The 144179-nt window shown below is 35.9% G+C and overlaps 1 protein-coding gene across 2 annotated transcripts; it reads left to right on the top strand.

The window, feature by feature from the left end:
• Nucleotides 1-29975: 29975 nt before the first annotated feature.
• TTLL7 (tubulin tyrosine ligase like 7) lies at nucleotides 29976-136324 on the top strand (the record flags this gene model as incomplete). 2 transcript variants are annotated; one of them, XM_079696566.1, is made up of 20 exons in its annotated part: nucleotides 29976-30000; nucleotides 30204-30335; nucleotides 35249-35370; nucleotides 36001-36068; nucleotides 38196-38354; nucleotides 42652-42868; nucleotides 47353-47517; nucleotides 52341-52499; nucleotides 63409-63503; nucleotides 80885-81032; nucleotides 81116-81189; nucleotides 82281-82416; nucleotides 86434-86520; nucleotides 90637-90835; nucleotides 94355-94560; nucleotides 95665-95799; nucleotides 97810-97890; nucleotides 118367-118527; nucleotides 124895-125068; nucleotides 136204-136324. In XM_079696566.1, 20 exons carry the CDS (start codon nucleotides 29976-29978, stop codon nucleotides 136322-136324), a joined length of 2664 nt encoding a protein of 887 aa, XP_079552692.1. The 2 variants fall into 2 exon arrangements, with proteins under 2 accessions (XP_079552692.1, XP_079552691.1); XM_079696565.1 differs by having other exon boundaries at nucleotides 124895-125110.
• Between the last annotated feature and the right edge of the window lie 7855 nt (nucleotides 136325-144179).

The following is a 144179-nucleotide window of genomic DNA, read 5'->3' as shown; positions in this document are numbered from 1 at the left end:
GTTTCTATTGCAACTATTCTGTCCTACCATTTTAGGGCAAAAACAGCTTTAGACAATAATATGCAAATGGGGGGTCACTGTGTTACACTAAATATTTATTTATAAAATAGGCAGTAGGCTGGATTTGCCCTGTGGGCTGTAGTTAGATCCTTGTGCCTAGCCCATTAGGCATTTCATTTCTTTTTTATTTTTAGTTATTTTTAACTCACTGGCTCAACATATTCAAGTTTTTTCTCTCATATCCCTCTCTTATTACTCACCTCCAAAAAGACACAACTTTCCTTTAGACCTTCTTTTCCCTAAACTACATGCCATCTTTCTTTTCCCATTCCCTTTTGAAGGTCATCTGTTCCTTCTTTTATCTAGTAAAGCCTCAGTAATCTGACTTTTCCTGTTGCTGTCCCCCAAGCAGTCATAACCTCCACTTTTCTAAATAAGGTGACTACTTCTTGGTCGTTTTTCTTTTTGATTTTTCTTTCTGTAGTACTCATGTGGTTGATCATACCTTACCTTTTTGGAAACCCTGTTCTCCTTTTGACTTCTGTGACCCTGGAGTCTCCTTATTCTTCTCCTATCTCTGATGGTTATATATCACTACCTTTTTAAAAATTGAGGTCTCACACACATGAACACACACACATACACACACAAATATATGTAACATATATAGACTAAATGGCACACATATTAAGGATACGGCTTGATGGATTTTTAAGTATGTTTAAACTTGTGTAAGCATCACCCAGGTAGAGATATAGAACATTTCCAACATCCCACGTTTCCCTTATGACTAATCACAGTGAATGACCTCTGATTCTACCCAGAGGTGGCCTTTATTCTGAATTCTATCATTTTAGGTTTATATTTTTTTAAAAAATTGAATCATAGTTGACTTACAATATTATATTAGTTTCAGTTGTACAACATAGTAATTCAATATTTTTATAGATTCTACTCCATTCACAGTTATTGCAAACTAATGGCTTTATTTCTCTGTACTATAAAATATATCCTTGTTGCTTATTTATTTTATACATAGTAGTTTGTATCTCTTAATACCATACCTCTATCTTGTGCCTCACCTGCTTCCTTTCCTCACTGGTAACCAATAGTTTGTTCTCTATATCTGTGAGTTTGTTTCTGTTTTGTTATACACATTTGTTTTATTGTTTTAGATTTCACATATAAGTGATAACATAGAGTATTTGTCTTTCCCTGTCTGACTTATTACACTAAGCATAACACCCTCTAGGTACATCCACATTTTTGCAAATGGCATTATTTTATTCTTTTTTATGGCTGAGTAATACCCCTGTCTGTGTGGGTGTGTGTGTATGTGTGTGTACATCTTCTTTATCCATTCATCTGTTGATGGACACTTAGGTTGCTTCCATATCTTAGCTATTGTACATAATGCTGCTATGAACATTGGGGTGCATGTATCCTTTTGAATTAGTGTTTACATTTTCTTTGGATATATACCCAGGAGTAGAATAGCTAGAGCATATGGTATTTCTATTTTTAGTTTTTTGAGGAACCTCCATACTGCTTTCCATAGTGGCTGCACCAATTTACATTCCCACCAACAGTGTATTAAGGTTCACTTTTCTCTACATCCTCACCATTTGTTATTTATAGACTTTTTGATAATAGCCATTTTGACAGGCATGAGGTGATATCTCATTGTGGTTCTGATTTGCATTTTCTTTGATGATTAGTGATGTTGAGCATTTTTAATGTGCCTGTTGGTCATCTGTATATCTTCTTTGGAAAAATGTCTATTCATGTCTTCTGCCCATGTTTTAATCAGGTTGTTTATGTTTTTTTGATACTGATTTATTTGAACATTTCATATACTTTGGATATTAACCTCTTATCAGTCATATCATTTGCAAATATGTCTCCCATTCAGTATGTTGTCTTTTCTTTTTGTTGGTGGTTTCTTTTGCTGTGCAAAGCTTTTAAGTTTTTAGATCCCATTTGTTTACTTTTGCTTTCATTTCTTTTGCCTTAGGAGACAGATAAAAAACAATATTGCTACTATTTAAGTCAAAGAGCGTTCTGCCTATGTTCTCTTCTAGGGGTTCTATGGTTTCAGGTCTTATATTTAGGTCTTTAATCCATTTTGACTTTATTTTTGTACATTGTATGAAAATATGTTCTAATTTTATTCTTTTATATGTAGCTGTCCAGTTTTCCAGCACCACTTATTGGAGAGATTGTCTTTTTCCATTGTATATTCCTGCCTCCTTTGTTGTGGAATAATTGATCATAAGTGCATGAGTTTATTTCTGGGCTCTCTATTCTGTTTCATTGATCTATGTGTCTGTTTTTGTGCCAGTACCATGCTGTTTTGATTAATGTATAGATTTAGTTTTTCCTGTTCTTGAACCTCATATAAATGAAATCATACAGAATATATGGGCATACTGGGTATCCAGCTTCTTTCACTCATCATTATGCTGTGATAGTAATCCATATTGTTGTGACTAGATGTAGTTCATTCTTTTTTAATATGTAGTTTTCCATTGTATTGATATGTCACAATTTATTTCTTCATTTTACTCTTAGTTTGTATTTGTGTTGTTTCTGGTTTCATCCTATTATTACTAAAGCTGCTATGAATATTCTCATACAAGTCTCTTAGTAGACATATGGGCTGTGTTACTTACTGGGATTGCTGAAGTCTTAAGATAGAAAATGCTACTAAGTTTGAAATGTCAGAGGGAAAAGCTTTGGTTATAGAATCTGGAGTTTAAAGGAGAATTAGGAACTAGAGGTTTAAATGGTGTAAATCCTTTCTTCCCATCTCTTCCTTTTTTTCCTCTTACTTTATATTTTTAGGATTGGTTTTTACAGGGCAGGGGGACTGGAGTAGGAAGTTTATTATTAGAGATAACAGAGGCATTAAAACCTTAACAGCAAAGACAACCAAGGACTATATGCCAAGAACTGGAAGGTAAGTCTGAATAGTCAGTAAAACTGTAGGGTCCAGAAGAAACATTCAAGGATGGGGTACAGAACCAGGAGTGCAGCAACCTCCAGTGCATGCAGTGGAGTTGACAGAATGAAAGGTTCCAGCAGTGGGCCACAGAGGTGTATCCTGTGGATGTGAACCACATATGTAGAACCTCTACACCAACTTCATCAAAATCACACACACACACACACACACACACACACACACACAGCCCAATCGAATTAATATAGAATACCTACTATGCAAATACAGCAAGTAAACAATATAAGCAACTATAGTGTACTTGATATGCAGTATCAAATCTCCTACCACACCCATCTAAACCAGTTTGTTATTCCTAAGTCCTCCATATAGAAACTGGATCCTAGACCTTGCTAAGAACTGGTGCTGATATTTTAACTTGTTTTTTATATGATAGCTGGGCCACGATAGTTGGTCTGTTTGTTGAATTTAAACCATAGTGTAGAATGGATCCATCATCAGGTAAGTGATAATTAAGTCTTGGACACAAATAATGTAATTTAGGGATAGCTGTTGATTAAAAGCCCTCAGTGTCCTGACCATATGTTTGGTGCTTTACCACTTCATTATGCTCTCCCTACTTCCACCTGCTTGCCAACATCTGCATTACTTTCCCTTAGGGCTTTTGAGGACCTTTCTGGAAGCCATGGAACTACAGGACCCTTGCCTTTCCAGACCTCATCTCCCCACACCCACTCTCACCCCTCAGGAGGGCTAAAAGTGCTAGGGAATTAATACTCATCCACCCCCTACAGCAGCCGTCAACCAATGATTGATCCCTGGCTGGGTTAACTCTGAAGCGTGGTGTTTTATACTGGTTCTCAGAGTTTCCTCAGGGATTAAGCTTCAGCCACCTATAGTGTAGCTGGCTTTGACTGGCTTGATTGACTTCCTTCCCTTACCTGTCTCACTTCCCAGTTCCCCTAACAGGATTTCCTATACATCCTGAAATAAACTACTTATATCTGAATCCTATTATTAGGGTTTGTTTATGGGGATCTCAAACTAAGGGAGATCTCTTCCATAATATTCAGCTGAAAGGTAGACAAGTGAAGAACTACATCTTATTTATTTATTTATTTATTTATTTAACGGTACTCTGGCCTCTCACTGTTGTGGCCTCTCCCGTTGCGGAGCACAGGCTCCGGACGCGCAGGCTCAGCGGCCATGGCTCACGGGCCCAGCCGCCCCGCGGCAAGTGGGATCTTGCTGGACCGGGGCACGAACCCGTGTCCCCTGCATCGGCAGGCGGACTCTCAACCACTGCGCCACCAGGGAAGACCTACACCTTATTTATTTACTTTTTTTGATTAGCAATTGTTTTGATTTCTGACTGCTTCCTGGCATTTCTACTCGGACATCCCATTGATAATGTCAAACTGAAATCAGAACTTAAAAAGCAGACTGCTCCGATGGATTAGGAAAAGAAGATTTCTAGGATTTTGCTTTATTTTCTATTCCTCTCTAAAGGGAATTTTTTTTTTTTTTTTTTTTGCGGTACGTGGGCCTCTCACTGTTGTGGCCTCTCCCGTTGCGGAGCACAGGCTCCAGACGCGCAGGCTCAGCGGCCATGTCTCACGGGCCTAGCCGCTCTGCGGCATGTGGGATCTTCCCGGATCGGGGCATGAACCTGTGTCCCCTGCATCGGCAGGCGGACTCTCAACCACTGCACCACCAGGGAAGCCCAGGAAGAACACTCTTTGACAAAAATCACAGCAAGATCATTTTTGATCCACCTCCTAGAGTAATGGAAATAAAAACAAAAATAAACAGATGGGACCTAATGAAACTTCAAAGCTTTTGCAAAGCAAAGGAAACTACAAACAAGACGAAAAGACAACCCTCAGATGGGAGACAATATTTGCAAATGAATCTGAGGACAAAGGATTAATCTCCAAAATATATAAACAGCTCATGCAGCTCAATATTAAAAAAAAAAACAACCCAATCCAAAAATGGGCAGAAGACCTAAATAGACATTTCTCCAAAGAAGACATACCGATGGCAAAGAAGCACGTGAAAAGCTGTTCAACATCACTAATTATTAGAGAAATGCAAATCAAAATTACAATGAGGTATCACCTGACACCAGTTAGAATGGGCACCATCAGAAAATCTACAAACAACAAATGCTGGAGAGGGTGTGGAGAAAAGGGAGCCCTCTTGCCCTGTTGGTGGGAATGTAAATTGATACAGCCACTATGGAGGTTCCTTAAAAAACTAAAAATAGAGTTACTGTATGACCCAGCAGTCCCACTACTGTTGGGCATATACGCAGAGAAAACCATGATTCGAAAAGACACATGCACCCCAATGTTCATTGTAGCACTATTTACAATAGCCAGGTTATGAAAGCAACCTAAATGCCCATAGACAGATGAGTGGATAAAGAAGATGTGGTACATATATACAGTGGAATATTACTCAGCCATAAAAAGGAACGAAATTGGCTCATTTGTAGAGACGTGGATGAATTTAGAGACTGTCGTACAGAGTGAAGTAAGTCAGAAAGAGAAAAACAAATATCATATATTAACGCACATATGTGGAACCTAGAAAAATGGTACAGATGAACCGGTTTGCAGGGCAGAAATTGAGACACAGATGTAGAGAACAAACGTATGGACACCAAGGGGGGAAAGCAGTGGCGGGTGGGGGTGGTGGTGTGATGAAGTGGGCAATCGGGATTGACATGTATACACTGATGTGTATAAAATTGATGAGTAATAAGAACCTGCTGTATAAAAAAATCATAATAAATAAATAAAATATAAATTTAAATAAAGGGTAGACAGAGAGACTTCCTATAAAGAACTTCTACATTTATTATTAATATCTTCACCACAACTTACCACCTCCTTGGGTGAAGGAAAATTCCATTTGACAGTTATATAGATTGAGATTATAAAGTTAGCATTTACATTTTTCTTTCACAGCATAAGATGGAAACTCTGTTGTGGGGATAAACATTAGGGACTCATAAGTTGAGAAAGTTATCTCAATTCCCTAACCTTAGTGTTACAAGAGGGCAAAAGAAAAGATACTTTTCCAGGCCAATATCCTAGCTGACTTTTATTAGTGTTTGTAATAAAACCTCTTCTCCTTGGAACTCAATTGTAATATGTCTCATCTAACTAGAACCCAACTAAGAGTCAAGAAGCAGATATAATTGACTTCTCACTAGCCAGAGGGGAGTAATGTCTTCATTGAAAACATGAATTTAGATATAATCTGTGTGTCTTTGGATTCCATGCTTAAGTTCTTATCCTTTTTAGAGGTGGGTAAGGAGTGGAGGTGATGAGTAAAGAGGGCAGAGAAAATGGCAGGCCACTCTTCATTTTGGAATTAGGTGTGATGGAGGGTGGGTACTTACGACTCCAGTATTTTTCTGGTCCAGTAATGGTATAGACAGGATCACAACCACAGGCAACTGTGATGTTGGCCTTCCCTGATTATTTGCCACCAAGTTTGCTATTCTTTTTTTTTATGCCTATGGACATGGTGCTTTTCCACACTTTGCTTCAAATCAAGTCAGGTCTATTTAGCAGCAAAGCTGCTGCATTTCATGCCCTGCCCAGCCCTGGTACTGATGGGGCTGGAGGGTACTGGTGTATGAGGATGGCTCCAGGCTAAAATGCCACTCCCACTGTTCTTCCTCCAAGTTCAGTACTTTTTCTTGAATGAAAGCCATTCAATTTCTTATATTCCAGAGTCCTGGAATGGTTGTTGTGACAATTTTGTGCAGTTTTATCATTGTTTTGAGGAGAAGAATTGCTGAACTTTTTACTTCACTACTTTGGAAGTTCTTCATTTGGAGTCCAGTTTTAACTGGAATGTTAAAAGTTATATTTTGCGTGAGGCCTGAGTAGAAAGCCTATCCAGATCATGAGTGACCTAGATTATACATTTTTTTTCTTTGCTTGGGACAAAGATTTTAGAATTTTAGAGCTAGAAGGGTCTTACTTCTTCCTTTTTTTTCAGGTTAATAATTGGAAATGTTAGTACGTTGTACCGTTACCACACAGATTGTTGGTGTCAGAATTGGATTTGGAAATGAATCACACATGTGTCAGTCACTGTTTCCCCTCCCTCTGTGCAGCTGCAGGTACTGATACCCTTTCTCTGCAGGCTCAACCCTTTGCCCTGAGCTAATCCTGCCCAGGTCAAGAGTATATGAGGTTTCGCAGCCTTGCTGGAGTAGGTCTGACATGAGTTGTGCTGCCTTGAGCGAAAAGCTTGGGGAAGGAGCCTAGTAATCTTATTCAAGCCCTCCAGGAGATTTTGATGCCCATTCAAGTTTGAGAACTGTTGGCATAGAGTAAAGGTTCAAAAGATGGTTGGAGTTGTCATTAGTTCTATACACTTGAGATTCTGATAGCCAGTATGCTGCTATTTTTCATTGCAGTTAAGATCACATTCATTGTAAGACACACTGTTGTTTTATTAGTTTGGGAAAAAAAAAACCCTCTGCAATTTCAACTATGAAGTGACACTTTCTTAGTACTACAATTTTATTTTATACACACTGGAAGAGTGTTTATTTTAAATGCTCTTAAAGATAATTTTAAAAAGTCACATCACTTTCATGCAAACAAGAAAAGGAAAAATGTAAGTCAAATAAATTGATCAAGGCATTCCTTAAACTTCTTCACATTCAAAGGCAGACACTTTTGAATCTCTTCTTCTTTAGAGTCCTCATTGTCCATGTTTTTCTGTACAGCATCATCCTCTCTGTCATCAAGAGTTGGTGATGCAACATTTCTTAAAAGAGTGTTCCATTATCATATCTGCATTTTTCTCTGTCTCTGACACTGGTTCTGAGAATTTTGATGTAAATGCACAGGCAGTGGTCACTATGTCAGAACTGCCACCCGACTGGCAGTGATTGTAAGATGCATCACAATTTTATATGTTTTTGAATGTTAAAAAACAAAATAATATGGCTTAGAATCAAAGAAATATGGTGGTAATTATGAAATAGTCTATATAATCTACTCTTTTTCTCACTTCTATTAAGATAAATCCTGTAGATTGTTCTTTATACAACTGTCCTCATCCATCCTTTTTATAATAATCTAACATCCTTAGTTTAGGCCTTGGTTATATTTAGGTTGGTGTATCTTTTTCTCCAGAAACTTTTTGCCTTAAAGAGTATGTTAAATCATGGTTTTAGTCTCATGAAATGTAGCTGACCCTGTGGAATAATGAATGTATTCCTCAGCGTTCTCTCAAGAAACAGAACCAATAGTATATATAGAGTGGAAAGGAGGAGGGGGAGAAGGAGGAAGAGAGAATGAATATGAATTGGTTTATGTGACTGTGGCCACTGGGAAATCCAAAATCTGCAGGGTTGGCAATCTGGAGACCCAGGGAAGAGCTGATGTTGCAACTCAAGTCCAAGACAGTCTGAGGCTGAGTTCCCTCTTTCTTTGGGGTTTCAGTGTGTTTTCTCTTAAGGCCTTCAACTAATTGAATGAGGCCCATCCACACTTTGAACATGCAGAGTGCTGTGGAGAATGCAGAATATATATACTGTACAGAATCTTATATTCTAGTTAAAGAAGACATTAAAGTGAATATTTAAATAACTAAATAATGGCAGAAAATAATATAGGTAGAGACAATATTTAAAATTGCACACCAAATGTATATTGCTGTTTTAAAATTCATCTTTTCCATGATCTTAAAGAAAGCAAATCTTTTTTCTTTAATAGATTGATTGGGAAGATATAAATGAAGCTTTAAAAAAATAATCTGTTAGTATAAGTTCTAGCAATGTGGTATGATAACCAAAGCCAGCCCAAGACAGAAATAGATGACAGTTTTTCAGCACCTTGATTAAAATTGTTTTAAAGAATGCACATTTTTATAGTCAGACTTGAATAATATATGGATGGCTTTTTAAAATTTCTCCTTTTTATTGAAGTATAGTTAATTTATAAAATTATGTTAGTTTCAGGTGTACAGCATAGTGATTCAGTATTTTTGCAGATTATACTCCATTATAGGTTATTACAAGGTAATAGGTATGATTCCCTGTGCTATACAGTATATCCTTTGTTGTTTATCTATTTTGTATATAGCAGTTTGTGTCTCTCAATCCCATACCCCTAATTTGTCACTCTCCCCTTTGGTAACAAATTAGTTTTCTATATCTGTGAATCTGTTTTGTTTTGCATATACATTCATTTGTGTTATTTTTTAGATTTCACATGTGATATCATAGAGTATTTGTCTTTCTTTGTCTGACTCATTTCACTAAGCATAATACTCTCTAGGTGCATCCACATTGCTGCAAATGGCCGTATTTCATTCTTTTTTATGGCTGAGTAATATTCCATTTTATACTCCATATTATGCATATATTACATATATATATATGTATATATACCACATCTTCTAATCCAATCATCTGTTGATGGGCACTTGGGTTGGGCACTCCAACATGGAGTGACATGGGCACTCCATGTCTTGGCTATTGTAGATAGTGCTGCTATGAACATTGGGGTGCATGTATCTTTTTGAATTAAGAGTTTTCATCTTTTCTGGATATATGCCCAGGAATGGGTTGGGTGGATCATATGGTAGGTTTAGTTTTAGTGTTTTGAGGAACCTGCATACTGTTCTCCATAATGTTTGTACCAACTTACATTCCCACCAACAGTGTATGAGGATTCCCTTTTCTCCACACCCTCTCCAGCATTTATTATTTGTAGACTTTTTGATGATAGCCATTCTGACAGGTGTGAGGTGATATCTCATTGTTTTGATTTGCATTTCTCTAACAATTAGTGATATTCAGCAACTTTTCATGTGCCTGTTAGCCATCTGCATGTCTTCTTTGGAAAAGTGTCTGTTTAGGTCTTCTGCTCATTTTTTGATTGGGTTGTTTGTTTTTTGATATTGAGTTGTAAGAGCTGTTTGTATAATTTGGATATTAACTCCTTGTCAGTCACATCATTTGCAAATATTTTCTCTCATTCTGTAGGTTGTCTTTTTATTTTGTTGATAGTCTCCTTTGCTATGCAAAAGCTTTTAAAGTTTAATTAGGTCCCATTTGTTTATTTTTGCTTTTATTTATTTTGCCTTACGATACTGATCCAAGGAAATATTGCTACAATTTATGTCAAAGAGTGTTCCACCTACATTCTCTTCTAGGAGTTTTATGGTTTCAAACCACTCTTACATTTAAGTTTTAAACCATGTTGAGTTTATTTCTGTATATGGTGTGAGAGAATGTTCTAATCTCATTGCTTTACATGTGGCTGTCCAGTTTTCTCAGCACCACTTGTTGAAGAGACTGTCTTTTCTCCATCGTATATTCTTGCCTCCTTTGTTGTAGGTCAATTGCATAGGTTTATTTCTGGGTTCTCTATTCTGCTTCATTGATCTTTGTGTCTGTTCTTGTGCCAGTACTATGCTGTTTTGATTACTATAGCTGTGTAGTACTGTCTGAAGTCTAGGAGGTTTATACCTCCAGCTTTGTTCTTTTTTCTCAAGACTGCTTTGGCAATTCAGGGTCTTTTGTGGTACTATATGAATTTTAGAATTATTTGTTTTAGTTCTTTGAAAAATGTTATGGGTATTTTGATAGGTGTCATGTTAAATCTCTAGATTTCTTTTGGTAGTACGGCCATTTTAACCATATTAATTCTACCAATCCAAGAGCATGGGATATCTTTCTGTTTCTTTGTATCATCTTTAAATTCCTTCATCAATGTTTTATAGTTTTTAGAGTATAGGTCTTTCACCTCCTTGGTTAAGTTTATAACTAGTTTTTTTTTTCTTTTTGATAAGAGTTTAAAGGAGATTTTAAAAAACTTTCGCATATTTCATTATTAGTGTAGAGAAATGCAACAGATTTCTGTATATTAATCTTGTATCCTGCAACCTTGCTGAATTCATTTATTAGTTTTACTACTTTTTTGGGTAGAGACTTTGAGGTTCTCTATATAGAGTGTCATGTCATCTGCAAATAGTGATAATTTTACCTCTTCCCTTCTAATTTGGATATCTTTTACTTCTTTCTCCTGTCTCATTGCTGTTGCTAGGACTTCTAATACTATGTTGACTAGAAGTGGTGAGAGTGGGCATTCCTGTCTTGTTCCTGAATATAGTGAGAAGACTTTTAGCTTTTCTTTTTCCTTTTTTTCTTTTTTTATTGTTTCACTTTATTGCACTTCACCGATACTGTATTTTTTTTTTTTTTTTACAAATTGAAGGTTTGTGGTAACCCTGCATGGAGCTAAACTACTGGCGCTATTTTTCCAGCAGCATCTGCTTACTTAGTGTCTGTGTCACATTTTTTTTTAAATTATTGAGTTTTATTTTATTTATTTTTTTATACAGCAGATTCTTATTAGTCATCAATATTATACACATCAGTGTAGACATGTCAATCCCAATCGCCCAATTCATCACACCACCCCCCAACCCTCCACTGCTTTCCCTCCTTGGTGTCCATACCTTTGTTCTCTACATCTGTGTCTCAATTTCTGCCCTGAAAACCAGATCATCTGTACCATTTTTCTGGGTTCCACATATATGCGTTAATATATGATATTTGTTTTTCTCCTTCTGACTTACTTCACTCTGTATGACAGTCTCTAGATCCATCCACGGCTCAACAGATGACCCAATTTCGTTCCTTTGGATGGCTGAGTAATATTCCATTGTATATATGTACCACATCTTCTTTATCCATTTGTCTGTCGATGGGCATTTAGGTTGCTTCCATGACCTGGGTATTGTAAATAGTGCTGCAATGAACACTGGGGTGCATGTGTCTTTTTGAATTATGGTTTTCTCTGGGTATGTGCTCAGTCGTGGGATTGTTGGATCATATGGTAATTCTACTTTTAGTTTTTTAAGGAACCTCCATACTGTTCTCCATAGTGGCTGTATCAATTTACAGTCCCACCAACAGTGCAAGGGGGTTCCCTTTTCTCCACACCCTCTCCAGCATTTGTTGTTTGTAGATTTTCTGATGATGCCCATTCTAACTGGTCAGAGGTGATACCTCATTGTAGTTTTGATTTGCATTTCTCTAATAATTAGTGATGTTGAACAGCTTTTCACGTGCTTCTTGGCCATCTGTATGTCTTCTTTGCAGAAATGTCTATTTAGATCTTCTGCCCATTTTTGGATTGGGTTGTTTGTTTCATTAATATTGAGCTGCATGAGCTGTTTATGTATTTTGGAGATTAATCCTTTGTCCACTGATTCGTTTGCAAATATTGTCTCCCATTCTGAGGGTTGTCTTTTCGTCTTGTTTATGGTTACCTTTGCTGTGAAAAAGCTTTGAAGTTTCATTAGGTCCCATTTGTTTATTTTTGTTTTTATTTCCATTACTCTAGGAGGTGGATCAAAAAAGATCTTGCTGTGATTTATGTCAAAGAGTGTTCTTCCAATGTTTTCCTCTAAGAGTTTTATAGTGTCCGTTCTTACATTTAGGTCTTTAATCCATTTTGAGTTTATTTTTGTGTATGGTGTTACAGAGTGTTCTAATTTCATTCTTTTACATGTAGCTGTCCAGTTTTCCCAGCACCACTTATTGAAGAGACTGTCTTTTCTCCATTGTATATCCTTGCCTCCTTTGTCATAGATTAATTGACCATAGGTGCGTGGGTTTACCTCAGGGCTTTCTATCTTGTTCCATTGATCTGTGTTTCTGTTTTTGTGCCAGTACCATATTGTCTTGATTACTGTAGCTTTGTAGTATAGTCTGAAGTCAGGGAGTCTGATTCCTCCTGCTCCGTTTTTTTCCCTCAAGACTGCTTTGGCTATTGGGGGTCTTCTGTGTCTCCATACAAAATTTAAGATTTTTTGTTCTAGTTCTGTAAAAAATGCCATTGGTAATTTGATAGGGATTGCATTGAATCTGTAGATTGCTTTGGGTAGTATAGTCATTTTCACAATATTGATTCTTCTAATCCAAGAACATGGTATATCTCTCCACCTGTTGGTATCATCTTTAATTTCTTCCATCAGTGTCCTACAGTTTTCTGCATACAGGTCTTTTGTCTCCCTAGGGAGGTTTATTCCTAGGTATTTTATTCGTTTTTTTGCAATGGTAAATGGGAGTGTTTCCTTAATTTCTCTTTCAGATTTTTCATCATTAGTGTATAGGAATGCAAGAGATTTCTGTGCATTAATTTTGTATCCTGCAACTTTACCAAATTCATTGATTAGCTCTAGTAGTTTTCTGGTGGCATCTTTAGGATTCTCTATGTATAGTATATGTCATCTGCAAACAGTGACAGTTTTACTTCTTCTTTTCCAATTTGTATTCCTATTATTTCTTTTTCTTCTCTGATTGCTGTGGCTAGGATTTGCAAAACTATGTTGAATAATAGTGGTGAGAGTGGACATCCTTGTCTTGTTTCTGATCTTAGAGGAAATGCTTTGAGTGTTTCACCATTGAGAATGATGTTTACTGTGGGTTTGTCATGTATGTCCTTTATTATGTTGAGGTAGGTTCCCTCTATGCCCACTTTCTGGAGAGTTTTTATCATAAATGGGTGTTGAACTTTTTCAAAGGCTTTTTCTGCATCTATTGAAAATGATCATATGGTTTTTACTCTTCAGTTTGTTAATATGGTGTATCACATTGATTGATTTGCGTATATTGAAGAATCCTTGCATCCCTTGGATAAATCCCACTTGATTATGGTGTATGATCCTTTTAATGTGTTGTTGGAGTCTGTTTGCTAGTATTTTGTTAAGGATTTTTGAATCTATTTTCATCAGTGATATTCATCTGTAATTTTCGTTTTTTGTAGTATCTTTGTTTGGTTTTGGTATCAGGGTGATGGTGGCCTCATAGAATGAGTTTGGGACTGTTCCTTACACTGCAATTTTTTGGAATATGTCCCTAGGTCTGAAGTGGGTCTCTTGTAGATAGCATATATATGGGTCTTGTTTTTGTATCCATTCAGCAAGCCTGTGTCTTTTGGTTGGAGCATTTAATCTATTCATGTTTCAGGTATTTATCAATATGTATGTATATTCCTATGACCATTTTCTTAATTGTTTTCGGTTTGTTTTTTTAGGTCCTTTTCTTCTCTTGTGTTTCCTACTTAGAGAAGTTCCTTTAGCATTTGTTCTAGAGCTGGTTTGTTTGTGCTGAATTCTCTTAGGTTTTGCTTGTCTGTAAACTTTTGATTTCTCCATCGAATCCGAATGAGATCCTTGCCAGGTAGAGTAATCTTGGTTTAGGCTCTTGCCTTTCATCACTTTAAGTATACCATGCCACTCCTTTCCGGCTTGTAGAATGTCTGCTGAGAAATCAGCTGTTAACCCTATGGGAGTTCCCTTGTATGTTATTTGTCATTTTTCCCTTGCTCCTTTTAAAAATTTTTCTTTGTCTTTCATTTTGGCCAATTTGATTACTATGCGTCTCGGCGTGTTTCTCCTTGGGTTTTTCCTGTATGGGACTCTCTGCACTTCCTGGATTTGGGTGACCATTTCCTTTCCCATGTTAAGGAAGTTTTTGACTATAATATCTTCAAATATTTTCTTGGGTCCTTTCTCTCTTTCTTCTCCTTCTGGGACCCCCACAATGCGAATGTTGTGGTGTTTAATGTTGTCCCAGAGGTCTTTTAGGCTGTCTCATTTCTTTTCATTCTTTTTTCTTTATTCTGTTCCGCAGCAGTGAATTCCACCATTCTGTCTTCCAGGTCACTTATCCGTCTTTCTGCCTCAGTGATTCTGCTATTGATTTACTCTACTGTATTTTTCATTTCAGTTATTGTATTGTTCTTCTCTGTTTGTTTGTTCGTTAATTCTTCTAGGTCTTTGTTAAAACATTTCTTGCATCTTCTAGATCTTTGCCTCCATTCTTTTTCTGAGGTCCTGGATCATCTTCACTATCATTATTCTGAATTCTTTTTCTGGAAGGTTGCCTATCTCCACTTCATTTAGTTGTTTTTCTGGGGTTTTATCTTGTTCCTTCATCTGGTACATAGCACTCTGCCTTTTCATCTTGTCTACCTTTCTGTGAATGTGGTTTTTGTTCCACAGGCTGCAGGATTGTAATTCTTCTTGCTGCTGCTCTCTGTCCTCTCGCTTTTAGCTTTCCACTGTTGAGTATTTTATTGGCTGTGAGTTTGTCATAAAGGGTTTTTATTATATTGGGGAGTGTTCCTTCCTCTTCAATCTTTTGGAATAGTTTGAGAAGGATAGGTATTAGTTCTTTATATGTTTGGTAGAATTCCCCAGTGAATCTATGTGGTCCTGGAATTTTGCTTGTTGCGAGTTTCTAAATTACTGATTCAAATTCATTACTGGTAATTTGTCTGTTCGTATTTTCTATTTCTTCCTGTTTCAGTCTTGGTAGTCAGCAGTTTAGCTCCTGTGTTCTAGGCTGTGTATTTGAGATTGAAGAATATGTAAATTAAAAGACAATTTTAAAGCTGCTGCCTCAGAGCTAATTTTCTCATGGAAGAAACATGTAAGGAAGCCTCTTCTTATTTCACTTGAGTTGTGGCATTTTATGTAAGGACATTGTGAAGTAATTTTCTTTGTTTAAGAACAAAATAAAAATGGAACATAAGCTCATAATTATTTGTATTGGTTAAGAATCTGGTTTAAGCAAAAAAGGAATTTTTTAGTTTATTTTTTCAGCCATAATTTCTTCAAATACATTCTCAAGACTCACCTTGCTCTCTCGTCTCCTTCTGGAACCCCTATAATATGAATGCTGGCATGTTTAATGTTATCCCATAGATCTCATTTGTTGCTTTCATTTTTTTTTATTTGTCTTCCTGTCTGCTGATCTGAATGAGTGACTTCCATTATTCTCTCTTCCAGATCACTTATGCATTCTTCTGTGTCATTTAGTCTGCTATTCATTGCTTCTAGTGTGCTTTTTATCTCAGATATTGAATTATCTATTTTTGATTGGCTCTTTATATTTTCTAGTTCCTTGTTAAAATGATTTGTGTTTAGATCAGTCGTCTCCTCTAATTCAGTTAGTGTATGTATTGCAAAGGTTTTGAATTATTTGTCTGGTAGATTGACTATTTCTGTTTCATTATTTTTTTCAGGGGTTTTCTCTTGCTCTTTCAATTGAGGGTAGTTCCTTTTTACTTTACTTAACTTTATCTGTCTCTATGAATTTAGGTGAAATAGTTATCTGTTGTGGTCTTGAAGGGGTATTCTTATGTAGGAGCATCCTTATGTAGACTGTGTTTGCCCAGTGCGTTTGGTGGGAGGGCTGGATTTGATGTGGACACCAGCTGACTTTCCTCAGGGTGTGCTGACCACTGTCTCCTTAACAGGTGGTGTGGCTGGTGATGGAGGAGCTAGAGCCTGTGCAGGGTGTGAGGCAGGACTTCCTCTTTGCTCAGTGGCTGTCATTGCCTGCTTAAGGGCCTATATGCTCCCAAGTAGCTGGAGTGGAATCCCTGAGTGTCAGGTTTGAGCTGACTCTGTTCCCTTTAAGTGTGTGTTTTTCCTTCTCCTTGCACTGGGGCCTTTGCCCCAATAGAGGGAGGTGCTGAAGCAGTTTGAGTTTGTGTACTTACAGAGATCTGATCGGCTGCTTGTGTAGGCATCTGTGGCTCTGTTCAGATGCAGCCCCCAGTCGTGTCTTTTCCCCTGTCGTGGCTGCCCCAGGTCTAGTGCTAGGCTATAGCATGGAGTGGGTGGGGCAGGAGCATTTGCTCAGCTAGGACTGGGTAGGGCAAGGTGGTCTCAGGAATTCTGGTGGCCATGGTGCCAGGAGTTTGGGCTGCTTCTAGGGTGCTGTTTGTGTAAGCGCTAACAGTGCTGCTGCTGCTGCCCCGCCTGGACCACACCCTAGGCCCCTGGGTCACCTGTGCATCCCTAGATCGAGTCTTTTCCCAGGTCCTGGCTGCTATAGACCCAGCATTAAGCTGTGGTGTGGAGTGAGGGGGGCTGGGGTGTTCACTTGGCTCAGATTAGGTAGCAGAGAGGCGGTAGCTGCTAGGGCAGGCCTCTTTCCGCCCTGCCTGGGGGAAAGCCAGCACCAGTGCTCTCTCACCAGTGGAGTCTAGGCTTCCCCAGTCTTTCTACCTGTCCCAGCAGTTCTCCAAGCAGTCAAGGTGGCTTGTCTCTTATGTGTTGGACCCCAGGGCTGGGACACCCAGTCTGTGCTGGACCCACTCATTCCCCAGGAGGAATGCCTGCCTGTGTGATGTCCCTTTTCCTCCTAATCCCCTCCTAGGGGCACAGGTCCCAACCTGATGCTTTTCTTCCCACCCTACCCAATTCCGTGTAAATCTTTCCTGCAGCCTTGGTTATATAGGAGTCCTGCTGCAGGTTTCCAGTTAGTTTCCCATGAGAGTTATTCCACTTGTAGTTGTTTTTTTGATGTGTTTGTGGGGGGCGGTGAGCTCCACATCCTCTTACATTGCCATCTTGATCTCCTGTATATGGATAACTTTGAATACTAGGTAAGAGTAGAAAATAGTAAATGTAAATCCCATGAGGCACAACTGAAAATCAGCTTTGTTGATTTTATATAGTAGTTAATTTATAACACTGAGATACATGTTGTGGGTATATGGTTACATGTATAATTTTATAGATACTTAGGGTCTACTTTCATTCTTAAGTATATTTCTATTGATATAATCAGTATGTCAGTCTGTTTTAGATGAATTCTTATCTTTTAGGTAGTTTTGGATATGCTTAGCTACTTCTCTCAAAGATAAATGTGTATGTCGAAGGCAAGATGCATATTTTTTTCTCAGTAGAGCACCCAATAAAATGATGAGCATTAATAATGTGTATCGCCTTAATTAGAAATGTAATGAAATAATGGAGGGTAAGTAAACTTCAAACAGATCGGTGATACATCCTAATAGTATTTATTTACTCTGCAGGGAAGAGAAGGAAAGGTAGAGGTCAAGAGAAGAAAGAACCATTAAAAAAGAAATTTTTATTGTTTGAGCGTTTAGTATCTGTGGATATTATACTATTGAGCACTGGTTAACTTCGGGCACTAATTCTGTTCTGCATTCTGTTATTGTTTTTAGAATGAAGAACAAAAATAGTTCTTTTTCTATGCATTTCTATAAAAGGAGTGGTTTCATAACAAAGATTATGGTGCCAGATAGATACACTGTTTTTAAAGGTATGGAATGACTTTGGGGAAAGATTCTTATTTTAAAATGAGCTAAACTTATTAAAATATAGTTAAGTTTAATTAGTTTTCTTAATACTGGGCCTGTTAGATAAAAGCTATTAGTATTTTACTTCTTTCCAAAAGCTGATCTTGTAAATTCTCTTTACACCTAGTTTAACGATCTAGAAACAAAGTAGTCTTATTATTCCTTCCCTCCTTAGGATATTATGGTGACATACTCAGCTTAATTTAGCTGATGGGGGCATGTAGATCATTATATGAACTAGGCCTGTGCATTTTCCTTTTTCCATATGGATTTTCTACACTTAGACTGCATGACTCTAAGACCATGGCTTAATTTTACTGGGATTTAATTTAATTTAATTTAGAGGGATTTGAAAACTGTGACAAATTTACCTGATTCTATTGATAGAAATTAATACAATGGAAATTTAAAAAGTTTTTATATAGTTTTAAATGTTACACTCCATTTACAGTTATCACAAAATACTGGTTATCTTCCCCGTGTTGTACAATACATCCTTGTAGCCTATCTCACACCCAGTAGTTTATACCTCCGACTTCTTCACCCCTATACTGTCCCACCCCTCCCTCCCCACTGGTAACCACTAGTTTGTTCTCTATATCTGTGAGTCTGCTTTCTTATTTTAAGTTCAAAAACCTCCTACAGAACTGTATCCCTCTGATATGGAAGCTCAGCAGTTTAGTTTCTATGTTCCAGGCTGTGTGTTTGAGATTGAAGAATATGTAAATTAAAATACTTTTTTCTAAAGCTGCTGCCTTGGAGCCAATTGTCTCATGGAGGAAACGTGCAAGGAAGCCTGTTCTTATTTCACTTGAGTTGTGGCATTTTATGCAAGGACATTTTGAAGTAACTTTCTTTATTTAAAATCAAAATTAAAAATGGAACCTATGTTGGTTAGGTTCCATTGGTTAGGAATATGTTTTAAGCAAAAAAGGAATTTTTTAGGTATGTTACTGAAAAGTTCAGGAATATGTTATCTGTCTTTGTCTCTGCTTCCTTCACGTTGACTTTATCCTCAGACTTTGTGTAGAGGCAAGATGAGGACCAGCAATGCAGATCCTCTCAGGTTCAAATCCAGCTCAGAAGAGAACCTATATTCTTTAAGAGTCTGAAGACGAGTTCTAGGCTTGATTCTTGCTGGTCTTAGTTGGATCCAATATTCCTCTCTGAACCAGTTCCACGGTCAAGGGAATGGACTTCCGCAATCACTTTAGATCTGAGTCATTTGCCTAGCCTTGGAGCTGGGATTGGCATCGACCCCATGAAGGCACATGGAATGAAAGCAGAGGGAGTAGTTCTTCACAGGAGATTCAGATCACTGTTCACAGAAAATAGGTAAATGTAAGCTGTGGCAAAAATGATAAATGCCTAAAGTCACTTGTGCCAGTGACTTTGCATTTGATTTATCTTTTTCAGAAACAAAACTCATAATTTCTATTGGAGTAGCATGTCCATTAGAAGGTACATTTAGCTGATGATGACAGAAACTTAAAATAACCATGGCTTAACAAGATGGAGGCCCCCCCACCCCAGGTAGGCAGTCCAAGACTGAATTAGCATTTCCATGACAAAACCAACGCCACTTTGAACTGCTGCAGCTCCTGCAATCACATTTGCATTCCAGGATGGAAGGAAGAAAGCAAATAAATGAGTGTCCATCAATTGTCTACCTCCCTTTTACTGGAAAGTCCTGCTCAACAACTTCTACTTACACCTCACTGGCCAGAAGTTGGTCACATGGCCATGTATACCTGTAAGGATGTCTGGGAAATGTGCTTATTTAGACCGGTACAATGCCACATCTAATAATAGCTCAATAGGTGTTTTGTTAGTAAGGAAGAACTAGTGAAAGGCTATTAGGTAGATAGCTAGTGGTCTTTCTACATGTGTTAACTTATTAACTGATATGGATGCCATGTGAGGTTTAACAACCCAATGCATTTTATACATTTAAGACTTAAAACACATTTTAGAGGTATATGGTAAGATGAATAATGGAACTAATATATACCCTAAAATTAGTAACAGGGTGTTCATTGAACGAGTATCAAACAAGGAAGTCAAAAAAAGAGTTAAAGATGATTCTGACTTATCTGTCTCTTGAATACTTCGCTGTAGTGATGCCTTTGCCTAAGATAAGGGACATTAGAGGAGTGCCAGGTTTTCAGCAGAAGTTAAAGAGTTAAGTTTTGGACATTGAACACTATAAATGCTGGCATCAGATGACCTTTCGGGTGATGTCATTTGTTCACCAGCTGCACATTTTGATATCTATTGTGCATTTTCTGGCAGAGTACAGAGAACTAGATACTTTAGAAATTTTCCACTTCCCTCAGTCCCTCTCTTTCAACTTGTGATCTAGGTTCCTGAAAATCATGGAAAGTTGGATCCAAGGAACCTTTAATTCCAATTCTATAGCTTAGAACAAGAGAGAGGTCTTTGTGGAGTCAAGCATGGGTCGGGTATCTTTCATTATCCTAAGTACTGGAAATATAGCTATTAATAAGGAAAAAAATGCCTTCAAGCTATGCTTTGTTATCATTACTTATTTTTCAATCCCTATTTTTTCATGTCATACTACACTAAATTCCAAAGACAAGGAATTCTACAGAGCTTAATGGAATTCTGTATGGTTGCTGTAATTTAATTATAAACATTGAACAAATGCTAAACAGTCTAAGGCAATTTGAAATATAAATAAGCAGTACATTCATGGGAGCTACTGTTGCTCAAGGTAAATATTAATTGTTGCTAGAATGAATAAATAGTTCTTCTGTTTATTCTTATGTAGTGTCACACTTGGCTTCCTATTGGGTCTTTACAAGTGGTTGATCAAATGGTTTTTTTTAAGGTCTGGAAAACACTATGGATCTAGCTTTTGAGAATATACCCAGTCTGGGAAAAGGAGACAAAAGTTTCTGTGTTCAGGGAGTAAGTAGCTTCTCTAAAAACCCTTTTAATTTGTACACACAGTGAGTGGTGGCAAAGCAGTATCACTGTGACAGTTGTTTGGGTGATGTCATTTGTTCACCAGTCAGGCAGCTGGGCATTTTGAAAATCTGTTGCCATTTCTTGGCAGAGGGCACAGAGATAAGAGCATTTATGCTTTGGAAAGGACCTTTCTGTGTTTAACCAAAAGCATTTTATTTATAAAAGTGGAGGTTTTCCTTATCTTCAGTCATCACTAATTCCATTGTCTTATTGTCTATTTTTTTCCATCTATCCTTTTCTGCAAATATAAAACTGAAATCATCTTATCCCTCAAAATGGCTTTTCTTTCTGCCTTATCTTGTTGAATGGTGCTGTCTTCTACCCAGTTCTCCTAAGGCAGAGATCTGTAAGTCATCCAAGATTACTTTTTCCTTCTTGATCACCAAGTTCTGCTGTTCTTCCGTAGTTAACATGTTTTTTCTGCCTGTGTCTGTTGCTTGTATCCATGATCGAAGTCTTACCATCTCTCTCCTGGACTTGTGCAATTCTGAGACTCTCTGTTCACTCCTGCCCCTCTCCCATCCAGCCCCCACAATAACTGCTGGTGTAATCTATAAAAAAGAAATTTGGATATGTTAACTCCTCTTTAAATCCTTCAGTGACTCCACCATATTGCTAATGAGTCAGAATTGGACCTACATTTTCAACAGTGTGACTTAAAACAGAATACTTCCAAGGAGACATATAGTGGTTCAAACAAAAGTATTTTGGCTATTTCATTTATTGCATTTATTTCATTAACCTGAACTTTAACAACATACCCAGGTGATTAGTATGCACATTAAAATTGAAGTTGGTGGTCTAAGGCTCACATTAAATCTGCTCTTAATAATATTTAAAACAAATAAGAAACACTTCAAATTTTAACGTTTAAAAAGTAGCACATGATTCATTTACTTTCATTATCTTATTTTCATTATCTTATTTTCATGTAAGAAAATGAATCATTTCTTGGAAAATAAAAATAACATATCAAGTTTGGTTTGAGGACCAACTGCTGAAATTTAATGATGTTTTAAGACACAACAATGGACAAAATTGTATTTATGACCTGATGTTTGGAAATATTTCTATTTTTACCTAAAAAAACAACTGCCTTATTTTGATGATTTTCATGAAATAATAGATTCCTGACTGCTACTTGCAATAACCTCTCTACAAATAATACATTATGTGTATGGCAAGTGTTTTCCCCACCAAGTAAAAGCTTAATTGGATATAATTTTTGTTATATTTATTATTTTTCATTTTTCTTGAAGTAGTAGTCAAAACATCTTTCATCAGATGATAACAGTTTGACATCCAGAGAGAATTATCTTGGGGCAATATCACTTAAAAATTTTATTTGTGTTTTAGTATCATTGTTCATTATACCTCTTTTCTTTAAACAACTGTCTGTGGGGATAATAATAACGGGATACCATTTAGGGTTGGGAAGATCAGAGTTTTATATGTAGAAACCTAGAAGAGTGCCTGGCACATAGTATGTTTTACATAAATGATTGTGTCAACCCCATCCTCCTCTTCCTCCTTGTCTTCTTCCTCTTCTTCACCATCGTTATTTCATTCCATAGCAGCTCAGGATAGAGAAATTTAACTATCTACTGCGTAAAGCTGAGAGGTAGAGTGGACCCAATACAGATCTCAGCAATTTTTCTTCCAGGCAGGGGAGAATACTATAAAGTGGAGTCACGGAGAACTAGAAACTAGGTTCATGTAGGGAGTAATCAAGGTCTGAGTCTGTGATGGTTCTTAGTGTTATTTACTAGCTTTTTTTCCTGCTAGTCATTTGATATGATTGCACTTCCTAACTCTTGTTGGCCGGGGTCATGTGACTGCTTGAGGCCATTGAATTGTGAGCAGAAATTGTATGTGTCATTAGCTGCTGGGAAAAGATCCTCCAAAACTTTCTTTCCCTCTGGTACAGTGACTGGTTATTGTTAGGATGATGGCTGTTCTGACAGCTTGGGTTTCTGTGTGACTGTGATATGTGGAGCACCCCTGCCATGGTTGAGATGTAACATGATCAAGAAATAGACCTTAGTTGTTTCAAGGTCCTAAGATTTGGGGGTTGTTTATTATTGCAGCATTCTATAGCTTGTACTGACTAATATAGATTTTTTGATGGGTTTTGAAAACTGGAAGTATGGAAGTGGGGTGAGAGTGAGCTAGATGCCAAAAACTACACAGTTTTTGCTAGGAGCCCAAGAACCAAAGAGAGTCCTCAGGAGTGTGTCACAATCTAGTGTCAGTATAGGGGACACAAGGTGGAGGGAGTGGTTGGGATCTTTCTGGTGCCTCCCTCCTTCAGAAAAGTGATACGCTATCAAAAGTATACAAAACTACATACATTGTGAAACATATCTGTTCTACTCCTTGCCAGTGTGAAAATAAAAATATGAAAATCAATGTAGAAAATGATGTAGGAAAACTAGGATTTAGGAAGAAGAATCATGTTGAAGGGCTGAAAGATTGTTCAGTACCCAGAAGGTAGTAGGTTTCCCCATTTCCTCCCTATCGTACATGTTCACATCCACACATGCTTACATGCCCATATGCTCACATATGCATAATATTTTTTTAAAAATTATTTATTTATTTATTTATTTATTTATTTATTTATTTATGGCTGAGTTGGGTCTCTGTTGCTGCTCGCGGGCTCTCTTTAGTTGTGGCGAGCAGGGGCTACTCTTCATTGTGGTGTGCAGGCTTCTCATTGTGGTGGCTTCTCTTGTTGAAGAGCACGGGCTCTAGGCGCTCGGGCTTCAGTAGTTGTGGCTCGCGGGCTGTAGAGTGCAGGCTCAGCAGTTGTGGCACATGGACTTAGCTGCTCCACAGCATGTGGGATCTTCCTGGACCAGGGCTCGAACCCATGTCCCCTGCATTGGCAGGCAGATTCTTAACCACTGCGCCCAGGGTAGCCCCTGCATAATATTTTTATCAACTCCACTTGTGATTACAAATCATTGCCTTCCTTAGTATATCATCCCCAGTGAGGCCTATCTGGATACAGTACTTAAAATTGCAAACCTTCACCCTTTCCCCCCCCACTCCTGACATCCTAACTAGTAGCTCTGTTTTTTTTTCCCCATAGAACTTAGCATATTCTTTAGTTTATTTACTTATTTTTAAATTTTATGTCAATAAATTTTATTGACATATATAGTTGATTTAGAATGTTGTTTTAATTTCTACTATAAAACAAAATGACTCAGTTATACATGTATATTCTTTCTCATATTCTTTTCCATTATGGTTTATCACAGGATATTGAATATAGTTCCCTGTGCTATGAAGTAGGACATTGTTGTTTATCCATCCTATATATAATAGTTTGCATCTGCTAATCCCAAATTCCTAATTCTTTGCTCCCCCCGAACACCCCGGCAACCACAAATCTGTTCTCTATGTCTGTGAGTCTGTTCTTGTTTTGTACACATGTTCATTTGTGTCATATTTTAGATTCCACATATGTGATATCATATAGTATTTGTCTTTCTCTTTCTGACTTAAACGTTGCTTAGTATCATAATCTCTAGGTCCATTGATGTTGCTGCAAATGACATTATTTCATTCATTTTAATGGCTGAGTAATATTACATTGTATATATATACCACATTTTCTTTAGTCATTCATCTGTTGATGGACATTTAGTTTGCTTCCATGTCTTGGCTATTGTAAATAGTGCTGCTATGAACGTAGGGGTGCATATATCTTTTCTAATTATAGTTTGTCTGGGTATATGCCCAGGAGTGGATTGCTGGATCATATGGCAATTCTATTTTTAGTTTTTTGAGGAACCTCTGTACTGTTTTCCATAGTGGCTGCACAAATGTACATTCCCACCAACAGCATAGGGGGGTTCCCTTCACACCCTCTCCAGAATTTATTATTTGTAGACTTTTTAATGATGGCCATTCTGACTGGTGTGATGTGGTACCTCGCTGTTTTGATTTGCATTTCTCTGATAATTAGCAATGATGAGCATCTTTTTTGTGTGCCTATTGGCCATCCATGTGTCTTCTTTGGAGAAATGTCTATTTAGGTCTTCTGCCCATTTTTCAACTGTGTTTTTTGTTATTAAATTGTAGGAGCTGTTTGTATATTTTTGAAGTTAGGCCCTTGTCAGTCACATCATTTGCAAATAGTTTCTCCCAGTCCATAGGTTGTCTTTTCATTTTGTTTATGGCTTCCTTTGCTGTGCAAAAGCTTGTAAGTTTCATTAGGTCCCATTTGTTTATTTTTGCTTTTATTTCTATTGCCTTGGAAGACTGACCTAAGAAAATTTCTGTAGTTTACTGTTATTGTTTGTCTCTCCCCAACTAGAATGCAAGCACCACGGAGAAAGAAAATTTTTATCTATTTTGTTTACTGAGAACAGTACCTGGTATATAACAGTACTTGTTGAATTGCAGTACATTCATGAAGGAGAAACCCGGGAAGATGATCTGGATCCTGCTAGCTGCCTAGGTGTTCCAAGAAGGGAAACTAAAGCTGATGCAACTTTGTGATCTCAACCACATTTTAAACTGCACTTTGATTCTCTTGCTTTCATTCCCTAGCTTTTAAAATAGTTCCAGTCAAGCAGAATTAAGCTTCTTTGTGAAATCGTTAATATGTCATGTTTAAAGACTGAGTTTTGAAGGTAGCACAAAAAGTGGGAAAGAATATGGGCTTTAGAGAGAAATCACTTCATTGTCACCTATTAAGGTGTGACTTTGGGCAAGTTACTTATCCACGGAATCTAAATTTTACCATATGTAAAATTAGAATAAAAAATGCTTTGTATGGACTAAATATACATAAAGTTATGTGAAAGTGCTTAGTATACAGTAGGTACTGGTTTATTTGGGTCCCTTCTCCTTTCTCTCATCACCAGAAAAACAGCTTTTATTACATTTCTATTTAATGTTATTACACATATTTTCAATTTAGCTCTAATTTTGGTTCCCATGACCTTTTGTTAGATTATTTTAGTAATCTTTGGTAAGGTAAAATTTCAGTATGTACAAAGAGCCCATATACCATTCACCAGGGTATGGGTTTGGGGGGATTGTTGGAGAAGGTCTGAGTTTCCCTGTTTTTTTACACAAAAGTAGTTTTGTCTTCATCTTGTTGTCATCCGAAATATCAACAATGCTATCCTCATTGGTTGACATTTTAGACTTTAGGGCTGGAAAGAATCAATTCCTTCCTTTTGCATATTAAGAAATTAAGTCATCTATTTGGTAAATGGCAGAGTAAAGGGTAAGAGCTCTAATTGACTTCTTGTTCAGTGCTCTTTCTACCATATTATACTTTCATCTAGATTAAATTATTTTCATCTAAGTGAAATACACAGTTTGATGGTTTTTGTTGTCAACATGATAATGTTGACACAAACTTTTATCACATATATTTAACTTTTTGAATAGGTGATCCATGCTTGGGTCACTAAAGGGTATACATGAAAGTTAGCCTCCCTTAGCTCTGCCCCCAGCTACAAAAGGCCACCACTGCTCTGTGCATATATTCATGTATTCACCTATCATTTTACACAAATGTAAACTTTTATGTACTTTGCTTTTTTCACTTAAAAATGTGAAAGTAATATATACATGTGTTTTGCTTCTCAGAGCTCCATAACCACCTCTTGTTACTCCCAGGTGTTGCTAGTTGATTGATTTTTTAAAATTCATGAACAAGCACTTATTGAGCACTGTGTTAGGCACTATTCTAGGCTCTGGGAGTGGAAGAGTGAACAAGATAGAAGAAAACCTCTGTTTTCACAGAGCTTAGTTTCTTGGTTTGTGATTGGTGATATGATAGGGGTACAAATAATCATCTCTAGGATAGGCCAGAAGAGGGAGAAATGAATTTCTTCAGACATGATCACAGGAAGCTTTAAGGAAAAAGTGGAAATTTATTTGGATTTTAAGTGATGGGTAGAAATTCAGCAGGAAGAACTGGGAAGAAAGGGTACTCCATCATGAATATATTAGAATTTTTGTTGTTTCGGTCTTATGCAGCTGTTGTTTTGCATGGTAGCACTTGAAGTTCTACATTTAAGGATACTATCTGCTTGACATTTTAGTAAATTGATTCCTTTTGGAAATGGCTTCTTGCAAAATAAAATTGTTTGTCTTAGAAATCAATTTCTGCTGACCTAATTCTTTTTTCTTCTAATTTGTTTACTTGAACTAGATATGAGGATTTTTATAGGTGACTTCTACCTATTTGACCCTTTTCATTCAGTTATAAGAGTTTTCATCTTTGTTTTACTTTTTTCTTGTAATTTGATATATGTATGTTGTAATTAACTATTATTTGCTTTAGTGAAGTTATGTGCTTACAGCAGAGGTTGTCAACCTTTGCTGTATACTAGGATCATTTGGAGAGCTTTAAAACTGCTGATGCTTAAGCCCCACCTGGTCTGGGATGTGGCCTGGGTACCAGGAGTTTCAAAAGTGCCTCAGGTGATTTTACTTTGCAGCGAAACTTGGCTTATTTGGGAGGTAACCAAAACATGCTTTCTCCTTTTGGAAAGTAGGTAACCATGGTTCATCTGAGTGGTGTGATCAATCTGTCATCTCAAATCTCTTGTTTAGAATAAAGTGAAATGGTTAGAATTGGATGGCAGAATGAGGTCCTGGAGTCTGTTAGAGCACTTTTATTGTTAATCACCAAACCATAAATGGAATTAAGCATAAGCTATGGAGAGAATAATTTTAAGGCCTTTAAATTCTGTGTGGTTGGGGGAAGGGATAACAGTTCTTGTTTTGAGCTCTATACAAATCGAAGTTGTTAGGCTCATTATGTGAGTCAGAAATTAATAAATCTGTTTTTACAGTCTATAACAATTATTAATTTATTGTTAGTATAGTTAGGCAAACATTGTTCTCAAGCTCTTGTTGACTTTGTCACCTACTTTCAATGTAATAAGTACTCCATTACCGTAAGAGGATCTTTGTTTACTCCAGTAACAAGGTGTTGCACAAGGACTTGTAAACTCAAATAGTTACCTCCCTGAGGTATCAGACCTTCCAGAAGGAAACCAAACTGAACCATAGACTACTCCTTTCTTTTATTCTGAAAAATGATCTAGTCTATTTCCAGCTTGGAATTGGGAGCTGTCGTCAGGTTAGGGATGTTTACTGTGATTTCACTGTTGGGTTTGAAGTATCGTGAATTCCCAGATACACCCATATCTTGCAGTATGGACTGCAGTAGGGTCACAAACTTCTTGTACATCTATGTAGCATATTAGCATGCTGTCTGAAACTAGTGGGGCTCAGTGAATAGAACAGATAATCAGACAAAATTGGGTTCAAAGCCCAGGTTTTCTATTTATAAGCTGTATTACCTTGATTTACTTAACTTATTTAGCCTTAGTTTCCATGTCTGGAAAATTGGGGCAAATGATACCTAAGTTCCAAGTTTGTTAATGAGGTAAAATAGTTTAGATTCTTAACATAGTGCCTGCTCACAGTTGGTCTGTAATAAATAATAGTTCCCTGGTTTTGTTATTGAATTATTCTAGAGAATTATTCTAGTGAAAATGATACTTGAGAACAAATTAAGTTCTATATTTTCTTTAATAATGAATCTTATTATTAATAATGACTGTTGGGAGTGGTGTATATGAGTCACATTTTATGTAGCTGAATTTTTAAATACTTCTGAACTTCTCATAAACCTGATAATATCCTGATAAAGGTGTTGATGTCATACCTTTGTTTATTGTGATAGGTTTTATAACTTTCATTATGTTTAGAGACATTTTACAAGAACTTGAAGATTCTTGAAGTATGAAGGGAGAAGTTAGAAAGTTGATAGTATAGACTGGGCAGTATAGTATAGTCAGGGCACAACCCCTAGGTTCATACATACACAATGAAAATATAAGTGAAGTGTAATAGGCCATGTTGAAGCGTAGCCAAACTAATTAGTTCATTCATTACAAAATGTTTATTGTGTTCCTCCGTGTGCCCAAATAAGATCATCATGGTAATGACTCCTATTTTCTGCCTTTCAAAATTGTTCTCATTTTTAAAGGCGTAATTCAAATGTGGTCTGTTTGATGAAGTCACCCCTTCTGGCAGCATGTGATCTCTACCCTGGCACTAACACTTGTTTCACTGTTTCATATTAAAAGCGGGGCTGCAACTAAGTTACGTGCATTGGGTTGAGGGTTGTATGGGGTCCTGGTTAAGGGCACTGGTTTTAACATAAAAGAGATGTTATTTTAATCTCTACTTTGTCACTTACTTTCTTTGTGAAGATTTGTCCTTTCTGAGCTCAATTTACTTATCTGTTAGATGGGGATAAAAGCTTCTACCTTATAGTTTTGTTGAAAGATTAAGTGGTATAATTGACCTGAGATAGTAAACGTTCAACAAATGGTAGTGAATATTGTTATTGTTGTTCTTGTTTGTGTAAAGCGTGTTATTTATTGTATGTAAATATGATACATGACTTAAAACCTCCTCCTTTAGATTGTGCACTTTTAAAAACAGGGGACTATTGCTTGGCATTTTTACATAAAGTTTAATAAATTAACTAATATTTGTTGATTAACTGCATTAACTTTCATATCTCCTTGACTTTTAAAAAGAAGAGTATTGGCATATATCAAAAAAAATGGCATAAAAGTTGTTTTCTAAATGCCTTTGTTTTAAAATCCTTGCAGGTCCCTTCTTATCTCATAATTTCAATGTCCTGAAATCTGAGGATTCCACCAAGATAATATGATAGGAACTTTCAGTGATTTGGAGCCGTATCCTACTTAGACTAATGCGGGCCTTCCAGGTTTCCTAAGAGCTTGTACAGCAGCGCACACTGCTGTTGTTAATCGGCACAGGCAAGAATGCCATCTTTGCCTCAAGAAAGAGGTAAGCAGCTTGATTTAATCATGTGTTCCTATTATGTGGCTGTATTATAGATCATCACTGCTAATTTTTTTAAGAATTAAAAATTAATTGGGGACTCAAAGAATCAGAATTTATAATTTTACCTTGTGGGGGGCATTTATGTTCTCTGGTATGGAGTTTTTGTTATTTCAGTGATGTTTGGTTGGTTTACATTTCTTTTAAAGTTATTCAGGGACCCTCTCCCCTGGATCTGCATACAGAATTGCCTTATCAAAGCACGATGAAAAGGAAAGTCAGAAAGAAGAAAAAGAAGGGAACCATTACAGCAAATGTTGCTGGGACAAAGTTTGAAATTGGTAGGTCTCCTCAGAATCATGAGATTTTCATAATTGTCGGAAAAACTAATTTGATGTTGAAAACAACATAGAAATTCAGAGATAATTATCTTCTCAGAGATAATTATCTTCTATGTAATGGATTTTTGAATGGCTTCTATAAAATTTTCTTTTTTATGAGATATTTAACATGTCAGTAATCAAATAGAACATCACTGTAAAAATTTCTTTAAATGTTCTAAATGTTTTTAGTTATTGATGGGATTGGATTAAATATATATGATTTTGATTAATACTTAGTTTTTAAATCAAGTATAAAGTAATATGAGCAGTAAAACCAATGGTTCTAGCTTTAATCTTTTTTTTTTTTTTTTTTTTTGTGGTACGCGGGCCTCTCACTGTTGTGGCCTCTCCCATTGTGGAACACAGGCTCCAGACGTGCAGGCCCAGCAGCCATGGCCCACGGGCCCAGCCGCTCCGCGGCACATGGGATCCTCCTGGACCGGGGCACGAACCCACGTCCCCTGCATCGGCAGGCGGACTCTCAACCACTGCACCACCAGGGAAGCCCTCTAGCTTTAATCTTTAAATACAGATGTGCTTAGGAAAATTGTATTATTCTAATGCATTTTTCACTTGGGGCTAAAATTATGTTTAATCTTTAACATTCATTATTTTGTAAATCATTTTTAAAACAGATTAAAAATGTAAAATGAAAAGTTCAGAATTTGAGGTTTATATTAAACAATGAGAACCTGACAATAGAGTAAGAACATATTTCTCTCTATGCTTTAAAAATTATTTTGATGATACTGTTGCCTTTTATTAATAGAATTTTAGTTTTTATATGTAAGCAGTATCTGCAGTGGAGAGAATAGGTAAGAATTAATTACTTTAAATTAAGATACTTCTGCCGGGCACTGAGAAACTCATTACTACTACGAGTACTCAAAAAATCTTCCTCTTTTTAAAAAATAATTTTGCATTAAAAGAGTTGAGGAAACCATGTGAATCTCAAGGATGTTAATTATTCTTACTCTTATTAACCTTTGAGGGTCGTGTTTCCACTTACAGTAATGCACCAAAGTTCATCAGGAATCAATGGCATATTTCATAGGAATCGAGGTCCCCTAATACTCTATTTCAACAAGTGTTCCTCAGAGGAAAAAACTTTGGGCGAGTTAATGTGGGAGAGTGAGATGTGAATTATTTGCAGCGTATTTTCTAGAGTGAAAAAACAAGAATAACCGTTGTCAAAGTGATTAATGGGCGGTGTCAACTTATCCTCCTGTTTGCTTTTAAGGTCCTGGTGGGGTTTATAAGCAACTTGATCTAAAGGAGAGTGTTTTTAACTGTAGTTCCCTCTCACTTCTAAGGGCTGAAGTTGCATTAGCCTTCTTCACACTGATTCCAGACCTCTTTGCTGAGCCTTCTCAGTTGTGTTTAGCAAAAGCCCTGGCTAGATCAGGCTTGGAGACTTGGACAAGGGACTGCTGGGAGAATACAAAGCTAAGTATAGGGGAGGGAAAGAGACAATTGGCTGTGTGTCCAGGAGAAAGTGTTACCTTGCTTTCCCTTATTTAACCTTGTGATGTGCAACAGATTACTTCTTGTAATTTAATTACTGCTCCTTTGACAGGTTGAATTATATAATAGAATGATAATTAAGCCATAGTCAGGACACTTGTGTTTTGTCCCTGGTGTTGCCTGTTTCCTCATGTAGAATACTTTGATCACTACTAGTCTTAATATTAATTCTTTTATAACCCTGGACCAAATATTTTCACATGAATTACCTCCTTTAATCTTCCAGTAACCCTGTCAAATAGGCTGCATTACTCCCTTGTTGTCCTTTCCCTGACTTTCCTCACTCTAATAGTGAATTTGAAGTGGCTAACAGCCATAAGAAAATAAATAAGGAAAAATAAAAACAGTAAAATAGGATGAATCTTGTGGCTGATCAGAATACAAACTGCATTCCATGAAATCCTGTATAGTTAGAGATTTGCATGGGTTTGACTCTGAGCTTCCTAGCAAGCAAAGCAAATAATCGAAACATAATCAGCTATAGAATACACAGTGCCCAGAAGAAAAAACCATACTGGTTATTCAAGGGAAATGCAATTTTTTCTATTTCCGAGTCTTGAGAGAAATTTCTCCCATAATTCCTCATGGAGACATGTTGTGGAATGGTGAACTACATTCTCACAGTAGTCCTATAATTAATACATTATGAAATTTTAATTATTACTTTTTAAAATGTCCCTTAGCACAGTTGAAGAGACTGAAGCTCACTGAGAGTTAGCAACTTACTCAAGATCGTACAGATGGCAAAAGTAGAACTTGAATCTGAATTAATTTGCTTCCAAATTTAGTGTTCTTTTTACTGTATCATACTGCCTAAATAAAATATGAATTGAAATTTAAATTGAGGAACATTAAGGTGTCCTCTGTCTAAAATTCAGAGTTGTTGCATGGATTCCTATTTTTAAAACTCCTGAACAGCCTCTGAAAGCTCTATGGGTCAAGGCAAAAAAAAAAGTAGGACAGATTTGTGAGGAATGTATTTTTGGTAATTTTCATTAAATGGGGACAAAACAGATTGAAGAAGGGGGTACCTAATTATGCAAGGGGAAATGTGAGAAAAATGGTTGGTGTGGTTATCTCTATTTTACCAGTGGGGAGTTTGGTTTGGTAGAAATTCAATATTGAGGCAATTACTTCACCTTTTTTGTAAAGAGAGCTGCTAAAAGACCAACATTTAAAAGCATGGATTTAGGCTTTGGCTGCCAACAGCCTTCTATTTGGAACTGACATGTTAAAGGAAGTTCTTTTCTATGCAGTGGAGGATGGTATACTTTAAAAGATGCCAATTGATTTCTAAAACTTCAGTTCAAACAAAAATATGATTAAATAGCTTAGCTGAAAAAAAAAGTGACAGTTTAATACCCTACATTGTATTTTTCTTTGAAGTTCAACTTTGTCAGCTCTCCAAGCTTTGAATTTCATAATAAGAGAGATTTATATATGACCAACCTTATAAATTTAACTTTGAGAATCTAAAGAAAGAATGGATCTTTTCCACCATTGTTATGTACCCTGAATGTTCCCAGCCTCACCAGCTCATGTGTACATTAATACCCACATTTTAGTAGCTCATTATACTCCCTCCGTCCATAACTGCCACCAGTTCCATTTCTCTCCTCAGGGGTTTCCCAGTTATTTCTGAGAGGCCCAGGGCAATGACTTCCATGCACTCAGAAATGGGTCTGCCCCTGAGCTGCGGTTCTGGCCTTGTCATTGTTTTCTGCTTGTGAGCCAGTGAAAGAACTCTCCTAGGCTGTGTCACTACGGTCCTTGCCCTCCCTATGAGCTCTAGATGACACAGAAGCTCTTGGGCCCTCAGGATGCCAACACTGCATGGTGGTCTGCGGAAGAGAGAGGAAGAGCCCTTTCCCCAAATTCTTATACTGTACGTTGTCACGTAGGCCTTCAGAACAACCCCACGTTTTATCAAGCTTCTCATGGATAAAAGCAACTTCACCTCAACAATCCCTTCCCCTACCTCATCCGTCTCCCTCACTGTCCTCTTGTTTTATTATGCCTGTGTTCTAGGCATTATTGCATAAAAAGCCCATTCTTTCTCCTCAGCCAAAAAGAAATCAAGAGTCCCTAGGACTTGAAACCAGCAGGTGTCTGGTCATCAGTTTCATACTTGAGCCAAGTACATTCAGACAATTAATCCCTTTTTACCGTATCTCCCCATATATAGGGCAGTAAAAAGAAAATGTTTAAAAATAAACATTGAAGCGCTGCTAATTTGTTACACCATTCTATTAAGACTCCAAATTCTGTTGGAACCTAAATTTATCCTAAGTATTTGCTGATCTTTATTTTAAATTTGAACCTCACTGGAAGAAAAGTGTCAATATGTTAATTGTGTAATTGTGATATCAATGTGTTGATTGTGAAATCTAAAAAGCAAGATTTTCTCTGAGCATAAATTTTTTCCATAGGATTAGAGGGTTGGGAGCAGATAGGAGGGCCAGGGTTTCCAAATCCCTACTGTAATTCTGCTTCATTATTTTGTATCCTGTGTCAATATAGCTGACTTGGTTTTAACTGCTAAAAATAATTTGAACTAGGGAGGTGGAAAATATAGGATAGGTCTAATGATCGGGGCTATTTTTATCTTTTCCCTTTTGTACCTAACCCAAGGTCATGAAAAAGCCATAAAAGTACATTCTCCTGAGTAGAGGTGTTGTCAGCTGTGTGTGTATTTTCACTATGCTATGAATAATCACTAAACTCTTTAATAGTGTTGTGTACCTGTTAAATCTCAGAAAATTGAAACTAAGGATTTTGGGTGCCACTTAAAAACAGTTCTCTCTTGGGCTTCCCTGGTGGCGCAGCGGTTGAGAATCTGCCTGCCAATGCAGGGAACACGGGTTTGAGCCCTGGTCTGGGAAGATCCCAAATGCTGCGGAGCGGCTGGGCCCGTGAGCCACAACTACTGAGCCTGTGCGTCTGGAGCCTGTGCTCCACAAAAAGAGAGGCCGCGATAGTGAGAGGCCCGCACACCGTGATGAAGAGTGGCCCCCACTTGCCACAACTAGAGAAAGCCCTCACACAGAAACGAAGACCCAACACAGCCCAAAATAAAAATAAATAAATAATTTATTAAGACCACATATTAAAAAATAAATAAATAATAAAAAAAATCTTTTAAAAAAAAAAAAAACAGTTCTCTGTTGCTATTGAGTATAATTTGGCATTAAATTGTTGTAGCTAAAGGTAAGGTTATGCTATAACTAATGGAAATTTTACAAGTGAAATACTGTGAGCTAAAATTGATATATATCAAAAAAGATTTTCATAATGAATGTATTTCAGCAGTATTTTAATTTTGGTTTAACTTAACTGTTTACTTGCAGTTCGTTTAGTAATAGATGAAATGGGATTTATGAAAACACCAGATGAGGATGAAACAAGTAACCTTATATGGTGTGATTCAGCTGTTCAGCAGGAGAAGATTGCAGAGCTGCAAAATTACCAGGTGGGAAATTAATCATGACCAATTTTTGGTCAGTAGGAAAGTTATATGAATTCCATTATAATTTTCTTTAGATAAGGCTCTTAATATGCTGACATATTAAATTTCAGTTCTAATTTGCCTGAATAGCCTGTTTTGTTGCTGTCCAGTTGTACTGACTCTTTGCCTGAAGACTGCATCCTCTCAAATTTAACTTTTAACCTCTTTCCATCTTTAAGGAAGAATTGATAGAGGAAAACTCTTCCTAGGCTGGTGCTTTGCATCATGCTTAAAGATGAACGATGTGGAGTAGATTGCATAAAGAGATCTGAACACGGATATCCCTTGTAATGTCAGCTATGTGTAATTTGGCTTCATTATTTTATTTCTGGAATGTAATACAAACATATTAAAAAATAAAAAAGCCAAATACATGGAATTTTAGACAATTGAGATTTTGAATAGTTCTTCCTGTTAGTGTAGAGGGTAATACAAAATTTACTGTAGGCAACAAATTAGTCAATTTTCATCAGTTTTTTTTGTTTTTTACTAAAAAAAATTAAACTCAAAGAATGAATGTAACTGTATTATAGTATAAATGAATATATTCATTAAGTTAATGAAAATATTAATGTTGACCTTTTTATTTTCCAGAGGATCAACCATTTTCCAGGAATGGGGGAGATCTGTAGGAAGGATTTCCTAGCGAGAAATATGACCAAGTAATCTTCATTTTCTTGTAATAGAGAAGAACTGTTCAAAAATTACATTTTGAATGTCATAGTGCTATCTTTCACAAATTTATATTGATTTGAAATGATATTTTGTTGGAAGAGATAGAATTTTAGAGCTAGAAGTGTTTTAAAATTTTCCGGGTTCTATTCTTTGACTTTTCAGAGGAGGTAATTGAGGGTCAGAGACATGAATATCTTGCACAAAGTCAAATAGCTAGCAGCAGAGCTGGAGTAGAAACCCGGTCTCCAGAATTTCAGGGTTCTTTTCACTGCAACTTGCTGTCTCTCTAGCAGCATAAGTTTTTCTTTTAAATGTAAAAAGTTTTCTGTACATGGCATTCAATATATACTTAATTATTTTCAGTTAAACCTTGCAGGAACTAATTTGTTGCATTATATCCTGCCTGTGGGTATGTGTGTGTTCAGAATACTGGTTATTGAGCATCTAATATGAGCCAGGCACTGTAATAGGTGCCTGTGTGCACACATATACACATACACACATGTATATGTTCCTACCCGGGGATACATGCACACATATTTATCTCAGAGACCATTATTTAGAGTAATAATCTGCTTTCATGGGAAAAACTGTTAACGGGTAAAGTGTTATACTTAATGTACTGCAGAATTTTTGTGCAGCTTATATTTCTGTTGATTAGATTTTTTTTATTTTAAGAAAGTTGATAAATTGTATGCTTGGATTTTTTTCTAAATATAACAAAGAATGGTATCATTCATAAACATCTCATGGTTAGTTTTAAAGTGTATTGTTCTATTAAAGCTTTAACTTGATCTAATTTCACATTATTGTTAAACTATAATAAATACATGTAAAGGTGTTGGAAATAAAACAAGTACATTAGCACTGTTATCGTGCTTCCTTTAGATATGTGTGTGTGTGTGTGTGTGTGTGTGTGTGTTTCAAAGCAATCAATGTTAGCCTATTTTGTACTGAGATTATTTACTTGGTTGGCTTATTTTGGATTTGACAGGTGGATTTGGTGATTATTTTCCTTCTCATAGTGGAAATGTAACTTTTTTTTATAGGGTTCTCTTGAAAGAGCACTTGAAATATGATAACTGTATGACCTTCCAGTTGTGGAAGCCAGGGGGCTTATATATTCCACACCCTAGTCTTACAGTATAGGCCCTGCTTCTGTGCATATTATATACTATGGTCCCATTTTAGTTTTAACTAATCTCGTTTGGAAACAGTGACTACTCATCTATAAAAAACTTTCATACATTTATAAAGAAGACTTTTTGAAACAATCAGATTTTCTTTAATAGGTAATATTTAAAAATATTTCTAAGAATTTTAAAATTGTTATTGGGAATCAATATGTACCAAATAATTAGCATTTGGATTAATCAAAAGCAAACATTTTATACCTAGTATTTTATCAGTATCCCTAAGTTATGTACCAAATAGGCAGCCTGATTTATAGCAAATACAAAAATGTCAGGCCATACACTGTAGCCATAAAACTACATGTATAGGTAGATGTAGTTGATGTAAACAAAACCTGACTCAGAGGCTTCAATGGTTTTCTCACAAAAGTAGTAAAACTCCAGAAAACACCGGGGTAAAAGGCAATCTAAAATTTTTCCCTATGGATGACCCAGCAAACTCCAAATCATCTTTTAAGAAGCAATATGAATGGCACCTGGCTGTGAACCATACTAACCACCCGCATCCCAGAGGCAGAGTTAATGCCGCCTTCCACGTTACCTTGCCTTATGTAGCTTTATTGCACCTATCACACTGTATTTAATTAATAGCCTATATGTAAATTCCTTAGAACAGAGACCATGTTAATCCTCAGTGCCCAACATGTAGTATATACTCAAATGTTTGTTCTACTAATATGTAAATTAGTACATGGGGCAGAAATTCTTGTCTATTTTTTCCACTAATGTATCCCTAGTATCTAGAATAGTGCCTAACATATAGTAGGTGATTAATAGGCATTTAAAAAAATTAATGAATGGATCAATAAATGAAGAAATGGAGGGAATTTAAATCCTTGTAGTAAATGTCAGTAGCACAGAGAAAGAAAGTTTAGATAAGTTTGAATAGAAATTACTTTTCATATTATCTCTAACTTACAGAATGATCAAGTCCCGACCTCTGGATTATACCTTTGTTCCTCGAACATGGATCTTCCCTGCTGAATATACACAATTTCAGAATTATATGAAAGAATTAAAGAAAAAAAGAAAGCAGAAGACTTTTATAGTAAAACCAGCTAATGGTGCAATGGGTCATGGGTAGGTATTTTTCATGTGGAATACATAAAAATTTTAAAAAATTGGGGGAAAGAATAAGTGTGACCATTTGCTCATGGTTGAGTACTAATATGAAAAAAAATTAAAATAACTTTCTAACTTTTGCTTTTTTGGAACTAAATATTTAATGAGCCCTTTTACCCTGTCCTGGAGATTTCAATAATTCAATCTAAAAATTTAATCAACAGGTTGTGAGACTTTGATAGGAGACTACAAAATAGAGAAAAGTAAATATTTTCTAATTTTTTTCTTAAACATGAAATATGCATTCATCATAATTTTAGAGTAAGCTTGGAGAGGAAAATCAGTTGATACAATAGAGCTAAATTGAGTTGGTGAATGAAATGGAAAGGGTGTTACTGTTTTCATCTTAAAAAAAAATCTTAAGCACAAAATATCTATTTTCTTTGCTTTACAAATAATTTTTTTCTTTATGTAGCCATGGTAATTGGATTGAAGATGAGTAGAACACATTTTAAGCTAAAGTGCTGAGAACTAGACATGTTAGCTGGGGATAGATTATACAACTTAATATTCCTGTTTACTTTTGCTTTCTTATGTTAGTTTTCTGCTGTTTACTTTTTCAAAGAAAATGTGGCTGAGGCTACTTTGAATAAAAACACAAGTAATTTTTATCTTTGATTTAGAGTGCTGTGGGGAAAAAAGATATTTGGAAATATAGCTGCCAGGTAAATTACTGTTCAACACATTTCCTTTTAACTTTTAATCATAATTTAATAATTTAATCAGACATTATTTTAAACTGTGGTTTAGTCATTTAAATGACAAACAACATGTAGTGTTAGTGGAAATTGTATATTAATTGTTTAATGTAAATTTGGTTCACTATGTTAGTATCAAGGTAAACATTTTGGGGAGGATAATTGAAATTCACATTTTCTCAATTTTAATGTTAAAAATTATGTTAAAAATTCATTTTTATATATATTTAATGTTAGTGTAAATAGTTAATAATATGAATTGACTACAGTAATAAAATAGCTGAAAAAGTATGCTATACATACTGTGCTGCCAGGGTTTATCTCATGCAATGCAGAAGTACATAGGTAAAGTACACCTCACTCATCTGTAGAATATATCTATTTCCTTGCTGGTTTTCTGTTCAATTGTCCTGTTCATTATTGAGAGTGGGGGGCATTGAACACTTCAGCTGCTATTGTTGAACTGTCTATCTGTGCCTTCAATTCTATCAGTTTTTGCTTCATATATTTTGGAGCTCTGTTGTGAGGTGTATATGTTTATAATTATTATATCTTCTTGATGCATTGAATTTTAAAAATTATTATATTACTGTTCTTCTTTGTCTGTTGGAGTACTTTTTGTCTTAAAGTCTATTTTGTCTGATACTAGTATAGCCACTTCAGTTCTCTCTTGGTTACTGTTCGCATGGAATATCTTTTCCATTTGTTCACTTTCAGCCTATTTAAGTCTTTGAATATAAAGTGTGGCTCTTGTTGACAGCATGTAGTTGGGCCATATTTTTTATACATTCTGCCAAATCTTGTCTTTCAACTGGAGAGTTAATCCATTCTTATTTATTATGTAATTATTGATAAGGAAAGATTTACTTTTGACATTTTGCTATTTGTTTTCTTTATATCTTATATAGTTTTCATACCTCAATTTCTCCATTTCTGCCCTCTTGTGTATTACATGGGTATTTTCTAGTGTACCATTTTAATTTCATTGTCATTTATTTTACTATATATTTTTTGAGTTATTTTTTAAATGGTTGCTTTGGGGTTACAATTAGCATCTCCATTTATAACAACTTAGTTTGGATTAATATCATTACTTTTAACAGTAAAAACAACAACAAAAACAACAAAACTTTGCTTCTATTTGCCTCTGCCCCCTTTATGATGTTTTGTCACAAATTACACCTGTATATATTGTGTGCCCATCAAAATAGATTTATAATAATTGTTTTATGCAGTTGTGTTTTAAATAATACAGGAAAAATAAGCAGTTACAAACCTAAACTACACTAGTAGTGACTTTTATTTTTACCTATGTAGTAATCTTTACAGGTGCTCTTTATTTCTTTGTGTAGATTTGAATTACTGCCTAGTGTCCTATCTTCAGCCTGAAGGATTGTCTTTAGCATTTCTTATAGGCCAGGTATAATAGCAACAAACTCTCTCAGTTTTTGTTTATCTGGTAATGTCTTAATTTCTCTTTCAATTTTGAATATTTTGTCAGATATAGATTTCTTGGTTAGCAGTTTTTTTTTTTTTCTTTTTCTATCAGCACTTTAAATATGTCATCTTACTGTCTTCTGCCCTCCATTGCTTCTGATGAGAAATTAGCTCTTTATCTTAATGAGGATCCCTTGGGTGGGATGAGTGGCCTGTCTTGCTACTTTTTTCTCTTTTTCTCTAGGCTTTTGACAGTTTGATTAGAACATGTCTTAGTGTGGCTCTCTTTGAGTTTATCTTACTTGAAGTTTATTAGGCTTCTTGATTTGTAGGTTAATATTTTTCATCAGATTGGGAGATTCTCAGCCATTAATTCTTCAAAGAGTCTTTTTGCCCCTTTCTCTTTTCTCCTTTTGAGACACCCATTATGAGTGTGTTGATGTTGTCTTGCAGGGCTCTTAAGCTCTGTTCATTTTTCTTCATTTTTTTTCCTTTCTGTTCCTCAGACTAATCTCAATTGATTTACCTTCAAGTTTGCTGATTCTTTCCCTGCCTTCCCAAATCTTCTGTTTAGCCCCTCTAATGTATTTTTGTTTCAGTTATTGTACTTTTCAACTTCAGAATTTTTGTTTGGTTCCCCCCACCTACCCCACCACCTTTAAAAGTAATTTCTATCTCTACTGATATTCTGCATCGGTGAGATATTATTCCCATGGTTTCCTTCAGTTCTTCGTACATGATTTCCTTTAGCTCTTTGAACAAATTTAAAATAGTTGATTTAAATAATTTATTGTCTAGTAAGCCAAATATCTGGGTTTCCTCAGGTATAGTTTCTATTAATTGAGAATTTTTTTTGTGTATGGGTCATACTTTTTTTTTTTGAATGACTCATGATATTTTGTTGAAAATTGGACATTTTGTGTATTGTAATGTAGCAACTCTGACAATTAGATTCTCCCTCCTCTACTGGGTTTTTTGTTACCATTTGTTCTATTTGATGTTTATTTGTTTAGTGGCCTTTCTGAAATAATTTTGTAAAGTTTGTATTTTTTATTGTGTGTGACCTCTGAAGTTCCTGTTCTGTTAGGTCAGTGGTCAGTGTAATTGTTCAGTCTGTTAGTAATCGAATAGAAATTTCCTTAAACACTGGGAACCAAATATCTATATCTATACCTATATCCATACATACACACATACATATATATGTGTGTGTGTGTGTATATATGGATATAGGTATAGATATATATATATCCCCCAATCCTTGCAGATGGGGTGTGTGTGTGTGTGTGTGTGTGTGTGTGTGTGTGTGTGTTGGAGCATGCCCTCAACACTTAGCTAGGTAGTTTATAACTCTGCCTTAGCCTTCACTTCCTACTTGACAGAGCTTGATGGGTAGCTGGAGGTAAGAGCTTAGGGCCATCTCAGGTCTTTCCTGAGCATGCACTTAGCCCTGGGCATTCATATGGCCTTCTAGAATCCCAGAAATATGTGAGAGCTTTTCAAAGCCCTTATTCCCCAAAGATTGTCATTCCTGTCTTTTTCCCCAATCTTTGCGGTTAGTCTGTTGTTTTTCCCAACTGCTATTTGTTGCAGGGACTACTACATTTGTCTTTAAATGTTTTCAACATTTGTCTCTGCCCCCCCCCCCCCACAAATAGCTGCCTCGGCACTGTGAGAGTTTTCAGTTAGACAAGATAAAAGAAAACCTTTGAGATTGTCCAGGGAACCACAGAACTGATTTAAACAAATAGACAAACAAACAAACAAACAAAACAACCACAAGAATATGTCTATTCTGCTGCCTCTAGAACCAGTACCTGTACTGGGAACACGGGTTACTGCTCAAGGCCACTGCTGAGCTGGGGGTTGGGGGTGGTACCAGAGTAAGTTAAAATGCTAGGAATCTCTTTTACACAGATTCAGCTGTTTTTTTTTTTTATTACATTTTCCTTGATTAGTATCCATGGTTCTAAAAAAGTTGCTTCTGACAGTATTTTTATGCTGTATTTTGTGTGTGTGTGTATGTGACGGGACCACTTTCCTCTTGAGTATTACCTATAACTTTGTTAAAATCCTGACTCCATAACAAATTATTCTTTTAATCTTTTCTTTAAATTTAGGATTTCTTTGATAAGAAATGGTGACAAACTTCCATCTCAGGATCATTTGATTGTTCAAGAATACATTGAAAAGCCTTTCCTAATGGAAGGTTACAAGTTTGATTTACGAATTTATATTCTGGTAACATCGTGTGATCCACTAAAAGTATTTCTCTACCATGATGGACTTGTGCGAATGGGAACAGAGAAGTACATTCCACCTAATGAGACCAATTTGGTAAGTGATATCAGACACTATGATTTTATTAATTTATTCAACATCTATTTTTTAAAACACCCATTGTGTATAAATGTTAAATGAACAAAGTTCCTCCTCTCAGGCTTTTATAGTCTAGACGAATTTTATGCATAAATAAGACCACCTCTAATTTAAGACAGCTTTGTGGAAATTAGAAAAAAAAGTGCCTGCTGCTCCAGGTAGGCTAATTAGGAAAATACACCCCGTCTGGGTTCTGTGAGCATGAGGATGGAGTTCGAAGTATATATGTGTGTGTAGTGGTCCTGGATAGAAATGATTGATACAGAAATACAAATTAAAATAATATGCCATTGAGAAATACAGATAAAGTGTTATAGAATTGAGTGTAGGAATAGGTTTTGTTCAGCTTCTCATGGGAGAGGTGGTATTTGAGCAGGCTTTGTATGAAAGGTATGGTTTAAACATGTAGAATGTGGGAGAAAGTACATGAAACAGAGAAAGCAAAAGTTATCAGAAAGTAAAGGTATTATATTTTGTTGGAACAAAAGAGAAGATTTTAAATTTATGTTGATCAATTGTGAAGTAGAGACATAAATTGGCAGTTTCATAGTACATTTTTAATTCTATTAAGTGGAGATTTCTGTAAGTATTTTTCCATTAAGATTATCTTTGTGTAGCCATAACATATTGATGAAAGTCATAACTGTGTAGTTTATGAAGGTCAAACTATAATTTATTATCATAATTTATCATGAAAGTCATAAATGTAATTTATAGTTTATGAGAGACAAACCGTAGTTTATTATCTATACTTATAAGTTTAGTTAACCTCTACTTCTATTTTTGGATCTACTAATTACAGTAAAAATTACACCTAATTAAGGATTGTTTCCCATTTTTGTCAAAGGCCTGGTTATAATTCTTCTATAATATTATGAACATAAATGACTACATTGAGTGGTCATTTTCCAAAATTAAATGACTAATCATAAATGTTGCTACGTTCAATTAACTAAAAAATGTTGTAAACCTGGCAAAGGAAGAATAAGGGAACTGTCAGAGTTTTTTACAGGAAAGGAAGATAAAAGAAAGAATCATCTCTTCAAAGGTCATAAGGTGTGGATACATCCAATCTCCAAAAAATGTTTGAACTCTACTGCATTCTAGACATTGTGCTGGTTTTGGAAAAATGGTGACCAAGACAGATACAGTACTTGATCTCACAAAAGCAACAATCTAGTGGGGAGGCAGAAAATAAAATAAGCAATTATAATACCCAGTGGTAAGTGTAATGGTTTAAGAAACTGAGAATGCTGTGGCAGAGCATAGCAGGAACATCTAACTCAGTTGGAGATACAGTTAGAGACGGAGTTTGTAAAGTGAAATCTGAAGAGTGAGGGCTTAGCTAAGTTAGAGGTGGGGTGGGATGGGTTAAGACTCCAGGTAGAAGAATGGCCCAGAGGTAGGAGGGAGAGTGATACGTCTGGAGAGAGCACACACGTTCAATATGGCTAAAGTACAGACTAAGAAAGGATAGGTGTTCTGACATCAGGATGGAGAGTCCCAGAGGCCAGATCTTGGTAGATCATGGCTAGGATTTTGGAACTTAACATAAGAAGAAGGGAAGCATTGAAAGATTTTAAACAAGGGAAAGAAGGAATGAGATTTTTGTCTTAAAAAGGTAACCTGGTCTATAGTGTGGGGAATGTGAGATGGGGCTGTAGATGGATGGGGGAGACTAGAGTAAGGGAGACAAGAAGCTGTATTCTAGTCTAACCACATGTGAGAGATAAGATGACTTAATTTGAAGTGATAGTAGGGCAGGGCTACGAATAAGAACACAGATTTCAGATATATTTATGATACCATGGGTAACACTGATATACCGACAGGTTGATTTGTAGAATAAGGGAAAGAGAGAGAGAAATTAAGGATAAAACTCAAAAGAGTTTTGGCACAGCAGTTGGGTGGATGGTGACATTCACTGTGATAGGGAGTATAGGAGCTTTTAAAGTTTTGCAGAAAGCTGATGTGTTTGATTTGAGATGCCTGTGTGACTTCCAAATGGATCTATACTATTGGCATTTGGATATACAGTATAGGTCTGAAGCTCAGATGAGAGAACTGAGCTACAGGCGTAATTTGGGGTTTGTCAGTTTATAGATTATAATTAAAATAGTTGGAGTGGGTAAGACTAGATGATATATATGTAAGGCAGATAGTCATGTTTTGAGAGGAAAGAGGGAAGAGATAGGAAAGGGTAAGACTTGAAAGCTCATTTAGGTGATAAAGTGATTTATTCTGATTTCTTAAGTTGGATGTACATGATTTGCTTAAGTACACTGGGTTAGGAAATCATATTGAAAGATTGGGAGTCAGGAAACGTGGCCTCTAGGTTTTGCTTTGCCAAGTGCTCTTGAGTCACATAATCTCCTGGCTTTGGTTTTCACATGTATGAAAAATGATATTCTCCTGTGTAAACATCAGTGTTCCTCATATATCTCTAAAATTTCATGATTGGATTCCTACATGAAGATATGAAAAATTTTAAAAGTGAAGTGCAAAACTTTATCTAAAGTGAGATCACTCTTATGTAAAAGATAAGTTTAAGAAAAAAGGTGGAAAAAATAAACCAAAATGCTCCCATTGGTTGGTTTTGGACAACAGACTGCTTCATGTTTTTTTCCTTCTTCATATTTCCAATTTTTAAAATAGTGTGCATTTTCTCATGAGCTGTATATTGATAAGCTACATGTAAGGAAATCATAAGAGAGAATTTCAGAAATTGAAATATAATAAACATAAATTTTTTTGCCACCCCGTGTAGCAGTCAGTCAATCCTTGAAATGTTCTGTATATTCCAATTCATTATTTTGAGCCTATACACTATAAAATAGTGTGGAGAATAGTTATCTACTTTTTATGCATTGAAGGTTGCTATTTGATTCAGAGCTGCCATCACTTCTCCTTATGGCAAATGTCCAACTGACAATGAACTGTTTAGAAGGGGATTTTTGTCAAGGTAGATGTGAAATTGTGGAATTTCCAATGCTACATATAAAGATAATGTTTTAAGAAAAATTCAAAGTTCTATTTCTTATTCACTTTTCCATTAGGATAGCTAGAGTTTTTATTACTGCTGTTAGTGTTTATTTTAAGAAATTCCTGCCAAATGGAGAGCTCCTCAAAAAATTATTTTCCAAACAAAAATAATTTCTATTTTGGAAACTAAGAAATGTTATAGTTTGATTAATTTCCTTTTTTTCTTTAAATCAAACACTTAAAATTACACAAGTATGAGGTTATGCCCTTTCTTTTAAGTATCACTTAAAGTGATAATTTTCATGAAGGTAGGGACTATGTCTGCCTTGTTAATCTTTGTGTCCACAGTGCACAGCACACATTCCTGCCAGTGGTGGGTGCTCCTTAAATATTGTTCAATGAACAAAAAAAATTCTTAATTACTGGTGGGCATATGGATTAATAAACAACATGTAGCTCATATGATCAGTTCTGCATATTTGCTTCAAAGATTTCAATACTGTAGACTTAAATAACTGCAGTGAAAATAAAATATGATATAAATATCATTGGTTATTAACAAATCAGAATAGTAATGATGTGCCCAAAGTATGTATTCATTGTGATGCAACATTGTTATCTAAAGTGGTTTCTGGGAGTAGGATCATGAGGGTGGGATTTACAGACCTCATGAATGTTTATGATAGGTTGATAAGGAGCTATTAATGTATATTAATTGACAATTATGAGAAATTTTAAATTTTGTATTCTTTTTCAAGTTTATTTGAGGATAACATTGTCAACAAACATAAGAATATAGAGAGACTAAGACCTAAGAACTCGAGTATGGAGCACTATAAATTTGCTGTTAATCATTTAGACATTTGTACAGCATCGTGTGGTGCTTCTGTCTGCTGACTCTGAGTGCACTCTGTCATGTTAACAAGTTACAGTGATCTTCCAGTCAGGATGGGAGGGCAGAGGTTGAGGTTGGTATCCTGCCTCTAGGTTTCTGCTACTTACTTGAGCTTTCACTTTTAAATCTTTGTTTGAAAAGATATAGAATACTCTCTCAGAAAATTCCTTTCCCAAAACAAGTTAGGATGAAAATTTTAGAAAAACATTAAAAACAAACCAACTAAGAAAAATAAACTTCAAAGTTACAGCATTTTTCTTGCTTAGCAATATGTATTTTCACATTTTCATTTAATTACTCTATATATCCTTATTATTTTCATACTTTCTATGGTAGATATATTTTCAATAATATACAAAGTAACTTTGTAGGTGACTACTTTCACAACCTTTTTTAGAAAAATGTGCCATTGCATTTTGAAAATTACCTTTATAATCATTAAATTATGAATATGTATATTTTAAACTTTAAATTGTCTTTCCTCTTTGGATGCTTTCTTTTCTGTGAAACTTCATGGTTCTAGAGTCTCATAGGTGATAACAACTTTGGTTCTGACTTGTTACAGACCCAGTTATATATGCATCTGACAAACTACTCTGTGAACAAGCACAATGAGCATTTTGAAAGGGATGAAACTGAAAACAAAGGCAGCAAACGTTCCATCAAATGGTTTACAGAATTCCTACAAGCAAATCAACATGATGTTGCTAAGTTTTGGAGTGATATTTCAGTAAGATTATACCATTTCACAATTTTAACTGTCTTTCCTCATATTAATTGAAAGGATCATCAAACATTTTAAATAAAGAACGGATTACATTAGATTGGGCATATAAAGTGTGCTTTTATGAAGAAAGTGAAATTTGTCATGGACCTTAATAGATAAGTAGTACTTTTACTGCTCGGATCGGAAAGAGGGAATGCTAAGAGGAGGCAAAAGAGTGAGTAAAGGCATGGAGGTATGAAAATAGTTCAAAGTGGCCCAGGTTGGCGTGTATTGTATTTGTGGGAGATACATGAAGATTTAATGGCTGGAAAGATATGTGGAACCAAGTTTTAGGTCTGGAAATCAAGGCTTCACTTGGTAGGCAGTAAGGATTCATTCAGTTTTTAAGGGAGGAGATTAATAAGGCCAAAGACCATGCATTTGAAAGATAAATCTGACAATGGGTATAGGATGGGTTAGAGAGAAGACCAGAAGTAGGTAGAGGAGGGCATTTGGAAGTAGTTTCAGGGAAAAGAATGGCCTGAATTGAACCACAATAAAAGAGGTGACAATGAAGTAGACCTTGAGATTAACTGAATGTTCAGAATGGGGAGGGGGAAAGAAGTATTCAGATATTCTTCTGCAGTTTTGAGGAATAATTATAAGGAGAATGGGTGTGGCATTATTTGAAATAGAATAGGAAGGAATTTATTTTGAGAAGATATAGAGCTTAGTTTTGCAGATGAGAGAAAAGAGTTCTATTCACTTATTTGCTAGTCCATTTATTCATTTATTCAGTAAACATTTATTGAACCCATAATATAAGCCTATCCCTGGCTGATAATTTGAGGATTTATAAGATACAGCTCCAAGCCTCAAAAAACTCAAGAGTTTGGTAGGGAACACTTGCACATAAATTGTTAATGAAATGCAATGTAGCATGTACAAAAACAGAGGCATACATTGGATTCTGTGGGGTTGTAGAGGAAGACCACATATAGTAGCTTTGAGTGGATGGGCATAGCAGGACTTCCTGGAGGCATTGACACCTGAACTCAGTTTTTTAAAAGTGCATGAAGCTATGATGAATTCTGCTTTCGATATGTTAAACTTGAAATGCTCTTTCATGTAGAAAAGTCGAGCAGGCAGTTAAAAGTGTATGTATGAGGTGTAATGGATAATTAAAGCCATGGCAGTAGATGAAATTCCAAATGGTAAGCGTAAAGAGAGAAAAGGAAACACGCATGAGAAGATAACCTTGGTGAAACAGACCCTTTAATTAATCCTAGCAGAAATATTAAAATGGTATTCATAGTTAAGAGAAGTATGTTGAAAATACTTAACATGATTAGGGCTATACAATTTGACTTCTGGGACAAATAATATATATTTAAATAAAAATAGCGTGGAAAATGGATGGAAAGTTCATTGTTGGTTGAACTTGGTTCTCTTGAGAAAATCAGAGAAAAAAATCAGCATCATTATATTTATTCCTTTTCTTCGCGTTTTGTTAGTTTAAATCTTTTTCAAAATCTTATTTTCTGTCTCACAGAATGTAAACCCGAAGATACTTAGTTGTCAGACAAGTAAAAAGGAATTAAGTAGTCTGGATAGAAGAAAATAGGGCAGGCTGAGAATGGTGGTCATTTGAGAAGCATAAGAGGTCTAAAGGGGATAGATACCACTCAGCACCAGCCTATTGATGCCATATGGTATTTTGGGCCCAGTGTGCCTCATTCTCTAATTTGTCAATAGATGCCCTAAGTCTCCTGATTTATAAATTTTGGCAACAAATTCAAATTTTTAAAAATTTAGGGGTTCCATCAAATTTTAAAGTTTGTCATTTGCATTTGGTCAGATTCTCACCAACTTGTTAACTTTCTATTATGTCTTCCTGAGAGACTAAATATTGATACATCCAAACAAGAAATTTGATTCCAACAATGCCGTTTATTTATCTATTTACTTTATCAAGGCCAGTTTTTTGGAAATTCCAAAAAATATTCTAATAATGATAGTTTACTATCATGTGGGTCAGAAACATCAAAGTGGTAAAATTTGCAATTTTGATACAATAGCTCAATGATGGAAGATCTACTTGGTGATACCTGGATGATTTAATGAATGGGTCATTTGGTGACTAGCTCAGTGAGACCAAGAAAGTTTTAGATGCCCTCTGGTATTCTTTTTCTTTACCAGATTCTTCACTTCTTATGAGTTTGATTGTTCAGGGAAGTCTTTGTGAAAAGGTGGAATCTATTGGGTTGCCTTAGTGAGGAATGTACAGAGAGAATCAGTCAGAGAGAAAAATGGATATCATTAGCTTTACAGACATTGGTTTTAAATGGTACTTTCCCCACATAATTGAATTAGGACAAGGTATACAACTAAGATTAATACTAATAAGAGTATGGAAATCAACTCCTCAGAGCTTAAAATATAATTTTCAGATGTGACCTGAACATAGCAATTGTGGGCCTATTAAGCTCTGATACATTGCATGATCATTTCTATAAATGGGTAAATTTTGCATCATTCTTGCCTACATTAGTTAAAATGTGTATTAATAATCTATAAGTAACCAATTAATAAATAATAACATTAACTTTTCCAAGTACCTTCTTACAATTATCTTGTCAAACTATCTGCACTTATGTAATTCTTTTAAAATTTGCCTTCGTTGTTAAGAATTGCATGTACTTACAGATGTCCGTTGAAGGTGAATCAATAGGATAGTATAAAAAGAAAATAAGAGGAGATGAGGAAGGCAATTGTGCAATAAATTTTTATCTTAATAGTTTACTAATTTCATGAATTTAACTTAGAACTTTTTTTCGGTGACTAGTTTATTGATGGTAATTTCTCTAAAAAGTAGCTGTCTGCATATGAAAACTAACATTCGGCAATACCTTTGATGAAGAACAGATATATGTGCTTTTGTGCTGGTCAAGAATAAATAAGAAATCAATAGAAAAGCAGGCCATGGAGGTTAAAAATGACTTTAATCACTCATAAAATCATCCTTAATGAATGCTTTTTATATACTTTAGGTACAAATCTACAAAGTCATCTTTCAAAGCAATGTTGGAAATTCTCAAAAGCATTAGTGGAATTTGATTTGATTAGTGGAATTTGTATTTGGTTGTATCATTCCTGATTTCACATATACCTGAAATCTTGCCTCTGCATTCCTAAAAGTGTGCTGTTTTTATGTAGTAAAAACACAGATTTGTAATCCAGAGTCTAAGTATTCATTCCCCCTCACCCTGCGCCCCCCATCTCCCCACCTATCTTGTTTCACATAGACACTTACTAGTCAATGTTTTAACTTTTTTTTCCTACTCAGGTGATTTCAGTAATATCTCAAGATTTATATAACGTGGACTTTTCTTTTTATCCTCATATACTGTGGTGCTACCACACATTAGTTATTTTGAATAGAATTTTCTAAGAACAGCCTCTTGTGGCATCTCTGATATCCCCAAATACGTTCTGGGTTGGGATTCTTGGTAACAGCGAGATTAACTTCATCTTCCATTTCTTTCTCTCATAATAAATACTGCTCCCACCAGGCAGCTGAATGTTCCTGTCTGACCAGATATATGAGGTGGAATTCCTGAAGAACAATAGAATAAATATAACAGTAGTAGTTAAGTTGCTAACCCCTTTTGATGGTTTACTCTGTTCTAGGCACTATGCTAAGAGTTTTACATGGAGTCTCATTTTGCCCTTCCATCAGTCTTTTGCAGCAGGTTTTATTGCTATTGCCAGTTTACATTTTAGAAAAATGAGACAAAGTTTAAGCAACATGACTGAGGATGCACATCTAACAAGTAGCAAAGCCTGGGATAAAGCCAGAAAGTCTACTTTGGAGCCATATTCTTAACTGCCATGCTATATTGCCTGTACCTGTAGAATGGGAGTTAAAAAGACAGTATATTCTAAGCAAAAACCAGCGAGACAGCTTTTCCACAATCCATAGCTTGTTCTCAAACTTCGGTAAACCAACTTTTTTTTTTATTAGCATTAGTAACTCACCCTAGTAGTATTATGTGTTCTCACAGAAAATGTTGACAACTAGTTTGTTAATTGGCAGTACTCTGATTTCAGATAAGCCTTATGAACAACAGAATCATCACTGCACAGAGAAACCCAACTCTCCTAGATTCTGTCCTCTTGGCCTTTCAGGCTTTGTCTAAGTGGAGGTTCTATAATGTTGTTTGTGAAATAGTTTACTCTCCTTGGAATTGTCTTCCCTCCCATCCCCTCGCCTTTTGTATGGTTTCTGAGAAGGCAAGCATTGTGATCCTACCTTACTTATTTAACAAATACAAGCCGCATTCATAAACTTTTATTTGTTCACAGGTGATCTTGAGCATTTACTAAATGCCAGGCACTATTGTTAAGCACTGGGAATGGGGTTGTAAATAATACAGACAAGGACTCTGTTTAAAAAAAAAAAAAAAGAAAAAGATCAGCTGGTCCTATGCTGTGTAGTAACACAGTAATGAATGACGTATGGGTGCCTACTTTTGACTCAGGGGTCAGGGAAGGACTCTCTGAGTATCAAGGGGCCAGACATGGGAATATTGGGGGAAGAGTGTTCCAGGAAGAGGGATCAGCTAGTGTGAGAGGCCTAGAGAAGGGGAGCATGGCTGCAGCACAGTGGGCAGGGGGAGAGTTGGGTGAGATGAAGTCAGAGCAGTGGCAGGGGTTAGATGCCACAGAGCTTTGTGAACCTGGCCAGGACGCTTGTTTGCAAGTCCAGGCCTGATTTCCATGTATGTAAATGAGATACAAAGAAATAAGGCTTTTCATCTTTTTTTTTTAAATCACAATCTTTACAGGAATTGGTGGTAAAGACTCTGATTGTAGCAGAACCTCATGTCCTTCATGCATATCGAATGTGCAGACCTGGTCAACCTCCAGGAAGTGAAAGTGTCTGCTTCGAAGTCCTGGGATTTGATATTTTGTTGGATAGAAAACTAAAGCCATGGCTTTTGGAGGTAAGGCGTTTCTTTAAGAAGAAAGAGAACTGATCCCTCCTCTTTTTTTTTTTTTTCTTCTTTTGAATTTTATTTTATTTATTTTTTTATACAGCAGGTTCATATTAGTCATCCATTTTATACACATCAGTGTATACATGTCAATCCCAATCGCCCAATTCATCACACCACCACGCCCACCCCCCTGCGGCTTTCCCCCCTTGGTGTCCATATGTTTGTTCTCTACATCTGTGTCTCAATTTCTGCCCTGCAGACAGGTTCCTCTGTACCATTTTTCTAGTTTCCACATATATGCGTTAACATACGATATTTGTTTTTCTCTTTCTGACTTACTTCACTCTGTATGACAGTCTCTAGGTCCATCCACATCTCAACAAATGACCCAATTTTGTTCCTTTTCATGGCTGAGTAATATTCCATTGTATATATGTACCACATCTTCTGTATCCATTCATCTGTCGATGGGCATTTAGGTTGCTTCCATGACCTGGCTATTGTAAATAGTGCTGCAATGAACATTGGGTGCATGTGTCTTTTTGAATTATGGTTTTCTCTGGGCATATGCCCAGTAGTGGGATTGCTGGATCATATGGTAATTCTATTTTTAGTTTTTTAAGGAACCTCCGTACTGTTCTCCATAGTGGCAGTATGAATTTAAATTCCCACCAACAGTGCAAGAGGGTTCCCTTTTCTCCACACCCTCTCCAGCATTTGTTGTTTGTAGATTTTCTGATGATGCCCATTCTAACTGGTGTGAGGTGATACCTCATTGTAGTTTTGCAATTACATTTCTCTAATAATTAGTGATGTTAAGCAGCTTTTCATGTGCCTCTTGGCCATCTGTATGTCTTCTTTGAAGAAATGTCTATTTAGGTCTTCTGCCCATTTTTGGATTGGATTGTTTGTTTTTTTAATATTGAGCTGCATGTGCTGTTTATATATTTTGGAGATTAATCCTTTGTCCATTGATTCGTTTGCAAATATTTTCTCCCATTCTGAAGGCTGTCTTTTTGTCTTGTTTATGGTTTCCTTTGCTGTGCAAAAGCTTTGAAGTTTCATTAGGTCCCATTTGTTTATTTTTGGGTTCATTTCCATTTCTTTGGGAGGTGGGTCAAAAAGGATCTTGCTGTGATTTATGTCATAGAGTATTCTGCCTATGCTTTCCTCTAAGAGTTTTATAGTGTCTGGTCTTACATTTAGGTCTTTAATCCATTTTGAGTTTATTTTTGTGTATGGTGTTAGGGAGTGTTCTAATTTCACTCTTTGGCATGTAGCTGTCCAGTTTTCCCAGCACCACTTATTGAAGAGACTGTATTGTATATCCTTGCCTCCTTTTTCATAGATTAGTTGACCATAGGTGCATGGGTTTATCTCTGAGCTTTCTGTCTTGTTTCATTGATCTATGTCTCTGTTTTTGTGCCAGTACCATATTGTCTTGATTACTATAGCTTTGTAGTGTAATCTGAAGTCAGGGAGTCTGATTCCTCCAGCTCTGTTTTTTTCCCTCAAGAATGCTTTGGCTATTCGGGGTCTTTTGTGTCTCCATATAAATTTTAAGATTTTTTTGTTCTAGTTCTGTCAAAAAAAATGCCATTGGTAATTTGATAGGGATTGCATTGAATCTGTAGATTGCTTTGGGTAGTATAATCATTTTGACAACATTGATTCTTCTAATCCAAGAACATGGTATATCTCTCCATCTGTTGGTATCATCTTTAATTTCTTCCATCAGTATCATAGTTTTCTGCATACAGGTCTTTTGTCTCCCTAGGTAGGTTTATTCCTAGGGATTTTATTCTTTTTGTTGCATTGGTAAATAATGTTTCCTTAATTTCCCTTTCAGATTTTTTTATCATTAGTGTATAGGAATGCAAGAGATTTCTGTGCATTAATTTTGTATACTGCAACTTTACCAAATTCATTGATTAGCTCTAGTAGTTTTCTGGTGGCATCTTTAGGATTCTCTATGTATAGTATCATGTCATCTGCAAACAGTGACAGTTTTACTTCTTCTTTTCCAATTTGTATTCCTTTTATTTCTTTTTCATCTTTGATTGCCATGGCTAGGACTTCAAAATCTATGTTGACTAATAGTGGTGAGAGTGGACATACTTGTCTTGTTCCTGATCTTGGAGGAAATGCTTTCAGTTTTTCACCATTCAGAATGATGTTTGCTGTGGTTTTGTCATATATGGCCTTTATTATGTTGAGGTAGGTTCCCTCTATGCCCACTTTCTGGAGAATTTTTATCATAGATGGGTGTTGAATTTTGTCAAAAGCTTTTTCTGAATCTATTGAGATGATCATATGGTTTTTATTCTTCAATTTGTTAATATGGTGTATCACATTGATCAATTTGCATATATTGAAGAATCCTTGCATCCCTGGGATAAATCCCAGTTGTTCATGGTGTATGATCCTTTTAATGTGTTGTTGGATTCTGATTGCTAGTATTTTGTTGAGGAATTTTATATCTATATTCATCAGTGATATTGGTCTGTAATTTTCTTTTTTTGTAGTATCTTTGTCTGGTTTTGGTATCAGGGTGATGGTGGCCTAATAGAATGAGTTTGGGACTGTTCCTTACACTGCAATTTCTCGGAAGAGTTTGAGAAGGATGGGTGTTTTCTCTTCTCTAAATGTTTGATAGAATTCACCTGTGAAGCCATCTGGTCCTGGACTTTTGTTTGTTGGAAGATTTTTAATCACAGTTTCAATTTCATTTCTTGTGATTGGTCTGTTCATATTTTCTGTTTCTTCCTGGTTCAATCTTGGAAGGTTATACCTTTCTAAGAATTTGTCCATTTCTTTCACGTTGTCCATTTTATTGGCCTAGAGTTGCTTGTAGTAGTTTCTTAGGATGCTTTGTATTTCTGCAGTGTCTGTTGTAACTTCTCCTTTTTCATTTCTAATTTTATTGATTTGAGTCCTCTCCCTTTTTTTCTTGATGAGTCTGGCTAAAGGTTTATCAATTTATGTTCTCAAAGAACCAGCTTTTAATTTTACTGATCTTTGCTATTGTTTTCTTTGTTTCTGTTTCATTTATTTCTGCTCTCATCTTGATGATGAGTTCTTTCCTTCTGCTAACTTTGGGTTTTGTTTGTTCTTCTTTCTGTAGTTCCTTTAGGTGTAAGGTTAGATTGTTTATTTGAAATGTTTCTTGTTTCTTGAGGTAGGCTTGTATAGTTATAAACTTCTCGCTAGAACTTTTGCAGTTCTAGGTTTTGTATCATCGTGTTTTCATTGTCATTTGTTTCTAGGTATTTTTTGATTTCCTATTTGATTTCTTATGTGATCTCTTGGTTATTTAGTAACGTGTTGTTTAGCCTCCATGTGTTTGTGTTTTTTATGGTTTTTTCACTGTAAGTCATTTCTAATCTCATAGTGTTGTGGTCAGAAAAGATGCTTGATATGATTTCGATTTTCTTAAATTTATTGAGGCTTGATTTGTGAACCAAGGTGTGATCTATCCTGGAGAATGTTCCGTGCACACTTGAGAAGAAAGTGTAACCTCCTGTTTTAGATGGAATGTCCTATAAATATCAATTAAATCTATCTGGTCTATTGTGTCATTTAAAGCTTGTGTTTTCTTATTTACTTTCATTTTGGATGATCTGTCCATTGGTGTAAGTGAGGTGTTCAAGTCCCCCACTATTACTGTGTTACTGTCGATTTCCTCTTTTATAGCTGTTAGCAGCTACCTTATGTATCGAGGTGCTGCTATGTTGGGTGCATATATATTTATATTCTTATATCTTCTTCTTGGATTGATCCCTTGATCATTATGTAGTGTCCTTCCTTGTCTCTTGTAACATTCTTTATTTTAAAGTCTATTTTATCTGATATGAGTATTGCTACTCCAGCTTTCTTTTGATTTCCATTTGCATGGAAATCCATTTCCATCCCATCACTTTCAGTCTGTATGTGTCCCTAGGTCTGAAGTGGGTCTCTTGTAGACAGCATATATATGGGTCTTGTTTTTGTAACCATTCAGTGAGCCTGTGTCTTTTGGTGGGAGCATTTAATCCATTCATGTTTAAGGTAATTATCCATATGTATGTTGCTGTGACCATTTTCTTAATTGTTTTGGGTTTGTTTTTGTAGGTCCTTTTCTTCTCTTGTGTTTCCCACTTAGAGAAGTTTCTTTAGCATTTGTTGTAGAGCTGGTTTGTTGGTGCTGAATTCTCTTAGCTTTTGCTTGTCTGTAAAGCCTTTGATTTCTCCATCGAATCCGAATGAGATCCTTGCTGGGTAGACTAATCTTGGTTGTAGGTTCTTCCCTTTCATCACTTTAAGTATATCATGCCAATCCCTTCTGGCTTGTAGAGTTTCTGCTTAGAAATCAGCTGTTAACCTTATGGGAGTTCCTTTGTATGTTATTTGTCATTTCTCCCTTGCTGCTTTCAATAATTTTTCTTTGTTTTTGATTTTGGCCAATTTGATTTTATGTGTCTCGGCGTGTTTCTCCTTGGGTTTATCATGTATGGGATTCTCTGCACTTCTTGGTCTTGGGTGGCTATTTCCTTTCCCTTGTTAGGGAAGTTTTTGACTATAATTTCTTCAAATATTTTCTCTGATCCTTTCTCTCTCTCTTCTCCTTCTGGGACCCCTACAATGCAAATGTTGTTGTGTTTAATGTTGTCCCAGAGGTTTCTTAGGCTGTCTTCATTTCTTTTCATTCTTTTTTCTTTATTCTGTTCCGCAGCAATGAATTCCACCATTCTGTCTTCCAGGTCACTTATCCATTCTTCTGCCTCAGTTATTCTGCTATTGATTCCTTCTAGTGCATTTTTCACTAAAGTTATTGTATTGTTCATCTTTGTTTGTTTGTTCTTTAATTCTTCTAGATCTTTGTTAAACATTTCTTGCATCTTCTCGATCTTTGCCTCCATTCTTTTTCCAAGGTCCTGGGTCATCTTCACTTTCATTATTCTGAATTCTTCTTCTGGAATGTTGCCTATCTCCAGTTTATTTAGTTCTTTTTCTGAGGTTTTATCTTGTTCCTTCATCTGGGACATAGCCCTCTGCCTTTTCATCTTGTCTGTCTTTCTGTGAATGTGGTTTTTGTTCCACAGGCTGCAGGATTGTAGTTCTTCTTGCTTCTGCTGTCTGCCCTCTGGTTGATGAGGCTATGTAAGAGGCTTGTGCAAGTTTCCTGCTGGGAGGGACTGGTGGTGGGTAGAGCTGACTGTTGCTCTGGTGGGCAGAGCTCAGCAAAACTTTAATCTGCCTGACTGCTGCTGGGTGGGGCTGGGTTCCCTCCCTCTTGTTTGTTTGACCTGAGGCAACCCAACACTTCAGCCTACCTGGGCTCTTTGGTTGGGCAAATGGCAGACTCTGGGAGGGCTCATGCCAAGGAGTACTTCCCAACCTTCTGCTGCCAGTGTCCTTGTCCCCATGGTGAGCCACAGCCACCCCCCACCTCTGCAGGAGACCCTCCAACACTAGCAGGTAGGTCTGGTTCAGTCTCCCCTGGGGTCACTGCTCCTTCCCCTGGGTCCCGATACGCACACTACTTTGTGTGTGCCCTCCAAGAGTGGAGTCTGTGTTTCCCCCAGTCCTGTTGAAGTCCTGCAGTCAAATCCCACTAGGCTTCAAAGTCTAAGTCTCTAGGAATTCCTCCTCCCATTGGTGGATCCCCAGGTTGGGCAGCCTGACGTGGGGCTCAGAACCTTCACTCCAGTGGGTGGACTTCTGTGGTGTATGTGTTCTCCAGTCTGTGAGTCACCCACCAGCTGTTATGGGATTTGATTTTATTGCGACCCTCCTGCCATCTCATTGTGGCTTCTCCTTTGTCTTTGGATGTGGGGTATATTTTTTGGTGCGTTCCAGTGTCTTCCTCTTAACGATTGTCCAGTAGCTGGTTGTGATTCTGGTGTTCTCACAAGAGGGAGTGAGAGCACATCCTTCTACTCTGCCACCTTGGTTCAGGACCCCTGTGATCCCTATTCTTGTGTACTAAAACAAATATTTTTTACATATGTACTTGGCACAGTTGATTCATTAACTGAGCAGAAAGAAGCCGGAATAGAATATGTGGGAGGAAGAGAATGAGCCTTTGGGGAATAGAACAGTTCTGATAGTGGGTCAGTGTTTTTAATCTTACTTTTCCCAGATTAGCACTGAGTGCATTTCTAGGTTAGGCAGTTTGCACATACGCATAGATCTGGTTTTACTGATTTGTTGTCTACTCTCTCCACTATTTTCTCAGCCTCACAGCTCTACCACTTCATGACTTCTGGTTGTTGTCTTTCCTCTCTGTGGGTGCCTAGGCTGCAGCACTGTAGCTCCCTGGCTTCAGTGTGTCTCCCCTTCAAACTCTCTAAGAAGAGAGAGGCTCCAATTAGTTCATTAATCAGTAGTTAATACTTAACACCCCAGGTGACATGAATTCTCCTTTAAGGCCATATTATGTGCCTGGGGCTCCCCTCATGTCTAGCCTGTTAACTGTGCCTTTGGGTTTGCTGCCAGACCCTGGTTCGGTCAGAGTCATCATTATTTTTCTTCCATTATAAAAGATGAAAATATAGAATAATATAAAGGCAAAATAAAAATGACGTCTAAGATTTTTGTACCTTTTCGGTCATGTTTGTATTTATATTGTATACAGAGGAAACCTTCGAAGTCACACAGTACCACATCCAGCAATTCCCCTAAGTTCCCTAATCATAGAGTATGTGGCTCTGATCATCGAGCTCCATGGTCATAGATCACATGGCCACAGAATACTGTGTTTAGGAAACTTTGTCAAGAAAATAACACCTACCTAAACAGTGTTGACTAGATTAGTTACATTTTAAGGAAAATATTACTATAGAAGATATCATCAACAACTACCTGTCATTTTAAGTTGGTTATCTCTTTTTTGTTAATGATTTAGAAGTTAAAAGTTACATCTGTAATATCAAGGTTTGCAAAAGCAAATTGAATGAGTGATAGGTGAGATTAAGACACTCAAAATATATTTTTAGGAAAGAACACTTTTCCAGTTTGAGGGCTACTGGTTTCATTTGTTTGTGTGTTGAATCTACTATGAGCAAATAATGTGTATTATATTTCCAATCAAATACAATTCTGTCAGGTATTCAAATTTTGCTCCTTCCTGGGTCCTAGAAATATGATAAATGGGAAGAATTTTGCTTATCATTTTGCTTCCTCCATTCCTTGGATATGAAAGCACTTGACTCTGGACTATGGCCCTTCACCTAAGGCCCAACATTTTCTTCCTTTATTTTTGCTGTTTTCCTCTTCTTTCCTTTCCTGTTTTTACCTGTATCTTTTTTTTCTGCCACTGCTGCTTGTCTTTTAGCCTTTATGGGGTGGGAAAAAAGTGAAGGCAGTATGCATGAAGTAGAACTGAAAGGCTAGCAAGGAATAATGATTTTATAGATATTTTATTTACCTGTTTTTAAAAGCACTTGCCTAACTGGAGCCTACCATTAGCTTGGTAGATCAGAATTGACTAAATGGTTCTGTTTTTTTAAAGGCTCAGAGATACTATTGTTTACATTCATGTTTCTTTATACTTTATTTTTCTCCATCATTTCCAGATCAATAAGAACCACTAAAAAACTCCACAATAACTTCTTTTCATTTTCTGTTCATTCTTTCATCATTTTCAGATCAATCATAACCATTTAAAAACTCTGCAATAACAAACAGCTGTGGGTAATGAACATTTATTATATCAAAACAGTTAAAAGAATCTTATTTAGATCTTCCTTTGTATTTTCTCCCAGCTGCAATCATAGTACATCTAATATACATTGGTAAAAACCTTTTGGCGCCATCAAGTGGAATTAGGTAGAGAGTGCCTCTGAGCATGTTAACTTTTAGTTAACTGGAATAATTGCAGGCAATGATTCTTAGTGGCAAATTGCAGAAATTTTCAGTCATAGAAAACATTTTTAGGGAAAAACATGGAAATTGAGTGGAGTATAAATATAATGCTAATATTTTAAGTATCCTCGAATTAATTTCAACAAATCATTGGGCCAGATGGTGGAGATAGAAGAAAAATAAGGTTGTCCTGGTCTACTGGGGACTCAGATATGTGTTTATGGTAGCATTTACAAGTATAAGTAGGGAATAAGGAGCCAGCACAAACAGAGTGATTAATCTCTCTGTGTACATGTGTATATTTGAGAGTTAAAAAAAATGTCTTTGTAGAAGAGGGAACACCTGAGAAGAGTATTTAAGGTGGTAGAAAGTGGGGTAGGGGCTGGGGCTTGGAGAAGTTACTGGCCGGAGGAAACAGCACTAATTTAGGAGCACAGAATCTATTATGGAAACTTTCATGTGTGCATGAAATGATTGTGCTTATCTTGATAATAAAACTGTGATTTGGATGGTTAATAAATAGTATTTATTAATTTAATTTGCTTTCTTATAATTTTCCTTTTTGCATGCATTTACAAGCTGCTGAGCTTTAAGACTCTAACACTTGTGGGTTTTGGTTTGTTTTACAGTTGGGTTAGGAAATGAGAACCAAAGAAACCATCCACGTTATAGAATAGAACTTGGGCTGGATGGAACCCTAATTTTCAGCGTTTCTTCTGTCAGCCATTTGTGGTTTTTCTTTTATTTTTTTCTTTACCTTTCTCATAAAACTTAAAGAAAAAAATCTAAAGTGTTAATTGAATTAAGTTTTTCTACCTTTCCACGTATTAGTTTATTTGATGTTAGGTACATTTCTTGATAGACCAATTTCTCTTACATGAGAGTAGAGTGAAGAATCTGAAATAGAAAAGAGAGAGGGTCTGAGATTATGTTGTACCAAGACTGTCTACCATCCTGGAGGAGGGATATGCTTGGCAGAATTCCAGACTGCAGTTTTAGAATGAAGCACTAAGGAATTCTATAAAGATAGATAACATTTCAGTAAACCACTTAATCTTCAGTTGAAAAATGTTTTTTTTTAAATAATCCTGTTACATGTAGTAGCAGAACTATCTTTGTTTTGCAAATTCCAGAGATTTGAATCAGTATTGAATGGTTGAAACTTTTTTCATATAAAAATATTACTTCACTCTTTCTCTGTACCTGTAAGAGGAAATACTTGGAGCTTTGAAGTAGTAGATTAATAAACTTCCTTTTTTCAAATTTACCTGGAATAAATGGATGTTCTTGCAATTACCAAGCTATTCTCTTCCCTTGAGACCACATCACACAGACAAGAATATGTTCATCACTTTCTAAATCAGAAATCAGCAAAGGCATAATATAGTAAGGCATTTCTCTATTGAAAAAAATACAGTTTGCCATAATTCTATACAAGGAATACCAGGTAACCATCAAAATGATGACATGAAAGATTTTCATGATACATTATTAAGAGAAAACCTTGGATTATAAAATAGTATATTTAGTATAGAGATATATTTGGAAGGCAAAATGAATATTATAAAATGTATACATAGCAAATATCTGGAGCACCATTTATCAAATGGTTAACAAGACACAAGGTAGTGGAATTGCAGGTGATCTTTCTGTTGTTTGTTTGGCTTCTGTTTCTAATTTCTATTCAGTGATCTTGTGCCACATTTATAATTAGAGGCATTTGTATTCCTGGATGATTTCTTAAGTGTAATGTGGCATTTCCTTCAGCTGCCAGTTGTAAAATGCGTGTTGTCAGTTATCTTGTCTTTTGTGGTGATGGTTTTGTATAAGATGACCCTCCTCTATGAGGAGTAGCATGCATGGTTTTTTTTTTTTTTTTTTTTGTGGTACGCGGGCCTCTCACTGTTGTGGCCTCTCCCGTTGCGGAGCACAGGCTCCGGACGCGCGTGCTCAGCGGCCATGGCTCATGGGCCCAGCTGCTCCACGGCATGTGGGATCTTCCCAGACTGGGGCACGAACCCACATCCCCTGCATTGGCAGACGGACTCTCAACCACTGCGCCACCAGGGAAGCCCAGCATGCATGTTTTTTGAGGTAGCCTCTGGAGTTAGTTGGTGGTCATGAAGCTAAGCTGTAGTTTTGAACTCAGCAGTGTTCTCACCAACTGAGTTAATTGAGTAAGTAATTTTCTTAAACATCTGCTATCCCAATTACATTTTCATAGCAACAACAATAAAATCCAACAACAACAAAGACAAAAACAAACACTCCAGCTCTTGAAGTGGTAATATATTGTATACTAGATTTCAGGGTATATGTAGTTACTTCTTATTTTTCTTCTTAGTGAAATCCTAGAAATGATGTGGGAAAGAAGAACAACCACAAATGGCTCAGTTATTCCCATGACTCCTTAAACAGTTAGAAAAGCTCATAGAGGTTAGTTTGCAGCTACCTTTAATGGTATCCTCTGAGTAATTTCAATGAAATGAAATGAAAATTGATGAATTATTGTCTGACCCAGGTAGAAAGAAATAAAATTTGTTTTTCAGGCAACAATAGACATATTCATCCAGAAGATCTGAAAGCAGTGAAAAGAGGGCACTGATAATTTCAATATGGGAAATACATACATGAATATAATTATTACTATGTTGGTAATATCCCTATTATTTTTTGTTCCATTTTTATTATTGTTATTACTGGTCCTCCAACCTTTTTGTCTGGATGAGTCACTTCAACTTCCTAAAGTTAAGACCTAGAGTTCATGGGGTAATAGATTGGAGAGAGTGGAGAGGAGGGAGAGGGCAGATATGCTGACTGAAAATCTGGAGCTAAGGCAGCAAGGGGAAGGGGCAGTGATGACAGTCAATTCCTTGCAACTCCTTGACTTAAGGTGTTGGGGAAGGAAGGAGTGGCAATGGTGACTGGGCCATCTACCATATAATGCTTTGAGGTTTATTGTAGAGTCCTTCTACTGGTTGGGGATCCCACATTAAATTAACAAATTTGTACTGCATATTGACTGACCTACCAACATTTGTTTACTCATTGTTTTCTTTGTAAATTTCAGATCAATCGAGCTCCAAGCTTTGGAACTGATCAGAAAATAGACTATGATGTAAAAAGGGGAGTGCTGCTAAATGCACTGAAGCTACTAAATATCAGGTAAAGTGTTTCCTCCATTTTCTGGAATTTTTTTCACCATATTTAGCATAGAACAATCATTTGTAAGTGGAATTGTCTTGTAATTTTAGTATTTTGTATTGTTAATTTCTTGATTCCATTCTTCAAACCCATTTAGTTTTCTTCTTTTTAAATATCTTTTCCTCTTCTCCTGAACTCTGCTTCTCCTTCTCACCATATTATTTGAACCTACAGTAAATATGCTTAAATTGCATTGTTGGTATAATACAGACTATGGGGTGGAATTGGAGAATACCTTAGGAAACCTTCTAGACAATTTTCCTCACCTCACAAGAAGAAACTAAAGCACAAAGTTCACTAAGGGAGTTAAAAAACCTCAAAAATACATTTCTGACCTTTCTGTCCAATGTTCTTTCCACTGTATCATGCTGCCTGGGTAAACAGAGAAGAAAAGAGAAGCAGTTAAGTGAGAGTTAACTTTCCCATTGAACAGCATAAACAGGATTTTCTTCTTCTTTTTATTTTTTTTTGTGGTACGCAGGCCTCTCACTGTTGTGGCCTCTCCCATTGCGGAGCACACAGGCTCAGCGGCCATGGCTCACGGGCCCAGCCGCTCTGCGGCATGTGGCATCTTCCCGGACCAGGGCACAAACCCACGTCCCCTGCATCGGCAGGCGGACTCTCAACCACTGCGCCACCAGGGAAGCCCTTCCTTCTTTTTTAAGGCTGAATAATATTCCATCTTATATATACCACATATTTTATCCATTCATCTATTGCAGAACATTTAGGTTGTTTCCATGTCTTGGCTGTTGTGCATAATGCTGCAGTGAACATGGGAATGTGGGTATCTTTAGATCAGATACCCGCAGGGTATCTGTTGAATCCTGGTTCAACAGGATCAGTCAAATCCTGATTTCAACTTCTGTGAATATATACCCAGAACTGGGATTGCTGGATCAATAGAATATTATTAGTTTGGTTGCAGCGTACATAATCGTGAATGTCAAATGTTTGAAATCTTATTATGTGGTAAGCTTTGGCTCATTATGAAAAAATTTGTTAGAAGTTTAACTGAACAGCTTAATGAGGTAGTGAGTTGTCTGCTATTATAAGTGTTCAAATAGCATTTAGGATCACATCTTGGGTCACAAATCAAGCCTCAGTAAATTTAAGAAAATTGAAATCATATCAAGCATCTTTTCTGACCACAACACTTTGATATTAGAAATAAATTACAGGGAAAAAACCGTAATAAACACAAATACATGGAGGCTAAACAATACGTTACTAAATAACCAAGAGATCACGTAAGAAATCAAATAGGAAATCGAACAATACCTAGAGACAAATGACAATGAAAACATGATAATCCAAAACCTATGGGATGCAGCAAAAGCAGATCTAAGAGGGAAATTTATAGCTATACAAGCCTACCTCAAGAAACAAGAAAAATCTCAAGTAAACAATCTAACCTTACGCCTAAAGGACCTAGAGAAAGAAGAACAAACAAAACCCAAAGTTAACAGAAGGAAAGAAATCGTAAAGACCAGAGCAGAAATAAATGAAATAGGAACAAAGTAAACAATAGCAAAGATCAATAAAACTAAAATCTGGTTCTTTGAGAAGATAAACAAAACTGATAAACCATTAGCCAGACTCATGAAGAAAAAGAGGGAGAGGACTCAAATCAATAAAATTAGAAATGAAAAAGGAGAAGTTACAACAGACACCACAGAAATACAAAGCATCCTAAGAGACTACTACAAGCAACTCTAGGCCAATAAAATGGACAACATGGAAGAAATGGACAAATTCTTAGAAAGGTATAACCTTCCAAGGCTGAACCAGGAAGAAACAGAAAATATGAACAGAACAATCACAAGTAATGAAATTGAAACTGTGATTAAAAATCTTCCAACAAACAAAAGTCCAGGACCAGATGGCTTCACAGGTGAATTCTATCAAACATTTAGAGAAGAGCTAACACCCATCCTTCTCAAACTCTTCCAACAAATTGCGGACGAAGGAACACTCCCAAACTCATTCTTTGAGGCCACCATCACCCTGATACCAAAACCAAAGATACTACAAAAAAAGAAAATTACAGACCAATATCACTGATGAATTTGGATGCAAAAATCCTCAAGAAAATACTAGCAAACAGAATCCAACAACACATTAAAAGGATCATATTATACCATGATCAAGTGGGGTTTATCCCAGGGATGCAAGGATTCTTCAATATATGCAAATCAATCAATGTGGTACACTATGTTAACAAATTGAAGAATAAAAATCATATGATCATCTTGGGGCTTCCCAGATGGCGTAGTGGTTGGGAGTCCACCTACCGATGCAGGGGACACGGGTTTGTGCCCCGGTCCAGGAAGATCCCACATGCCTCGGAGCGGCTGGGCCCGTTAGCCATGGCTGCTTAGCCTGCGCGTCCGGAGCCTGTGCTCCACAACGGGAGAGGCCACAGCAGTGAGAGGCCCGCGTACCACAAAAAAAACAAACCACATGATCATCTCAATAGATTCAGAAAAAGCTTTTGACAAAATTCAACACCCATTTATGATAAAAACTCTACAGAAAGTGGGCATAGAGGGAACCTACCTCAACATAATAAAGGCCATATATGACAAACCCACAGCAAACATCATTCTCAATGGTGAAACACTGAAAGCATTTCCTCTAAGATCAGGAATGAGACAAGGATGTCCACTCTCATCACTATTATTCAACATAGTTTTGGAAGTCCTAGCCAGAGCAATCAGAGAAGAAAAAGAAATAAAAGGAATACAAATTGGAAAAGAATAAATATAACTGTCACTGTTTGCAGATGACATGATACTATACATAGAGAATCCTAAAGATGCAACCAGAAAACTACTAGAGCTAATCAATGAATTTGGTAAAGTAGCAGGATACAACATTAATGCACAGAAATCTCTTGCATTCCTATACACGAATGATGAAAAATCTGAAAGAGAAATTATGGAAACACTCCCATTTACCATTGCAACAAAAAAGAATAAAATACCTAGGAATAAACCTCCCTAGGGAGACAAAAGACCTGTATGCAGGACACTATAAGACACTGATGAAAGAAATTAAAGATGATACCAACAGATGGAGAGATATACCATGTTCTTGGATTGGAATAATCAATATTGTGAAAATAACTATATACCCAAAGCAATCTACAGATTCAATGCAATCCCTATCAAATTACCAATGGCATTTTTTATGGAACTAGAACAAAAAATCTTAAAATTTGTATGGAGACACAAAAGATCCCGAATAGCCAAAGCAGTCTTGAAGGAAAAAAGCAGAGCAGGAGGAATCAGACTCTCTGACTTCAGACTATACTACAAAGCTATAGTAATCAAGACAATATGGTACTGGCACAAAAACAGAAACATAGATCTATCGAACAAGATAGAAAGCCCAGAGATAAACCCATTCACCTATGATCAAGTAATCTATGAAAAAGGAGGCAAGGATATACAATGGAGAAAATACAGTCTCTTCAATAAGTGGTGCTGGGAAAACTGGACAGCTACATGCCAAAGAGTGAAATTAGAACACTCCCTAACACCATACACAAAAATAAACTCAAAATGGATTAGAGACCTAAACGTAAGACCGGACACTATAAAACTCTTAGAGGAAAGCATTGGAAGAACACCCTTTGACATAAATCACAGCAAGATCATTTTTGATCCACCTCCTAGAGTAATGGAAATAAAAACAAAAATAAACAAATGGGACCTAATGAAACTTCAAAGCTTTTGCACAGCAAAGGAAACCATAAACAAGATGAAAAGACAACCATCAGAATGGGAGAAAATATTTGCAAACGGACAAAGGATTAATTTCCAAAATATATAAACAGCTCATGCAGCTCAACATCACTAATTATTAGAGAAATGCAAATCAAAACTACAATGAGGTATCACCTGTGACCAGTTAGAATGGGCATCATCAGAATATCTACAAGCAACAAATGCTGGAGAGGGTGTGGAGAAAAGGGAGCCCTCTTGCATTCTTGGTGGGAATGTAAATTGATACAGCCACTATGGAGAACAGTATGGAGGTTCCTTAAAAAACTAAAAATAGAATTACCATATGATCCAGCAATCCCACTACTGGGCATATACCCAGAGAAAACTATAATTCAAAAAGACACATGCCCCCCAATGTTTATTGCAGCACTATTTACAATAGCCAGGTCATGGAAGCAACCTAAATGCCCATCGACAGACGAATGGATACAGAAGACGTGGTACATATATACAATGGAATATTACCCATAAAAAGGAACGAAATTGAGTCTTTTTTTTAAACGTGGATGCATCTAAAGACTGTCATACAGAGTGAAGTACCTCAGAAAGAGAAAAACAAATATTATATATTAATGCATGTATGTGGAACCTAGAAAAATGGTATAGATGAACCGGTTTGCAGGTCAGAAGTTGAGACACAGATGTAGAAAACAAATGTATGGACACCAAGGGGGCAAAACCGCGGTGGGGTGGGGATGGTGGTGTGCTGAATTGGGCGATTGGGATTGATATGTATACACTGATGTGTATAAAATTGGTGACTAATAAGAACCTGCAGTATAAAAAAACCAACGAAACAAACAAAAAGAAACAACTAGTACTAAACTTTCTTTGTGTTATTTGTATGGAAATATGTTAATATAAATGTTTCATCCATTACATTAAATTTCTAAAAATCTTATATGTTCTGGTATAATGTCATAAGTCATAATTCTAGTTATTACTTTAAAATGTATATCTCAGAAATAACTAAATTTCCTTGTCAATTGCATTATTATGAACTTTCATCAAATCTTTAACCGTGGTCATTTTTAAGTCTTTTGTCATTTACAGACAGTTCTGGGTGTACTCTGATGCTTTTGCAAAAATGTTCCTATAAAAGGGTTTCATCTTCAAGGAATTCATGGAAAAGGCTCTGACAAGTACAGGTTTCTGGTAACTGACTATACTGCTGAACTGAATGAATAAGCATTTTCAGAACTCTAATGGAAAACTGATGAATTCATAAAAGTGCTAACAAAAATCAAGATTAAAAAATTAATTACATGGGACTGAGTGAACTGATGAGGATGATTATAATTTTTGTGACTTTCTATTTGAATAAAAAAAAATCCCACAAGGACTCAGAGGCAAAAAATATACAAATGAATTTTCACTGCAAAGTAAAGGAGCTGTTACAGTGGAGGATTACTCGACTGAATGTCAATATTGTGACATAGTATGAGTATGTTTCGTGTTTGGTAATTGCAATCATTGTTGCTTTTGTTGTGGTCACCCATTTACAATGCTTGGTGTCAGTTTATCTCTTGTAAAAATAAAATACAGTGTGTGTGTGAAAAAAAAACAAAAAACAAATAGCATTTAGGGTATTAGATTAAAGGACCTCTGAGGTCATTTAAGCTCAGGAATTTTATGATCTCAGTTTGTTCTAATTGTCATCTCAAGAACTCTTAAAGAGTTGTGGGATACTTCCAAGCAATTTATTCATTTGAAATGTTTTCAAGCATGTAGCAGATGCCTGATTGAGAAGTAGATTTATGTGGAAGGCATTATTAAAAAAAGATTGACATATAAACTTGTTCAGAAATTTTCATATGGCCCCTTCTTTTATATGATCAAAGAATGATTTGCCTAAATTCTACTGATATTTCAGTTATTCTAAAGGAAATGAATAGAAAGGAAAGAAATGTAGAATGGGAAAATTTTATTTAGCTTATACAATTATATCAAGTATTTTAGATTATTTAAGCAATATGCCTATACATGTTTTGGCATATATATTGTTTAAGTAGCTCTGTCAAATGTATGACTTCCGCTTAATTTCTTAGATTCCTTTTCAAGTTTAGGGACTTCTCATTTCTCTCCTTGGCTATTTTATTGGTTTCCTTCCTTCGTTCAGCACTAACCTTCACCCCGTTTTGCAGTGTCCACTCTGTTGCTCTGCAAATCATTTAACAAGTGTTTATTGAGTGCCCGCTACTATAGGGGTAGGTGCTGGGAGTTCAAAGTCTTGGTTTCTGGCTTGGATGACTTATTTGACAGTATGTCATTTATTTAGATAGAGCTTTAAGGCAAGAAACAGGCTTAGAAGTGATGGGGGAAGGTAGAAGTGAGAGATAATTCAGTTTTAAACATGTTGATTTTGAAGTGCTTTGAGACACCCAGGCAGAATTGTTAAGTGGGAGATTTGATATACAGGGCTCCAGGGGATAGAGACATCTATGTGATTGAAATCTGTGTATAGATTGCTGTTGAATCCAGTGGATGAGAACATACAGTTGGAGTTATATATTGAGAAGTTAAGTGGGACAAGGGCAGAGCCTGAGTGATGCCAACATTTAAAGAGATATTTATAAACTCTAATATTCTGCTCAGATTGTTTCCACACTATCAAATAAAGCTTAAACATTGCCTACAACGTGTTTTTGATCTTTAGACACAAGACTTCTTTTGATCTGGCCCTTGCATATCTCGCCAGTCTGATCACTTTTTGTTTTTCTCTTTTCCCTGACTTAGAATTAATTTTTCTAAGAACTCTCGTGTGATGCTGTTTCACATGTTCATGGTTTTGTGTGTATTCTTATTTAAATTTTATCTTAGCTTTGTTCCTCTGGTGAATGTTGGTTCATTTTTAAAAATCGTGGTAAAATATACTTAAACTTTACTATTGTAACCATTTTTAAGTGTGCAATTCAGTGGCAATAACTACATTCACATTATTATGCAACCATTACCACCATCCTTCTCTGGACCTTTCTTCATTGTGTGAAACTGAAATTCTGTACCCATTAAACAACTCCCCATTTCCCCCTGCCACCAGCCCCTGGCAACCACCATTCCACTTTCTGTCTTTATGAATTTGCCTAGGTACCTCATATAAGTAGAATCATACAGTATTTGCTCTTTTGTGACTGCCTTATTTAACTTAGCATAATGTCTTCAGCGTTCATCCATGTTGTAGCATGTGTCAGAATTTCCTTCCCTTTTAAGGCCAAATAATATTCCATTGCATGCATATACCACATTTTTGTCAACTCATCCTTAAGTCCCTAGCACAGGCCTGACTTCCTATTTGAAGCTTTTGCTGAGGCAAAGTGGTTTACTTCCTCCCTTGTGCCATCACCCTACTTACTATCACTTTTTAAATAGCATCCATTGTACTCCATGTATTTATTCACATGCCATTGCTGACACTTGAGGGCAATGTCTCTGTCTATTCATCCTTGTATTCCCAGGGCCATATCCAGAACTAGCATATAGTGAGTACTAAATAAAATTTAGGTTGGAAGACAAGGGTAGGGGAAGGACATTTCATTCCAAGGTAACTCCTTGTGGTAAGATAAGGAAGTGAGGCAAGCACAGGACGTTCATAGAACTTCCAGGGATTCCATATTACAGGAGCTTGAGTGTGCGAAGCCAGCTGATTAGAAAGAGAAATCCCTTGTATGGAATCACAGGGTAATGAGTAGTGGAAAGAGCTCCAGAAACTGTAAACAAAACTTCTTAGGACAGTGTGTGGATACAGCTGAATGGAAAAATGCTGATTACAATGCTAAGTGCATGGAGATCCTTTGGTCTCTGGTTAAATTTTTATTGTGGACTAAGAGTCATTAGTGCTGATTTATACCTATATTTATAGGAATCCAAACACAGTTTTTAGAATGGCAGTATTTCTCAAGGCCAGAATATGGGAGCAGTCATCTAGAGAAAATGTCTGGGTGTGATTGGCTTTTCTTTGTTTCTCAGTGTGTCCAAAGGAACTTCTTTGTGAGCTTATTTCTGTTACTCTTCTTTATAGGTATGTTCTTGAGCTGCGTGTGTGTCAGTGTCCTTGTCTGTGAGTGCTGTATTTGCTGTGAAGGTGCATATAGTTCTATGTTCATTACTTTCACAGCATTCTCATAATATTCTCAATCCTTTTTTTTTTTATTCTCCCTTCCTCTTTTCTGTCATTTCATTTTTCCTTCCTCTCTTACATTTTTTTCCTTACCAACTGTTTGGTCTTTGTTCTTCTCTATTCTTCTTTTCATTTCTATTCCCCTTTTCTCTCCTCTCCTTCCTTTAAATTGTATGGTAAATAGAAATGATTGTTCTACATAAAGTGGAATATCAAAAAAATTAAAAGTTAAGAGCTACCTAAACCACATTTCCCCTTTCCCTAAACAAAGGAAACTCAGCCAGATTTAGTATTTACCATTGGAAAAATGATATTCTCAATCATCCAGTCACTAAAATCAGAAATCTGCTTGCCATCTCAAGTTCAGCCCTTTTTGTTACTCCTCACATCTAATTAATAATAATAATTAATCACCAAAGTCATTCATTCTTCCTCTAAAATAACCCTTCAGATCTTTACTTATTTTCTAATCTGACTGCTGCTTCCCTGGTCCAGGCTGTCATATTTTATATTTGCTAATGAAATAGCATTCCATTTGTTTAAATTTGTTCGGGCTGCTATAACAAAATACCATAGACTTAATAGGTTATAAAAAACAGAGATTTATTTCTCATGGTTCTGTAGGGTGGTGGTTCAAGATTAGGGTGCCAGCATGGTTGAGTGAGGCCTGCTTCTGGGTCACATACTTCTTATTGTATCATCACATGACAGAAGGGTCTAGGGAGGTCTCAGGAGTCTCTTTTATAAGGTCACTAATCCCTTTCAAGGGGGCTCCACCCTCATGGCCTAATCACATCCCAGAGGCCCCACGTACTAATATTATCACCTTTGGGAGTTAAGATTTCAACATATGGGTTTTGTGGGGGGACACAAACATTCAGACCATAGACTATCTTAACAGCCTGCTTCTTTTCTCATCCACTTCTAAGCCACTGTACATATTGCCAAGGGATAATCTTTTTTTTTGATTTACTTATTTTTATATAGCAGGTTCTTATTAGTTATCAGTTTTACACATATTAGTGTATATATGTCAATCCCAATTGCCCAATTCATCCCACCACCACCCACCCCCACTTACCCTGCTTGGTGTCCATATGTTTGTTCTCTCTCTACATCTGTGTCTTTATTTCTGCCTTGCAAACTGGTTCATCTGTACCATTTTTCTACATTCCACATATATGTGTTAATATACGATATTTGTTTTTCTTTTTCTGACTTAGACAGTCTCTAGGTCCATTCACATCTCTACAAATGACCCAATTTAGTTCCTTTTTATGGCTGAGTAATATTCCATTGTATAAATGTACCACATCTTCTTTATCCATTTGTCTGTCAATGGGCATTTAAGTTGCTTCCATGACCTGGCTATTGTAAATAGCACTGCAATGAACATTGTGATATATGACTCTTTTTGAATTATGGGTTTCTCTGGGTATATGCCCAGTAGTGGGGTTGCTGGGTCATATGGTAATTCTATTTTTAGTTTTTTAAGGAACCTCCATGCTGTTCTTCATAGTGGCTGTATCAATTTACATTCCCACCAACAGTGCAAGAGGGTTCCCTTTTATCCACACCCTCTCCAGCATTTGTTGTTTATAGATTTTCTGATGATGCCCATTCTAACTGGTGTGAGGTGATACCTCATTGTAGTTTTGCAGTTACAACTCTCTAATAATTAGTGATGTTGAGCAGCTTTTCATGTGGCTCTTGGACATCTGTATGTGTTCTTTGCAGAAATGTCTGTTTAGGTTTTCTGCCCATTTTTGGATTGGATTGTTTGCTTTTTTAATATTGAGCTGCATGAGCTGTTTATATATTTTGGAGATTAAGCCTTTGTCCATTGATTCATTTGCAAATATTTTCTCCCATTCTGAAGGCTGTCTTTTTGTCTTGTTTATGGTTTCCTTTGCTGTGCAAAAGCTTTGAAGTTTCATTAGGTCCCATTTGTTTATTTTTGGTTTTATTTCCATTTCTTTAGGAAGTGGGTCAAAAAGGATCTTCCTGTGAATTATGTCATAGTGTTCTGCCTATATTTTCCTCTAAGAGTTTTGTAGTGTCCGGTCCGACATTTAGGTCTTTAATCCATTTTGAGTTTATTTTTGTGTATGGTTTTAGGGAGTGTTCTGATTTCATTCTTTTACATGTAGCTGTCCTGTTTTCCCAGCACAATTTATTAAAGAGACTGTCTTTTCTCCATTGTATATCCTTGCCTCCTTTGTCATAGATTAGTTGACCATAGGTGCATGGGTTTATCTCTGGGCTTTCTATCCTGTTCCATTGATCTATATTTCTGCTTTTGTGTCAGTACCATATTGTCTTGATTACTGTAGTTTTGTAGTATAGTCTGAAGTCAGGGAGTCTGATTCCTCCAGCTCTGTTTTTTTTCCCTCAAGGTTGCTTTGGCTCTTCAGGGTCTGTTGCGTCTCCATACAAATCTTAAGACTTTTTCTTCTAGTTCTGTAAAAAATGCCATGGGGAATTTGATAGGTATTGTATTGAATCTGTAGATTGCTTTGGGTAGCATAGTCAGTTTCACAATAATGATTCTTCCAATCCAAGAATATGGCCTTTATAATGTTGAGGTAGGTTCCCTCTATACCCACTTTCTGGACAGTTTTTATCATAAATGGGTCTTGAATTTTGTCAAAAGCTTTTTCTGCATCTATTGGGATTATCATAGTTTTTTTTTAATTTTTATTTTTTTAATAGTTTCTGCTTTATAACAAAGTGAATCAGTCATACATATACATCTGTTCCCACATCCCTTCCCTCATGCATCTCCCTCCCTCCCACCCTCCCCTTCCCACCCCTCCAGGCGGTCACAAAGCACCGAGCTGATCTCCCTGTGCTCTGCAGCTGCTTCCCACTATCTATCTACCTTACGTTTGGTAGTGTATATATGTCCATGCCTCTCTTTCGCTTTGTCACAGCTTACCCTTCCCCCTCCGTATATCCTCAAGTCCATTCTCAGTAGGTCTGTGTCTTTATTCCCGTTTTACCCCTAGGTTCTTCATGACATTTTTTTTAAAATTCCATATATATGTGTTAGCATACGGTATTTGTCTTTCTCTTTCTGACTTACTTCACTCTGTATGACAGACTCTAGGTCTATCCACCTCATTACAAATAGCTCAGTTTCGTTTCTTTTTATGGCTGAGTAATATTCCATTGTATATATGTGCCACATCTTCTTTATCCATTCATCCGATGATGGACACTTAGGTTGTTTCCAGCTCCAGGCTATTGTGAATAGAGCTGCAATGAACATTTTGGTACATGTCTCTTTTTGAATTATGGTTTTCTCAGGGTATATGCCTAGTAGTGGGATTGCTGGATCATATGGTAGTTCTATTTTTAGTTTTTTAAGGAACCTCCATACTGTTCTCCATAGTGGCTGTACCAATTCACATTCCCACCAGCAGTGCAAGAGTGTTCCCTTTTCTCCACACCCTCTCCAGCATTTATTGTTTCTAGATTTCTTGATAATGGCCATTCTGACTGGTGTGAGATGATATCTCATTGTAGTTTTGATTTGCATTTCTCTAATGATTAATGATGTTGAGCATTCTTTCATGTGTTTGTTGGCAGTCTGTATATCTTCTTTGGAGAAATGCCTATTTAAGTCTTCTGCCCATTTTTGGATTGGGTTGTTTGTTTTTTTGCTATTGAGCTGCATGAGCTGTTTATAAATTTTGGAGATTAATCCTTTGTCAGTTGCTTCATTTGCAAATATTTTCTCCCATTCTGAGGGTTGTCTTTTGGTCTTGTTTATGGTTTCCTTTGCTGTGCAAAAGCTTTGAAGTTTCATTAGGTCCCATTTGTTTATCTTTGTTTTTATTTCCATTTCTCTAGGAGGTGGGTCCAAAAGGATCTTGCTGTGATTTATGTCATAGAGTGTTCTGCCTATGTTTTCCTCTAAGAGTTTGATAGTTTCTGGCCTTACATTTAGGTCTTTCATCCATTTTGAGCTTATTTTTGTGTATGGTGTTAGGGAATGATCTAATCTCATACTTTTACATGTCCCTGTCCAGTTTTCCCAGCACCACTTATTGAAGAGGCTGTCCTTTCTCCACTGTACATTCCTGCCTCCTTTATCAAAGATAAGGTGACCATATGTGCGTGGGTTTATCTCTGGGCTTTCTATCCTGTTCCATTGATCTATCTTTCTGTTTTTGTGCCAGTACCACACTGTCTTGATTACTGTAGCTTTGTAGTATAGTTTGAAGTCAGGGAGCCTGATTCCTCCAGCTCCGTTTTTCGTTCTCAAGATTGCTTTGGCTATTTGGGGTCTTTTGTTTTTCCAAACAAATTTTGAAATTTTTTGTTCTAGTTCTGTGAAAAATGCCAGTGGTAGTTTGATAGGGATTGCATTGAATCTGTAGATTGCTTTGGGTAGTAGAGTCATTTTCACAATATTGATTCTTCCAATCCAGGAGCATGGTATATCTCTCCATCTATTTGTATCATCTTTAATTTCTTTCATCAGTGTCTTATAATTTTCTGCATACAGGTCTTTTGTCTCCTTAGGTAGGTTTATTCCTAGATATTTTATTCTTTTTGTTGCAATGGTAAATGGGAGTGTTTTCTTGATTTCATTTTCAGGTTTTTCATCATTAGTGTACAGGAATGCCAGAGATTTCTGTGCATTAATTTTGTATCCTGCTACTTTACCAAATTCATTGATTAGCTCTAGTAGTTTTCTGGTAGCATCTTTAGGATTCTCTATGTATAGTATCATGTCATCTGCAAACAGTGACAGCTTTACTTCTTTTCCCATTTGGATTCCTTTTATTTCCTTTTCTTCTCTGATTGCTGTGGCTAAAACTTCCAAAACTAAGTTGAATAAGAGTGTTGAGAGTGGGCAGCCTTGTCTTGTTCCTGATCTTAGTGGAAATGGTTTCAGTTTTTCACCACTGAGGACAATGTTGGCTGTGGGTTTGTCATATATGGCCTTTATTATGTTTAGGAAAGTTCTCTCTATGCCTATTTTCTGCAGGGTTTTTATCATAAATGGGTGTTGAATTTTGTCAAAAGCTTTCTCTGCATCTATTGAGATGATCATATGGTTTTTCTCCTTCAACTTGTTAATATGGTGTATCACATTGATTGACTTGCGTATATTGAAGAATCCTTGCATTCCTGGAATAAACCCCACTTGATCATGGTGTATGATCCTTTTAATGTGCTGTTGGATTCTGTTTGCTAGTATTTTGTTGAGGATTTTTGCATCTATGTTCATCAGTGATATTGGCCTGTAGTTTTCTTTCTTTGTGACATCCTTGCCTGGTTTTGGTATCAAGGTGATGGTGGCCTTATAGAATGAGTTTGGGAGTGTTCCTTCCTCTGATATTGTTTGGAAGAGTTTGAGAAGGATGGGTGTTAGCTCTTCTCTAAATGTTTGATAGAATTCACCTGTGAAGCCATCTGGTCCTGGACTTCTGTTTGTTGGAAGATTTTTTTTTTTTCGGTATGTGGGCCTCTCACTGTTGTGGCCTCTCCCGTTGCGGAGCACAGGCTCCGGACATGCAGGCTCAGCAGCCATGGCTCACGGGACCAGCTGCTCCGCAGCATGTGGGATCCTCCCAGACCGGGGCACGAACCCATGTCCCCTGCATTGGCAGGCGGACTCTCAACCACTGTGCCACCAGGGAAGCCCTGTTGGAAGATTTTTAATCACAGTTTCAATTTCAGTGCTTGTGATTGGTCTGTTCATATTTTCTATTTCTTCCTGGTTCATTTTCGAAGGTTGTGGTTTTCTAAGAATTTGTCCATTTCTTCCAGGTTGTCCATTTTATTGGTGAAGAGTTGATTGTAGTAGTCTCTTATGAGGCTTTGTATTTCCATGGTGTCTGTTGTAACTTCTCTTTTTTCATTTCTAATCTTATTGATTTGAGTCCTCTCCCTCTTTTTCTTGATAAGTCTGGCTAAAGGTTTATCAATTTGTTTATCTTCTCAAAGAACCAGCCTTTAGTTTTATTGATTTTTGCTATTATTTTCTTTGTTTCTATTTTATTGTTTTCTTCTCTGATCTTTACGATTTCTTTTCTTCTAGTAAATTTGGGTTTTATTTGTTCTTCTTTCTCTCATTGCTTTAGGTGTAAGGTTAGATAGTTTATTTGAGATTTTTCTTGCTTCCTGAGGTGTGATTGTATTGCTATAAACTTCCCTCTTAGGACTGCTTTTCCTGCATCGAACAGGTTTGGGTCATTGTGTTTTCATTGTCATTTGTGTCTAGGTATTTTTTGATTTCCTCTTTGATTTCTTCAGTGATCTCTTGGTTATTTAGTAACATATTGTGTAGCCTCCATGTGTTTGTGCTTTTTACGTTTTTTTCCCCTGTAATTTATTTCTAATCTCATAGCATTGTGGTCATAAAAGATGCTTGATATGATTTCAATTTTCTTAAACTTACTGAGGCTTGATTTGTGACCCAAGATGTGATGTATCTTGGACAATATTCCGTGTGCACTTGGGAAGAAAGTGTAGTCTGCTGATTTTGGATGGAATGTCCTATAAATATCAATTAAATCTATCTGGTCTATTGTGTCATTTAAAGCTTGTGTTTCCTTATTAATTTTCTGTCTGGATGACCTGTTCGTTGGTGTAAGTGAGGTGTTCATGTCCCCCACTATTACTATGTTACTGTCGATTTCCTCTTTTATAGCTGTTAGCAGTTGCCTTATGTATCGTGCTCCTATGTTGGGTACATATATATTTATAACTCTTATGTCTTCTTTTTGGATTGATCCCTTGATCATTATGTAGTGTCCTTCCTTGTCTCTTGTAACATTTTTTATTTTAAAATCTATTTTATCTGATATGAGTATTGCTATTCCAGCTTTCTTTTGATTTCCATCTGCATGGAAATCCATTTCCATCTGCATGGAAATCCATTTCCATCCCCTCACTTTCAGTCTGTATGTGTCCCTAGGTCTGAAGCGGGTCTCTTGTAGACAGCATATATATGGGTCTTGTTTTTGTAACCATTCAGTGAGCCTGTGTCTTTTGGTGGGAGCATTTAATCCATTCACATTTAAGGTAGTTGTCCATATGTATGTTCCTGTGACCATTTTCTCAATTGTTTTGGGTTTGTTTTTGTAAGTCCTTTTTCTTCTCTTGTGTTTCCCACTTAGAGAAGTTCCTTTAGCATTTGTTGTAGAGCTGGTTTGGTGGTGCTGAATTCTCTTAGCTTTTGCTTGTCTGTAAAGCTTTTGATTTCTCCATTGAATCTGAATGAGATGCTTGCCGGATAGAGTAATCTTGGTTGTAGTTTCTTCCCTTTCATCACTTTAAATATATCATGCCACGCCCTTCTGGCTTGTAGAGTTTCTGCTGAGAAATCAGCTAGTTCCGTGGTATGTTATTTGTCATTTTTCCCTTGTTACTTTTAATAATTTTCTTTGTCTTTAATTTTTGTCAGTTTGCTTACTCTGTGTCTCAGTTTGTTTCTCCTTGGGGTTATCCTGGACTTCCTGGACTTTGGTGGCTATTTCCTTTCCATGTTAGGAAGTTTTCGACTATAATGTCTTCCAATATTTTCTTGGGTCCTTTCCCTCTCTCTTCTCCTTCTGGGACCCCTATAATGTGAATGTTGGTGTTTTTAATGTTGTCCCAGAGGTCTCTTAGGCTGTCTTCATTTCTTTTAATTCTTTTTTCTTTATTCTGTTCCACAACAGTGAATTCCACCATTCTGTCTTCCAGGTCACTTATCCGTTCTTCTGCCTCAGTTATTCTGCTATTGATTCCTTCTAGTGTATTTTTCATTTGTAGTGTATTTCATTTGTTCTTTAATTCTTCTAGGTGTTTGTTCTTTACTTCTTCTAGGTCTTTGTTGAACATTTCTTGCCTCTCCTCGAACTTTGCCTCCATTCTTTTTCCAAGGTCCTGGATCATCTTCACTATCATTATTCTGAATTCTTTTCCTGGAAGGTTGCCTATCTCCACTTCATATAGTTGTTTTTCTGGGGTTTTATCTTATTCCTTCATCTGGTACATAGTCCTCTGTCTTTTCTTTTTGTCTGTCTTTCCGTGAATGTGGTTTTCTTTCCACAGGCTGCAGAATTGTAGTTCTTCTTGCTTCTGCTGCCAAGGCATAATGTTTAAAACCTGCAAATATAATTATTCCCTTCTCCTTTTAAAACTCACTCTCTCCCCTCCCTCATTGCCTGAAATTCAATTTGAGACTCAGTAACCTAGTATTAAAGCTAGAAGGCTTTAATTAGCTGAGTTTCCTGCATTCACCCATAGCTCCAGACGTTCTAAATGACTTACAATTTCCTGGGCGTGTTTATTCCTTTTCTCAAATTATTCCTTCTATCCTGTTCACTTGTTGAACTCCTGCCACTCAAACTGTAATGTTGTTATGAAAGATAATAGATCAGTTTCCTAACACCCTTGCAAGTTCAAGTTGTGAGGTGGTGCATACTTGAGGCAAAATAACACTCTCTATTATCTAGGGCCTTGGCCCAGTATTCTCAGTGCAATCCCTTATTGAATAGAATGGGACCACCTGTAAACTTAAGCGTGTCTTTTACCTCTCCACACTAGAAGCTGGCCAGATGGCCTCCTTGTACCCTTTCCTTTGGTTTACACCTTCATCTGAGCCCTACCAGGCTAATGACATTGCAAGGCATGGAAATGTAAGCTCAAGAATAAGGACTCTATTTTTTGCTATGGTTGAGGGAAAAATTGGCTTTGCCTTTCCTTTTTTCTCTAGAGTCCAACCTGTTCCTGCTAGATCTTTAAGATTGGTATATAAGAGTGTAAGTCGGAGGGAGAGAGAAGAGACCTCAGGCTTATCTGATCATACCAGCTACATGGGAGGGAAGAGAGAGAATACAATTTCAGAGGAAAGCACTGTTACAACAGGAATTTTCTAATAAAAATCAGACCACTATGAGTAAATTTGCATCGTTGGGCAAAAATGAGAAGGACTATGCAGATGCTTTCAATTCAGCAATGACTGTTAGGCTGAGATTTCAATCTGAATTGAAAATATGCTGAAGAGTGGTCAGTATAAGTGAGAATGCTTAAATATAAAGGGCATTGGTTGAAGGAAGAGAAAGGAAACAACATTTATTAAGGACCTATTAATGTTACCCCATTTTAATCTTTATAAGAACTCTAGGAAGGAAATGATATTGTTAGCATGTAATGGATGGGAAAACAGACCCAGCAGTTAATTGACCTAAGGTTGTATTGCTAGTAAGTTGCTATACTGTCTCCATTTTATCTTGTTACCTTCAGAACTTCTATTTACTGTATGGAGATCCATATTTGATGAATGACTAGGTGAATATAACCTGTGAATATATAAATTTAATAAAAACTGATTCTTATCCCCACTGGGTCCCCTCTTCTGCTGATTCTCACAGGGATAAGGTTAGAGCTTATTTGAATTCTTGAATATGCTCTTGTGTTCTATATTTTAGGACCAGTGATAAAAGGAGAAACTTGGCTAAACAAAAAGCTGAGGCTCAAAGGAGGCTTTATGGTCAAAATTCAATCAAAAGGCTTTTACCGGGTTCCTCAGACTCAGAACAGCAGAGACATCAGTTGGAGAGGCGGAAAGAAGAGTTGGTATGAAAAATTTAACAATGTACCTGCAATTTGAATTGCATAATTCATGTCAGGTTTTATTTGTAAAATTTCTTCATTTCTAGAAGGAGAGACTTGCTCAGGTACGGAAGCAGATCTCAAAAGAAGAACATGAAAATCGACACATGGGGAATTACAGGTAACTGTGCTTTTGTTTTTTAATAGATTGAAGAAGTGAAGTGTCAAAACAGAAGTGCCTGCATTTTTTAACTTTTAAGCTTATTTTAAGCACTGTTTATTTCATTCTGAGAAAGTGCTTTTTGTTTAACTTATTTCCAGAAAGAAAAGATAGTTAGCAAGTAGATGGTTCAGACTTGGGGAGAGCTTCTGGGGGGGTTGTATGAAGTCTTTTCCGGCTGATGTTATCATGTGACCTTATTTAATTATAATATACTGTTTTGAAAAAGTCAGATTTCAGGTCTCTTAGTACTCTTTCTGTCAGTTCAGAGTGGTTGCTGTACTTTGTTTTAAGTTCAAATATATCAGGAACCAGGCAAATAGTGAAAATGTTTGGAGGAGGCAGGTATGAGACAATAGAAAGGGGTTTGGACTGTACAGAACTGGACCTCCTCCACAGTATCACCTTTGACAGGAGAAAAGGGGACCCCCTAAGCTCTTTGTGTTCTTGGAAAGACAACCCCTCCTCCCAAGCTTTGACACTGACTCAGCAGAATTAGGAGGATTTGACGTCATAGAGCTTCCCGCATTCCTGGTAAGATGTTCTTTCCAGCCTTAACGCTATCAACAGTGATGATGAGAACACATTCCTCTCACCCTACGTCTACCTAATCTCTCCACCAGAGAGACAAATTCCACCACCCCTCAAAAGATCATTAGGATTAATCCCTACATTCTTGTATACATCAATAATTACACTGAGTCTATAACTTCTCAAATTATCCCTCATCACCTAAATTCTCTCCAGTAAAGTTCTATATTTCTCAATATGCCCAATTGCGATTCTTCTTCAACCACCTCCCCTTGACCAAACCTTTATACTGTGCCTTCTGGAACTGCATTATTTAATGATAATTCTCTAGATAAACTTCAATTTGTATTGGTAACAAATGAAAATGTATGGATTTCTTGTAACTATATTCATCTTTATTTCTAGCACCTAGTAAAGTGACTGACAGAGTAGATGGTCAAGAATTATCTATGTAGTTGACCTTAACTCTTGTGCTATGATAGCTTTTTTTAAACAAGCTGGTTTATCTGATTTTATTGTAGGCGAATTTATCCTCCTGAAGATAAAACACTACTTGAGAAGTATGAAAATTTATTGGCTGTTGCCTTTCAGACCTTCCTTTCAGGAAGAGCAGCTTCATTCCAGCGAGAGATGAATAATCCTTTGAAAAGGATGAAGGTAAAGGACTGAATGTTTTTAAAGAAAAAAAAGAATAAAGCCACACAATATGTCTTTATAAACAACCCATCTTAGTTCCACATATAAAAACATTTTACTTTTAAGATGCACTTTCCTTCCATTTTAACAGTTGGGAATGTTTCATAACCAACCAAATGATTTCATAAATAAGATGTTTTTAACAAGACAAGTTAAGCAGTAGAGAATGTTGATATTATGTTGTAATCTATTGTAATACATGTTTTATTACAGTTATGTATACATAACTGAATAAAAAAATAGATTGAAATAACCTAGTGGTTTGTGATGTTCTCATTGTTTGAGAATGAGATATAACTATGAGTTACATAGTTAACAATATAGTTAACTATGTAACTATATTGTTACATAGTTAGATTGTAACTAACGTTATACAATAATTTTTTCCTGATACTGCATAGACCTGCATATGAGAAGTAATTGAAACACACACACAGAGTAATCTATTTGCCTTACTAAAATGTCTGTTAGTTATCTTTTGCAGTATAATAAGCCATTGCATTTATTTGCTCATTATTCCTCAGTCTTGGCTGGGCTCAGTTGAGTGGTTCTTCTGCTGAGCTAGCTTGGAGTGAATCATATATTTGCATTTATCAACTCAACTGGGGATGGAAATCCAAGAAGGCTTCACTCCTGTGTCTGGTGCATCAGATGAGATAGCTGGAACATCTGGGGAGCAGGCTGGGTGTCTCTTTCTCTCTACATGACCATGTAAGGAGGGTAACTGGATCTCTTAATACGATAGCTCAGGGTTCCAAAATGGAGCATTTCAAGAGGACAAGCCCAGAGTGCAGGGACTAATCTAGCCTCTGCTAGTGTCATACTTGCTAATGTTCCATTGGACAAATAAGTTTTTATTTGTTGTCTAAACAGTCAATGCTCTTTAATATTTTTCTAAGTATTCATATTTACTCACATACTTACCCTTTCTTGTGTTCTTCATTCCATCACACAGACCTATTAAAATTGTCTATATTTTATATTACTGGAAATCTCCCTAGAGTGTGATACCTCCAGTATCTTGGATACCCTGTTATACTGAGTGATTCAAAAATCATGACAAAGTTTATTATAGATAGATTTTGCTATGGTCTTTTCACTAAAATTCTGCAACAGGAGGATATAAAGCCATTTTCAAGCTGGCGAGGCCTAAGGGACAGAAGCAGAGTAATACTGTATACCCCAATGCTCTTTTCCTTTAAATTTCCCTCTTTTGACATATGCAAGTATTTCCACCATTAGAATTATGTTCTGTGGTCTTTTTGTTTTTCCTGACCCAGACAGTGAGAGACCTTTGTTCATTTTCCTCTACCTGTTCTATAATGTCATTTCTCTCTCCTCTAGATGCAGCCTCTGTTCCATCTTCCCATCACTCTGCTCCTAGAAATCCTAAGGATTCTGGAGCCAGATAGACCTACATTCAAATTCCAGCTCCCCCACATGTTAATTTTGTAAACTTACATTAAACTATTTGATCAATCAGATCACTAAAATAGTAGTATTAAAATTATACTTGACAGGTTGTGAAAATAAAATTGAGGTTAATTAGTCTGTTTAACGTACCTTGGCACATAATAAATAGGCTTCAAGTCTCACTTTGATTCTTCAAAATCTAGTTTTAATGTCACCACTTTGCCTGCCCCCTTCCATTGATCTAGGAGCCTCTTCTTATATAACACTCACACAGTCTTCATTACTGTTGTTTTATAATGAGTGTCAAAACTAGGTAGTGTGAGTCCTCAAATTTATTCTTTTTAAAACTCTTCTGGCTTTTCTAGGTCCTTTTATGCTTTCATACAAATTTTAGAATCAGTTTGATTCTAAATTTTGATTAATTTTTTTAATTACAAAAAAAGGCTGCTGGGATTTTAATTCGGACTGAGGAATCTACAGAACAATTTCTGGGGAATTAACAATACTGAGTCTTCCGATCCATTAATATGTCATATTTCTCCATGTACTTGGATCTTTAATAACTCTGCTCAGTTGGTAGTTTTCAGTTTATAGTTTTTGCACATCTTTCTTTAAATTTATTTTTAAGTATTTGATGTTTGTGCTGCTGTTGCTGGTAATATTGTTTGTAAATTTTTTTATTTTTAATTTGTTGCCAGGATGTAAACACCTGATTATTTTTGTATATTACCCTTATATCTAGCATTTTTATATATTGCATTTTTACTAACTGCATTTCAAATTATTTTTTGATTTTTATTTTGGTTACTTAGAAGTTTGTTGCTTAATTTCCATACATTTAAAAAGTTCTAGTTTTATTTTTGGTAAAGTTTCTAGTTTAGTTCATTGGTGTTAGAAAACATATTCTGATTTCAGTCTTGTAAAATAAATTGAGACTTGCTTTAACTCAATATGGTACTTATATTAGTGAATGTCCAAGTCTACTTGAAAATAATGTGTACACTACAGGCGATGGTTATAGAGTTTTATTTATTTATTTTTTTATATTTATTTATTTATTTAATTAATTTTTTTGGCTGCGGTGGGTCTTAGTTGCAGCACGTGGGTCTTCATTGAGGCATGCGGGATCTTTCGTTGCAGCGCGGGTTCTTTGTTGCAGTGCGTGAGCTTCTCTCTAGTTCTAGTTTTCCATCCATGCCTCTATCCTCCTATTCTACTACATACTCAACTAAAATTGCTATTGGAAAGACCCAGCAGGCGAAGAGAACCAGCTCTGTGGGGCTCTTCTAGATGTCTCAGTAGCCCATGTGACCTTTGAAAACTCCATTGGATTCTATTTACCCCCACAGAATCTCTCTATTGTAGACCTAATCTCTGCTCATCTGCGTCCAGACCTGACAAATGAACATAAAGTAGAAAGTGGCCACTTATCTCTGCTCCCCTAGGGAGAACTTTTCCCTCTCTGGTATAATTCTTTTTACACTACTTTTATCCACAGCTTTCTAATGTCTTAAAATATACGATTATTTGGTTTATCATCTTTTTTTAGCTCTTATGATGAAAATGCTGTCTATATGACCTTCTTTCTCCTAAGCAGAAGCAGAACTCCTTACTTTTTAACTGTCTTGTGCTGCTGTCTTTGGAATCCTTTGTAGGATTATTGTTTAATCAAACTTTATGTTAAGAGTCTTTTGATATTTTAATAGCTAAATCTTAGATTGGGATGAAGAGTAACCTATTTTACAGATTTCCATTGCTCAGTGAGATTTCTAGTTTCTCTAAAACCCTTTTTTAAAAAAAAGAAACACAGATATAAATCATAAATATATAAATGAAGTTGTGATATTTTTATAGGTTGAATAAATAACTCAATGAAAGCAGTTAACTCTACCTCATTTAGTAAAGCTGTTGTACTCCTATTGCTCTGGTTTGCTCAACATCCACTTGGGTGTATGTTTTTATAACTTTACCCTTTGACTTCAAAGTGACTCTAGAAGAGCATGAGAAAAGGTGTTAGGCCTATAGAGTGAAAACCTTTCATAAAGTTCTAAAGATACTCGTGTGCAAGAGTTAAAAATTTAAAAGTTTCATTAAATTGTGCCTATTACCTAAATACTAACATTAGATTGTTCTAAATGAAACTATTAGGCCAATCATCAGTGTTCTGTCTGCAGTTGTAATATTATTTTGCACTAATTGATACAGCAATGATTGATGAAATTGCGGTCTGGAAAAATTAGAGTGAACTTTTAGAAATTTTAAAGTGTCCAATAGGCTAATTTATTGAAATATTGTATTCTAAGATTTTAATAGTATACTAGAACATAAGGATATATTTGTTTATGATAATCAATACATAATAGATTTCAGCTAAGTATTATTTTTATTGCCAGGTTTTAGTGAAAGTTTCTTTAAGAGGGTTTGCCATGACCCTTTATTTCTCATTTGATCTGAGCAATCTTTGTTAAATACTTTTCGGAATCCTTGTTGTACACAAGATTAATAATCTTTTAATTAATTCTGGAATCCATTAGTGATCACGATTTTAATTAAATATTTTTTAAGGAGGAAGATATTTTGGATCTTCTGGAACAATGTGAAATTGATGACGAAAAGTTGATGGGCAAAACTGCCAAGTCTCGAGGACCAAAGGTGCAGTACCTTTATCTTCCTTAATATCAGAGTAGACTCTACTAAGGACAGTTGATTTTCCCTTCGTATTTCTCACTGTGAGAATGACTGATGCCACTTTCAAGGAACTCTGTGGACTGTGTTTCCAGTGAAGATAGAATTGGGAAGATCATGCTTTCTTATACTCAGGAGAAGCTTTGTTTTGTTTTGATAGTTTTCCTCATTTTCTGACTCTTTCCCTCATCTAGTGAAAGCCCTGTGAGTCAGGGCCAAGCAGCACCTAGAACTGGTACCCTCATTCTATACTCAGTATTATGTTTTCCTATCTCCAAACATATAATTATCAGAGACGTGTAGCATTATAGATCAGGCAAGTCATGACTCCAGAGATCCCAATGGGGAGCCCCATCTTTTGATGGCACGGTAATATTGAAATTTTGTAAGGAAAAATAGTTACAGTTTCTAGGAAGACATAGAAAGCTGTCATACTGGCAAAAATAGACAGGTGTTTGCTTTACCTTCATCTGCTCTGTGGTGATGACATCCACATGTTCTTTTGTTATATGTCAAAGTCCTTGCTAGTAGAGTAGGGAAGAGTTGAATTTGTAAAGTCTTGGAAAGTTTTTTCATTCTGCTTTTTTTCACTTTACATTTCAGCAATACTGAACTATTACTATGTCTTCACATACATCATGCTCTGTCATGCTTTCATGCTTTTTCTATACACCTGGAAGGCTTGCCTATTAAAAGAATAATTGATTCATTGCTTGATTGACTAGAGACCCCCCTCCTAATCCAGCTGAACCATTGCTGCTTTTGTGAAATCTTCCCTCATTCTCCTAGTTGGACTTAGATCTTCTGTCCCCTCCTTCTATTGCTGTACCACAAGTGACACTTTTATAGAGCAGCTGTCACAAATAATTGTTTGCATGCTTGCCTTAGTATGAGCTTATAAGTTCCTTGAGGATAGGAGGTATATTTCATCTTTACATCTCTAGCACCTAGCACAGCATCTGGCACTTAGCAGGTTCTCAAAACCATTAATTAAATTTGTTGAATGTGTCCACAAGGACCTCACTGACTAGTGGAAGGGCAGATAGGTGAACCAAAAACCAGGGTATATTGTGGCAAGTACTGTAATTAAGGGAGTGGGAAGTGCTACAGCAACATAGAAAAGAAAGGGATTGGTAGATTATGGATGGCTTCATAAAGGCAGTGCCATTTGAATTGAACATTAAAGGCAAAGACATGGAGGTATGATGCTGCCTAGGGTGTTGGAGAAATGACAAGGAATTTGGTATGACTCAGGTGGAAGATTCTTGGAGAGTAAATTGGTGCAAGATGAACCTGGTAAAAGATACATATCTGATGAAGACCAGAGACCTTGAATGTCAGGCACTGTTCTTCTGAATTATGTATTCTATACCAAAGAACTGTAGAAGATGTTGATAATTCCTTTGGAACAAATTTTTTTTAGAGTATCTGTAAAAGTGAATACCTTCGTGAGTTATTGCTTCATTTTGGAAAACATCGGAAAGTCTCTAAACTTTGTATATTAATTATTTAGCAATTTGGCAAACCAGATATGAGGCAACCTGGGGGCACAATATTCATGGCAGATTGGCAAATGCAAAGGCTCTAAGTCAGTCTTCTACGGTCTTATATTTTCCTTTGCTTCATCAAATAAGGCTTATCATCCAAATAAAAATAAAACCTCCTAGAGGGCAGAATTCACACTGTGTATTTTTCAACCCCTCTTATTCCAGGCAAATAGTAGGAACTAACAATGTATTCGTTGAAATGAAATGAATTGGTTAGTTCCTATAGTTATTAACACCAGAAATATTTTGAAGTGTTGAAAACTGCATAATCAGTCTGAAGTAAAAGTATTTTTATAACTTCTAACCTTAGGTATACTGAGGGTCTGGAGTGAGCCAAACTTCAAAGCAGCCTTTCCTGTTTAGAGGGTTGTTATCACATGTCAAACACTGATTTCCAGCGTCTTTACTGGTAGAATAATTGAAGGTTATCAAGGTTAAATTAAACTTGGGAGAAATAACTTTTCACTTATTTGAGAATCTAAGAAGTAGTAATTAGCTATGTAAATAATATCACATAACGTATTAGTATTGTTCTTCAGCCAAGTGCTAGGTACTTGGTATTTGTTTTATTATTCTTTATGCCATTTATATATATTTTAATATATGAGCCAGTTCATAATACAATTGGACATAAAAATAAATGGTATGGTTTGCGTCAGAATTCAACACCGGTTTACAAATTCCAGTTTGTAGTTACGGCACTGTTTGGAGTTTATGTTGCTGTGACTTCTTATTACTTATTGCTTTAACAGTGTATTGGTTAACAAATCCCAAATGCATATATGACACAAAGGTTCAACTATCCGTTTCCCTTTGTGATTCTTTATAGGATCGAGTAACTCATTATGTAGTCAAGCTCCTTAAGAAACTTTAAAGCTGTTTGCCTACTTGAAGGAAGGCACTACTAGCAAGCCTGATTGTGCCACTGTTTCTTCTGGGTATGCTAGACTTCTGAAGAAACATCCTTCCTCTAGAATTCATATTCCCTAAGACTATCAAAATGTTTGATGATTGTGTTACTGGTAAATGTTTTTATGCATATCTCTTTGAACATTGTTAGTGCTCAGTAAATATTAGACTATCAAAAGGAGAACATATTTTTAAACACAAGTTGGTACCTTAGTGTATTAAACTACTTCCCTGCTTTGGTTATTTTTCATCCTTTGCTAAGACAGTAACTTTAAGAACATGATGCTTTGGCTTACTATGTATTCCAGGCACTTTGTGAAATGCTAGTTCTTTCTTTATCTTTCATCCTACACTGTTACATGAGAGGATATACCTTATTTCAGTGAAATCTCAGGGTAACCAAGGATTTCATTATGGTATATGCTAACATCAAAGCATTTTTGTTTGAATTAACAGAGAACAAGAAACTAGTATACAACTGCAGGAACCTCCCGCAGGAGGAATAAGAGGCATGTGGCATGTGTAATTGTCTCTTAAAATGACTAAGTTACAAAACTGTCGTGCTCTTGGTTGTACACATTCTTTCTGAAGTGAAGATGTCCCACTTTCCTTATCTTTTATTCCTTCAGCTGGCATCATTGGAAACACATTGATTGGGAGATTCAGAGACAAGTGATTCTGATGGAGATATTGGAACATGATAGCCTGCCGTTTTAAATCTTTACAGATTTACCCTTCTACATGGCACTTATCCTCTAAAAAATTTATGCCATACTGATTTTTACATTATATCCCTTTATGAAAATGTAGTGTGGGCAATGGAATGTAATGTTGCTCCATTATGGCCAGATCCTATGTAACAGAGGTAGGAATCCTCCAAGAAAAGCTGTGAGTTGGTGCATGGCCAATTTGGAAAGTGGATAATTAACTAAAAATTTTTATTTCTAAAAATGTCCAAAGAGAAATTAGACATGTGAGGAATACCTTGCTTCTTGTTGCATATTATCTGAGGGTATCATAGGTTCATAGGCTCTGTTTTAAGATGTGGCCTACTTTATTGATAGTGGATTATTTTACTTATAGTGGTTTATCTGGCTGCTGCTTCCTTATTTTATTTTACTTTTGCCTTTCTTGCCCCTCCTTCCCCTCCTTATCTCCTCTCTCTCTCTCTCTCTCTCTCTCTCTCTCAAGTGAACACACACACACAAATACACATTTGTTGAGTGATTTTGAACATTAGGGATACAACAGAGGTATACCTCTGAGTCTTAATGAGTAATGAGTAATCATTCTGCATGGAATGAAGAAGAGCTATGTTTGATTTTTATGTTTTTATCTCAAATGCTTTTTTCTTTATTTTGTTATTCTTTGTGGATATTTTGGTCCTTTATTTGAATCGTGCATAAACAGCATTTTCCTCATCATGACTGAACTATATTATTTAAGAAATAATATTTCACAGAAACAGAACAATTAGTGGATAGCATTAGAGCAGTGGTACTTTGGGGGGATTTTTTAGGCTTAAGTGAAAAGCAGTAATCATAAGTGGGAAATTAAAAGTAGTAACTAATCATGTGAATGAGCCTTTTTGAATTCTAACAAAATATCACATTTCCTTCCATTTTAGCCTCTGTCTTCCATGCCCGAGAGTACTGAGATAACAAAAAGACAGAAGTACTACAGCAGTGACAGCAGCTATGGTAGTAGCAGCAGCTCTTCAGAATCAGAAGAAAATGAAAAAGAAGAGTACCAAAATAAGAAAAGAGAAAAGCAAGTTACCTATAATCTTAAACAGTCCAACAACTACAGATTAATCCAACCATCCAGTAAGTTGATTTCTTCTAATTTAGTTGTTATGTGAAAAATTATGGAACTGAAATTACTGAACTCAATAAAAAGACTTTGGGCCAGATGAACCCTTGTGTGTGAGGAGACCTGGATTCTATCCCACTTCCTTCTCCAACCAGACCTTGATTAGGTCTGGATCCCACAGATCCCCTTTTCGGGGTCTGCAAATAGAAAACAAAGGAGTTGACTTAAGGATCTCTACAGTCCATTCTTCTATATTTCAAAGTTTTTGTTAAGTCCTAGATTTCTGCAGAATTGTATAAAATGTGCCTCATGGTTGATCTGATGACTGCATTCTCTTTTAAGCCCAAATATTCTCTCATTGCATTCCCCACTCTGGCACTCATTTTGTTTCATATTCTCGCCTGTTTTTAAAAATGTGTGTATCTCCCTAGGCATTTGACTTGAATGTATCTGTGAGCCACACAATTGTGAAATAGTTGGAAGTTTTGTTCCCTCCCATTTTCGTCACGGGTAAGCACTTCAGTCAGGGCTTCGGTGTATAGGAAGGAAGTATTGAGGAGAGGAACCAACCAGCTTCTCTGTCTCCTTCCTTTCCTGCTGCCTTTTTCCTCTTTCCTCTTTTATTCCTTTTCCCATTTTCTCTCTCTTCCATTCTCCTGTCTTTCATTCCTTCTTCAATCCCAAATGTCCACTATTGTGTCTGTTATTCTTCTTTCATCCCCAGATGTCCAGTGTGGTACTGCTGTTGCCCAGGCTCAGTCGGTTACCCCTTCCTGATGGCTGCCTCCAAAGCAGGACTTTTCTTAACCTCTGTTTCTCATCTCGCTGTTTGCCTTGTCCTCCCTCGTCCTAGGGCTCCACAAAGGGACCGGTCCAATCATGCGATAAACACATTTCTGAGCCTTTGTTTCTCTATTTCCAGCAATGGTTTAATAGTTACCTGATAATATGTATGTTTTAAACCTGGCCTTCCAGACTTATGAGAAAATGCATAAGGAATGCAGACCTAATAGTTGAAGATTTTTAATATTCTTTCTTTTACTTCCAAATTATTCCATAAAGATACGTGCTAAAGTTCCTGTCTTTGAGAGCTTATGTGTTTGGAGGGGAAATAATGTATTATGTTCCATTTAATTTGTTTATTTACTCCTTTAATATATGTTTATTGAGCACCTGTTCCAGAGTTTGTAAGCTATTTTATCTATTATTTCCCTTTTTCTTAAAGACTCCTTAAGTACTTTCAGTGCATCTCTGTGTAAATATGGCTCTGTTTCTCTTTTGGAAGCTGACATTGTTCTGCCCAGATTTTGTCAGTTTTGGAGCCCCTTTCCTATTGGCTAATGTGTGTATCCTTAACAGCAGGAACTGACAGAGGATAAGGGTAGCGGTGAGAAAAAAATTGCTAGGACTCCTATAGCTCTGAGATTCTTCTTTCTTCTCAGACCAATACGTTAATAAATTGAGATCAGACAAAGAGTGTACTAGAAATGTTTTTAAGTATAAATTCACATTTTAAAGCTAATCTATTTCAATTAATATCTTTTTCCTTATTGGTTATTTGTTTTTCTAGTCATTAAGAATTGCAGCAAGGGTTTCAATTTGTTTTATATTCCCTTTTTAATCTTACATTAAGGAAGGAATGTTTTAACCACAAACACTCCTTGAGTTTTCTCTACAAAGGGATGTTGATAACCGAGGACAAAAATCCAGATTATGTACAATGCTTTCTGTTGTAGATAGTTAATTTAGGCAATTTAAACTTGTTACAGTACCAAAGGATACATTTAGATTTGATATATGGCAGTCCTACGCAAAACTATATGAAGTATTTTTTTCTCAGATAATTTGTGTATGCAAGTTTCAACCATTTTTTGTTAATCTACCTAAGTATCATTGGCATGTCTAGCTATTTAGTTATTCTGTCTGAATTCTAGTGTAGGCAGAGGAAAAAATGGAAATCTCTGGTGACTCAAGAGAAAGGATATTTCTTTCTGCAGCTATGATCAGATTATATATGTCCAAACCCATCATCGTAAGCCCTTGAAGAGAGCAGGGCCAAGGTGTGGGTATTAGTACATGCTTATGGGTATTTCTTAGTAGAAGATTGACCAGTGTTATGTACCCCACACAGCCCTTTTTAGAAGCACCATTCTTTAAAAAAATTGTATGACTTTCAGGTTCAGAAGGAGGTTAATAGTTGGAACAAATGGAAGGTTTTTTTTTTTTTTTTAACATCTTTTATAGCTTGAATGAGCATACTTTTTTGGTCCTCTCCAGAACCAAAAGAGGACTGTTAGACTTATCATCAATTCAAAATATTCTTTAGAAACACTTCCCTAAATATAAGGTTCATGTCCATTGCCTTTATAAAGGTTTAAATTTTTTTCAACAGCTAATGAAGAGAAATATTTGGGTATTCAACCTGCCTTCATGTGAGTTTTATTAAATTATTTAATTAATGAAGAGTGATTGGTATATTTCCCAAGCAGAGAGAGAGAATATACAACAGAGGGTATATAGAATATATGTACTAAAAAAGATATAAATGTTGATAATATTGAGTGATATTCTATTTCTCTGTGTCAGGAATTAAAATTTACCTGGAATAGTTGGTTCTCTTTTTTAAATGTTCTCAATATGCCCTGAGGAAGATGTTCTATGGTTTTCCCTAGTTGTTCTGATAACAACCCTTTGATCCAGACATTTTTCTTCACTTAAATCTTTTACTGTAGGAATGTAAATCTAATTTTTAAAATCCTTCTATCCTGTGAATAAGAAGACTTATCTGTCTAGTACTACTCTTATAATAACCAGTTACATATTTAAACTTCATTAGGGCAATCTTTGTTTTTCTTCTGTTTTATTATCATTATTTTATTCTCATGGGCCCTAAATTTTATAACATCCATTTATCCTGGCCATTCTATAGACTCCTATCCATTTCCCCCTATGAATCCTGCTGTAAAATATTCTATTTCTAACCTCTACACAGATTCTAATAAGTGACCAGTCTAGTCCGAAGATAGTAGGTGGCATCATGACATTATAGAAAGAGGGAGGTTGCTGCCATTAAATCAGGGTTTAAATCTGAACTTGGTAACTTTCTTGTCATGTGACCTTGAGAAGTTTCTTTCTCTGAGTCTCCAGGTGATGGAGATTTGTACTTCAGAGGGTTTCTGTGAGAACAAAAATAAAAGTGAAACACCTAGCATGATGCCTGGTTTATAGAAGGTGCTCCATACATGTTAGCGTTCCTTTCTTTTGTTCCTTTTATGTCATGTTTTGAGAATAGAACGTTAAAGTACCGTATAAGTATTATTCTCATGATAGCCATTCTTTATACATGACAGGGGTTCTGCACCAAGTTCACTGCTTAAATTGAAGAATTAACTTCAAACTCATATTCTCATGATGATGCCTATGCCTTGACATTTACTGCCATCCTGCTAATTATCACTTTGTATAGATCCAATACAGTGGAGAACTTCTAGTAACTCTGCTACTGTGCGATCCCTCCTCTCCATCATCCATAGGCTCCATAAGGCGTTCAGTCAGTTGCCCTCGGTCCATCTCTTCTCAATCACCATCCATTGCAGACAACCGCCCCTTTTCTGCTCAACAAGTGATATCATCATCCCGGTCAGCTTCAGGGTCTCGGTCTCATTCTTTAAACCGTGCTTCCTCCTACATGAGACATCTGCCTCAAAGTAATGATGCCAGCTCTACTGACTCTCCGATGGTAAGTCTTCTGTTTTGCTCCCCTGAGATTAGCGCTGTACTTAGTATTTAAGTGGCAAAGAGATTAGCTGGGAGGAGGACAGATTGAACTTCAGATCCTTTCTATAACTCAACTCATGGTCTCCTGGAATTTGGGTTTATTCATCTTTCTTCACCTATAACTGAGTATGGACTCTTAAAAGGCAGACTTCACTGTATCACAGAACTTGAGGATGAACACTGAGAATAGTATTTTATTTTCCATTTGCTGATGGAGTAGGATAATTTTGTTGAAAATCATCTGAGTAAATATGTGATTTTGCAGTTTACTGTACAGTATATCTGTAAATTAGGGGAAATTTGTTGTATGGAAAATTTTCCTTAATGGGACTATTGATTAATAGTTTAAAAAAATAAACTATTGGTAAATTATCCTTAGAGCACTGAAGTACAGCATTGTTTATAATGTTTTCTGTATATTAAGTTAACATATAGTATTAGTTATATATATATATGTGTATGTGTGTGTATGTGTGTGTGTGTGTATATATATATATATATATATATATATATATATATTTATAACTTAGCATAAATCCCAGAGATTCAGTATTGAGGAAGTCAATGAATTTATTTTGCAACCAGGCTTACTTGTAAATGCTCAAATAGATATCTCCATGTACCTTCACATAGACCAGGGACTTATTTAATTTGTTTATTTAATGTGGAAGTTGCTTCCAAAGGGAAGAGTCTGAAGAATATAAGTGAATGAGTTGCACTGGGTAACAATGAATGCTTTTTTTTCTAATCAAGAATTGCCTAAGGTATATGTAGAAAATTAAACTGACCAGGAAGTCTTTTTTAAACACTTGTATTTTTGTTTTAGTACTTTGAGCTACATAAAATACAACTGTGTGGAAGTGTGAAAGACACTCTTGGGAAATCATACCCTTTTAATCCTAAGATTTTAATGCTAAGAATAAATGTAACAACATTATTTTCTTCCTTTTATATTGTTATTTTTTCAATTAAAAGTGCATCATTTTTACCTAGAAATATCTTTCAGATTATAGTGGCACAATGAAATAAGACCCCCTCCAAATATCTGTATTCTTTCAAATTTAAGAGTGAGTCTTTGCGGCAACTGAGACCAAAAGAACAAGAAGACGATCTAACAAGTCAGACCTTATTTGTTCTCAAGGACATGAAGATCCGGTTTCCAGGAAAATCAGATGCAGAATCATTACTTCTGATAGAAGATGTGAGTATTTGATGTATATAAAATACCAAGGAGCTCATACCTTTTTATTCTGCTTCTTAAAATTTATTGCTTGATGGCATTATCCTCAATGACATAGTAAACTTAATTGATGTTCTTTTCAACCTCCACAAGCTTTAGAAGATACAGGGATTATTTTAATTGTTATGATTCATGAGCAATGAGATCACATTTATAATCAGCAATGCAAAATATCTTTTAGTGTATAGTCTTTTTTTTTTTTTTTTTTTTTTTTTGCGGTACGGGGGCCTCTCACTGTTGTGGCCTCTCCCGTTGTGGAGCACAGGCTCCGGACGCGCAGGCTCAGTGGCCATGGCTCACGGGCCTAGCCACTCCGCGGCATGTGGGATCTTCCTAGACCGGGGCACGAACCCGTGTCCCCTGCATTGGCAGGTGGACTCTCAACCACTGTGCCACCAGGAAAGCCCGTATAGTCCTATTTTAATGATGCTTCATCAAGTGAAAATAATTAGTGTTAAATAATTATTGTTCTTAATGATTAAAGACACATCAAGTTAAGCCTGCTTCTATAACGATTTAGAAAGATCTAATATGGAATGAGGTAATAAGGAAAAAAATGGGGCCATAGGCATAAAGTGTCAAGAATATTTGAATGTGACACCTTGCATGGTGTTAGTCAAATTTTGAAATGGCTTATGTTGTGTGTGTTTTCTTGTTAGACAAGCATTTGCACCACCCATTGTAACGTTCTAAAATGTCAGAGTCCTAAAATTCACATTAAAGTCAATGACTTACTCCTAATTTAGAAAGAAGGTCCAAGTTATTCGAATATTTTTGGTGAAAGAGCATTTCTTCACTCAGAGTTCTATTTCTTCATTCAAGCATTCTTTTCAAATTGTTATTCTTAGATAATTCCTCAGAATAGAACGTTGTTTTCTGGTTTCCCTTTTTTGTTGTTTTTTTTTTTTTTATCCAGAGGAGAAGGCACCATCTAGTGGCCAGTTGTAGGATAAAAACCACAGCCATACATTTGGCTTTTTTCACTTTTTAGCTTTACTTTAGACCTGTCTAAAGCGCTGTCTAGAAACAAAACAAACAAAAAACAATAATAAAAACTTTCTTAGTTAACCAATCAATAATGGCAATTTTGTATTTTGTATTCATAACATAGTTATAACCAAAATCCCCAAATATTATGCATTGCATTTGTTACATATTTTTTAAAAAGTGAAATGGTATCTTGTTTGCAAATGAGGTTCTATCTGTTACATCAGGGGAAAAGGAAGAAAAATGAACATTAGTTATAAAGCATTATGCTAGACATACTTTTATTTACATATGTTATTTTATTCAATAAAGTAGGACGTCTTTGTACCAGACATTTTATTTCTATTTCTTAGAGATATAAATTATGTAATACCTTTCTGAATCAGCTAGATGAAAAATTAGATAATCTGAGAGTAGAACTAATATTTGTGGCTACTGTGATTGTTCTATAAAGACATGGATATAGGCTTATATAATTGATAAAAGATATTAATAATTATACAAGACATTAGATTATTTATTATATGTTTACTTATGCAGCAACTATTTTAATCTGTTTATTATAATGTATATAACTAGAATATATATTCAGAAATTTTGCAGATTTGCACAAAAAACAAAACAGGGGGATAATGGAATCCTAATTAAATATAGGCTATCTTCTAATGTGTTATTCAATATTTTGTTACTGTGAATGATGTTGTAAATACAGTTCTTGGAATTAAAATGAAAAATCGATGTTTTGGGCTTCTTCCCAAACCTTATATTCCTGAAGACATTTGACTTTCAATCATTAGAGATTGTGTGCTTTTTACAGCAAAAAGAGAAAAGGTTTAAATTCAGATGGCTTCTTTATCTTACATTAAAAGTCTTTTCGCACGTCTTTTTATGAAAGTAGACATTCTTTATTGCAAATAGTATTATAGTGCTTTCATTTCACAAATTAATTAGATAAAATTTCTTAATGTTTCTCCTCCAAAACAGATGATTGATAACTGGAAGTATCATAAAACAAAAGTGGCTTCATATTGGCTCATAAAATTGGACTCTGTAAAACAACGAAAAGTGAGTAATGAATACCCAAAAACAGGTTTGCTCTTTTGGATTATGTATTAAGCTAGGATCATTAAGCCACATTCATAATCAAACTATATAAATGCTCATCTGCTTACTCATTTCCTCAACAAATATTTATTGTGTATCTACTATGTTTCAGGCACTGTTCTAGCTTCTGAGGATAAACAAGTAGATTAAAAACAGATTCCTTGGTCTCATAGAGCTTATATTCTAGTTAAGGTGTTTGACAATAAACCAATATATACTAGAATGTAAGGTAGTATTAAGTACTATGAAGAAAAATAAATCAGGATTAAAAAATTGAGAGAAGGTGATGTAAATGAAATGAGAAAAATACTATGCAGACATCTGTAGGTACAATGCATCAGGCAGAGGGAAGAGCAGATACAGAGGCCCTGGGGTAGAAGTTAGCTTGATGTATCCATGAGACAGGAGACACCATTTATTTCCTCATGTACAGGATAGTTGGTTTTTGCTGGTTAAGAGTGAGTGATGTGGAGGTGACAGTTGGATAGATAAGCAGGGGTCAGATCACAACTTTACAGACCATGGACAGTCTTTGGGTTTTATTCCAAGTGATGAAAAACCACTGGAAAATTTTGAGCAGAGGAGTTACATAGTCTGTTTTATAATTTAGAAGGTTCATGAGAGCTACTTGTGAAGAATAGAACTAGGGGAGAGGGAATGTGGCAGAACAGAAGTAGAGACCAGGTAGAAGGTTTTTAGAGTAACTGAGGCAAGAGCTAATGGTTGTTTAGCTAGGGTGGTAACTGAATTGGGTGGATGCTGGAGAAAGAGCAGGGCTTTGTTGTTCCTTTTGTTTTGTTTTACTTTGATTTTGGTTTTGGTTTTGGACCTGCTAAGATTGATATATTGGTTAGACATCCAACTGAAGATATTGAGTGTGTAGTTTTTTAGTTCAGAGCTAAGGTTGCATATGGAGATACAAAATTTAAGGGTCACTAGGATATTTAAGCCTTGGGACTAGATGAGATTACCTAGAGAGTAAGTGTGGTTAGAAAAGAGAAGAGTTTTGAGGACTGAGCCCTGGGCCACTTCTATGTATAGAAATCAGAGAGATGGGCGGAGGGATTAATCTAAGGGGACTGAGAAGGAGCAGCCAGTAAAGTATGAAAATCCATGGGAACTTGGGGTCCTTGAGACCAAGTAAAGAAATTATTTCAGGGATGGAGCGATCAACTGAGTCAGATGTTGCTGATAGGAGTTATAAGATGAACACCAAGACCTGACTGTTGTTTTTGACAACTTGGAGGTTAATGGTTACCTGATCATAACAAATTCAGGGGAATGGTGGGGAGTAAAACTTGAATGGAGTAGGTTCAAGAAATGGGAAAAAGCACAGATAGTCCAGGCACTTTCTCAAGGAATTTTGCTATAGTGGGGAAAGTTAAATGTGGTGGTAGCTGGAGAGAGATGTGGGTTAAGGACAAGGTTTTTTTTTTTTTTTTTTTTTTTTTAAGATGAAGCTATTTACACTTGTTAGTTGCTGATGAGAATGATCTAGAAGAGACGAATGGTACAGGAAAGAGAGGTGATAGAAAATCCTCGAAGTAAGTAAGCTGGGAAGGTTTGTCCTAACCAGGAGCACTTATTCTAATAGGAGGGAAGGTAGAGTCTGTGGCATTGTGGTGGGAAGATGTGAAGGTTTTCCTCCAATGGGGAGGGGCTTTGGAGATTTGCAGAGACAGTACAACATCTCAGAGAGTAGGAGAGAGGAGTGGCCAGCAGCCCGAGGGGCCCATAGATGCATTGCAACATTATCTGGGGGGAGATGTACTATTTTAGTAGCTTTAGTGAAGCTGTTGTATTCCTAAATAGTGCAAACTATTACTTCCCCTTTCTAGGATTTATTGCTAGTAAGCTGAAAGTTGACACTGATCAAATAATGACTTTGAAATTATGTACTTTCCTCTGAGTAAACTGAACTCATTATTAAGCATTAACTCATTGAACAAAGGACAACTTAGTGTCCTGTCATGTGCCAAACACTGTGCTGCTGTTGAGGAGGGTGTAACAAAGCTGGTAACAGAAGTAGATTGAAAACATACTGTAAGCCCAGAACTCCTGTTTGTCAAGTCACTAACTGTGGCCTTATTCATTAAAATAAGGACCTCTTAGTGGAATTGGAACCCTGAATCTTTCCAAGTCCGTGTACTTTTTGTAACCTAGAAGATAGAAGAGTTTAGCTAAATTGGTAATTAAAACAAAATAGATAACCCAGAAACAGATTAAAATACTTATAAGATATTAATACTTGATAAATGTGACATTTCAAATCAGTGGAGTAAAGATAATTTTTCCCCTAAATGATACTGAAACAATTGACTACCTATTTGTAAGAAAATTAAGTTGGAGCATTACCTCTCACCATATGCAGAAATAAATTTCAGATAGATGATAGTTTTATATGTAAAAAAATATTAAAAGTTTAAAAGAAAATACAGAAAGCTATGTTTATAATCTTAGAATGAAGAAACAACTTCATAAGGAAGACTTAGGTTTTAGAACCCAGAAATCATAAAGGAGAAGAACGACAGATTTGATGACATAAAAACTTAACGGATGGCAAAAGGTGTCTTAAACCAGGTTAAAAGGCAGAAGTGGTGAGGAGAATTGGGTGGCAGGGGAAAGGGGTGGATGTTGAAGAGGACAGATGTTTGCAGCACATAAAACACAAAGTAGCACAAGTAAACCAATACTTCCTACCGATCAATCATCAGAAGACATACTATCTTGTAAAGTTAATAAATAAAATGGAAAAGCATATAAAAAAGCCATGAAAAGATAATTTATGGATCTTCAAAGAGCCAATTAACATGTAACTAGATCTTGTCCTCACTAATGCTGAAGGAAAAGCAAGTAAAAAACATATCAGGGACCCGGAGGAAGATGGCGGAAGAGTAAGACCCGGAGATAACCTTACTCCCCACAGATACATCAGAAATTCATCTACACGTGGAACAAATCCTACAGAACACCTACTGAACGCTGACAGAAGACCTCAGACCCCCCAAAAGGCAAGAAACTCCCCACATACCTGGGTAGGACAAAAGAAAAAAAGAATAAACAGAGACAATAGGATAGGGACGGAACCTGCACCAGTGGGAGGGAGCCGTGAAGGAGGGAAGGTTTCTACACACTACAAGCCCCTTCGCGGGCGGAGACTGCAGGTGGCGGAGGGGGAAAGCTTCGGAGTAGCGGAGGAGAGCACAGCAACAGGGGTGTGGAGGGCAAAGCGGAGAGATTCCGGCACAGAGGATCGGTGCCCTCAGGCACACACCAGCCCGAGAGGCTTGTCTGCTCGGCCGCCGGGGCAGGCGGGGCTGGGAGCTGAGGCTCGCGTATCGGCTTTCAGTCGGAGCGCAGGGAGAGGACTGGGGCTGGCGGCAGGAAGAGAGCCTGAAGGGGTTAGTGCACCACGGCTAGCCCGGAGGGAGTCCGGGGAAAGGGTCTGGAGCTACCGAAGAGGCAAGAGACTTTTTTCCCTTTTGTTTCCTGGTGCGAGAGGAGAGGGCATTAAGAGGGCTGCTTTGGGAAGCGCCGGAGACAGGCGCGAGCCGCGGGTAAGGCGCGGACCTCGGAGACGGGCGTGGGACGCTGGGGCTGCCGCCGCCTCCGCCGCCGCCGCCGCCGCCGCGGGGCCTGTGTGAGAGCGCGGGTCACTGTCCGCCCCGCCTTCCGGGGGGCCTGTGCACCCTGCCACTGCCGGGGTCCCGGAACCCGGGGACGGCTTTCCCGGGAAAGCGCACGGAGCGCCTCGGTCTGGTGCAACGTCACGCCGGCCTCTGCCGCCGCAGGCTCGCCCCACACTGCGCGCCCCTCCCTCCCCTCTGCCTGAGTGAGCCAGAGCCCCCGAATCAGCGGCTCCTTTAAACCCGTCCTGTCGGAGCGAAGAACGGACGCCCTCCGGCGACCTACGCGCAGAGGCGGGGCCAGGTCCAAGGCTGAGACCCGGGAGTTGTGAGAGCAGAGACAGGGAAATCTCTCAGTGCAGCCTCGGAGGCAGCGGATTAAAGCTCCACGGTCCATTTGATGTGCCCTGCGTCTGTGGAGTGCATGAATGGACAGCGAATCATCCCAAATTGAGGAAGTGGACTTTGAGGACAAGATTTAAGACTTTCCCCCCTTTTTCCTCTTTTTACAACGAATTATCCCAAATTAAGGAGGTGGACTTAGCAAGATTTCAGACTTCTCGCCCTTTTCCTCTTTTTACAACGAATTATCCCAAATCGAGGAGGTGGACTTGGAGAGCAAGATTTTTGATTTTTCCCCCTGCTCTCTTTTTGTGAATGTGTATGTGTAATCTTCTGTGTAAGATTCTCTCTGTATAGCTTTGCTTCCACCATATGTCCCAGGGTTCTATCGGTCCGTGTTTTTTTTCAATAATTACTTTTTAATTTTAATAACGCTACTATATTTCATACTTTATTCTATTTTTACTTTACCTGCTCTTTCTTTTTTTCCTACCTTCCCTTCCTCCCTCCCTCCCTCCACTCCTCCTTTCCTTCTTTCTTTTTCTTTCCTCCCTCCCTCCCATCCTTCTTATTTCCACTTTCTTTTTCTTTCATTCCTCCCTCCCTCCCTCCTTTCTTTCCTTCTTTCTTTCCATCCTTCCTCCCTCCCTCCCTCCTTTCTTTCCTTCTTCCTTCCTTCCTTCCTTTCTCACCTTCTTCCTTTCTTTCCCTCTCTCTTTCTTTCTTCTACTAATTCTTTCTTTCTACTTTTTCTCCCTGTTATTCTGAGCCGGGTGGATGAAAGGCTGTTGGTGCTGCAGCCAGGAGTCAGTGCTGTGCCTCTGAAGTGGGAGAGCCAACTTCAGGACACGGGTCCAAAAGAGACCTCCCAGCTCCACATAATATCAAGCAGCGAAAATCTCCCAGAGATCTCCATCTCAACACCAGCACCCAGCTTCACTCAACGACCAGCAACCTACAGTGCTGGTCACCCTATGCCAAGCAACTAGCAAGGCAGGAACACAACACCACCCATTAGCAGAGAGGCTACATAAAAACATAATAAGGCCATAGGCACCCCAAAACACACCACCAGACGTGGACCTGTCCACCAGAAAGACAAGATCGAGCCTCAACCACCAGGACACAGGCATTAGTCCCCCCCACCAGGAAGCCTACACAACCTACTGAAACAACCTTAGCCACTGGGGACAGACACCAAAAACAACGGGAACTACAAATCTGCAGCTTGCAAAAAGGAGACCCCAAACACAGTAACATAAGCAAAATGAGAAGACAGAAAAACACAGCAGGTGAAGGAGCAAGATAAAAACCTACCAGACCTAACAAATGAAGAGGTAATAGGCAGTCTACCTGAAAAAGAATTCAGAATAATGATAGTAAAGATGATCCAAGATTCTATTTCCAAGATCCAAAATCTTGGAAATAGAATAGACAAAATGCAAGAAAAAGTTAACAAGGACCTAGAAGAACTAAAGATGAATCAAGCATCGATTAAAAACACAATAAATGAAATGAAAAATACTCTAGATGGGATCAATAGCAGAATAACTGAGGCAGAAGAACGGATAAGTGAGGTGGAAGATAAAATAGTGGAAATAACTGATGCAGAGAAAAATAAAGAAAAAAGAATGAAAAGAATAGAGGACAGTCTCAGAGACCTCTGGGACAACATTAAACGCACCAACATTCGAATTATAGGGGTTCCAGAAGAAGAAGAGAAAAAGAAAGGGACTGAGAAAATATTTGAAGAGATTATAGTTGAAAACTTCCCTAATATGGGAAAGGAAATAGTTAATCAAGTCCAGGAGGCACAGAGAGTCCCATACAGAATAAATCCAAGGAGAAATACGCCAAGACACATATTAATCAAACTGTCAAAAATTAAACACAAAGAAATCATATTAAAAGCAGCAAGGGAAAAACAACAAATAACACACAAAGGAATCCCCATCAGGTTAACAGCTGATCTCTCAGCAGAAACTCTACAAGCCAGAAGGGAGTGGCAGGACATAATTAAAGTGATGAAGGAGAGAAATCTGCAACCAAGATTACTCTATCCAGCAAGGATCTCATTCAGATTTGATGGAGAAATTAAAAGCTTTACAGACAAGCAAAAGCTGAGAGAGTTCAGCACCACCAAACCAGCTTTACAACAAATGCTAAAGGAACTTCTCTAGGCAAGAAACACAACAGAAGGACTATACCTACAATAACGAACCCAAAGCAATTAAGGAAATGGGAATAGGAACATACATATCAATAATTACCTTAAATGTAAATGGACTAAATGCTCCCACCAAAAGACACAGATTGGCTGAATGGATACAAAAAGAAGACCCATATATATGCTGTCTACAAGAGACTCACTTCAGACCTAGAGACACATACAGATTGAACATAAGGGGATGGAAAAAGATATTCCATGAAAATGCAAATCAAAAGAAAGCTGGAGTAGCAATTCTTATATCAGACAAAATAGACTTTAAAATAAAGACTATTAGAAGAGACAAAGAAGGACACTACATAACGATAAAGGGATCGATCCAAGAAGAAGATATAACAATTGTAAATACTTATGCACCCAACATAGGAGCACCTCAATACATAAGGCAAATACTAACAGCCATAAAAGGGGAAATCGACAGTAAGACAATCATAGTAGGGGACTTTAACACCCCACTTTCACCAATGGACAGATCATCCAAAATGAAAATAAATAAGGAAACACAAGCTTTAAATGATACATTAAACAAGATGGACTTAGTTGATATTTATAGGACATTCCATCCAAAAACAACAGAATACACATTTTTCTCAAGTGCTCATGGAACATTCTCCAGGATAGATCATATCTTGGGTCACAAATCAAGCCTTGGTAAATTTAAGAAAATTGAAATTGTATCAAGTATCTTTTCCGACCACAATGCTATGAGACTAGACATCAATTACAGGAAAAGATCTGTAAAAAACACAAACACATGGAGGCTAAACAATACACTACTCAATAACGAAGTGATCACTGAAGAAATCAAAGAGGAAATTAAAAAATACCTAGAAACAAATGACAATGGAGACACGACGACCCAAAACCTATGGGACGCAGCAAAAGCAGTTCTAAGGGGGAAGTTTATAGCAATACAATCCCACCTTAAGAAACAGGAAACATTTCGAGTAAACAACCTGACCCTGCACCTAAAGCAATTAGAGAAAGAAGAACAAAAACCCCCCAAAGTTAGCAGAAGGAAAGAAATCATAAAGATCAGATCAGAAATAAATGAAAAAGAAATGAAGGAAACGATAGCAAAGATCAACCAAACTAAAAGCTGGTTCTTTGAGAAGAGAAACAAAATTGACAAACCATTAGCCAGACTCATCAAGAAAAGAAGGGAGAAGACTCAAATCAATAGAATTAGAAATGAAAAAGGAGAAGTAACAACTGACACTGCAGAAATACAAAAGATCATGAGAGATTACTATAAGCAACTCTATGCCAATAAAATGGACAACCTGGAAGAAATGGACAAATTCTTAGAAATGCACAACCTGCCAAGACTGAATCAGGAAGAAATAGAAAATATGAATAGACCAATCACAAGCACTGAAATTGAAACTGTGATTAAAAATCTTCCAACAAACAAAAGCCCAGGACCAGATGGCTTCACAGGCGAATTCTATCAAACATTTAGAGAAGAGCTAACACCCATCCTTCTCAAACTCTTCCAAACAATATCAGAGGAAGGAACACTCCCAAACTCATTCTACGAGGCCACCATCACCTTGATACCAAAACCAGGCAAGGATGTCACAAAGAAAGAAAACTACAGGCCAATATCACTGATGAACATAGATGCAAAAATCCTCAACAAAATACTAGCAAACAGAATCCAACAGCACATTAAAAGGATCATACACCATGATCAAGTGGGGTTTATTCCAGGAATGCAAGGATTCTTCAATATATGCAAATCAATCAATGTGATACACCATATTAACAAGTTGAAGGAGAAAAACCATATGATCATCTCGATAGATGCAGAGAAAGCTTTCGACAAAATTCAACACCCATTTATGATAAAAACCCTGCAGAAAGTAGGCATAGAGGGAACTTTCCTCAACATAATAAAGGCCATATATGACAAACCCACAGCCAACATCGTCCTCAATGGTGAAAAACTGAAACCATTTCCAGTAAGATCAGGAACAAGACAAGGCTGCCCACTCTCACCACTCTTATTCAACATAGTTTTGGAAGTTTTAGCCACAGCAATCAGAGAAGAAAAGGAAATAAAAGGAATCCAAATTGGAAAAGAAGAAGTAAAGCTGTCACTGTTTGCAGATGACATGATACTATACATAGAGAATCCTAAAGATGCTACTGAAAAACTACTAGAGCTAATCAATGAATTTGGTAAAGTAGCAGGATACAAAATTAATGTACAGAAATCTCTGGCATTCCTGTACACTAATGATGAAAAATCTGAAAATGAAATCAAGAAAACACTCCCATTTACCATTGCAACAAAAAGAATAAAATATCTAGGAATAAACCTACCTAAGGAGACAAAAGACCTGTATGCAGAAAATTATAAGACACTGATGAAAGAAATTAAAGATGACACAAATAGATGAAGAGATATACCATGCTCCTGGATTGGAAGAATCAATATTGTGAAAATGACTCTACTACCCAAAGCAGTCTACAGATTCAATGCAATCCCTATCAAACTACCACTGGCATTTTTCACAGAACTAGAACAAAAAATTTCAAAATTTGTTTTGAAAAACAAAAGACCCCGAATAGCCAAAGCAATCTTGAGAACGAAAAACGGAGCTGGAGGAATCAGGCTCCCTGACTCCAAACTATACTACAAAGCTACAGTAATTAAGACAGTGTGGTACTGGCATAAAAACAGAAAGATAGATCAGTGGATCAGGATAGAAAGCCCAGAGATAAACCCACGCACATATGGCCAACTTATCTTTGATAAAGGAGGCAGGAATGTACAGTGGAGAAAGGACAGCCTCTTCAATAAGTGGTGCTGGGAAAACTGGACAGGGACATGTAAAAGTATGAGATTAGATCATTCCCTAACACCATACACAAAAATAAGCTCAAAATGGATTAAAGACCTAAATGTAAGGCCAGAAACTATCAAACTCTTAGAGGAAAACATAGGTAGAACACTCTATGACATAAATCACAGCAAGATCCTTTTGGACCCACCTCCTAGAGAAATGGAAATAAAAACAAAGATAAACAAATGGGACCTAATGAAACTTCAAAGCTTTTGCACAGCAAAGGAAACCATAAACAAGACCAAAAGACAACCCTCAGAATGGGAGAAAATATTTGCAAATGAAGCAACTGACAAAGGATTAATCTCCAAAATTTATAAACAGCTCATGCAGCTCAATAGCAAAAAAACAAACAACCCAATCCAAAAATGGGCAGAAGACTTAAATAGGCATTTCTCCAAAGAAGATATACAGACTGCCAACAAACACATGAAAGAATGCTCAACATCATTAATCATTAGAGAAATGCAAATCAAAACTACAATGAGATATCATCTCACACCAGTCAGAATGGCCATCATCAAGAAATCTAGAAACAATAAATGCTGGAGAGGGTGTGGAGAAAAGGGAACTCTCTTGCACTGCTGGTGGGAATGTGAATTGGTACAGCCACTATGGAGAACAGTATGGAGGTTCCTTAAAAAACTAAAAATAGAATTACCATATGACCCAGCAATCCCACTACTAGGCATATACCCTGAGAAAACCATAATTCAAAAAGAGACATGTACCAAAATGTTCATTGCAGCTCTATTCACAATAGCCTGGAGCTGGAAACAACCTAAGTGTCCATCATCGGATGAATGGATAAAGAAGATGTGGCACATATATACAATGGAATATTACTCAGCCATAAAAAGAAACGAAACTGAGCTATTTGTAATGAGGTGGATAGACCTAGAGTCTGTCATACAGAGTGAAGTAAGTCAGAAAGAGAAAGACAAATACCGTATGCTAACACATATATATGGAATTAAAAAAAAAAATGTCATGAAGAACCTAGGGGTAAAACGGGAATAAAGACACAGACCTACTTGAGAATGGACTTGAGGATATGGGGAGGGGGAAGGGTAAGCTGTGACAAAGCGAAAGAGAGGCATGGACATATATACACTACCAAACGTAAGGTAGATAGATAGTGGGAAGCAGCCGCAGAGCACAGGGAGATCAGCTCGGTGCTTTGTGACCGCCTGGAGGGGTGGGATGGGGAGGGTGGGAGGGAGGGAGATGCATGAGGGAAGGGATGTGGGAACAGATGTATATGTATGACTGATTCACTTTGTTATAAAGCAGAAGCTAATAAATATATATATATATATATATATAATCTCATGCAAATAATAATAATAAAAAAAACATATCAGCAAAAATTAATAAGACATAATGTCCAGTGATGGAAATAGTCTGGATAAAAGGGGCTTTATTATACTATGAGAGAGAACACGTTGGTATAGCTCTTTAGAAAGGTAGTTTGCTGTATCTAATAAAGTTACAAATGTTCACAACCTTATGACTCAGCAAAACCACTTCCAGCATTCTGTCCTATAGAATAATAATCTGTATAAATGTATGTGTAAAAGATTTATGCACATGAGCATTCACTGCAGTGGTATTTGTGCAAGCAAAACACTTGGAGCAGCCTAAATATCTATCGGTAGATTTATGGTTAAATAAATTATAGTACATCCATACTATTCAGTTGTGTTAAATTGAGTGCTATTCTGGAATCATAGATCTTAACTTAAGATATAGCACAAGATTATGACTTGTGACGTATGCAACATATGTACATTGGTAAAATTAGCCAGATTTTACTAATCATGAATGAAGAATATAAGCGATAAGAAGCCACCAAGTGCATGGTTTCTGGGAGGCCATGAGTCCATCAGCCCTCAGGCATCTCTTTTCACATATGGGAAGCATTCTGGTTCAGAGTGATGAGTGCCAATTAAGTGTGCTTCACGTTGGCACTGAGGGAGCCTTCCAGATTTGGGTGGCCTTCATCTTTATTCTTCATTCGTTACCCATGCAGTCTTTGTGACCGATCCATTCTCTAGCCAGGTGAAATAAAAATACCAGGTTTATTTACTATGAGTATTGTCCCATAGAACTTTCTGCAATGACGGATATGTTCTGTATCTGTGCTGTCCAATACGGTGGTCACTAGCTGCATGTGGCCACTGAGTGAGATCTTGAAATGTGGCTATTGTGACTAAGGAACTGAACTTTTAATTTTAATTAACTTAAATGTAAATAGCCAAATGTGTCTAGTGGCTACTGCATTTCAGAGTGTGGATCTAGATAGACCACGTGTAGCCTTCTAAGTTCTTAGATGAGAACCTTCTCAGTTATTCTCCTGCTGAGAAATTCTATCAGAGGGTTTGCAAGAATGTCCATTAAGGTCACCATTGCCTTGGGCATCTCAAAGAGAGAGTGCCTTTTTCCTTTTCATATGCCATCTTACAAAGATACCAAGATAGTAAATTAAACAAACAAGTTATACAGTAATATGTGTTGTCCTACTTTAAATCACCACTCTGATTTTTACTGTTTTAAAAATATATATCTAGTGTTAAAAAATTTCAAAAACTAAGTACCGAATTATTAAGATATTTTATTTCTGGAGGATAGACTTACTGAGCCAGAGGAAGGAAAGTGGTAATATTTGGTGTCATGTTTCCTTTTGTTTTTGTATATTTCTGTTTTTTCAAGTTAACATAATCTTTTTAGAAATGAAAGAATGACAGGGGGACACAGGCGTTTCTGTGAGGCCTGTCTGTCTTCCCCCGTAACCAGATATTATCTTTCCCTATTCTAAATCCTCACAGTACTTCATACTCAGTTGTACTTATGATCTGACTTGAGAGGTTTCTGTATTAATTTTTCCACCTTTCTAAAAGCCAGGGGCGAGGAGGGGAGGTGTATCTTACTTTGTAGTCAGCTGTAGGCTTTCTATAAACATTTGTTCAGTTGACTCAAATCTAGACTCTTTTGTGGATTCTGTCAATAGCAAGTTAGCTTCTTCTTTCTTTACCCTTGTTTCTTTACTAGTGCTATGTATTTATCTGAACATCAACAAATTAAGATAATGCTGTTATGTTTTTTTTAACATGTGATATGAGAAGGTCTGATAAAACATTGTATGGGGTGATCAAATGGTGTGCATGAATAGTAATAATGTTTATCAATTAGAAGAAACAATCTATTTCATGTTTTAGGGTTGTTATGCTCAATTGTGTTTATAAATATCGAGTAAAAGTAAATACTTGCTTATAAATTTAGTAGCAAGTACTTGTGTCAGTATAGTGACTTCTGCTATACTGATTTACTCTAAGAATATTTGGAGTAAGCTATCTTTGTGTAATCCTTCCCTCCAGTTCTCAGATGTGCATCTACATCTCTGTATTCATCATACCCTGTTATGTTAAGGGAATGAGAGCACTGATGAGAGAGGGCATGTTTTTTATTACAACTTAAACACCTTTTTACTTTTTCTTTGAACTCCTTTGTTGCATCTTCCATTTTGGCATTAATCAAAGCTACTATATTTCCTTTGTGCTTGTTATCAGTAATAAGATGCCCCATCTCCAACACAAAGCTACCCAAGCAGTTACAGTCATTCTTCTACAAGGTAATTTAATAGACAGTTCTATTTTGGGCAGAAGAATTCATAGCTTGAATTAAAAAAAAAATTTTATTGGAGTATAGTTGATTTATAATGTTGTGTTAGTTTCTGCTGTACAGCAAAGTGAATCAGTTATACATATATCCACTCTATTAGATTATTTTCCCATATAGGTCATTACAGAGTATTGAGTAGAGTTCCCTGGGCTATATAGTACGTCCTGATTAGTTATCTATTTTATATATAGTAGTATGTATATGTCAGTCCCAATCTCCCAATTTATCCCTCCTCCTCCCTTACCCCCTGGTAACCATAAGTTTGTTTTCTACATCTGTGCCTCTATTTCTGTTTTTAGATAAGTTCATTTGTACCCTTTTTTTTTGATTCCATATATAAGTGATATCATATGATATTGGGTTGACCAAAAAGTTCATTTGTGTTTTTCCATTACACTTTACAGAAAAGCCCGAATGAACTTTTTGGCCAATCCGATATTTGTCTTTCTCTGTCTGACTTACTTCACTCAGTACGGCAATCTCTAGATCCATCCATGTTGCTGCAAATGGCATTATTTCATAGCTTGATTTTGACTCTCAGAGAAGAGTAAGGGCTGATCTTAACAAGAGTAAGTTTATTTTGCAAAGTTGCTTAGGTTCATGGAGGGTCCGGAAAGGTGGCTGAGGGATGCTAGGTGTAGGTGATGATGAGAAGAGGAAGCCCAGTATTTACACAGTGTGCAACTTATCTGTAGCAACTTTTCTTGCAGTTGTTACGATTACTCTGTTTCCTGTTCTTTCATCAACCATTTTGTTCTTTAAAAGGCTTTTTCCCCCCCAAAACAGACTCTAATTTCCCAGATATATAGTGATGGATGAGACTTCCTTATGTATTTATAATAATGTATATATTATACATTATTCCCTACCTTGTTTATTTCAGATGAAATCAGAAGTAAAGTGGGATCAGAGAATGACTGACTGACTGGAATATTTTTTTTCTTGACAACAAGAGAGCCAATATAATAATTAGCTGCAAAGTGTATTGAAAAAAAAATTTAAAGCTTTTATATGTTGATATTAAACTAAAGGGGCAATAATAGGTAGTGGAAAGAGGAACTGGACTTGTAGTCATATGGACTTGGGTTCAGTACTGCCCCTGCCCTTTTTGCGGGGCAGGTAACTTCTCACAACTTCTCTGAGGTTCGTAGCATTAAGTAATGGAGAGTTCTTGTGAGGAAGTAAGCCATAATATGGCAAGGTGCTCTAGGTTTAGAAGGTGTAAAATGCAGGTGACTTTTTTTTCCCTCTAAGGATCTTCATGCCAGGCTGTTTCTCTGATGTATTTTATTTTACTAAGAACTCTTCATGTGTAGAATTATTTTATGTAGAATATGTATAAATGAAGTATAAAAATTTGTCTGTTGGGTTGTAACATGTTGACTCTTCATTTGACTATCTGTTTGAAACCTGTGCTATTGCTTTATACAGCTAGAAACTGCATCCAAGACAAAAAAGAAACCTAGAAATGTGGGTCAGCTTTAGAATGTAGAATTAGGTATTATTAAAAGTTACCCATTTAGGAGGCCAAGAACTTAACTAATTTAACATCTAGATGTGGATTAATCAGATTTATCCTTTGGACTATGATGATAGTAATCATTGGATGGCTGTGTCAGTTCAGTTCCCTGGGAAGCAGACATAAGACAGAATTAGAAGTGAAAGACATTTATGAGAGAAGACACCTAAGAAGGATAAAGGGGAGAGAGAGTTTGAGCAGGTAGAAGAGCCTTCCACCTGCAATATTGGTCTAACACCAGTGAATGGAAGGCAGGAGGATTGGGGAGGAAGATCTTCAGGCTTTAGTGAAGTTCTGAGAAAGGCCTTTCAGGCTGATGGGGAGCCCAGAACACAGATTGCCTGTTAGAGGGATCACACTGGGCAGAAATATCCCCACTCTGGTATCCCAACCGTGCTCAATCCTTGGTCGGGAGCAGTCTGGGGAGAGTATAAGCTTGGCTTGACTGTTGTAATGGATCCTGAATGGGGATGCTGTCAGCTAACTGCACTCTTAGAAGCTGGTTGATTCAAATGGCATGTCTCCATGACTACCACAAAGGTTGTGTGTGATACAATTTAATTTGACAAACATTTATTGGTTGCCAATTTTGTACAAGAACTATACTAGGCACTATTGGGGATTTTGAGAGTTGTTTATGCATTCATTTATTTATTTGCTCATTAAAACATGCATTCAACAATATTGATTGAGAGACGACCATGTCCCAAGCAGAATTCTAGATGTGGAATGCACAAGAAAGACTCTCATTTAAATCTCTTAATTCCATTTAGAAACCATTGTTGAAATATGTGTCTCACTTTTTCTGCTCCAGTATTGAAGCTTTTGCTAGTTGATCATTTGAATGTTGCAAAACTCTTAAGATTAGAATGCCACACACACAAACTCTTCCACATGTCTTATTTCAAATTTTCCTTAATGGGTGTAAAATTTAAAGGTCAACGATGTAGGCCTAAACTACTGAAAGGAATCCTCACCAGGTGAAAATGGAATCAGCTGATCTTACTTAATGTCATGTTGTGGTAACTCCACACTAGCATAATTCAGCTTTCTGCTAAGAATGCAGTTGCTTTATATAGTTTGTAAGGAATATACTTGAAGTATGAAAATATCGCAGCGATGGTGGGCTGTGAAGAATGCCAAATTTTCTGAGAAGCTTATTCTCTGATATCTAGGCATAAACTAAGATTGGAGAAGGAAGAGAAATAAGTAGTGATAATAAGGTTGTACAATATTTGCATTTATTTTAGGGTTCTAAGAAATCCTTGTTTATCAAGTATTTCTTCTCTAAATAGCAATTTTTTAAATACCTACTGTAGCTGCTTCTGCATGAATTTTGATGTTATTATTTTCCATCTCTTTTTCATTTGGGCTGACATAGATGCTGTAGAGGGCTGTTCATTTTCCATCAGCAAAGATGCCTTTACCCTATGTCATGGCTGCTGCATGCATCATTAGTACAGCATGTAGTGATTTTAATGTTATTTCTAAACCTCCCTCACCTCATGCCATTATTTTAATTTAGGACCAACTGTTCAGCCATATGGAGCAGTTTGTCATTCAGCATCTGTATGTTCTTGCAAAATATGAATTTGTCTGTGGGTTTTATGCCTTCAAATGTGCTATATTTCATATGGAAAAGATAAATCTTTTCATTTTATTAATACTTTCATTGACTGAATATCCCATTTATTTTTTCCCTTGGAGAGCTTGATGTTGGATCGGGATGCTTTTAAAAGTCACAGTGTCAGGAAATGGATCCATTACCTAACATATTCTATAAGTTAGCCTCACATGAGTCTACAGATAAACACAAAGGGCACCTTGCTGACTATTTGTTTTTGTGTTTCACAAGTTATTCATCTCCCATCCATTTACTTCTAACCCCAAAACACCCAGAAATCCAAATAGCATTGCAGATAGAACTGACACTAATTTACCTCATCCCAGTCTGATTTCTTGCCTGTTTTCTGCCTTCCTAAAATTACTCAGCCATTGTTTTGCTAGAAGTACAGGCATTGTCTCCCCATCTGCGTGGCCTTTTAAGCAAACTGGTTCCTGATGGACTGCATGGCCTTATTGGAGGGGGTGCCTGGGCAACCTTGTTTGTACACAGTGACTCCACCCATTTTCCCAAGTATTACTTGACTAGAGGTGAATCTGAATCTAAGAAGAGACAATCTCTTCTAGGATTTTGCTATTGGCACCAGGACAGATCAAATTAATTGTGAGGCATTGTTGGGTAGTGGTTAAGGTCATGGGTCTGGCTACATAGCTATCCATTACCTAACTGTGCAATCTTGGGTAAGTCACTTATCTGCTCTATGCCTGGGTTTTCTCATCCATAAAATGAGATCCGAAATGTTTTCAAAACCAAACATTTTTCATAGCCATTAGGCAGCAAAACCTAACCCACCAGAACTCATTTGGAGACAATGACCCTACAGGAAGTTATTTGTTATTTTTATTTTTATTTTGAGGATTAAATGAATTGCTATATGTAAAAGTGATTAGAACAGTGCTTGGTCCATTGTAAGCCCTCAATAAGTGTTAGCTCTGATTTTTACCTTGTTTGCATAGTTTTCACTTTCTTGCAAGAAGCATTTTCACTAAGACAAACACCTACTAAGTTCTAGACCTCTTTTGAGCCTTGGGGACATGGTAGGTATACTGGTATAATTCCTCTTTTTATGTAGCTAACAGTCTCCATTAACTAAACAGGAAATTAAAATAAAGTGAGATAATTATTAATAGGGGAAGAGTTGGGCATTAAGGGATCATACAAAGTTTAGTGGCAGGTAAAGGTCTCCCTGGAGAAGTGATGTTTGAGGTAAAACATAGAAGTTCACCAGGTGAACACATGGGGCAAGACTGTTCCAGGCAGAGGAGAGAGGCTATGTGAAGACTCAGAGGACAGATGAAGGGTTTGGGCTCTTGCTTCCTTGGTTTATATGCCCTCGTACCCTCCAAATTACAGGTCTCTCTAACCCACTCCTTTCTCCAGGACCAGAGCTTGAAACTGAAAGATGAAGGGAAGCAAAGGAGAATGTATCTTCCTAGGAGGTGCTCTGGCAATGAACGAGCAAGTTTCTGGGTTGCCCAGACCATGCTGGTCTCACAATCTGGGAGATCACTCCTCAGGCAGAGTTGTTTGCTGGGTTGCAAGAGGCCTGAAGATTTATCCATCTCCATGTTGGAGGAAACATGAGGAGTGGAGCAGCTGCATTCCCTATCCCTAACTCCTGGGCCATTTTCCGAAGTTGCTGCTTTTAGCCATGTGTAGGCTAGTATATTAGACCATCATGCTTTAAAATTCCCTCGAAATTAAGAATAAAGCATATACAGAGTAGCGGCCAAGAGAGCCTCCTCTAAGTGATGTACGGAGAGCAGTGCTTGGCGCGGAGCAGGCAGCCAGTTCATGTGAGCTGCCCTCCTCTTTGGTTCTGTCGTGTCGTATGCATTTCACTGTGCGCATATTCAGAAGGAAATAACGAATAACCCGTCATCTCAAATGCTGTGTCACTTTAAACCTGAATAATTATTTAATAATAGAATATGAAATGAAGGTAATGTTAAAATTTCCAGTATTGTTAACATTTTAATTTTATTTATTATGTAGAACTCATATTTATTCTTGGAACCAATTTATGGGTTATCTTTGCTGCTTTTTAAATTCTTCCTGCGTTTTGACTTTTGGCCTGTTATTACTCACTAATACATAGAAAGGAGGAAGGGAAATTGAGAAGAGAATTGATAAAAATTTACCATTTACTGCTAGTGTTGATTCTTGTATCACATCAATTATGAGTCCTGTTTTCTACATTAAAAATATAAAAGGTTAAACTATTAGCTTAACTGAAAATCATAAAAAGATAAAAGGTATGAGTTAATGTCTGATGTCCAAATTATATCAGTATTATTGTGAACAACTCATATCAAAAAATTTTAAATTCCTCTTCATAATTAAGCTTTCATTATCTGTAATAACAAGCTTTCCCAGGACAATTTTTTTCACAAGCTACTTTATTACAGATTGCAGTATCTCTCCTCATTCTCCTCCCCTTCAGCCCACACACCCCTGACGCCTGTAGGGTTTACATACTGTTCCCACTTCACAGTGAAAGAAGCTGGAGCAGGAAAAGAAGGAATCATGCTGCTTACACAATTCACTGTGAGAAGCTGTAGTTGATATTCTTCTATAAATAAAATGTTATTTTGAAATTTTTTCCCTAAATTGATTTTTAAACAGATGTTTATTCTAAATTTGCCTTTATCAGAACTAATATCACTTCTTTAAATATGGCTGTTTTAAATAGAAACAAATTAAATTCTTCTTTTATATGCTCTCAATTTTCTATACGTTTGTACCTATGGAGAATAATCGTATCTTCATTCAGTGTTTATGTTTGAAAGTCTTTCTCTTTTCATCTCTCACTCTCATCTTTACAAGGAGTTCCTTTAATTAGGTAAAATAAGAAGTGAAAAATCTGCTTTGGTGAACTGAAATTAGGATAACTGTATTTGTTCATATTTACTTTTTCAAAAAAAGTGTTTCCTTGCAAACACCTGAATTGCAAAAGTATTAAATACATTGAATTAGTCAAAGTAGCTTTTGGGGATTTATAAATTTTTCAGAACCTCTAGGATTTTAGTTTCCCAGAATTAGATTAATCCTAGGCCTTGTTTCATGATACTTTCTAATTATTTGTCCATATATGGTCTGCTTTTATTTAGTTAGTGTTTTTAAGTTATTGTACCATTTGTGAACCCAACACCCAAATCAAGTATCTTGGCAAGAATCTATTATCTTATCAAATGACTACCTTCCATCTCCCTGGCCCGTTATGTCTCAGGTAGCCATTTTCTTAAATTCAGTATTCCCCAATCCCTTGCTTTCTTTCTTTATATATTCTTATTATATCTATGTGTATTCCTCATAAGTATTTTTAAAATTTAATTGTCTTTACTTCTATTAAAAGAGTTTCATACTGTATGTAATGACTGGTATGTATTTTTTTAAAACTTAACCATTAATAATTAAGATGCTCCCTGTTGCTGTGTGCCCTTTAATTTCATTCATTTTGACTGCTGTATAAAAGTCCAAGGGAATGAGTATACGACTATTTATTCACTCTCCCATTGATGGAGAGTTAGAATTTTTCAAGGTGTCTGTAATTGGGAACAGCTGTTTGAACATTCTTGTACATGGCTCTTGTTTTTAACCTGTGAGAGAGTTTCTCTTAGGAATAAACTTGCTGGGTCTTGGGGTATATGCATTTTCAACTTTAGGAGATAATGCCCAGCTATTTTCCAATTTGTACTCCTGCCAACAAGTCTAAGAGATGCTGTAGATCCATATTTCTCCAGCACTTGGTATTGTCAGACTTTTAATTTTTGTCAATTAAATGGATAGAAAATGATGTCTTATTTAAGTCTTAATTTTTATTCTTTATGTTTATCAGGCATATTTATTTCCTCTTGTGTGAAATTCCTGTTCATGTATTTTTGTCCATTTTTTTCTGTTAATTTGTTGGTGTGTATTTAACAGTTGGTTAGGCATTCATTATGTATTCCTGATACTAATCTTTTGTTAGATGTATATGTTTTGAATGTATTTTACCATTTTGTAACTTGATCTTTATTTCCTTTAAGGTATCTTTTGATGGCCAGAAGTCTTAATTTTAATATAAGGGAAACCTATCAATCTTTTATGTTCTATACTTTTTTGCTACTTAAGTAACCTTTTTCTAAACCAAAGTCTAAAAGATATTCACTAATACTTTTCACTAAGATATTTAATGGCTTATTTTTCAGACTTAAAACCTCAATCACTCTAGAGTTGATTTTTGTGAATTGAGTGGATGATTCAACTGCATCTATTTTTTCCATGAAGATTACTATTTTAAAATCTCCATTTATTGATTTAATTTAAATTTCACTTAACTTTAATTTTTAAATTTAATCTCTTCTTACTCCAATGAGTCAGACTTGCCACCTATGTCATATACCAGAGTTTCATAAATACTGGATCTATTTCTGGACTTTTCATCCTGTGCTGTCATTTAGTGAGTGACTGAGTGAGTGAGTATGTGTGTGTGTGTATTCATTTTTGAATTATATATATTCATCTTTGAATTTTAGACACACACGTATACACCTAGATTTTGAAATATTTTGGGTTTTCCACTAGGTTTTGGACATAGTAAAAACAAGTGTCCGTACAGTTCTTCCACGCATCTGGAAGGTACCTGATGTCGAGGAAGTAAATTTATATCGGATTTTCAACCGAGTTTTTAATCGCTTACTCTGGAGTCATGGCCAAGGACTGTGGAACTGTTTCTGTGATTCAGGGTAAGTTTTAAGTTATCTTTTATTATTGTCATTTTTAATATTTTACTATTTAGTTATAAAGTTAGCCCAATAAAATGGCTAAATTTTTTTAATCTCTTAAAATGTGGATTTGTAACTGCATATAAATTTCAGTACTCAGCTATAATTTATAGCATTTAAGCTGATGTAGATGAGATGATGGATATGAACACAACACCACCCAACAAATTTGAATTCAGTGGAGAGAAGGTAGTCTTAATTAATGAAAAACCTCAGTTACAAATCTGTATCTGTACAGCTCTTCTGCTGTTGCCTTTCTGTAGCAGACTTCCAAAATCATGGCTACACTCCTGCTCCTCTCCAGACTTTCAGTCCTATCAAAGCTGTTATGACTCACTGTCATTTTGTCTTCAAGATATCTAAAACCAAACGTTCCATACCTCCCTTTTATTCAGAAATGGCTTCCCTTCTGGACTTCCCAAAATCCCATTGTTATTCTCCCAATCACACAGGTTTGATATCTCAGGGGCATCCACATCCTGGTTCTCCTTCATTGTCTTTATTCAGTCATGTGTTAAATCTTGTTAGTTTTTCTGTCACATCCCCACTGTGGCTACTCTAGATTGTTTTTCATTATTCTTAACAATTATCAATTATTTAATTGTAGATTGTTCTTCACTGTTCTTCACAATTATAGAGTATTTACTTGATAATTTAAATACTTTTGGAGATACAAAGCTGAATCTGACATAGATCCTGCCCTGAAGAAACTTAAAAATGATCATCGCTAACACTATACCACTTACACTATGTGCCAGGCATTGTTCTAAGCACTGTACATGTATTAAGTAATTTAATCCACATAACATCACTTTGAAGCAGGTTTTATGATAATTTCCATTTTATAGATAAGGAAACCAAGGCACAGGTAGGTGCTAAGGACCTAGTGCAACTGGGATTTGAACTTAAGCAGCCTGGTCCCAGATTTCATGCTCTTAACCAATAAAACTCTGCTGTCTCTAATAGACAAAATAAGTTACATGCAAAAGTCACGATTATGAAGGAGATGACAGATACGTTATTGTAGGACTTCAGAGAAGAGGAGCTTTTCTGGTAGAAAGACTAAATGAAATTAATAGATTCCCAGGGATTTTTGCCTCCAGTTTTTTGTTTCCCTATCCATCCTACTGTCAGAGTCATTTCCTAAAATCTGTAATGATTTCCCTCATTTATCATTAAAGTCTAGACTTTTTATCTAGAGATGTAAGACTCTCTAATATGCTGATTCTTTTCTTATTTCTCCAGTCTTCTCTCTCATTACTCTCCTACTTAAAACTTTGCTCCCCCAGAACAAATTCATTATTTTTCAAATATCTTAAAAATTTGTCCTTTTCTGCCTCCGAACTGTTAGTGTCAATGAGTAGCTGATTGGACTGCCTTCTACAACCCCATTTCTCCAATCCCCTCTGCATTATTTAAATCCTATGTAAACACTCAGACCATGCCCTTTTTTTGGTAAAACCTTAACAGACTATTCTAGTCTGATGTGATCTCTGAATGTCTTCCATTTAAATATTCTAGTCATCTAGTACTGAATCATTTATACCATTTGCAGACTTATTCTCATCACCATAATTTTCCTCAGCTACCATTCACCAACAGGGAGAATTCACAAGGTGCTCTGGGTTGTGATGAAATCTGAGAATAATCTTGGCCATAAATTATTTCTACAGAGACTTAAGTGAAACATTTGAACTCTACTCCATGGCCCTTAGTTGATGGCTGTCTGTAGAAGTTCTCTTAATCTAAAGTCATAATTAGAATTTTTTTCTGTTTGTTGATCCATTGTTGGAATGTTGAACATGGATTTCAGCTAGTCTTCACAAATGGAAGGCAGTGAGATAGTCTGCTACTGAAATTGGTGCTGATGACACTATTTTGGTAATTTACTCTGACTTCATTCAGAATCCTTTTCTCTTGTACCTAGCACACTACTCCCCCCCAGATTTCTCCGCTGGTATCTATTACTACTAGTAATCATAAATAATGTAAATAACATTTATTGAAAGATTACTAAGCACCTGATACTGTTTTTCATAGTAAACATTTTTATAGTAAACATTTTTATAATTACCACTACAATATTTTGAGTAAACTATTATTATTATTCTCATTGTATAGATAAGGAAATTGAAGCATAAAGTGTATAACTTGCCCAAGTTCTCATAGTGAGCCTGGATTTAAACCCAGGTTGTCTGAGTCAAGAGCCCAGGCTCTTAACTCTATGCTTTATTCAGTCCTCTCAAAGCAGCATTGCCCGTGGTTGCCAAGCTTGCTATACTGCAAGCCCATAGCATTAGCCCAATCCCCAGCCCACTGCACTGGGTTGGCTGGAGCAGGAGTAGCTTTGAGTCCAATTTGACCTCCACTCTCCATCCATTTCTTTAAAAACTTGGAGGCTTGTAGAGATGAGCTTTACATCAGATTTTTTTTTTTTTGTACCTTTACAAATGGCATTCCTAGGCTTCTTCAACTTAGTGAAGTCACATAGTGTTGTGTGTGTTTGATTGTCACTTTGGACCCAGACTAGTTCTGCTTATTCTTTGAATCGTATCTAGTCAATGTATACTCCTTTAACCTTTGATCTAACAGCCTAGCAGTCTAGGTAAAAGTCTACTCTTAGCTCATTTCTAAAGGAATGATTTTAATAAAAGGTGTAGCTGTCTTTCACTGTTAGGTGTAAAACTCTTAGAAAAAATATTCCTAATAACTCTGGGCCACCTTGATTCCTGCCTCTGCCTGTCAACATCTCAATAATAAAACAAAATGAATAAACCATTCCCTGTCCACATCCAGAAACTTCAAAGAATATCGTAGATGTTTGTCATAGGTTTTCCTAGAATTGGCCCAGGGGTTTGGCTGATGCATCAAATAGAAAACACCCTCATCGCCCTCTCTTGCTCTTCCAGGCTGCTGAAGCCCATGCTCAGTGACCGTTTTTATCACATGCAACCTCCTGGGAGTGCTATTCAGAATGATGCTCCACGTTCTGAATGTGTCCTATCCAGGGGAATAGCTCTCGGAATTTTCATGCATAAAATTATCCACCATGTTTTACTGAACTAGGTGAAGCCTAGGTGCTATGGGACTCAAACTCAGGCCACGGAGCTCAGGAAGGGTGGCCAAGGGAAGCAATATTTCAGCTTAGACTTTCAGGATGAGGAAGAAGAGGAATTTGCCAGGTAAAGCAAAGAGGAGGAGGCAGGGGGACTATGGGAGAAGGAATGTATGATTTGGAAAAGCCCTCTTTCCACTCAAACTCCTGATATGTAAACTCCAAAGAAAAGAATCTAGTTTAGACCCTTTAGCCAAAGACATTTTCCTATGGAAGTTTGTCATAGAAAAGCTTTTCTTTTACAATCTCGGGGAAAGAAGAAATTGTAAGGAATATTCTAAGGCAGCAGTCTGCTTTTAGGCTGAATTATATGCCTACCTGAAAATGTATGCGTATCATATAGACTACTTAAAATGATGTGAATCTTACTGTTTTCATATCACTTTCAACTGGATGTTGTGTTGTTCATACTTTTCAGCTCATTAATCTTTCTGTTACTGATTGTCCAGTTGGTGTAGTACAGATTTTTTTTTTTTTTTTTTTTTTTTACTTTCCTTTCTTCTTTGGGCTACTCAGTCATTCATTAGGGCTTCTACCAGAGGAGAAAGAAATGAATGTTTCACTTTTTAGATAGCTGCTTTATTAAATATTTTGATGAAAAAGCTGGTAAAAATTATTGGATTACTGGATAATATGAGGCTTTTCAAGTCTCTGGATTTCATTAATCATTCCCCTTTGTTACCGGGAGGTTATTCAGTATTCTGTATCTTATTGTTATATTATTAAAAATGTCATTTGAAGTCATTTCTTTTCATATTTCTCTGAGGATTAGGGAGTGCTGGAGAGAACTTTTTAACCATTTAATTTTTCTTTTTGAATTCATAGATTTTGGCCCTCCCATTTCCTTGGAATTTAGATTTAGAAAGCAGGCAGATAAGACCCTGGGTTCTTTGATAAAGGCACTGGTATTTTAAATTATTTATCCATCCTTTCACCTTCTTAAAATTTTTTGTGTTAGTATTGAAAATTGAGATACTGTAGTGTTCTAGAGGCATTTCATATTACTCAGCTGTGCCAGGTAGTGGGTAGGAGGGAGGGGACATGGTTCAAAAACATTCAGGTTGAAGAATAGGTTTCTTTTGTGCAGAGGGGGTGTCATTAGCCTAGTACCAAACAAAGCAAGTCCTGGTCATTTTCTTTTTTCTTTATGAGTGATTCTGGAGTGTTGACACTTAAATATGGATTAATAGAGTAGAATGTGGTCTTTGGTCAGTGGTGGTGAACATACACACCAAAATTAGTTAGAGAACCTTGATTCATATATTTATTTTAAATATTTAAGGAACAATGAGAGAATGAGAAGCCAAAGCTGCTTATATTATAACTCACATATTACTCAGGGTGTTACATCAAATTAAGGTGTTACTTGAAGAAGGTCCTTTGCCTTTCCTCCATTTTATGTGTTCTTTTCTTACGTCTGTACTCCAAGTCAGCAAAAGAAAAATTACCGTGATGTGAGGAACCTGATAGTGAATCTAATCAGATGGCTCCAAAGTATCAAAATATAAATATATTCAAATTCAGGGGGGAGGGTGGTGATGGAGTCAGGCTTTTACAGAAATACCCAGAATCCGAGGGGAGAGAAAGTAAAAGTGCTCAGCTGAGAGTCAGAGATTCAGAATGTTTTCTTTGTGTATTTACATGTTTGTATGAAATTTTGATTTCTCTGGGCCCAGGCATGTAAGCCTTGCTAGACCAAGACTTATTAGTTATAAACATATTCCCTTATTAATTGGTGTTCTCCTGTTTTTCTTGATTACATCAAGTAAATTGGAGATATATCTATATATACACAAATATGCATATCATATCTAGTTTTTCTTATATTTAGTAATAATATAAATTTTTAGAGTTAATTTAACTAACATATTACTATTTCTTGAATGAAAGTAACTTTTAATCCTTTTTAAATAATAAAAACAGTATTATATTTAGCCCTGAATATCTTAGAACGTGGAAGAAAATTTATTCCTTTCAATCTACTTATTTGAATCTTATTCCCTTTAAGAAAATCTGTCATTCACTGATGACATGCTGTCTTTTTGGGCCCATGTTTCTCCTGAAAAAATAAACAGTAGCCTTTCTACTAAAAAATACCTTTCTGAGTTTCTAAAGCATTTTTTTAAAATTCCAAAGGTATCAAATATCCACAGAAGATTGAAAATGGAATCTTTGAATTTCCCACTGGGAAGTACATTTCTTCAGAAAAATATTTTCCTTAATATTTTTTTCTTTCTGAAAATCTAGTCTTTTCTCTCTCTGTGGGTTAAACGAATTGGTTTATGTAAAATGAGACTTGAACCATTACCAAGTCTTAAAGCAAACCTTCCCCTTGAGGCTTGAAAGGAGTTTCAGTTACACTAAGGAAATAAGTCAGTCTCTCTCTCTCTCTCTCTCTGTCTCTCTCTCCCTTTATCGATGGTGGTAGGGTGATAAGATGTTTCCTGATTTGGGCCATGACAATCAGCTTAGGAATTGTGAATACATATATATGTGTACACACACACACGCATGCACGCATGCATGCACGCATTTAAATTTACCAAGACAGTATGTACTACTGCCTGCTGTGCACTAAGCTGAGTGCACTGAAGGAAGGAAGACACTACCTTTGGAACTGCAGTAGGGCAGGACTTGTGGAGATTACATTACTTCTACAGTATAGAACCTGTGCTCTAGGAATATCATGGACATAATTACATATGAAAGTGTTTTGAAAGGGATGGTCATAAACAAAGGATTAACCTAAATTCTCAGAGAGAATCTGAGAGATCACAATTAAGAGATCACAAATTAAGTTGCAGCAACTTTTTAATTTGTTTGTGAGATCATTATTAATATAAAAATAAATGTAGCTTCCTAGAAAAGGTAAATTCTTAGAATACCTAACTTGTGAGAAATTAGCTCAGTATTTTACAATTACTTTAATGTAGGGTAACTCAATTTTTAGGAGGTGTTGGGAAACCATCCTGTTACTTAGAGCTAGCAGCAGTGAAGTCTTTAAAGATATGAATTCTATGTTGTGTTTTTTTTAATGTAAAGATTAATTTCCAAATTTGTATATTTACTTTATACCTCTCAACCATCTGTAATCACTTCAAATGTGTGAGGCCATTTCTACGTTTTTTTAATGTGTTTGTTGCTATGTAAGTGATATAGTTGGTTGCCATTTTTAACAGCCACATGAGGTCATGTCTGTTTCCATGCCAACAGATCCTCTTGGGAGAGTATTTTCAGTAAAAGCCCGGAGATGGTGACTCCTTTGCAGCTCCAATGTTGCCAGCGCCTGGTCGAGCTTTGTAAACAGTGCCTGCTAGTGGTTTACAAATATGCAACTGACTCAAGAGGATCACTCTCAGGCATTGGTACCAATTGGGGTAATTCCAGGTACTGGTTTACATTTCCTAGACCCTGTGAGTTTTATATAAAGTAATGCCACAATGCAGTTTGAAATTGAAAGTCTCTTTTTGTCTATATGGCTAGAGAAAAAGCTAAAGACTAAAAATTCATACATGCTATTATCTATAAGATTCTTTTAATTTGAACAATCTTTACCTTTAAAGGACTGAACAAGGACAGCAATCACAAACCCGGAGGTGACAGAAATAACCTACATGGAGATGATATTATTTAACTTATATACTTTTGCTTTCAAAAGCCAAGTAAGAGCATACAAAAGGGTAATAAATTTAATTTTTCCCCCAATAGGGACATTTCAACATTTGTCCTTTATCCTAATATAGTTGACAAAATGCCTTTAGTTTAATTTTTATTGGTCAGTATGCCTCTACTATTCCCTTCACCACCAAACAGATCTGTGGGAGGTGGATTTTAAGTTCCATTTAAAAACTGGATTTTTATAAATATTGTCCAGTTAAAATAGGTAGTTTTCCAAAAGTATGAAAATATTGTTTTTAAGCTGCAAAGATACACGAATAAACAGGAAGTACATTTTAGCACTTCTCAAGACAGTCGTAGTTCCATTTAGAATTAAAGATGAATATGTGACTTTTAGTATGTGTAAGTTGTAGTACTCTCAGGATAGAAGAGAATAAACCATGACTTTGAAAAACTAAGTGATAGTCAAAAGATAATAGGATCTGCTAACAGTTGAATAGATGGTGAGGAAAATTAAACTACCATAACTTGGATTTGCTTTTTGAAACATCTAGAAATTGATCTGTTTATTAAAACGATCACAGGGAATATAATATAGCTAACTTCCTACAAAATTGACCTGCAACAGCAGGATGGTTTGGAACACTTTTCACAAAAAGTATTGAGAGATATATTTTTAATGTTTGTTTGTCTTGTATTCTGTCATTATACTATTGTAGTATAATGCAGTACCTTTAACCTATTTTAACTCTCCCCCTGCAAACAGAAGCTGATTGATCACAAAAATGGTAGAGGTAAAGTTAGACATTAATATTTAAAATATGTAAATACCAAAGCTGTATTCTACAGTTTTAATGGTTTGACTGCAGCAAATTATTGAATAAAGCTTATATTACTTTCATTAATATTCTCATATGATTTAAAAGAATGATGGCCATCTTTAAGACATTACAACATATAAATGAATAGCCTTCTCTTTAAGGAATGAAACTCTGGGAGCATGATCAGGAAAATCTTAAATTCCAGTCTAGGAAGGATGGTCTCAAATTCTTTAATATCCTCTTGCAATTCCAGATTTCATAACCCATTTTCTGTTGAGGGATCTTGTAACTTTTGTGGGTGAGCAAAATAGGATGAGTCTTCCTGGCTGTTCTGTAGGGAGAAATTATACTTTACAGTTGCTTCAGTCCTTTTTACTTTCTTCCCTTTCTAGTGGTCGGAAGAAATATTCCTCAGCTTGGAATTTTGAGTTCCAGACTCTGACAAACACTCACTATGGCCCCAGTGTAGTGATTATAAGCATTTTAGGGGAGGGGTGGGCCAGTCTTTCATTCCTTCCCAAGTTCAGAACCATTTAAGAGAGAAATGTAGGAGTCAGACAGGTGATCATCAAAATGTAGCTTCATTACTGAGGAAAGCTACTGAGGGACATGGAGTAGATGTGAGCCAAGTGAGTTTTCTAATATTGAATTCCAGAATTAAATGCACCTGTACAAAAAAAAAAAAAAAAAAGAATAGGGACTTCCCTGGTGGTGCAGTGGTTGAGAGTCCTCCTGCCGATGCAGGGGACATGGGTTTGTGCCCCTGTCCGGGAGGATCCCACATGCCGCGGAGCGGCTAGGCCCGTGAGCCATGGCCGCTGAGCCTGCGCGTCCGGAGCCTGTGCTCCGCAACGGGAGAGGCCACAACAGTGAGAGAGGCCTGCGTACCGCAAAAAAAAAAAAAAAAAAAAAAAAAAAAATTACCTGTCCAGTCAAAGACAGAGCTGGATCAACCCAAACCTTCCACTAGCACTATCCCATGAAGTCTAATTCTATTAATGTTGGCAGGAGAGCAAGTAAAAATGCATTCTTTCTGCAGATAGGCTGACCCAAAAAGAGAAAGGGGCTGAGCCAAGCCTGCCTGGTTCCTTCTTTTAAACCTGCAAATTAGATAACTCACTTCTGGTAAGAGGCCAGAAAGTTTATATTGGTGAAAGTTTTACTTGGAAACAAAGAAGAGAGAGAAACATGTCCTCCTAATATCTAGCTATTAAAGTCCAAGTCAATGTCACATTAATTTAAAAACATGGAAAAAGTGGCCATATATTCTTTCCCTTGTAGATTAGTAACCTATAGCATTTTACTTTATATGTATGAGTCAGTTAATTTCATATTTGTTAATAGATTGATAAATTTCATTTTTGAAGTATGCCTAGTAACATATAAATTTATATTTATAAGTAAATATAAATATGCCTAATATAAATAATGTGTAAGGTATACCTAAATATTTTATGAGGAGATATATATTTGGCTAATTTATCTGTAAAATTAAAAGAGAAGAAAATAGAGCTAACATCAGTCAGATTCATGTACCATCTTTATTTTGACCACATATCTGCAGGATATTTCTTAAAAGGCTTAAAAGTGTATGTGTCACCTATTACATGGAAGAGAGTGGCCTTCAAACTTTCAGTCTCACAGAAATAACAATTTAATAGGCATACCAACTGAGAAGCCATTTCTCAGAGGTAGACTCATAACTAAGCCAATATAATTGATATTTGTACCCAGATGGTCATCTCTATCTCTATCTCTATCTCTATCTATCATCTCTATCTCTATCTATCTCTGTCTCTATATACATATCTATATCTATATCTATACCCATATCTCCAAGATACTAGAGTCTTTGGGACCAGCTCAATATTTCACTGTAACTAGACTTATTTGGAAAGCTTTGGGATCGCCAAACAATTTTCAGTCTCAGCATCTCTGTATTTCTATCTATCTTTCATGTACTGAGCTTCCATATAAGCTCATTTACGTGGCTAAAAACATTTTTTAGAAACCACTGGATTAGGGCTTCTGCCTTTGGTAATAGAGCAAACACTAGGTATTTGGACAAATCCTCCCTCTGATGAGAATAAGAAAAGCTGGACAAAATACCAAAACATTTGCTTGAAGACATCAGAGAGTTAAAACCAGATACTTGTTAGTGAGTATTGTTATACTGAATAATGCTTTTGACAGACTCATGGGCCTAAGGGAAAAAAGTAGGAGTTCAGGGCCTGTCAAAGTTGGGGACTTGATAAACACCATAGATTCCTTCAAGTGACAATGTCCCAGATGTTTTGCAAAGCAAAAGTTGACAGAATTACAGGGAAAAATAGACAAATCTACAACCATTGAGGGAGATTTTAATATATATTTCTCAAAAAATTAGAGACAAAGAACATTTTAACAATATGATTAACAGATTTAACTGTCACATAATAGTGAATTCAGTGACTTCAGAATACAATACACCAAGCATATCTGAATCTTTTATAAAAATCAACTATATAGTGGAATAATAAAACATAGTTTGAAAAATTGAAATCACACAGAGTATTGTTTCTCATCACATGCTATTAAAAATAACAAAATATCCAGAAAATCCATACTTTGGAAAGATAAAAAATACACTTTAACCCATGAATCAAAGAAGAAATCATAATGAATGTAAGAAAATATTTTTAACTGAACAAAAATATTACAAATAAAAACACAGTATGTACATAAATCATTATTATAGGAATACTTATAGGCTTAAATGAACATATTAGGGAGGGGTAAGGCAAAAATTAAATGATGTAAGCAATCGTCCTGAATGATGACAGAATGATATTAAAGTAAACCCAAAGAATACAGAAAAAGGAAATAATAAAAATGAGAGCAGAAATTAATATAATGACGCAAACAGAATAAAGATCAAAATGGCAAAAGTGGGTTTTTTAAAAGGCTAATAAAATTGATAAACAACTGGTGAGACTGATCAAAATATAAAAGACAAAAATAGTTAACGTCAAGGATAGAAATAGAGATGTTACTGCAGATATTACAAATATTGAACATTTTATAAGAAATATGAATAATTTCATGCTGATAAATTTGGTAATTTAGATTGTTAACAAATTCCTTGAAAAACACATATTACCAAAAGTGAGAAGAAGATATACTCTTAATTATTGAAAAAACTGAATCAATAATTAAAAACCCTCCCACAAAGATAAGTCCAGATTCATAGGTCTTTACTATCTAATTCTACCCACCCAGAGAAGAGAGAATTACTATCTAATTCTATCTAATTCTACCCACCCAGAGAAGAGAGAATTACTATCTAATTCTACCCACCCAGAGAAGAGAGAATTACTATCTAATTCTATCTAATTAAACCCACCCAGAGAAGAGAGAAAAGGAAGGTATGTTCTCTAACTTGTTTTATGAGGCTACCATACCTCTGATACCTGACCAAGACATTATGGCAAAGGACAATGACAGTCTAATCTCACTCCTGTACATAGGTGGAAAAATCTTACATAAATATTACCAAAACAAACCCAGAAACCTTAAATAGGATAATGTATCATGACTAACTTTTGTTTATTGCATCAACTTAATGGTACAATAACATTAAAAAGTGATCAATGTAATTTTAGTAGAATAAAAATCATTTAAAAGTATATGGATAAGTCACTTTTAGAATTCAGTATATTACATTCATGCTTAAAAAATGCTTAGCAAGGTAGAAACAAAAGGGAAATTCCTCAATCTAATAAAGGATAAGTACAAAAACCCTACAATCATATACTTAATGGTAAAATGTTGAAGACTTTCCTTCTGAGATGAGAAGCAAGACAAGATTGCCTGTTATTACCGCTTCTATTTACCATTGTATTGGACCTAGCTTGTTCAAGGAAGCATGCCAAAGAAGTAAAAGGCACTGGATTTGAGAGAAAGAACTAAAACTCATTACTAATGGATATGATTGTGTTCACAGAATCTAAGTAAATCTAAGATAAATTATTAAGTAAATTTAACAATTTTGATGAAATCAAAGTTGGGATAAAATCAATTGTATTTTTTTCTATATTAATAACAAACAGCTAGAATATGACATTTTAGATACAGTATCATTTTTCAATAGCATCAAAGAATAACTAATTCTTAGGAATAAATGTAACAAAAATGTGTAAGACCTTTAAGTAGGAAAATGCAAAAGATGGAAAGTTATACCTTATTCATCATTGAAATTGATATGAATATGTCAGTTCTTAAATAGTTCTTCACATCTATAAATTCAATGTAATCCTCATATAAATTCCAACAGTGTTTTTTGGAGGGTGCAGAATTTGACCAAAGCATGTTCTAACATTTATACAGAAAAGCAAAGGGTCAAGAATAGATAAGACATTCTTGAACTAGAACAATAAAATAGTAGAATTTATTAACTACAGTGCACTAAGAATTATAATAAAGCTATAGTAATTTAAGACATTGTAATAGTGCCAAAAGGATAGACAAATAGACCAATGGAACCATTCAGAAAGGTCATAAATAAATACAGGCATATGTAGGGAGTTGATTTATGACAAAAGGACACTTAACTTATAACAAATGGGAAAAAAGTTTGTTTAAGCAAATGGTTCTGGGGCAATTGGGTTTCCAAATAATAATAAAAAAAGAAACTTGCCTTTACCTACACCATATACAAAATCATTTCCAAAGAATTGAGTACACAGATGTAAAAGGCAAAACTAAAGATTTGAGGAGATAATATAGGAGAATATTTTCATGACTTGAGGTATGCAAAGATTATAAAATATCAGGCTGAAAAGTACAGATCATAAATGAAAAGATAAATTTTACTATATTAAAATTAGGAGCATATGTTCATCAGAAGACCCCATTAAGAAGTTGAAAAAGCAAGCCTCAAGATGGAAGATGATTTTGCAACCCATATAACCTACAAAAGATTGTTATACAGACTGTATAAGAACTCCTACAGATTTCTAAGAAGAAAATAGAACACTATGGAAAAATGGGGAAGATACTTGAAGAGCCTCTTCAAAAAAGAGTTTTTTTTAAAGACAGTAAATATTTGAAAAACTGTTTAAGCTCATATTCAGGGAAATGCGAAACCCATCTTTCAGACCAAGAGTTGATCAGGATATAGAGTAATGGGAACTCTCTTACACTGCTGATGATAGTGAAAATTGTTACCTTTTAAAAAATGTTTGGCATCACCTACTAAGGTTTACCATTTTCCCAGCTCTTTTATTCCCAGTAACTCTAAGCAGAAATGTATGCCCGTGTGCATCAAGAGCATAATTAGAATTATTCATAGCAGCATTTACTTATAATAGCTAAAAATGGGAAATAACCCAAATGTCTATTCTGGAAGAATAGACACATTTTTTGTAATATCCACTCAATGAAATATTATACGCATCAAAAATGAACAAACTGCACATAAGCATAGCAATATGGATGAGTCTCAAACAGAAAGTTGAGCAAAAGATGCCAGATCCAAAGGAATACATACTTCGTTCTATTTATTTTTAAATTAAAAAAACAGGGAAAACTGAATTATAGTGTTTACAGAATGTGTACTTAGGTGGTAAACAGGAAGTAATTACCATTGAAGTCTGGATAGTGGGTAACTTTATGGGGAGGGAGGGTGCTGTAATACAGGGCTCTGGGGTGCTAGCAATATTCAATCATTCAACCTGGGTAGCGGTTACATAAGTAATCACTTTATACTATTCATTTACTGGACATTTATGTTTTATGCACTTTTTGAATGTGTGCTATATTTTAAGATTAAAAAGTTTTAAAAATCAAGTTAAATACATGGTACCATTTTGATCTTAGGCTAAGATAGCTTGATACATCTATCTTAAAACAGGCATGGCATGGCTAATAAGGCTGATGTTAATAACATATAAATAATAATATTCCACCTATGTGCACTGTTTAATTGGTTCCATACTCTGTGAGACAGGCATGGCAGAAACTATTGGGCTCTTTTCACCAGTGAGAAAACTGAGGCCCAAAGAGGTTAAATGGCCCATCCAAATCCACGTTGCTAGCATATGACAAGAGGTGGGACTTGAAACTAGGGCTTCCCCCCAAATCAAAGTTAAAACCACAATACAGTGTACTGGCTATTATATTTAAAATTCAAAACAATAAGTGTTGGTAAGGACATTGAGAAGCTGGCACTGGTTCAGAATATAAAACGGTGTGACTGCAGTAGAAAACAGTGGCAGTTCCTCAAAAAGTTAAATATAGAATTACCATATGACACAGCAATTCCACTCCTATGTACATACCCCAAAGAATTGAAAACAAGGACTCAAACCAATACTTGTACACCAATGTTCATAGCAACATTATTCACAGAGGTCAAAAGCTGGCAACCACCCAAATGTCCATCAACAGATGAATGGATAAATAAAATGTGGTATATACATATATTATTAAGCCTCTATAAAATTATAAATATAAATATAATACTGTTACATAATATTATATAAAATTTATAAATATAAAATATTATTCAGCCTATATAAAAAGGAATGAAATTCTGATACATGCTACAACATGGGTGAACTTTGAAAACATGCTAAGTTAAATAAGCCAAACACAAAAAGACAAATATAGTATGATTCTACTTATATGAGGTACCTAGAACAGACAAATTCATAGATATAGAAAGCAGAATAGAGACTACCAGGGACTGGAGGAGGAGGAAATGGGGATTTAGTGTTTAATGGCACAGAGTTTCTGTTTGAGATGATGAAAAAGATCTGGAACCAGATCATAGTTATGGTTACACAACCATTGTGAATCTATTTAATGTACTGAACTTGCATACCTAAAAATGGTAAGGAGCTTCATGTTATATATATTCTACCACAATTTAAAAAAATTAAAAAGAACACAGCCCAAATATGGTGATGAACTTTATTTACCTTGTGTTCCCCAAACGAGGAAGCTGAGTTTATTCTAGGAGGATTGGGGGTCCTGGTCTTCCTCCAGGGAGATCTCAGAGGTGGGTGTAGCTTCTTTCAAGCCTAATTAACTTACCACTCTTGAAATACTTCACGTTCTAGAGACTCTCCATGGTCAGCAGTAAGTTGGTACATGACAAACCAAACAATTCTACCTCAAGGAGGAATTAGACAAATGCATGTTTTACATTTATATGATAGATATGTGAAGATGTGCCTAGCTAGTCTCAGAGATGAGGAGTAAGGGTGTGTGTGTGAAGCAAATAGGGTAGTCTGAGGTGTTTCTCCTTGGGATGAGTTAGCTACGAGTTAGCTATTTTTGTACTTCGAGAGTAAGCTACAATAAAAATAAAGCTGGAAACTTCACATTTTTTGGTGCTTTAGCACAAACTCTTTAGATACAGTCTATAGATCCACTTTCTAGAGATTCTTCCTGCTAAAAAAATCAAATTGTTATTTAACTTCATTGCAAAGAACATTTCAAAAATAATCTTTGATGTTCAGCTAGTGTGGGATCTCCCAAGAGATACTAATGGAGATATTAAGGCAAATAATCCATTGTGTTTCCCTGTAATGCTTTAAAATATCCCACAGCACTTGCTTTAGGGAAGCAAAGTGTTTCTTCCAATGTGATTTTATATGCTTTTTCTAGTTCACACTGAATTTCTTTTCCTTTCTAAGTCTTTAAAAGTTTTATTTTAGCCTTTTCTGCTTCTATTAAAAAGTTTAGGTTTGCGGATATATAATATTTTTCTACTTTCTAGGTTTTTCATACTTTATATTTCTGAAAAAAAATGAGTATAATCATTATATCCTTTAGTTTTAAAATTGGGATTCACACAGAAATGACAGTATAGTATAGTTGCTGGAAGCACTGGTTCTGAAGTGAGACCAAATGGATTTGAATCCTGGCTCTGCCACTTACTAGCTACGTGCCTGTGGGCAAGGCATTTAACTCCTGTGCACTCTGGTGTTTTCATCTTTAAAATGGAGCTGATAATAATATGTATCATAGAAAATCATTAGAAATAACTAATATTTTAAAATCAATTATAATGGTCCTGGCACACAAAAACACTTTTAAAATACAAAATAGTGTTAAAGAAAATAGTATAAGTTAGCTCTAACCCTGGACTTTGTACTTTTATTTTTTCATCTGTGAAAATGGAGATCTTTAGCTCAGAAGGCTATGTGAATGTTATCGTAATGTCAGTAGTAACTACTGCTTGGAAATTCTTCAAAAGAAAGTCGGCCAAAGTTACTGTTTACTATAATAATTATCAATGAAATCAGAATGTATTTTCAGTAGAAGATAGAATAACTCTCAACTAATATGGAATAGTGGTTTTTGATCAAACACTTTAGTTTCTTTTGCACCTTTGCCCTAGATAGGAAGGGTAGCCTTTTCCTGGCAGAAGATATCAGATCAATCATCATGACTCCACTAGCTCTTGACATAATAATTAATCCATATAAATTACCTAAGTGATATTAAGAAAATAATTTATATAATCTGTGATGTGAGAAATCAATTGTTTCATTATTCATCACCCATTGTGCAATTTTGATTTAATTTAGCTTTTATATTATTTAACTGCTCTATTAACTTAATGATTTGAGCAATTATTTATAGTTTGTGATATTAAGTAATAGATTTAGGGGATATTATCAGATAATTCATGATGAAATGATGTTTATGAATATTATGGATAATTCTGCCATTTTAATCTGAATGCTGTATGCAGTTTGATCATAATGAATTCATATTCTTCTACAAAATTCATATAACACAACTATAAATATAATTTCCCATTGACACAGAGATTAGTAGTTACCAACATTATTTCATATAGAATAGGTAGCTAATCCTTGGCCTTCAATTTCTTCATGTGTCTTTGGAAGTATGATACTGTGGCTGGAAGATGCTAAAGTCGAGTGAAGAAAATAAGTGATTTGATGCTCTACCTTCGTTTCTTTTTTCAAGACTAATTATAAATCTCCTGTTGCTACTTCTGCTCTTGGAATTTTTTATAGATATCTTTGTCCTGACTTTCTAGCATGTCCTTCTCATCATTACCAGGACTTAACACTTTTAATAGTGATGCTTATTTGCATTTGCTCATGTGGATTTCCTTGATCATTTCTCTCTCAACATATAGATTGGACTGGCCTAATGCTAATCAGAGGTTTTCCATAGAAAACAGATTATACAGGCACACACTCCTACTTGTAATTACTGCATCCCAAAGCTCTGAAAACTCAAATGAATAAAAATAAAATAAAAGTAACCCATTTATTGGCACATCTGAATTGACACGAAATTGTTTATAGTCTTTATCCAATTGTGAATATTTCTCTGTTTCACTACAGAAATATTAATGATTTGTTTACAGGATGCTGCCCCAAGACCCTGATGTTGTTACATTATATATAATATATACACTATAGTGTCCTAAAATCTGGAAAATTTATGTATTCTGAAATATATTTGGCTGCAAAGGTTGCATGCAACCTGTAATTATGATTGGTTTTGGTTTTCTGTAATCACAAGTACCCAGTAGTCCAAGAATTTAAAATTTACAATCTAGTTATGAATGTTAATCTTTAACTTTTTCTTTTAGATTACCTATAGTCATAACACATCAATGATATATTTATTAAATTGTAATCAATGGTTTCAACATCCTTGAAACAATTATTTTAATTGGTTAGCCAAATTCTCATGTCACATGTTTTTAAGAAATATTTGACTGGTTACACACATTATTTACAGAGGTGAATGATGAATTCCAAATTAACATGAGTCATATAAACAGTCTCCTAGCATGTGAGTTCATGGATCTCTATGGGATGTCTCGGGACACTAAGATCACATGTTACATCTATATTCAACTATTTGGGTGAGGCTTTATGACCCTCTCCCTGCCTCCCCTCCTCAACTCAGGAGAGGAAATCTTTTTATGTGGGTTGCATTGTTATAGTATCATTTCTCATGTAAGATGTACAAATTATTAACCACATAATATTTTAGTGAGAGATGTTAATATTAGTTTGTAAAGTCTAATTTTTTAACTATCATTTTTAGGTATTTACTACCAGGAAGTACACAATTCTTCATGAGAACACCAACCTACAACTTGAAATACAGTTCACCTGGAATGGCTCGCTCAAATGTTTTGTTTACATCCCGGTATGGCCATTTGTGAAACAGAGGGAAGATCGCCATGGGTTATGCATAATAACAATTCATATTTTTCCCAACTTAACATTGCAAAGACAGTGACCATTAAGTGCTGTTTTATGTATATATGACATATATGTGTGTGAAACTATATACACACATGCACTCAAATAACATATATATTTATTATAATATATGAAGGAAGAATTAGCAGGAAACTGGATATAAGATTTAACCTTTCTGGAAATGTAATAAACGATGTTAAAATTGTTTACACAAATATGTGAATGTCTAGGATTTGCTAGGTTTATAATTAATACCTTCCTACTAGAAATGTTATTTTTGCTGCAGAGTATATAAAACAGATTTGATCTTGAAGATCCCATTACAGTGTTAAATTATTTTCTAGGTAATATGTCTTTTGACTTGAAAAAGCATTAATAGTAAATTACCTTATTAATTCTCATATATAGTAGCTATTTAAAATGAAAACAAAAATTAGAAGCCTGGTGTTGCTTGATGATAGGCTTAAGTATGAAACAGGTTTGTCATTACTATAGCACACTGTAAAGTACTATAAAATCCCAACCAGATTCTCCAAGATTTTTATCCCTCAGTGTGGAAATTTAGCTACTTGTGAAAGTGATAATGTAAATTTTCAGTAAGGATCTGGTAAGGTCATATTATGATCTAAAATGGAAGACAATCCAGTGAATTAAAAATAAACAAAACTTACTAGCTTGTATTTTTACTTTTTATTGGGAGTCACATAAAGGGAACAGAAAATGGTGGTAATGACAGAATCGTTCCATATGATTTTTGTATCTCTTACCACTGTTACCACATTCACTTTTTTTTGGAAAGTATATCTCTGATGAGTACGTATGGTCAAATACAATTTCTTCTGTTCAAAGAGCTGATATTTTAAATTTATTTCAGTGTTACAGAATGATGTGTCACACTTACTTTATAAGTCTCTCAATGCTGAGACCAACTTACATTGCAAAGACTAATACAGAGTTTCATATTGCACCATAGAAAATAATCTGAATTATTGCAAATAGAAGATTCTGATTACTAAATATTATTAGTCATCAATGTGCTCTTGAGAATTTTAAAAAAATCAAAATAGAGTTTGAAGTTTTCTTCTTGTCCAAAGTTATTAAGTGTAAGTTTCATAGCAGTTTACTTCCTTTTTTTGCTTGCAGTTTCAAAAACAATGAGTGAGGTTTCAGTTTTCTATACAAATATAACTAGTACCATGGATATCCTTAGAGATTGCAATATTCACCTTTTAGAATTTTATTTAAACTTCTCCCAGTAGCTTTATTTTCTCACAGATGGTAATTATTTGCAACATTCATGAGTGTTTTACCTCCTTTTACTATCCTGAAAGCTATTTCCAGTAAATCGAGAAATGGTCCCAAAGCAGAAGGAGAACTGAGAGGGGCAAACTGGCCTGCTTTAATTCACAAGCTGGATAACTGGCAACCCAAAGTTGTAAGTTGATATATTGTGCTTTTAAAGCCATGTTCTGAGGCTGTATTAGGATAAAGTAGGTTCTTCCCTAAATTATTGCTGGCTACTTGATTCTTTATGACTACCTACCATCCGTATTCCAGTGGATACTTTTCTTTGCTAATTGCATCCCAAAGAAGAGTTTGTTATTGTCTTTGTGGGAAAAGAGGATAAGGATGTCAGGATGAAGGAAATTGCAGTGTAGCTCTGAGTGCTTATGACGCCATTTTGTGAATTCTTAAATATGTTTAGAATTTTTTGGAATAAATAATGCAAAAATTGGGATAGTAACAAAATTATTATAAGAATGATCATCAAGTAGGCCTTTTCATGGAGCAGTTTTAGTCACTTTTCATTGAAATTCATGACTTGTTCATGAATGAGACACAATTTCAAGTGTCTGGTATATGATATCAACCCAGTTTGTTGGCCACTCACTTGCATTAGCTTAAATCACAATGGTGACTTAATTTGCTAGAGTGGGTACTTTGGAAGTTCTTCTCTTAGTTGTATAAAAGTGAAATTTTTATTTAAAACAAAAAATGAATGTCTAACATGTCTTCCCCTGGGGAAAAATAAATACAAAAAAAGTAAATTTAAATGTATGAAACTACCCAGTTAGTTACTGATGAGCAAATTTCATTTTCATTCCTCTAGCTACCTAAGTCTGGCATTGAGTGCTAGAATTTTATTGCCCACATTTGCCTCTTTATACTGATCTAGTCTGATATGATGAAGTTGTGAATAAAAGCCATGTGCTCATTATTTATGTATACTATCTGGTATGCTGTGGACTACGGTTGTGTTAATGCTTATTCCCTAATGAGAAACTAAGAAAAGAAGATACAGTAATAAACCGTGGAAGACTTTAGAGGCCATAGAAATATTTTAGTGATATAAAATATTCCTTTGTTTTTATTATAAAATTTTTATTCATAGAGTTAAAACGTAGCAGTATAAGTGATAGCATGGGTCTGACTCTCTCTCTTCTAGGAGAGAAAATAACTTTATCTGAAAAACTCAGAAGCTATCCAATCTTACCAAGAGATTTTGATAGGGAATTTGGTTTACTTATGATGAAAGCATATTTTCATTCTGTTATTAAAAAATATATCCCTGCTCATTCTGTGACTAATGCTTTCCAGAACTGTATATGTTTGGAATGATTCCAGAATTGTTCAAGAAGTAACCTTTTAATGTTCAATTATTATCTATGAACATTGTATGAGATTGCAGATTAGTTTTCACTGTAATAATCCAGCATTGTAATAATTACCATTTGCTTATGTATTCTGTTGAAGGAACTATTTGTGATTCATATTATGATTATTAGCAACAAATTTTATTTCATGTTTCATGTGTAAAAATGAAATTATAACAGGATCAAATATGGAAATGCCAATGGTAACCTCTGTCAGATGCATAGCTCTATACAAATTTTTTCATATATCTGAATTAGGTCTAAATACACAAAATTTTTCTACTAATTCCTCCCCCCAGAACTAAAATGAACCAAACTCAAGCAAAAAACCCCAATCTTCTTCTCATCTAATATTGACACACAGCTATATGATAGTGGCTTCTAGACATCAAGAAAAAGATTTCATTCTAATTCTTTTTTTTGTTTGTTTTTTTTGTTTGTTTTGTTTTGTTTTTTGCGGTACGCGGGCCTCTCACTGTTGTGGCCTCTCCCGTTGCGGAGCACAGGCTCCGGACACGCAGGCTCAGCGGCCATGGCTCACGGGCCCAGCCGCTCCACGGCATGTGGGATCCTCCCGGACCGGGGCACGAACCCGTGTCCCCTGCATCGGCAGGCGGACTCTCAACCACTGCACCACCAGGGAAGCCCTCTAATTCTTTTTTAAATTTGGAAAGTATATGATTATAGAATTTTGTTATCTAAATCTAAATTTCATGTTTTAATATAAATTAATCCAAATGCTTTCTTCTTTAGCATGACAAAGTCATTCCATTTAAAACTGCTCTTTAAATCTAAACTTCCACATTACTTATTTTCAAAAGTACCAAAAAATTGATAGTTGCATAAACTCTATTATTTCTAGTTTTCTATAAAGCATTGCTTCATTCTTAAACTTATATTCTTTAAAATATAATACCAAATACCTTGAGAAGAGTGACAATAAATACTTTCCTTTTCTGTTCTGTAATGCTGTTTTACATTTTGAGTCGTAGTTTACTTGGTTCTAAGGGTTAAACAATAAAAAGTGTAAGTACAATTAGTTGTGTTCCTGTGACCTGATGATTTTTGAAAATTTCTTTTGTCTTTAAATTGAGAAATTTAGTAAAGCTTTCAAGAACTGAATTAGTTATCTAAATATTTTGCACTAATGCTACTTACCAATAAATTAAAATTTTGAAAGTATTTTGATGATCAAAATTTTACTCCTTACACTGTTTTTTCTTTCTTCTTCTTTTTTAAACTTTAAGTTCCACTTGAAGTTTTGACCTTTGCATGGACAAATTCAAGAAAAGAGAAATCCTGTCTTTTAAACATTGGTTTATGGTGGTGTATTTTTGCGTCAGCAACAATAAAACTTATAAGATGTGTTATTGGATCAAGTTCAGTTTTTCTGCTGAGATTTTTAAGAACAAGGTTGAACTTTCAATGTCTAAAAAGCATTAATTGCCTGGATCCATATGAACCAAGATAATGGCCACAAATAACAGTCTTGCGACCAAAAAATGTTAAATTAAAACTAATTGCACACTTTGAGATTCTTGCCCTTTTTTGGTGCTTTTTTGCCTTGTTATGGGTATTGAAGGACAACTATTCAGGTGAAACATTCTGCATTAACTGGGCTGTATTACCTAAAAAGAGCTACATAAAGTTTTTATTTTATCCCCACCTGCTAATTTGAAAACTATTGGTAAAGTCATCATTCAGTACACTAATATCTAAATTAGTAAGAAGACTTACCTTACAAAAATAATCAGATAATGCTGATATTTCTCTTTCAAAGGCTAACAGTGACAGTTCTTGGTCCTGAGCTGGTTGGTTCATACAATAACTAATGTACATGCTACTACATTGAATATTAATAGATTTGCTGAAGATTCTGGGTTTGAGGGTTAGCTTGAAAGCAATACATTTGCTACCATGAATCATGACTCAAATTATCCCCATGTGTTTTACTACCTGTATATGAATGCAAATGTTGTTACAGAAAATATGCTTGAAATGTCAACACAATGTGCAATTAGTATTGCATTGTCATGCTTCAGCATGTATCTGTATGGTGAAGTTATTTCAATTACTCAGATATGTTACTATAATAAAAAATGTTTAATATAAGAAAGCTACATATGTCATCAAATGGTTATTTCTGTTCCCCCTCCTCCCCCCGCACACACTGTTTTTAGTAGTAGAAGAGACTGGCTCTCAATTAATCTTTCAGGGTGATGAAATATATTTTCACAGTAATTTTCTTCTGCTGTAGAGTCAGCAGTAGAACTGTGGGGATAACTTTACCTGCTATTAAAGTCAGGTTGAGTAAACAGAATTCGTGTCAATTCCTCTCTTAGTTAGCTGGAAGGTAGACTGGTCTAAAATTTAGAAATGACATTTTTATATCTTTCTAGCATCATTATAACAATAGTATTACTAATCTGAATAGAAATATGTCAGCATCTCAGCTATGACATTTTTTTCAGGAATTTATAATTTTATCACTATTAAAATATACTAAACCTCAATAAGAAGCATAGCCTAGTCTTATTGCCACTATTACCATTGTCTATAAGATGATCGTATATAAAGAAATTGAATATTTTTCCTTTAAAGAAAGGAAGCTCTTTGGATAAAAATCTATCATGATAGGAACTTTAATGCATACATACCTCAGCAACAAGTGATATAGATATTGACTTTTTAAATGTATTTTTAAAGATTTGTTATTTTATAAAGCAGAAATATTCTATAAAAGCTTTAAACTTTGAATTTTTGATTTTTTTCAGTGACAGATAAAGATGAGACCAATGTGGGTAGTTTAGTATCTCCCTATTTTATCAAATAATTTGTAAGATAAATATACATATAGTAAATGATTGAAAATCTTTTAAAACTATAAATAAATCATTCTGAAATAATCTCAAGTGTTAGAAAAGTTCTTGTAGTGCCTTAAAATAAGATTAACATTTAGCTCTTTTGTAGAAAGTAAGATAATAGATCTTTAATTTGCAGAGAGTAGTCTCTTAGTGATTATTCATGTACATATAGAATACAGTGACGAAATTGTCCATCACCACGGTCAAGTAAATGTGGAAAACAGTGGATGTATAAATTGGAATGTGTTTCCTCCTACTTTCAGGACCTATCAAGAGTCTTTAGTATTCTAAGATGCTTTGAGAGTCCCCAGCGAGGGACTGAGACATACACTAGTTCCTAAACTAATTTCCCTATGGTATCTTATTGAAATGCATCTCCCAGGACTAGTGTTCTATTGACTAAGGTTTGGAAAACACCTAACTACACCAAGTCATTCACTAATAAAGGAATCAAAGTATTTATTAATTTATTTATTTAATATAAACTGTGGTATAATTATGAACACTGACAAATCTAGTGCAAGAATTTACTTGCACTTGTTGCTTGAGAATTTGGTCATTTCCAGAGGAATATTTGAACAAGTGTTTCAGCAGGAATGTCTTGACCCAAGAAGGATGACCGCAGATAAGTAGTCTTAATGGTAAACATGAGTTATATTAGATATTTGAAACATAATCATGATATTCAAAGTAATATAAAATGCTTAAGATGTGGTCAGAATGTGGTTCAAGCCCTTATGAAAAACTATTAATGATGTATTGGGTCTAACATGATAAAGGTTTGTCTTTAATGAGAGTCTAATGTCACCCATCAGCAGATGATAAGAGCTTTGTATAACAGACAATATATCTAGATGCCCTTGCTGGCCATCTGAAAGACTCTTCTTATATAAACAAAAAGGCCTGTTTGTGGCGGATAAATTTCCTTCAGAGCTGGAATTTATTAAAAATTTGTTGTATTTGTGAGAGACAAAATCTACTGAGCCAATCTTTTTTCTGTGGTTAAGTTTTCCTTAAGCAGTATGTTAGACACTTTGGGAGCCTTCAGAAGTTTCGTCTTTCATTTCTATTTGTCCTTATGAAATGTTGCCAAATTAGTCTCCCTATTTAAAAATATAGGAAAAATACTGCTATTCAGTATATTTAGGGAGTTTTACACTGAATGGTACTATAATGACCTAAACTGAACTATTTTATATAGTTATCAAAATACTAAAATTTTGGCTTGGAAAGTAGTGTCTAGACTTTTGTACAGAAATGACACCATTTTTATAACTATAGCAAGGCAGCCTTCAATATTTTATATAGAAGTAGAAATATACAGTAAAAGTAAGCAAATTCCAAATTTTGTCCTAAGAACAGGTGCAAGCAGACATAAACCACATAAATTGGCACTGTTGTAACAAAAACCTTCAAGGATAATAACAAAACTAAGTAAATTTAGCCAAGCTCTGTTCTATTACAGATGCTGCTGTTGCTAGTGATAGAATAAGATAACTTTTAAAAGGTCAAGAAACATAATAAAATTTATTTTTAAAAATGGCAATACAGTATGCTGTTAGCAGTAAAAACATTAATATATTGCCATGTTTATAATATATCTGATTTTATGGAAAATATATGAAAGTGTGTGAAAAATATAGAGTATATAAACCTTAATGCAATCTAAGAAAATACAATTTCAACATATTACCTCATTTTCATTAAAATGATGTAAATGTGAATTCAGAAAATCACATAGTCCTTAGTCTAAAAATAGGTAGATCATCAAAACCTAATATCATTTAAACTCAAATTGGTATTTGTTCAGTAAATGTTCTACATCATAATGTGATGTACAAAAGAAAACTCACATTTGTGGAAGAAAATGAAGGGATTATTTTTTTTAAAAAGCAACTTTAGCTAATCCCATTATGTTTTTGACTCTTCCAAACTGAAGCAATAGTCTTGTTGTCATGAAACATTTACTGCAAATAAAGAATAAGTACATTCCTCAGAAGTTAGCTTGATTTTGTATTTTAGCCTCAGGTTTCTCAGCCAAAGATTACTTATATTTGTGTTTTTGAATTTTTTTCCTGACCATTTCTAATTTTCTGCATTTCATCTCCTCTGGTTCCACTTATTACCATGGGAAGCATTACCACATTATTCTCACTCTAAAAATACTAAATGATCATTGCCTATTTTGGTTGTTTTAACTAAAAAATTGAGTTTTTATAAATATACCAAGTGCAAAGGCAGATTCCACTTCTGCATTATTGTCTCTACTTTTGGATTAATACTTTTTTCAGCATTTT

This window comes from Hyperoodon ampullatus (genome assembly GCF_949752795.1).
Source record: "Hyperoodon ampullatus genome assembly, chromosome: 2".
NCBI lineage: Eukaryota > Metazoa > Chordata > Mammalia > Artiodactyla > Ziphiidae > Hyperoodon > Hyperoodon ampullatus.
The sequence above is the reverse complement of the archived record's forward strand: the minus strand, read 5'-3'. Positions and strand labels throughout refer to the sequence as shown.